The sequence below is a fragment of the Sciurus carolinensis genome, chromosome 1 (assembly GCF_902686445.1).
Source record: "Sciurus carolinensis chromosome 1, mSciCar1.2, whole genome shotgun sequence".
Lineage (NCBI taxonomy): Eukaryota > Metazoa > Chordata > Mammalia > Rodentia > Sciuridae > Sciurus > Sciurus carolinensis.
Window position 1 is genome coordinate 137,998,992 of NC_062213.1, and position 135,532 is coordinate 138,134,523.

A 135,532-nucleotide genomic window follows, 5' to 3' on the forward strand; every position below is an offset into this window, starting at 1 on the left:
GAAGCTGTTCATTTTCATTCTTGCCTTGGGTTCCACAGTGTGACTATACCACAATTCATTTGTTCTTCAGATGATGGTACATTTGCATTGTTTAAATTTGGAACTATTACAAATAATGATGCTCTGAAATTTTTTGTACCTGCCATTTGATTTCTTGGGTCAAATATCTGTGGTTAGTCCAAGAGTGGAACTGCCACCTTGTAGGGCACTGTATATGAAGTTTTGATAGTCACACACACTGCTAGTTTTCTGATGCGATTTCACCAATTTTACAGTTCATGGGCAATATGTGAGCTTCTATACCCTCAACTAATATTCAGAATCGGAGGCTTTGATGCCAATCTGGTGAATGTGTGGTTAATGTTCACTTCCTTGATAAATTGAAGCCTTTTCTTGTGTTTACTATTGGGATTTCCTCTTAGGTGAAGTAACCATTCATGGGTTTTGGGGTTTTTTGGCCCGTTTTTCTAATTAATTTGAACACATTCTTTAGTCTGTGGTTTATGTTTTTAGTGGGTTTTTTTTTTTTTTTGGTACTGGGGATTGAACTCAGGGGCACTTGACCACTGAGCCACATCCCCAGCCCTATTTTGTATTTTATTTAGAGACAGGAACTCACTGAGTTGCTTAGCGCCTCACCATTACTGAGGCTGGCTTTGAACTTGTGATTCTCCTGTCTTAGCCTCCAGAGCTGCTGGGATTACAGGCATGCACCACCACGTCCGACTTGTGGTCACTCTTAATGAATAGAATTTCTTGATTTTAATGTACTCATTAAAGCACTATGTATGTCGTCAAGTAAGCCCTATTTCAGGGTTTCTCAAACTATCTGCAGAAGATAATTTTCATTTTTCTGTTTTTGAAATTTTCAATCACAGACTGATTTTCAGTCACAGACTGATACTTGTGTGAACTACAAATAAAAATAAACATAAAAATTAAAGTAAAATGCCTTTGTTCCTATACTATGTGAATATTTTAATATAAACATAAAACATTAATAATAATAAAGACATTAAAATGTTTATATATAAGAGGAATAAATACTCATTTAAAAGAAGAGAAAAAAGAAATAAGAGATGCAAATGTTCCAAAACCAGATGAGGGATTTCATACTCCCTTGATGGTAGCCTTCCTCCACACTCCAATCCCAAGACATACTGGCGCACACTTCCCTGACCTGGCCACCACTGACATGCGGTCAGATTGTTGTCAGCCAAAGTCAGAACCAGTTCTCAGGGATCTATAGATGCCCACTGGGAAGCCCCTCCATTGAGCACGCACATCACAGCAGTTGGGTCACAGGTGAGAAGGAACCTTGCTGTGTAGCAACACTCTAGCCTCCTCACCTTGGCTGTTCCTTAAGTGGAACCTTGAATCTATGACAGTTCTCTGCAGGTTTTAGCTGTGTGCCGATTCCAGTTTTAAGTAAGATGGTATGAGTGTGATTGTAACCATACTTCCTCCTGGGAAGAAGAGACGGAGCAAGGAGGTTTTACTGCCTCAGAAGATCTTGCCTTTACACTTTCCTCCTCTTCCTTAATGGGCTCCTAGTGAGAGAGTTGTCTTTCCCCAGCAGCTGTAAATAGAGAATGGGAGTGTAGAGGCACTTATCAAAGTTAAGCCAGTCCTTTCTACTCCCTCCCCTCCCTAAACACCACCTAAGCCCTGGCCTGGAGAATTACAATGTATGCACACATTGCCCATAATCATGACAAATTACTATAAGATCAGTGCTCTCTGGATCGTAACGTAAAATTCCAGAGCATACAGGAGAAGTTATTTTTTCATGGCTCAGGCAAGGAAGCTAAGTCCCAAGAGGTTTAAACGATGTCATTCAATCAACAGCAATTTTTAATGAATTTTAATTGCAAAATAAAACAAAAAACACAGAAAACCACACAAAGTGAAGCATTATCAGCCAGACAACCTTGTAATCACATTCAAGTCAAAGAACTTTGTCGTCCTTCCAGAAATCCCTCCTAGAGTGCTTTGCTGTAACAATTTGCATCGGTCCTCCTCCCACCTCCACCCTCTCCCCATTGCAGTTCTTATGGTTTACTAAACCTCACAGTTTTTGCTAGTGGCAACCTACCTCTTCAAGTTGATGCAAGGCTTCCTGATACGACCCTTTGGTCTTTGACAGCTTCCTTGCTATCTGGAATGATGACATGTTTCGAAGCTCATTTTGTACATTTCTTGCCCCAGACCTGAAATCAGTCAGGGCTTCAAGAACAAGCAGCCCTACTGTGTTTCAACAATATTTCATGATCACTCTGGGCGGTAGGGGTATTCATGAGGACCTGTCTGGTCATTGTGTCTAGAACTTTTCAGTGGGAACATATAGACACACAGACACACAGACACACACACACACACACACACACACACACACACACGTTTGTTTCTTAAAGAGAAACTATTTCATGTATTCATACTGACATTTTCCCTTTGAATAACAGCACACTTTTGGAAATTTTGGGGTGGTATTTCCTGAGAAGAGCAAAACGATGTGTCAGAAGTGGGATTCGAACCCATTCGAAGACCAGAACGCCCACAGGCAAGGTGCTCACCTTGAGTCTGGTGCCTTAGACCACTCGGCCATCCTGACATGCCCCTTTGAATAACAGGACTACAAATTTCAAGGCTCCTTTGTTCCATAAGAAGAATTCTGATTCTGAAGGATGCAGCGATGATATAATTAGACTATTCCATGATTACTCATTTGTTTTATCCCACATTACATACACAACATTTTAGAATAACAATACTAACGCCAATTAGTATTACTGAAAACAGCGTAACTGTTTTTGTATACGTTACTCCATTTTCTCTCTTTTTTTTTGTATATGGTTGCTCTATATCTACACGGTCAAGGCACACAGCTAGGACATTCAAAGTTCTCCCCCTCCCCACCCTCCCTAAGTCTTCTTTCTTCAGGGAACAACATTTTGGTGCCCATCACCAGTCCATATGGCGATGCCTCGAATCCTTCAGGCCGTCTGACACACATTCTCCAGTTAACTTCTCAGAAATGGCTCAGGGGAACAATATTCTCTGGGTTCTTATATGCTGATAACAGCTTGTGCCTTTTACACTTGAAAGTCATTTTGCTGGATGTGAAATTCTTGGCTTATGTTTTATTTCTGTGAGTATCTTAAATATGTTACTCAGTTTTCTTGTGGTAAGAAGTGTAACTATTGAAAGGTCTGAAGATAATCTAATCTTCATTCCCTCACAAGACACTTAACTTTTTTCACTTAGATGTCCGAAAGATTTTTTTTTTTTTCTTTTCCTTAAAATCCAGTAATTTTGCTGGAACCTGCCATGTCAGTCATCTTAAGTTAATACTCTCAGGTAGATGCTGGAGTTTTTTTTTCCTTCATTATTATATTTGCAACTCACTTTTTTATTTCAAGAATTTTTTTCTTAAATTGTAGCTTTCAGTATTTGTTTATTTCTCTGCGTTGGGTTTCTTCTTCAGCAGCTCCTATTATCTCTATATTTACTCACCTACTTATCTATACACTTACCTATTGCCTATTTTCAGTATTGTGTTTTTCTCGAATTTGCATCTTTTAGTTTTAACATTTTTTTCTTTTTCATCTTTCATCTCTTTTAAGACATTATTTATGGTGTTTATTTGTGTCTGTGTTCTTCCTAGATTAGACCTCATATCTAAAATATTTTTTTCTAATATTCATCATTGAGTTCTTGAATTCTGTCATTTCATTTCTAGGTTCTACTAATTTTAATTTAGTTTGTTTCCTTATGTCTTATGTTATTTTCTTAATGTGCTTTAAAGTAATAGGTTATAGTTTTTATTTATTTAAAGACACTAACTTCCTTTTTATTGTCTTTGTACTTATTCTAATTTTTATTTATTTTATTTATTATTTTTGATATTATTATTATTATTATTATTTTAAGTACTGGGATTGAACCCTGAGGCACTCTACCACTAAGCTACATCCACAGCCCTTTTTATATTTTTTATTTTGAGATAGTCTTGCTAGTTTGCCCTGGCTGATCTGAAACCTGTGATTCTCCTACCTCAACCTCCCAAATAACTGGGCATGTGCCACTGCACCTGGTTAATAGAGATTTTTTTAAAAACATCTGCGAAGGCTGTCAGAATCAAAATGGAGTTGCTTGTACTAACCCTAACAAAAAATAAATAAAACCATGTGGTTACGAAGAAAGGATTCTCATGAATGACTGTCTGATTGTAACTATCACAAAAGTCTGCCAGAACTACTACTTGCAAAAAGGCCACAAAAACCTTAAACAAAATACTTCTTGGAGAACGTCTGCCCAACAGCTTTCTTTTTAATCTAGGGCTGGCCCCAAATTGTTATTAATCCTATGGTCAAGGATTATTGTTGCAAAATATCTAATGTAATCCTCCTCATTTTGGCCTTTAAAAACTTCCCTTGCTTCTATCTCCTTGAATGTTCCCCTAACATAGTGTGGCACACATATTCCTAATGAAATGCTCTGATGTTCCCAAATAAATACTGCTTTTGGAGAATCTTTCTCTGGTTGTTATTTAGGTTGACACATCATAGGTAGCTCCCTCTTATGTTTGTGTATTTCCGTGCTTATTTTTTTTATGTGGAGTTTAGAAACATGATGACTTACTTCCTGAGATCTCCTGGTTCTGTTCCCCTCCACCACTTTTATCTGTATCACTTTCCTTCATTTATATTGTCCCTGTTTTGTTCCACTTTGATTCCATTTGCAAAAGTTTCTCCTCAGAATGGGTTTTGTCCTTTCATTCTATGTAAACTTAGAAACCATTTTGAGCAGAGAAGTGACACAATTTCACTTATTCCTTAAAAATCTCATGCTGGTTGCTCTGTTGAACAAAGACTGAAGAAGAGAAAACAGGGGAACAGGGAGACCAGTTAGGAAGCAATTGCAATACTGACAGATTTTATTCATGAGAAAACTGAGACGCTGGTGATTAAACAATCTTCTCTAATCACAGAGCAGGTATGTGGTAGAAAAGGCATTCACATCAGACAGTGGACTTTAGAATCTGTAGTAAACATCTGCCACTTCAGGATGTCTAACATATGTTAAACATTCTCTCTACATTTTGACAGTTTTCCACATTATTTTAGTTCCTAGATTCTCTTGTAGCTAGAATACAGAACATAACTCAGGTTTTCCCAAATGCACTCTGATTTAGCTAATAAAACAGGATGCCTTGTATATATATTTTTAATTGTTTTATTTTATTTATTTGCTTATTTAGTATACTATTTATTGATTTTTAAATTTTTAAAAAATTTTTATTTTTTATACATGTATATAGGCTAATAGTGTCTATCTCATTCTACTGTCCTTCCCCACTGCCTTACCTCTCCCCTCACACCCTTCTGCATAATCCAAAGTTCCTTCATTCTTCCCTACCCACCCCCAACTATGGATCAGCATCCGCTTATCAGAGAAAATATTCAGCCTTTGGTTTTTTTGGTTTGGCTTATTTCACTTAGCATGATATTCTCCAGCTCCATCCATTTACTTGCAAATGCTGAGTAATATTCCATTGTGTACATGTACCACATTTTCTTTATCCATTCATCTATTGAAGGGCATCTAGGTTGGTTACACAGTTTAGCTATTGTGAATTGAGCTGCTATAAACATTGATGTGGCCATGTCACTGAAGTATGCTGATTTTAAGTCCTTTGGGTATAGACTGAGGAGTGGGATAGCTGGGTCAAATGGTGGTTCCATTCCAAGTTTACTTAGGACTCTCCATACTGCTTTCCAAAGTGGTTGCACCAATCTGCAGTCCTACCAGCAATGTATGAGTGTAACTTTTTCCCCACATCCTCGCCAACACTTATTGTTGCTTGTATTCTTGATAATTGCCATTCTGACTGGAATGAGATGAAATCTTAGAGCGGTTTTGATTTGCATTTCTCTAACTGCAAGAGATGATGAACACTTTTTCACGTTTGTTGATTGATTGTATTTCTTCTTCTGTGAAGTGTCTGTTGTCAGTTCCTTAGTCTAAAGGACTAGGGAGATAGCTCAGTTAGTAGAGTGCTTGCCTTGCAAGCACAAGGCCCTGTGTTTAATCCCCAGCACTGGGAAAAAAAAAACAAAAACAAAAAAAACAAAACAAAACAAAAAAAACAGTTCCTTACTCTGTTTATTGATTGGGTTATTTGTTTTTGGTGTTGAGGTTTTTTTAGTTCTTTATAAATTCTGGAGATTAGTGCTCTGAGGTGCATGTGGTAAAGATTTTTTCCCATTCTGTAGGCTTGTATATATTTTTTATTGAGATATAATTCACAAACTATAAAATTTATCTTTTTAAAGTGTACAATTCACTTTAAAGTAGCTTTAAGTCTATTCACAAAGTTGTATGACCAATACTACTATCTGATTCCAGAATATCTGTCCCAAATAAAACCCATATCCACTAGCAATTTTGCTCTTCATTCTTCCTTTTCCCCAGTCTCTGGAAACACTTGTCTGTATTCTGTCTACATGAATTTGCCTGTTCTGGACATTTCATACAAATGGAATCCATATAATATGTGATCATAATTTTTTCACTTGGAATATTTTAAAGATTAATCTGTGATATAATATGAATTAGTAATTCATTCTTTTTTTATGATTCCATTATATGGTATGATAATCCAATTTTCTATACCAACTTGACTGGATTAGAGGATGCCCAGATATCTGGTTAAACATTATTTTTGGATATATCTGTGAAGCTATTTATAGAGCAGATTAGCATTTGAGTTGGTAGACTTGATAAAGTTGGTTGCCTTTGCCAATGTGAGTGGGTATCATCCGATTTATTAAGAGCCTAATTAGATTAAAAAGTCAGAAGAAAGAGGAATTTGTTGTTGTTTTCTGTCTTGCTCTTGAGGTAGGACTTCATCTCATCTTCTTCTACACTCAGGTTAGAATTTATATCATGGGCTTCCCTAGTTCTTAAGTCTTTGGACTTGGACTGTCAGCTTTCTTGGATCTTCAGTTTACAGACATCAGATCATGCTTCCATGATTTTGTGAGCCACTTCTTTGTAATAAATCTCCTATTATTTCTTTTTTAAAAACTTATTTCCTATTGGTTCTCTTTCTCTGGCAAACCTAACTAATACATATGGATCAACCACATTTTATTTATTCATTCATCAGTTGATAGGCATGTGGACTGCTCTGACTTTTTGGCTATTATATAGACTTAGATGAACATTTGTGTACATGTTTTTACTTTTCTGAGTAAGTTTAATTTTAATTTCAGACAAACAATGCATAATATTTCAATGTTAGTTTTTCTAAAATATTGCCTGGGACAAACTAATATTTAAAAACTATTTGTTGTTTATATAAAATTCATTTTTTAACTAGGATTCTGTATTTTATTTGGCAACCCTACCCAGGTGAGGCGTGGATAAGGAAGTAAAAATTATGAGACCGAGCCAATGGCAAATTCTGTCAATTATTTCAGAAAGATAAAATATTAATTCTATAAAATCTCTTCTAGAAAATAGAAGCGAATGTAACACTTTCCAACTCATTTTATAAGGCCAGCATCTTCTAGACAAAGACATTCCAAGCAAAGAAAACTATGGACCCTTATCCTTAAGCACAGTTGCAAAATTCTTCAACAAAATATTAGCAAGCTGAATCTAGAAATACGTTAAAAGGATAACAGATGATAACAACAGCCTGGATCCCTCAGGCTTGGACCTTATACCAAAGCTCCAGCAATCCTAGAACATGCCTTGAATTTCAAGAGTGTCCAAGAAGCACAATGCAAAAACCCATCACCCCACAGTCCAAATTTTGCCATTAGGTTAAGCTATAGAATATAACATACTGAGACTGTATTAATTTACTCCCTTGTGAACTATTTCTTTACAGAATTAGCCTAGTTAAGATCCCCTACCATAAAGAGTGATATTGAATCATCAATATACATATTTCCATAATAATATTATAAAAGGTAATTATCCATGATATTTTTATCAATAGGAGACTCAAAAATCAAGGAAAACTGTCCTTCTCTGGAACATTTTTTTCCCTTTTACTTTATCTTATGGAAATTTCTGAATCCTGTAACTGATTGGATTTCTCACTTTCCTTTGACCACTAGAAATACTGGAGCCAGTCAGGCATGGTGACACACTCCTGTAATCCCAGCTACTCTAGAGGCTGAGGCAGGAGGATCATGAGTTCAAAGTCAGCCTCAGCAAATTATTGAGGCCCTAAGCAACTCAGTGAGACCCTATCTCTAAATATGAAAAAGAGCAGGGATGTAACTCAGAGGTTAAGCACCCCTGGGTTCAATCCCCAGTACTAAAAACAAAACAGAAAAAAACTGAAGCCAGATTTATGACCCATTTCTAGCAAATACATAAAAATAGGTGGGTTATATTTTGTGAATTACTCTTACCTCTAACTTTATTACTGTTAGTCAGTTTTTTTCTTTATGACAAAATATCCTAGAGAAATAAGAGTAAAGATTATTTTGGCTCATGATTTCAGTGGTTTTAGTCCAAGGTCAGCCAGTTCCATTGCTATAGGCCCAGGGTAAGGCAGAATGTCACGGCAGAAGAGCACAGTGTGCCAAACCTGCTCACATCATGACAACCAGGCAGCAGAGAAAAGAAGGAGCTGGGACAATAACACCCTTCCAGAGCACACCTACAGTGACCTAAACCTTCCAACTGGGTCTAACTCCAATAGGGTCTACTACCTCACAATAATGACACCAATTTACACATCCATTAATGGATTGGTCTTTTGAAGAGGTAAGAACATTCTGATCCAATCACTTCCCAAGAACTCCACCTCTGAACATGGCTACATTGGATACCACACCTTCAACACATGAGCCTTTTGGAGAACATTCCAAATCCAAGCCATAACACCTTTCTAGCCTTAGAAGTATTCTATTTTAAAATTTATTTTCACAACGTATCTTTTTTTAAAGATATCCCAAATCCTTTGTAAAATGAGGTGGGATCGGACAGAAGATTGATGCATGATTACACTTCTTTGGATAGACCAACCAGATCACATACTAATAATGACAGGCCTGGGCTACCTGAGCACTCAGATATAGAATACTATATGGTATTTTAAATTATTATTTAAATGGTTAAAAAAATGTGTGATACTATTGAATATTACAATTAGAATGTCAAGCCTATGATAAAGAATTCAGTCCTAGAAGGGGAAAAAATTATACACACACACACACACACACACACACACACACACATATAACCTTATTCTTGGTTAGTAATAATTGAAAATTGTGAATTGTGGTCCTTCTGGAATTTAAGGAACATTGGACAAGGGGATTTGGCAAGGACACAAATACATATTTCATTTACACCTAAGTCAGTCTGCTTTACAAAACAAACAAACTTATCCTATTATAACAAATTTGTGTGTTACTTGGAAAGTGTTTTGGGATGAGATTAACATTAAACCTGTGAACTCTGAGTAAGCCAGTTGCACTCCATTATATGGGTGGATCACATCCAGTCAAGCTGAAGCCCTGAATGGAATAAAAAAGACCAGCCTCCCAGAGCAAGAGGGAATTTCCTAGGCTACTGACCTTAGGACTGGATCTGCATTGGCTTTCCTGAGTCTTCACCCTGCTGTCCTACAGCGCAGATTTTGGACTTGCCAGATTCCGTAAAATTGCATAAACCAGGCCCAGTGAGAGCCTTTCTACATAGAGCCAGCCACAAGTCTCCGAGCCAACGGAGAGCTTCGATCCGCAAGCAGCCTCTGGGATCAGGGCAGGGCAGCCAGAGACTTCTTCAGGCGGCTCTGCCCACTCGGGTCACAGGCTCTTTCCACGGGGCGATCCAAGATGGCAGACTAGAGGGGGACTGCATCCCCAGTCGCTCCAGAACCCAGGAGTTAAGAAGGGGAGGCATTGAGAGACTCGGACTAAAATAGAGCCACGGGTGAGTCTGCCCACTGGGTAAAGCTCGGCCCGGGTGGCAGGCCCTGATAGAGGAGGCTTATCAGAGCAGGGCAGGGCAGCTAGAGTCTTCCCCAGGCAGTCCTGCGCACTCCAGCGGTGGGCCCCTCCCACACAGCCAGCTTCTCCAGGTTCTCAGAGCAGGCCTCCTACTGAGAGCCTTTCTGATGAGAACAAGCTCCAAGTCCCGGAGCCAGTGTGGCGTACTCCGGCCCGCAAGCGGCTTCAGGGACCAGGACAGGGCAGCCAGAGACTTACCAAAGCAGCCCGGCCCCCTGCGGTGGGAGGTTCCTTTCAAGGCTAGCTTCTCGGAACAGACCGCCCAGTGAGAGCCTTTCTACATAGAGCCAGCCACAAGTCCCCAAGCCAACGGAGAGCTTCGATCCGCAAGCAGCCTCTGGGATCAGGGCAGGGCAGCCAGAGACTTCTCTAGGAGGCTCTGCCCACTCCGGCCGCAGGCTCTTTCCACGGGGCGATCCAAGATGGCAGCCTAGAGGGTGACTGCATCTCCAGTCTCTCCAGAACCCAGGACTCAAGAAGGGGAAGCATTGAGAGACTTGGACAAAAATAGAGTCACGGGGTGAGTCTCCCCCACTGGGCGAAACTTGGCCTGGGCGGCAGGCACAGATAGGGGTGGCTTATCAGAGCAGGGCAGGGCGGCTAGAGTCTTCCCCAGGTAGCCTTCCACACTCCGGCGGTGGTCTCCGCCCACACGGCCAGCTGCACGGTGCAGGCCCCCAGTGAGAGCCTTTCCGCACAGAGCCAGCTCTTAGCCCTGGAACCAGTAGGGGGCTAGGGGCAGCTTTCTTCGGAAGCACTGCATTATCAAGTTCCTCCAAGACTTCAGGCTACTGAAGGCTGGGAGGTGATACACTGGAAATCTACCGGGACACTATAAGCCAATAGAGGAAATCTGCAATATCTCAGGGTCCCACTGACAGCTGACCAATATGAGAAAACAAGGGAAGAAAACGTCCCAAACAAACCTAGATACTACATCAATAAAACCCAATGACAGCACAGCAGAAGAAATGTCAGAAAGGGAGTTCAGAATGTACATAATTAAAACAATCAGGGAAGCAAACGAGGAGATGAAAGAGCAAATGCAGGCATTGAAGGAGGAGATGAAAGAGCAAATGCAGGCATTAAATGATCGCACCAATCAACAGTTAAAAGACCAAATAAGGGAAGCAAGAGATCATGTCAATAAAGAGTTAGAGATATTGAAAAAAAAAACAAACTGAAATACTTGAAATGAAGGAAACAATAAACCAAGTTAAAAACTCCATAGAAAGCATAACCAATAGGATAGAACACCTGGAAGACAGAACCTCAGACATTTAAGACAAATTATTTAATCTTGAAAACAAAGTTGGCCAAACAGAGAAGATGGTAAGAAATCATGAACAGAATCTACAAGAATTATGGGATATCATGAAAAGGCCAAATTTAAGAATTATTGGGATTGAGGAAGGCTTAGAGAAACAAACCAAAGGAATGAACAAACTATTCAATGAAATAATATCAGAAAATTTCCCAAATCTGAAGAATGAAATGGAAAACCAAGTACAAGAGGCTTATAGAACTCCAAATGTACAAAATTACAACAGACCCGCACCAAGGCACATTATTATGAAAATACCTAACATACAAAATAAAGACAGAATTTTAAAGGCCGCGAGAGAAAAGAATCAAATTACATTCAGAGGGAAACCAATAAGAATATCAGCAGATTTTTCAATCCAGACCCTAAAAGCTAGAAGGGCCTGGAACAACATTTACCAAGCCCTGAAAGAAAATGGATGCCAACCAAGAATCTTATACACAGCAAAACTTACCTTCAAATTTGACGATGAAATAAGATCCTTCCATGATAAACAAAAGCTAAAGGAATTTACAAAAAGAAAGCCAGCATTACAAAACATTCTCAGCAAAATATTACATGAGGAAGAGATGAAAAACAACAATGCAAATCAGCAACAGGAGGCGCTAGCCTAAAGGAATAGCCAAATAAAGGAGAAACCAAATCATGTCAAAAAACAAATATGAGTCAAATGACTGGGAATAAAAATCATATCACAATAATAACCCTGAATGTTAATGGCCTGAACTCATCAATCAAAAGACATAGACTGGCAGACTGGATTAAAAAGAAAAATCCAACAATATGCTGCCTGCAAGAGACTCATCTCATAGAAAGATATACCCATAGACTAAAGGTAAAAGGATGGGGAAAAACATACCATGCACACGGACACAGCAAAAAAGCTGGAGTATCCATCCTCATTTCAGATAATGTGGACTTCAAGCCAAAACTAGTCAGAAGGGATAAAGAAGGACATTACATGCAGCTTAAGGGAAGCATAAATCAGCAAGACATAACAATCATAAATATCTATGCCCCGAACATTGGCTCATCCACGTACATCAAACAAATTCTTCTCAATTCCAGAAATCAAATAGACCACAACACAATAATACTAGGCGATTTTAACACACCTCTCTCACCACTAGACAGATCTTCCAAACAAAAATTGAACAAAGAAACCATAGATCTCAATAACACAATCAACAATTTAGACTTAATGGACATATATAGAATATACCATCCAACAAAGAACGAATACACTTTCTTCTCAGCAGCACATGGATCCTTCTCTAAAATAGACCATATTTTATGCCACAAAGCTACTGTTAGCAAATATAAGAAGATAGAGATACTACCTTGTACTCTATCAGATCATAATGGATTGAAATTAGAAATAAATGACAGAATAAAAAACAGAAATTTCTCCAATACCTGGAGATTAAATAATACACTATTATATGATGAATGGATAACAGAAGACATCAGGAGGGAAATAAAAAAATTCTTAGAAGTAAACGAGAACAAAGACACATCATATCAAAATCTCTGGGACACTATGAAAGCAGTACTTAGAGGAAGATTTATTTCATGGGGCGCATTCAAAAAAGAAGTAGAAATCAACAAATAAACGACTTAACACTACAGCTCAAAGCCCTAGAAAAAGAAGAACAGACCAATACCAAAAGTAGTAGAAGACAGGAAATAGTTAAAATCAGATCCGAAATCAACGAAATTGAAACAAAAGAAACAATTGGAAAAATTAACAAAATAAACAGTTGGTTCTTTGAAAAAATAAACAAAATTGATAAACCCTTAGCCACACTAACAAAGAGAAAGAGGGAGAAAACTCAAATTACTAAAATTCGGAATGAACAAGGAAACATCACAACAGACACGACTGAAATACAAAACATAATTAGAAGCTATTTTGAAAATCTATACTCCAACAAAACAGAAAACCTCGAAGACATCAACAAATTTCTAGAGACATATGAATTACCTAAACTGAACGAGGAGGACATACACAACTTAAATAAACCAATTTCAAGCAATGAAATAGAAGAGGTCATCAAAAGCCTACCAACAAAGAAAAGTCCGGGACCAGATGGGTTCTCAGCCGAGTTCTACAAAACCTTTAAAGAAGAGCTCATTCCAATACTCCTCAAACTATTCCATGAAATAGAAGAGAAGGGAACCCTTCCAAACTTGTTCTATGAAGCCAATATCACCCTGATACCTAAACCAGACAGAGACACATCGAGGAAAGAAAATTTCAGACCAATATCCTTAATGAACATCGACGCAAAAATTCTCAACAAAATTTTAGCAAATCGCATACAGATAAATATTAAAAAGATAGTGCACCACGATCAAGTGGGTTTTATCCCAGGGATGCAAGGTTGGTTCAACATTCGGAAATCAATAAATGTCATTCACCATATCAACAGACTTAAAGTCAAGAATCACATGATTATTTCAATAGATGCAGAAAAAGCATTCAATAAAATACAGCATCCCTTCATGCTCAAAACACTAGAAAAAATTGGGGTAGTGGGAACATTCCTTAACATTATAAAGGCAATCTACGCTAAGCCCATGGCCAGTATCATTCTAAATGGTGAAAAACTGAAAGCGTTCCCCCTAAAAACTGGAACAAGGCAGGGATGCCCTCTTTCACCACTTCTATTCAACATCGTCCTTGAGACTCTAGCCAGAGCAATTAGACAAACCAAAGAAATTAAAGGGATACGAATTGGAAAAGAAGAACTCAAACTATCCCTGTTCGCTGACGACATGATTATATATTTAGAGGAACCTGGAAATTCCACCAGAAAACTTTTAGAACTCATAAGTGAATTCAGTAAAGTAGCAGGTTACAAGATCAATGCTCATAAATCCAATGCATTTTTATACATAAGTGATGAATCTTCAGAAAGAGAAATTAGGAAAACTACCCCATTCACAACAGCATCGAAAAAAATAAAATACTTGGGAATCAGTCTCACAAAAGAGGTGAAAGACCTCTACAATGAGAACTACAGAACACTAAAGAAAGAAATTCAAGAAAACCTTAGAAGATGGAAAGATCTCCCATGTTCCTGGATAGGCAGAATTAATATTGTCAAAATGGCCATACTACCTAAAGTGCTATACAGATTCAATGCAATTCCAATTAAAATCCCAATGATATACCTTGCAGAAATAGAGCAAGCAATTATGAAATTCATCTGGAAGAATAAAAAACCTAGAATAGCTAAAGCAATCCTCAGTAGCAAGAACGAAGCAGGGGGTATTGCAATACCAGATCTTCAACTCTACTACAAAGCAATAGTAACAAAAACGTCATGGTATTGGTACCAAAATAGACAGGTAGATCAATGGTACAGAATAGAGGACATGGACACAAACCCAAATAAATACAATTTTCTCATACTAGACAAAGGGTCCAAAAATATGCAATGGAGAAAAGATAGCCTCTTCAACAAATGGTGCTGGGAAAACTGGAAAACCATATGCAATAGAATGAAATTAAACCCCTATCTCTCACCCTACACAAAACTCAACTCAAAATGGATCAAGGACCTCGGAATCAGACCAGAGACCATGCATCTTATAGAAGAAAAAGTAGGTCCAAATCTTCAACTTGTTGGCTCAGGATCAGACTTCCTTAACAGGACTCCCATAGCACAAGAAATAAAAGCAAGAATCAACAACTGGGATAGATTCAAACTAAAAAGCTTTCTCTCAGCAAAGGAAACTATCAGCAATATGAAGAGAGAGCCTACAGAGTGGGAGAATATCTTTGCCAACCATACTTCAGATAGAGCGCTAATTTCCAGAATCTATAAAGAACTCAAAAAACTCTACACCAAGAATACAAATAATCCAATCAACAAATGGGCTAAGGAAATGAACAGACACTTCACAGAAGAAGATGTACAAGCAATCAACAGATATATGAAAAAATGTTCAACATCCCTAGTAATAAGGGAAATGCAAATCAATACTACCCTAAGATTTCATCTCACCCCAATTAGAATGGCGATTATCAAGAACACAAGCAACAATAGGTGTTGGCGAGGATGTGGTGAAAAAGGAACACTCATACATTGCTGGTGGGGTTGCAAATTAGTGCAGCCACTCTGGAAAGCAGTATGGAGATTCCTCAGAAAGCTTGGAATGGAAACACCATTTGACCCAGCTATCCCACTCCTTGGCCTATACCCAAAGGACTTAAAATCAGCATACTACAGAGATACAGTCACATCAATGTTCATTGTTGCTCAATTCACCATAGCCAGATTGTGGAACCAACCTAGATGCCCTTCAGTTGATGAATGGATAAAGAAACTGTTGCATATATATACAATGGAATATTACTCCGCAATGAAGAATGATAAAATTATGGCATTTGCAGGCAAATGGATGAAATTGGAGAATATCATGCTAAGTGAGATAAGCCAATCTCAAAAAACTAAAGGACAAATGATCTCGCTGATAAGTGGATGAGGACATATAATGGGGGGTGGGAGGGGTTAGCATTAGGTTTAGGGTTAGGTTTAGGTTTAGGGATAAGGAGTGTGGTAAGAATGAAGGAAAGAAGGACTGTATAGGGGGAAAAGAGGGGTGGGAGGGGTGGGGGGAAGGGAAAAAAAATAATGAATCAAACATCATTGCCCTATGTAAACGTATGATTACACAAATGGTATGCCTTGACTCCATGTACAAATAGAGAAACAATATGTATCCCATTTGTATACAATAATAATAAAAAAAAAATTGCATAAACCAATTCCTTATGATAAATCTCCTTCTACCTTATGTTGAATCTCCTTCTGTATATCCATATCCTCTTTGTTCTCAAAAGAGCCTAGACTAATACAAACCTATAAACAGATCCATTTGATCCATTTTGGATATTTTAAGCTATCAGTTCTCCTTTGTCAACAAAACTGTAAGATATAGGAAATATGAATCTGTTTTTCATCTTGATAAAGAAAAAAATAACAAATCTGTAAGGTCAGATACAGGTGACCAGAAAGGAGTCAGACCAAAAGCGGCTGAACAAGGCTTTATTGGGTTTGACCCTCGGGCAAGATTCACCAGTCCTCCAGAGTGAAAGGCCAGGGTGGAAGGCTGATTGAGTGGAGGACTGGGGAATCAGATTGGGTCTCCAGCTGGCCCGGGCCTTTATAGTTTGGAATTGGCTGGGGGACCCGCTGAGTGACAAGTGGGTGCAAGGCGCCAATAGGATTCATCTGCCAGCATGATTGGTTGTTCTTTGGCACCCGGGCTGCCTGATGTTCCGCTGCTCATGCGTGGGTTGCCTGCTGCTCCCGTCCCCTCTCATCCATCGGCCTGAATCCAACCTAACAAAATCTGTGCAAAATACTTGCAAGTCTCAAAGGAGAGAAGATTCAACACACTTCAGAATAATTTCACAGAAATGTTGCTTGAAATATCAGGGTGAGGGTAACATGCAAGTTTTGTTTAAACAACTTGTCACAGCATGCTTGATTGAGAGTAGCTGAAATTTCTGAAAACAGTGGTTTAAACAAACTGGTTGAGTTTTTTTGTTTGTTTGTTTTCCTCACAAAAGTGAAGTCTGGAGGTAAGGAATCTGAAGTCAGTACAAAGGATCCCTAAGGACACCAGAGGCTCAGTGCTCAAACATGTGCAGTACTTGGCTTGCATGCCTAAGGACATTTCCTGGCCAATGATGGCAGTTCCATTTCCCATACATTCTGCTTACAACTTCGAATTAAAGTTAAAATATCCCTTCATCACCCTCCAAGGGAAATATAGTTGGATACATTGTCCCCTTGAACAAAATTAAGAATGTCTCAACAGGTACTAGGTGGGCAGCAAGTAGTATCCACCACTCACAATTAAGCTGAGGAACTATGAGTCTCTCAGTCTGATTTGTCTGGTGTTTCTGTGCCCTCTGTGAAGGAGGGAATTAGCAAAGAAAAAAAAATCCGCTCTTGCCATTTCCCAGATTTCTCACCTTTGGACACAGCATCCTGAGAAGACTCTGGGAAACTGAAGGGTCACCATAAACCTTGGAGAGTCAGTTCTCCACACCTTGCTTCAGGAGTCCCAGAAGGAGATAGCTATGTATGAGTGCTGCATGGTGGGCAAGGGCCACTTCCTCAGATACTTGGAGGACCAAGTGTGGAGCCATGGATACACTCTGGGGGATTATTAAACTCCCTACATTGTTTTCTTTCTTCATTTTCATAACAATCTGAAAGAATTTATTTCATCTACTCTATAACTAAAACTTCTCTTGTCCCATGATATGTAATTGAAGGATATTTTAATAGCTCAGACATTACTTAAGAAAGTTTGTCTAGGCGGGTCGTGGTGGCACAGGCCTGTAATTACAGCCACTGAGAGGCTGAGGCAGGAGAATTACAAATTCAAGCTCTGTCTCAGCAATTTAGTGAGCCTTGTCCCAAAACAAAACAAAAAAGTATTGAGGATGTAGCCCAGTGATTAAGTGCCCCTGGATCAAATCACCAGTGCCAAAAAGTAAATAAATAAATAAAAGAAAGAAAGAGAAAGTTTTCCTTAGCTTGGAGTTTGCAAGTTCTCTTGGGGTCTATAAGGCTATTAAGGGCTGCCTTCCTTCAATGCTCAGTATATTGAAGTCAAGCAACCTACTCCAGTGTCTGAGCAAGGGCTTTGGAAAAGGGATTGACCTGGCATTGCTGTCGCCCATTGGCAGCACTTGCTGTGAGCCGTGTCCTTGGAAGTGATGCTGAGACTCAGTCCTGGTGGTAAGGATCAAGGACTTCACAAAACGCTGAGTCAACAGGCACAGCAAGGGAAGTGCCCACAGGAATAGGTCTAAACCAGGCACTTGGGAAACTGCTGCCACTTTTGGGAGGGTCTCCTGCTCCCCATGTCTACTGTTGTTAGAGAGAACAATTGGGGGTGTGATTCTGAGAACCTCAGCTGATTTGCTCAGAGATCAGTCAATCGGGATGGGAGAAAACCCCACAGAAAGGTTAAAGGATGTGGACTGTGCTCTATTGATTACCGAGTTTCCAATATTTAGGCTACTTCTGTGGTACACATTAACATGTTTAAAATTTTCAAGAATGAAAACAAAATGAATGAACATATGAATGAATTGGGACCAGACAAAAATGACTACTACATGAACTTGCATACCATCCACCACCCGACCCCCTGGGTTTCTGCATGCTTAACTCCTTTCCCTACTGTGATTTTGTTTCGGGCCTTTTTAATTTATTTCTCCAGCTCTCCACTCTCTGTGGGAATTTCTGGTATTGAAGCATTGAACTTGTTCTTTGTGCTTTTGTGATGGAAAACAGGGAGGGAGAGAAGGATAGAATTAAGAGATTAGCCAGCCAGGAGCGGGAGGAGCTTAATTCCTTAGCGCTGCCTGGATGTTTAAGTGCTGTTATCTCTGCTCCTCCTGGGCCTCCCTCCTGCCCCACCAGAATCCTTTGGGATGCTCATTAATGCAGATTCCTTTAGCCAAGCCTAGCTGTCTTGGGGAGTTACCCCATTTCAAAACTTACTTTGGCATAATAATAAATGAGAAGCACAAAACTAAAGATTAAAATCTTCAAAATAGTAAAAAGAATGTCCTGCTGGAGGGTAGAACATTTTTGAGGAGGGAGCCACTAGAGATGTGGTAGGGCCTGTGGGAAGTGGCTAGGAGAGGTGTTCATGTATCCTGGGATCCTATTTAAGTTCTTTGAAAGAAGCTGGTGGAATTCCCTTTGGCTGTGCTTCTCGAATGTGAAGCTGTTATGTTCTACTGAGCCACATTAACCTCAAGGGTTACAAGGTTTAGAGAGTAAAGAAACAAAGAAATAAAAGGAATGAATGAATAATAATAATGTACCTGGTCCTCTCTCACATTCTAATGTCAGTCATCCTTGACATAGAAGAAAAATCAAAATTCTTAATTTTTTTTTTTTTTTTTTTCCTGAGAAGAGGGAATAATTTTTTACCAGGTCACTGAGCCCAGAGAAAACCTAGAGCCCCAAGAAACTTTGAGAGAGATTCAAACCAGTTACTGCAATTTGGAATTATAAGCGCTCTTCTTTCCATTGGAAAGTATGCCTGGAGAAAGACATATATTAAACTTTGTAGTCAGACTTTGAAAGAAAGCTAGATAGCAAAGTGGCTAAGGGGAAAAAGTAACACACAAAAGGACATTTAAAAATATGTATTTTGAAGTTCTACCTTGAAAATTCCCTGCTAGTAACTTACTAATATCTCTTTCAACCTCCCTCCTCCCATGGATTAGTCAGAATTTTCCTGAGAAACAGAATCAATGGGATGTATATAAAAACAGAGGGGGAGGTTTATTTTAAGGAATTGGCTCACACAATTTTGGGAGTTGGCCAGGGCGAAGTGTGTGAGGCCGGCCAGCAGGCTGGAGACCTGGGAAGAGCTTATGTTGCGCTTTTTAGTCTGAGGCAGTCTAGAAGCAGAATTCTTTCTTCAGGAGTCTTTTGTCTTTTTTCTTAAAGCCTCGACTGATTGGATGAGGCCCATCCGTATTATAGAAGTTAATCAGTTTCATTTAAAGTCTACCTATTTAAATGTCCCATTTTCTTTTTTTAAAAAAAAGACATTTACAACAACATCTAAACTTGTGTTTAATCAAACAACTGGGCAGCTTAGTCTAGCCAAGTTGACAAATAAAAACTATCATACCCTGTGAAGGGTTATGGAAAATATTATTCCTATAAGCTCCCCAAGAAAATGGAGGAACGGTGTGGCTGGGGAAGTGGGAGGGGAAATTGGTCAAGCATTAAACCTCTCCCAGTGCATTCCTGATAACAATGGGCCCTAAAGGAAAGGGGCAGATATGGAATGCCAGGCCCTAAAACTTGGCCTTCCCCATGACAACTTAGTCCTGAATGACAATGGGCAAGATTTGAATACTCATCCCTCGGGGTTTTAACCTGTACAACTAGTCCCTGATGGTCAAAACTGCATGTGCACCATTTCCAACAATCACATCATCCTCACTGTACCCTATAAAACCAGAATCCCCTTTGTAACTGTGGGTCATTCTCCCCATTCGGAAAATGGGCCCCATGGGCGTTGGAGTCCGTGAAGGAATAAAAGCTTCCCCGAATCCCTGGAGGTCTGCTTCCTGTCCTTTTGCGCTTACACCCTGTCCCTTCCAAAAGCTCACTCTAGTAATAATAGAGGAAATGAATGATAATCTCTTGGATCCGGAGTTAGCAATCCCACACGTGCCATCAATGGTGGAAAGGCAAGAGAGCAGAGGCTAGTGGATTAAGGACTAGAGAAAGTAGTTTTGATCAAATCCTGACCCTCGCCAGGAGAAGGACAAGGCTTGAAGAAAAGGAGCATATTCTACCTCTTAAAAAGAAGAGCCAGGCAGTATTGGGATAGCAGGAAAGCTGAATGGTACTCTTGAACAATCAAGGAGTAGACTGATCATTATTTGGTTTATGCCCTCCTGTTTGTAGTGATTTCCTCTTCCTCAAATTACTCTTGCAGCCTTGCTTGCTGCTAAGGAATAGGCAGGTGACCCTGATTTAGTCTTATCATGCAAAACTCTCATTTGGAAGTGAGGAGAACAAATTATAGGCCCAGTAAAGAATGGATCTCCTGGTGAAGGTGAAGTTGGAAGCATCCCATGCTTAGAAGGCTGTCATGGCAGAACTTCTGGTATTTAGTCCCATCCCTAGTTGTGTGAGTTACAGTGTCTCCACTGGAATGTAGTGTGGTTTATGCCTGGTTCCTGACTTCATAGCCTCCAATACTGATTCTCTGATCTACCTAATATCCTTTTTTAAATAGTGGTTTTGTTTAAAGTGACCAGAATACATTTGTTACTAGAAATCCTGTTTTATTCAGCATAAATATACACTATCATTTATGTATCTATAAATACTCATATAGCTGTCTTTATAGATAGATGGGTAATAAAGCCCCTTATGGTTACAATCATGAATTACTTCTCTGAAAGTATGTTCCTCCCATTTTTTCAATTTTTATTTCTTCTGGAAAGAGAAACAACATCTTATCCTTAAGAGAGTAGCCTTCTAAATATACTAAGACTTAAATAAGAAGACTTGGACGAGAAGGTAAAGCATAGGACTTCATAGGCAAAAGTAAGTCTACTACTGTTAATTACGTTAAATGTTGTAACATTTCTCAGTAACTTTAGAATTAAATTGACTAAAATTTTCTCCTAATGTCATAAAAGTCAAGAGTAAAAATTTTTAAGTACAGCAATATCAAGAAAGTGGTGGTCCATCCATCAGGCTTGGGACAGGGGTACAGGGTCTGCTCAGATATCTGGGGCTAGGTTTTTAGAATTGGATAGACACTGAAGGGTTAAAACTGCTCCCTAGAGCCAGAGATTATTCATAAAGAATCATATTGGCTCAGGCAGTCATGAGTTAGTTCCATAAGCCTGATATTTGCAAGGCATCATTGGCCAGAGAGGATAAAGAGGGTCTGTTTGTGGATCTACCACATCCTTACCTGGAGGACCCAGCTCATTGTTGGTTAGGCAGGCTGAACACCCTAACTAAATGTGTCTGCTCCCTCCCTTGAACTCCTCCAATATTTACAAGTGTTCTAGGTGTGAACACTTAGTCCCCACTGCTCATGTGCCCATAGAAAGAAAAGAATCTGTTCTACTCTCCAGATAATACCATCAACGTCCACCTGCTCCCTTATGCCCTCTTCCCCAGAGCAGAAAAAAGACTTACCTAATCAGTGAACTTCGTGGTGGAACCCAGCATACTCAACTCGTCTTTCACTTTTCTTCCAAGCTGCCAGCCTCCAGAGGAAGCATCTGTCAGTTCTCCTACACTTATTGCTCCTCTACTTCAGTTCTCCACTTATAGTTACAGGGCTTGTTCTTATCACAAAAACGTATGATTATACATCTGTGCCAAGGATTTAGTGGATATATTTTCTGGAAAATGTGGGTTTTGGGAAAATCTATTTGTCACAAATCTAAAGGCATTTTGTGTCTCCTCTGTCTTATTTCTTAATTCATTTGAACCTTGGCAGGACCTATTACAATGATAGATATGGGAAAGGGAGACCAGTGTAACACCTTCAGCAGTGGATCAAGGTGATTCATTTAATATCTCTTAATCCATGCTGTTCAAATGGACTGAAAAAAAAAAAAAGAAAGAAAGAAAGAAAGACCAGACCAGACCAGGTAGGGGTACAGGCACAGGCCTGTAAACCTAGTTACTTGGGAGGGGAATGCAAAAGGATTGCAAGTTTCAGGCAAGCCTGAGCAATTTAGAGAGATACTTTCTCAAAATAAAATTTAAAAGCTTAGGGATGTAGCTCAGTGGCAGAGTGCTTTCCTAACATGTGTGAGGGTCTGGGTTCAATCCCTAGAATGGAAAAACAACAACAAAACAAACAAATAAAACATTACCTATTCTAGGATCCAGTGCATCTACTCTTAAGTGTGTAATAGAAAGATATACTGTTTAAATGAGTGCATGAAAGACCCTTACACAATTGTTCATAGGAAAATGTCCAATATGCCAGATGTGGTGGTGTATGCCTTTAATCCCAGCTACTTGGAAGGCTAAGGCAAGAGGATTGCAAGTTGAAGGCCAAACTCAGCGACCTAGTAAAATTCTGCCTCAAAAGAAAATAAAAAGGGCTGGGAATGTATTCAATGGTAGAACACTTGCCTAGCTTGTATGAAGCTCTGGGTTCAATCCCCAGTGTAAAATAAAAAAAACAAGAGAGAGACCAACCCCAGATGACACACTGTGGCATGCCAGAATTTGAGAAAGAGAAGGGAATCTGATTACTTCCTTAGATATGATTGAGAGGAGTATAGTATTAACCTTCAGATTGACCAGAATTTCTAAATTCTAGTCACTGAACCTGATTTCCTGTATTTCACCAAGCCTATTAGGAAACTACCAACCAACTAGATCAAGAAGACCTAGGGACTGCAGGTGATGAAGATAAACCCATACAAAGTCATACTCACATACTCGCTACCAGGTGTGATATAAATGTGGATTTTGGTGCTTTGTCAGTTTACAAAGCTGTCTATAGTGCACAAATGAAAAAAATCCAGGACACTGGGTCCTTCCTGGTCCCCTTTCTCTTAAGAGAAAGAAGAAAGACATAAAGTCTAATCCTTTTCCAATTAAACCTGGAAACCTTAAAAGAGGAATTTCTGATTATTAATAAATTTAGTAAGATCATTTTCATTAGAAGCTCACATGAACTAGTCAACAATGTGAAGAGGATAAAGCTGGAGGCAGATTTGCTGCCCTTTCAAGGGAAGAATAGCCAACTGTCAAAAATGGAAGCAAGTCATGGATCTGGGCTTTGGGCTAACTGGAAAAATGGAAAACAAAATCATCTGTTGCAATTTAGTCATTGGGTTTAAGGCCGTGGTTAGATTACCTGTGATTGATTACTAATAATTGCCCAGTTTGACTTGAAGATGAAGACCTGGGACTTGGTCGCAGCGTCTGATTTGGGGGAGAGAGGAAGACTCTGAGTCAACAAATTCCTCCATTGGGAAGTCTGGTTCACTGGTGCAGCTGAGCCATGCTCCCCAATTCCTTTTAACACTGTAGTGAAGTGGTTTAGGTTCTTAGTTGAAGAAACTGTTTCTTTCTCATTTCTTCTTATGTAGGTTTGCATAGACATAGTTGTGTCACCAAAAATATGATTTGAATAAAGTAATGTGTGTAAAATAAGGATAATCTTTATACTGTGACTGCAGTTTAAATATTGAGAAAGAAAGAATATTTCTTCTCGTTTCTCTTATTTTCAAAGTCCCCAATCTCCAGAAGAAACCTCAACTGAATGCCGGCTTTGTTTAGACTTCATATGGAAAAAACTTTGACCCCTTAACTATTCTATAAATAATAAAATTATGCCATGGGAGGAAAAGAAAAGAAAGAAGAACAACTGACGACTTCTATAAGGGAACCTTTCTTTTTAACCAATGACCTGATTCAACTGGCTGCAGGCCCCATCATAATCACTAATTAATAGAAATTTAGCAAAGAAAATTTCAACTTTACATTTGGGTGAAAAAAAAAATACGTGATGTGTAAGAGGGAAAGAAAGGAACATTAATTAATTTCTGTACTTTCAGCAAACTGGGAAATCTGGGATGTGTGAGACTGAAATAACACAGGGCCTTTCGGGTTCCTGAACTGTTAGATTACAATTAGTGCTTCTTCTCGTGGTCTTTAACTTGGGATAAGAACTACAAGTTCAAAGAGATGTTTGTTTTGAGTTTCTAATGGTCCAGAGGGTCAGCCAGTCTGCAGGGTTTAGTTAGTGCCCTGGTAGTACAATGTTTTCAGCTGTGGCAGCACAACCTTTTTGTCTTTGTTGCTCACCGGATTTGCGTTAGAATGATACTTTTAAAATTCATCAGACCAGTAATAACGCAGTGGCATTTAACCTGACACCCAGGCACAATGCTCTCATCACCACACTCTGCTCCCACAGTTACACGCTGATAAAAGCCCTTTTCATTCTATCCTCAGTCTGTTCAGCCGAAAGCCACTATTAATGCTTTCCTCTTAGTTACATATCTCCTAACTACACATTTCTTAGCCCATTATAACTAATGTCTCCAGTCAGAGCATTTAGTGGTTATATGGTTTTTCAAATTCATATCCATAGACCCATCAGGTTGGACTGGGAAATGAAGCTCAGTGCGTAGTTCAGAACCAAACCGCCTCATGCTGAGCTGTGACCGTACCTTCTCAACACAGTGCCTGGTCCATGGTTACTCACTAAATATTCCCTGAATGCATGAATGGAGAAATGAATGAAAATTCTAGCACAGCATGATTTCTAAATGTGCAGCAAAATGAACAACCTAAAATTAAAAGCACAAAATTTCACTACTATCTATTTTGTATTAAAAAAAAAAAAGAAAGGAGACTTTGCTGAAAACTTGAGCACTTCAGTGAAAACATTAAGTGCAGGAATTGGTGAATGCCATCTGGCCACATTTCTCTTGGTCTGGGTTCAGAATAGATGTTGTGGGGTGTTTTTGGAAAACTCTGGAGTGGAAATTTCCTTTGCACCTGTGCCCTTACCTTGGAGACTTCATTTGTTCCCTCAGGGGCTTAGTGGAGGGCTGACATTCCACATAACCTTCATTCTGGAAGTTCTGATACATGGATAGGCTGACTTACCTCCTCAGAGGAATTTGAAGAAAGTTAACACTGCTGTGTAACTTTTTCCATTCAAGTATTGTTGGAATGGAAGGAAAAACTATTGGAATATTTGCAGACATATTCTCCTACCATGTTCTTTCCCCATTCTGCCAGGTCCTCTTTCTAGAGCCTCAAGGTAGGGCCATGATCATAGAAGTCAGAGAAAGAGGCACCTTTTTCAGGGCCTTTGAATTTCAAAAGGGCACAGAGATATATGAGGAAGAAAAGCTGAGTGAGAACAAGGGCTTCTTGAGTTGGAAGAGAAGGCAGTGTTGAGGGGACATAATGGGTAAGTGAGAAATGATTGCTGGCGAGTCTTGAAGGAGGCCCCTGCAGCTACCTGGGCTCAGCCTGGGCTGGGGGGCAGTGTGGAGCAATGAAAGGCCCAAACCCCACCATGATTTTGAGTTTCACAGGAGACCAGTGTCTTGTCTCCCAGGTGGAGCCACAGAGAAGGGAAAACCCCAGAGAGAGAAGAAATGATTTTGGAGAGTCTCATGGATATGCCACTGGGGTGGGTGCAGCAGTATGATTCCTAAGTGCCTGAGATGGGCTCAGATTGTGTTAGAGACCCACCCAACCCAAAGATGGGGAACAGAAAAGAGGAAGGTGAGTGGGTCAGGTAGGATGATGGACACCTCAGCAGACGCTAAGCGGGAGCAGAAGACTTGGAAGATCAGATAGATTTCCCACACTTCCGACTCCAGTACACAGACCTATAGAAGCCTCTGCAACCTAGGTACAGTTACAGGTAAACACTTAGGAGGATCCTAGAACAGACTAAAGTTTTTCTCACCATCTAGGAGAAAGTGGGATTGAAAAAGAGATTATATTCAGTTATAGAAAAATAAAGTTATTTCTTATACACTTGAGTTTATAGGCTAAGATTAAAACTCACTTCATTTCAGAAAATAATAGCAATGGTTAATTTCTTTGTTTTTTGCAGTATTAGGGATTGAACGTAGGGCCTCTGCATGCTAGGTAGAGTGCTCTACTACTAAGCTATGGATACCCCAGTCCTGAGCCCTGGTTAGCATTTCTTGAACACTCATCATATAGTATACACAATATACTACTATATGTGTATAAATTCATTTAGGAAAGAGCTTCTCTTTTATGAGCTTTGATTTGATTTTTACAGTGTCCTTTTTAAAAATATCTAGAAGTCTGATTGTGCATTTTTTACAAAGATGCATTCTTCAAAATCTTTTTTTAGAAAAATAAGCATAGTTATGCATAATTTTAATAATTTACTAAAATAGAATAGTATAAAGAGGCACCATATACCCATTTCCCAACCTTAGTAATTATCAATCATAGATAATCATGTTTGATATTTTGAACAAAATCCTAGACATCATACCACTTTATCTATATTCAGTATTTATCTCCAAAAAAGTCTTAATTGTATTGAATATCTAGTGTTTAAATTTCTCAATTGTCTTATTGATTTTTATTCAGCTTTATTGTGGCATAACTAACAAATATAATTGGATATGTTCAAGGCATACAATCATGTTGCCTTAATTATGGTTTGACACATGTATGTATTATGAAATGATCACTACAATCAGTTGACTCACACATCTATCACTTCACATAGTTATCTTATTTTCTTTCTTTTTTATAGTGAGAACAACATGCTTAAGATCTATTTTCTTAGCAAATTCTAAGTATACAATACAGTGTTTTTGGGTTTTTTTTGTTTTTTGATACCGGGGATTGAACTCAGGGGCATTTTACCATTGAGCTACATTCCCAGCCCTTTTTATTTTTTATTTTGAGACAGGGTTTTGCTAAGCTGCTTAGGGCCTCACTAAATTGCTGAGGCTGGCCTCAAACCTGTAATTCTCCTTCCTCAGCCTCCCTAGGTGCTGGCAACTCAGGCATGTGTCACCACACTTGGTACTGCAATATAGTATTATTAACTATAGTCACCATGATCTACATTACATCCCCAGAACTTATTCATCCTATAAGTAAAAGTCTGTGTCCTTTCCCTTACCTACCAGCTCCAGGTAGCCACCATTCTCCTCTCTGCTGCTGTGCTTGACTTTTTTAGATTAAACATATAATGGAAATTGGATAGTAGTTGTCTTTCTATGTGTGACTTATTTCATTTAACATAATTTCTATCCATATTATTACAAATGGCAGGATTTCCCTCTTTTTGTGACTGAATAATATTCTATTGTGTATATATATATATAGTGTGTATATATGTATGTATGTGTACATATGTGCATATATATGCACGTGCATGTGTGTGTGTGTGTATATATATATATATTCTTATCTAGTCCTCATAGATGGACCCCGAGGTTGTTCCCATATCTCAGTCATTGTGAGTAGTGCTGCAGTGTGCTTGGAAGTGCAGATGTCTCTTTGATACATTGAAATTTTGGATAGATGCCTAATAGTGGATTGCTAGCTCATATCACAGTTCTGTATTTAATTTTTTGAGGAACTTCATCCTGTTTTCCACAACTGTTATACCCTTATATTCTCCCTGACAATGTACAGGGTTCCTCATTGCCAATACTTGTTTTTGGTTTTTTTTTTTTTTTTTTTTACTTATTTTTTTTTTTTTTTTTTTTGTCTTTTTGATAGTAGCCTTCCTATTAGGTGTGAGGTGATATTTCTTTGTGCTTATGATTTGCATTTTCCTGGTGATTCATGTTGTTGAGTACCTTTACATATATCCGTTGGCCATTAGTATATTCTCTTTTATTTTTTGGTACCAGGAATTGAACCAGGGGCACTTAACCACTGAGCTACATCCCCAGCCCTTTTTAAATATTTTATTTAGAGTCATGGTCTCACTGAGTTGCTTAGGGCCTTGCTAAATTCCTGAGACTGGCTTTGAACTTGGAATCCTTCTGTCTCAAGTATATCTTTTTAATTGAGTGTCTGTTCAGATCCTGTGCCCCTTTATTTTTATTTATTTAAGTACTGGGGATTGAATACAAGATCACTCTACCACTGAACTACATCCCCAGCCCTTTTATTTTTCTTTTGAGGCAGAGTCTAAGCTGCCAAGGCTGACCTCTAACACAGGATTCTCCTGCCTCAGCCTCCCAGTTGCTGGGATTTACAGGTATGCACTATTGAGCCCAGCTCCTTTGCCCATATTTCTATTTGGTTCTTTGTTTTTTTACCATTGAGTTGTAGGAATACCTTATATATTTTAAATATTAACCTCTTATCAGATAATAGGGCTTACAAATATTTCCTCCCATTCAGTTGCCTTCTCGTTTTTATTAGCTGATTATTTCTTTTGCTGTGTAGATTTTTAGTTGATATAGTCCCTCCTGCTTATTTTTGTTTTTGTTGCCTATGCATTTGGTGTTAAGTCTGATAAAAACATTGCTAAAATAAATGTCAAGGAGACTTCCACCAATGTTTCTTTATAGGAATTTTATAGATGGGTCTTTCATTTTTGAATCTTTAATTCATTTCATATGGCCTCAGATTTTTTTTAAACACTCCTTTATTCAAGTCAAGATCCAAATAAGGTCCACACATTGCATTTGATTGATAGGATTATTGTGCCTCTTTTATTCTGCAGATTTCCCTTTTCTTCTTTTAAGTTTTTCCCTCTTTGTTTATTGGGAAATCTAGACATCTGTGCAATATATGGACATCTCTACATTTATGCATTGCTGATCTCCATCATATCCTTTAGCATGTTTCCCTGGCCACAGTTCCTATAGTTAACTGCTAATATTAAGCCTTTATTTTAAAATCTTTTTCCATTTTTTCAGCTATACATACATCTACAGTATGATAGAGCCCAGCCCAAATACAAAACCAATACGTAACAAAGGTTTGGTGGTAAGTGGAAGTTATCTTTATTTTCAATGTCTTTAAAGCTTTCACCTATGAAATCTAAACCTCACATGCTCTATTGAATGAGCGTTTCTCCTTCCATCTCACCCTAGTTTAATCAGACGCTCATTTACAGATGACTCACCACATGTCTCAAAATTCTTTTCTTAAGCAAAGATAAGCATTAACACAGAGAAAGCATTAATTTGTCTGGGTTTGTGTGTCCTACTCCTCTGTTTCTAATTTCTTTTTGTTTACCAGACAATGTCGGGTGCCCTGGGATTCACTGATGTGCAGCTCTGTTCCCCATTCACCATGGGATTGAGGTTACCCCTCAGAGAATAGTCTTTCATCTGATTAGACAGATTGAATGGCTGACTTTTTTCTAGTTAGAACCTCCATAGAGAAGACAGACCCTGGACCTCCCCAGGGGGAAGGTGGGCCTAACAGTAGACAGCATTTGATACACTCACAGCTGAGAACTCTTGAAAACCAAGAATGGGGAAGGGAGGGTGTCTCCTTGTATTAGAGCAGATAGTTGCAATTTAATAATCAGATAAGCCATTGCCAAGCTGGCATTATTGCAAATTGTGTGTGTGAACCATGAAAGATACTATTACTGTTTTGAGTTTGGCCTTTTGGGTGATAGTAACATTGGCTTATATTCATTTACTTGGATTCCTTCTCTACCATCTCTAATGTTCTTTTCAACCTCTCCAAACCCTATTATGCAAGGCAAATATATGCTAGTTAGTTAAATATATCCTTAAACTGACTTTGCTATAAATATTTCCCAGTTGCATATAGCTTCAAATCTATTCTGTATCTTGAAGAGTACAGTTATTTTTATTTCATCTCAGTTCCAGTTTATAACAAATGAAATTGTAAGCAGAAAAAAGCTTGGAGAAATGAAAACCCAGAACTATATTAGTGGAGAAAGCACATTTTGTGTTTGAATGTCAACTTTTGAAAGGAAATATTGATGTACTCAGAAATGGAAACAAATAAACATTGCTGGATCTATTATCTAGACAGGGACATCAGAAGACTGTCATTCAGGCAGAAACCCTTGTGAAAAGATGAGATTTGCCACAAAACTGAAAATAAGCATGTCCTCATGCCTTACAGATGTGAGGAGAATGGAAAGTAGGCTACTTGGGAAGAGGGGCATAAATAATACTTAACTTCATAGCCTTGGCAGTTTACTAAATGTTGTGTGTTACATTTTCTCATTTTAACTTCATGACAACCTTGTGGAATGTGATATTATGACTATTTTAAGAGAAAAAATGAGGTAAAGAGAGATTAAGACACTTGCTCCAAATCGCATAGCTAATAAGTACTGTAATAGGATTTGAAACTAGGTCTTTGGAAGCCACCTGCATGTCCTCCCTAACCCCACCACCCAATCATGAGGCTCTTGCCTGAGCACTACACTGCATCAGCCTCCTATCCTTTCCCACTGAGCCACCTTTTCTGGTTATTTAAGGACAGAAGTTGCTCTTTTTCTTTCTCTTAGATGCACTGCTTGATAACAAGTTGCTTTTCCTCACTGCGCTTCATTTTCTTAAACTTAAGATTTCTTTCACTTCTTAAGTGCTCTGATTTTTAATAAAATGTAAACTTTAATAAAGCATAATGAAAGTATAGCTACCATTTCTTGGGCAATCTTTGGAATCAAGTATGACACTGAATCTTTTTCAGGCATTATTGCTAACTCAATACAGCCCTGAAGTATTCACTTTATTTTATGAAATACTTCTGAGTCACAAAGAAGTTAAGTAGCTCTCCTCAAATCTAGGCACCCCCATCCTCTCTACTGAGCCATAGCAGAAGCCTCCTAATGATCTCCTTTCTCCCACTTTGGCATTTCTATTCTATTATCCATGCAATATTCAGAGTCACCTTGTTAAAAATTTACATCAGGTCCCTGCCCACTTCACTTGACTGACTGGAGTTCAGACTCCCCATCACTTTTCTCCTTCACACTCTGTGACAGACTAATAGCCTGCCCCAAATGGCCATCTTGTAATCCATGGAACCTGTGAAATTACTGCCTTATGCAGCAAAAGAGACTATTTACAGATCTGATTAAGTTAAGATAGTTGAGGTGAAGAGATTATCCTGCATTATCTAGGAGGGCCCAGTGTAAGTCACAGGGATCCTTTGAAAAGAAGAATATAGGACAGAGATTTGAGGACGCCACACTGCTGGCTTTTAAATTGGAGCACAGGGCCAAAGCTAAGAAATACAGGAAGTCTCTAGAAGTTGGAAAAGGCAAGGAAACAGATTCTCCCTAGCGTGCCTGGAGCGAGTAGGGCATTGCTGACACCTTGAGTTTAGCCCAGTGAAAGCCAATTTGGGCTTCTGACCTCTAGAACCATAAGATAACAACTGTGTGTTATTTTAAGCCACTAAGTTCCCAACAATTTGTCACAGTAGCCAAGAGAACCAACACTCCCCTCACTGACCTTCCATACTGCAAACACACTGTTCTGGCTTCAGGGCCTTTATACTCACCAGTCTCTCTGCCAGGACTGCTCTGCCCTACATTTTAGCATGACCCCCCACTCCACCTGAGGTGTTCCCATCCACCCGTCACTCTTTGTCACACACCTTATTTTCTTCTTACACTCATTACTATCTGAAGTAACCTTGAAGATTGATTTGCTTTCTTTTTGTCTCACCCAACAGTAATCAAAAGCTCTATGAGAGATGGCTTTTATCTGTCCTTTTGTTTTGCTATATTCCAGATGTCTAGGACACAGGGTCCTTCTATTTCCACACAGGCAGACAGTAAGCAATTTCAGAGGAAGGTGTGATCTGAAGAGCAAAACGTGCGAAAAGTCAACTCTAAACATTTGTAAGATGGACCTACTGCTAAGCCAGCTCCCCTCACTCTGTATACACATTCTTCTGGAATCTTACCAAATCTGGAAATGAAGGAGAAGTGCAGTACATTCAGAGAAATAAGTCTACCTTGCCTTTCTCCTTGGGTCGTGTCTGTCACCATGGAAGACTTCCAGGAGCGAAACAAAATGGATTCATTTTCAAAGATCTTTATTGACTACAACTCAACACCATTACAACCTATAGAACCTTTCTACTATATATACAGTGAATTCAGTATTTATAGTGTATTTTTGTAATGGGAAAACTCAAATGTCCATTTAGCTCCTTTTTAAGGACTTGATTAAAAAATAAGAAGTGTAAGGAATTAAGTGATTCTTTACAAATGGATAGATCTTTTCTCCCCTTTGTGTGAGTATTAGCAGGAATATTAATGCCACACATTTACTTAAGGTAACATGGTTCTTCTGGAATGATCTACCAGGGTTTATCTGAAAAGCATGGAAGTTAGTCTGTATAGACTTTAATGAATCATTCTAGAGTATTTAAAAGAGCTGGAAAATGTTGGTGGGGAGTAATGTTGGTTGGTTCTGAGGACCTAGGTGAAAACCTACAAAGGCATCCCCAATCCTGGCATTACAGTGGCTGGTGTAAGCAAAGGGTGGAAGAAAGGGAAGTGGCCCATACAAACCAGGCTTGTATCACAGTCACTCTAGCTTTCCAGGAAAAGGAGAGTTGCATCTTCCCCATTCAAAATCCCACAATTGGATCTTTTTGGGTTATGTGTCTATCCATTAACCAATTGCTGAGGTCAGGGCGATGCAGTATTCTGATTGGCCAAGACTGGATCTCAGTCCCATTCCCAAACTGAGAGTCAGATCAACTGTACTGACGAGTTTAAAGGAGAGTTGGAGAGAGATGCTTTCTCAAGGAAAGTCAAGATGCTGCCACTGGTAGAAGGAATAGGTGCTCGGCAGACAAAAGTAATATATGTCGTCTGTCTTCCATAATCACTCCAGGTGGAGTTTCAGACATCAAGACTTTCAAATCAGGGAGATATATTCTTGAAACTTTTTTGTTTTTGCTCTTTTGGGATCCTTAGATAACACCACGTCACTACATTACCACCAGCCTACTGTACTCACACTAAAGAGCCATCTGGTCTGGGTTTGACTATTCCATCCATGTTGCTTACAGTTCTGTTTTAAATCCCTTCACTTATCAAGTCAGGTAGCAGCATTTAAATATGCAGAATTCTGAAAATGTTCAAATTAGAAATAGTTTACCGTGCTTTGGAAATGCAAACAGCAGTTCTGAAAATGAAGACCTCCAGCAGAATTTGTGGAGTTTCCTATTTTTTTTTTTTCATTTTGTTGCTTGCTTGTTCTGTGTCTTATATAGTTGAAAAGAAGATATTTATTATCAACAATATTATACCAAATAAATGAGATAGCAAACTTTCTATACAGATAAAAACCTTCAAACATTCTTATTTTCTTATGGCCTTATTTGAATGTTTTTGAATGTGTTTGTGTGTTTGATTTCCTATACTAGATTTGCATAAAAGTATAAAGGTGGATTTAAAGCTTTCTTTCTTAAGAAAATGATAAATGAAAGGAGTCATTAAATATATTATTCTGATTGAATGTCTCGTGTTGGCAATTTGGAACATAATAATCAGACTTTTTAATTTGTTCTTAAATTTTACTTTACAGGGTCTTTGCTTAATTAATATTATGAACTTCATAGATGCTTGGATAAGACATTTAAATTCATTTTACCAATTCCACTTTGGGTATGGAATAAATCGTAATCTAAATATACTACAATCGTGTTTTCTAGGATTTATCTGCCACCCACTTTTCGAGGTTCCTATTCCACTTTAGGAACTTTAGTAGGTGCATCTGTTGTTTTCATTTATCCTGCATCCTTTTCTCTCTTTTCATGGCAGCAGTCCTTCGACTGCCTTCCTTTACACCACGTAGCTCTGCTGGGATTGCCAATCATGGTAACCCTGCTTCTGGCAGAGAATTTTAGTACGGGATCCAAGTTAGGGTATCTGTTGATCATATTCCTTAGACTATAGTGATTTGTTCAAGAAAGGGTTCATCACCCTCTGGAGACAGTTAGAACGTCTCCCTGAAATTTTCTGGAATAGATATCATTCTCGTGGCTCTTTGGTGACAAGCCAATAGAAGCAACCCAGGAGCTGTATCCACATGTAACTTGTGCCCATGTTTCCCACCTCCTGGTGAAATCATGTATATAGTAGGACAGAGGGAGGCCAGGTATACCAAAGGAGGCAGAGGTCAGAAATAGAGAAAGAGACTGCAGACAAACAATGTTCACAGACCCATTTATACAGACAATTTGATTCAGGAATGTACCACAGAATTCTTAGGTCTGTGTAAGGTATAGTAATTTATTGCTGAAGATTTAGAATATTCGGTAGAGAAATCCACTTTTGTATTTGTTTATTGTCCAAGCAGTTTACACGAAATGTCTCTGCAGTGTCTACACACCATCTCTTCTGTTCAGGTCCAAGAATCAGCTCTTTAGCTTCCTAATTATCAAATGTACTATTCTTCACTAATAGGGTATCTTCCACAATGAGAAAAACATAGCTATGCTTTTATTACTCACACACTGTCGTGGCTCTTTAGAACCTCATTTGTAAGCCAGGCATGACGATGCATGCTTGTAATACCAGTGGCTCACCAGGCTGAGGCAGGAGGATCGCAAGTTCAAAGCCAGCTTCAGCAACTTAGTGACATCCTAGGCAGCTTAGCAAAACCCTGTCCCAAAATAAAAAGAATAAAAAACTGGCTGAGGATGTGGCTCAATGGTTAAGCACCCCTGGGTTAAATCCCCAGAACCAAAAAAACAAAACAAAACAAAAAAAACTTTTGTATCAGGAGAATTTATATCCTTGGTCCCTACAAGTTCCATAGTACCACATACATAATGCTGGTCACATTGTTACTCATGAAGCTATATCATCCCTGGTGCAGCCATGGACTCTCGAGGAGGTTACTGTGTGTGATGATGACCACGAAAGCAAGTCTTGTCCAGAGTGTGAATTTTTTGAGCTGGGTGCAAAGGGCAAACTAAAAATGTAGAGATACTTGAAACTAAGATAATTGAGAGCCCACAATGATTGTAAATGGCGAAGTCTGAGGAAACCAGAGAGGACTGTGTCTCAGGGAGAATGACAAAAGACCAGATCACTAGGAATAAAGAGATTGAGAAATGGAGAGCCCCTGGGATTGGATGGAATATTGTGTAGGTATAATGGGAATAATGACAAGAGAATGGAGGAGAGAAATACAGCAAAACTGGTGTTGAAATTTTCAAGAATGTGTGGAAGGGACCAGGAGCAAAAGACAAGATCACAGCAAGGAGGTCTGGAGGGAAGTTGCTATAGTTTGGATCTCAAGTGCTCCCCAAAGGTCCCAGGTAAAGGCTTGCTCCCCTCTGTGGTTCTACTGGGAGGTCATGGATCCTGTAAGAGCCTAGTGGGAGGTCTTTAGGTCATTGACAGCATGCCCTTTATGGGGGTAGCAGGATCTCAGCCCCTTCCTCTTTCTCTTTCACTTCCAGTCCTAAGATGAGCACCTCTTGCTCCTGTGATGATGTGCTACTTCTCCACAAACACAAAACCCACAGGACCAATTGATCATAGCCTGAAATCTTTAAAACTGTGAGCCAAAGTAAGCCTTTCATCTTTTTTTTTTTTAATTTGAAGCCTTTTATCTTTATAAGTTGATTATCTCAAATATTTGTTATAGTAACAGAAAACTGACCATAGATACAGTCTGATGCCTTGAGCTTCAAAATAACTGATGGGGGAAAGCAAGAAAGAAGCAATAGTTTGGAAGTGATAGTGAGGAGCAAGAAGGATGTCTCCCTCACCTGCTGGCCCAGTGGAAAGTGATACATGAGAGAAAATTGGCCACCACTCATGAGGACTTCAGAGAATTCAGGACCTCAGCAGAAAGTCAGGTTTCCCCTTCAGCTAAGAGAAAAGATTGTTCACAGCAGTGTAGTTAAAGGGGATTTTTCTGATGACAGAGGGAGATAAGGAGGTAAGTAGTGAAATTTGACCTGGGAAGCTTGAGTTCATTGAGATAAATACTTAGGACATGGTGACCTGGTGGCCACTTAAAAGAAGGGGATAATTAATTCTGATTATCCTTGGAACTTGAGTCAGGCAATTCTTAGGAGAAAGAGAAAACAGAGATTAAATTCATTAGAATCCAATTGATTCAATAATGCAGTCCATCCTTCTTCCTTAAGAACTCAAGGGGCTGGGGGTATAGCTCAGTTGGTAGAGTGCTTGCCTTACATGCACAAGGCCCTGAGTTCAAACCCTGGCACCAAAAAAACAAAACCAAAAAAAAAAAAAAAAAAAGAACTCAAGTCCGTGCCACCTACAATCCACATTCTGTCTTGATTTAGGTCCTCATTTGTTCTTTCCTGGATTATTACAATTGCCCCCAAACTGGTCTCTCTCACTGGTCTCACCTCTCTCCTCCATCCTCCACATTTCTTCCTGAGTATTCTTTGTAAATCATTAATTTAATCAGGCTTCTCCTTGATTCTATAGCCACTTGATGCCTTTCCCAATGCTTCAAGGTAAGATTTAATGTGTAGCATGAGGGGAATTGTTAATAATAATGTACTGTATTCAGAACTTTTGCTAAATGAGATTATAGCTGCTTTTGCTACAGAGAAAAAAATGAATGAATGTATGAGATGAGGGATATTTTCATCATTTCCCTATGGTGATCATTTTACAACAGACAACTATATATTTATGATCTTAGGATGTTTACTTTAAATATATACGATTAATTTATTTTTAAAAAGACTCTTTTATAGTGACCAAGCTAGTCATGCAAACAGGCAAGAAAAGAAAAAAAAAAAAAAAAAAAAAAAAAAAAAAAAGCAAGTTTGCCCAACAAATTTAACCACAAAGTTAGGGAAAATTGGGATTTAAATTATAAGAGGAAATCTCTATGCAAGTTCTCAAATGATAGTTCTTCCTACTCAAATGAAAAGGAAGCAGCTCTTAGATTAGGGTAACTGACTAAAAAATGACTAAGACAACCTGTAGACAAAAGTGTGTAAAGATAAGTTCAAGTCTCATCTGTGAGACCCACTTACCCCCCTGAAAAAACGTTGGAAAGTCTAGTATTCCTCCCACAGTTTTATGTTGCCACCTATAATTTTTCATCACGAGTTTGCAAAGGGTATAATTTCCAGCATATCGCAAAAGCTGTTAGTTCACTCTTTTAAATTTATTCACAAGAATCTAAATCCCACAATGATTTACTGCTCAACACTATTCACTTAAAATATACATGAATCAGCTTTTCTTCAAAAGAAGATTTGCATTGTTTCCTTTTCTTCTCGAACTCATATTTTCCCTCTATCCCCCACAGGATGTTATCATACTGCATATTTTCATGCTTAAAAATTTTATTGATCATTATATCATTCTTCACCCAGACATTATAACTACATATTTATATAATTTTACTTACCCATGACTCTAATGTTCCAGATGTTAAAATGTCTCCAGATAGTTATCACTATAATAATTGCTAGTACACAATTATTACAATACACAATTGCATTAATTGTTGCATGCACAGACAGCAGTACACAGTTGATCAAATAGTAGTTACATTACAAATTGATACATAATTTTAAACATAAAATACAATTTTATTGCTGGGGTGGCACACACCTGCAATCCCAGTGACTCTGAAGGCTGAGGCTGGAGGATCTCAAGTTTGAGAACATCTTCAGCAACTTAGTGAGACCCTGTCTCAAAATAAAAAAAATAAAAAGGACTGGGGATGTAGCTCAGTGGTAAATTGTCCCTGGGTTCAATCCCCAGTACCAAAATAGAGATAGATTAATAGAGAGAGAGAGAGAGAGAGAGATGGTTAATTTGAATTGTCAACTTGATTGGATTAAGAGATGCCAATGATTAGGAGGCTTCTGGGTGTGTCAGTGAGGGCATGTTTAGGAATGACTGGAATGTGGGATGGTGAACTGAGGTGAAGACCCTCCCTAAGCGTGGGCAGTACCACCCAATAAGATGGTGGCTTGGATGGAATAAAAGTCAGAAGAACAAGGAGCCAATGCAGATGTAAGCTTGACTCTTTTTGAATAGTTTCTTGATTCCTGCTTCAATTGTCAGAGGATATCAGACTCTCATTTCTTCCTTCTTCCAAAGTGAACTCTGCCAGTGATTCTCCAGGTAGTTTCCAGAAGCCTTGGTCTCAGATTAGGGTAGCACTGTTGATCCTTTTTGTTGTGGGGCTTCTGTCTCTTGGACTGTGCAGCTACTGGTTCTTCCAGCTGTCCAGCTGCAGAGGCCATTGTGGACTATCCAGCTTCTGGCCGTGTAAGCCAATCTAATAAATCCTCTTTTTATAATCATACTTCTTGTTGATTCTGTTCCTCTAGAGAACCCTAATACAGATAGATAGATAGATAGATAGATAGATAGATAGATAGATAGATAGATGATAGATAGACAGACATAGAATTTTATTGAAAGTATATCTGTCAATTACATGAAAGAGGCTTTTTCTTATGAGCAGATGGATATTATTTACAGCTAGAAGGAGACAGGTTCTGCCCCAATTCTATTCATGTGCTTGATGCTGTTTTTGTAGATATAAATGCTGAGGTACTATGTTCATAGAAATGAATAGATGGGAATGTGGATTTTGTTATAGCAGTGTTACTCTACTCCCATGACTCCTTTCAGTTACTTGACACATCGTGCAATGATCTACAACTTCAGTGATTTTTACTACTCTAGTGACAATTTTGTTCCACATCATCACAGTTATTACCTTTCTCAACACCACCACAGGCTTCTAATTTTCTGCATTTTGTGCACCTATGACAATGCACCTGGTGAAATGTGCATCTGTGAGGAGAATGACTTTCTTTCTAGTGGGGAAATGGCAATGATGAAAAGGTGTGGAAAAGTGACCACGGGCACGCTCTCAGGCAGCTCAGTTTTAGGGAAAAGTGTAGAAAATAAAGTTGAGGGTGTGGAATTGATTCCCTCAAAACTACCCATGCTCAGTCCTGCTTGAGAGTCTTCATGTAGTTTGAAGATTTTCATTTATTAATCAGCAGTCTTTTGAAGAAAAAAATGACCGCAGAGCAGCAGAGGGAGATCAAGGCTTTCTAAATAGGTTGGTAATGACGGAGTATTTAAGAGGAGACTCTGCACTTCGGTTCCAGGTTGACTAACTGGGTAAATTATTTAACCCTCTCTGTTTAATTCCTCATTTGGAAATAAAGGTAATAACAATGTCTACTTCCCAGGGTTATTGTGAGGATTAAATGAGTTAATATGCAAAGCACTTAGAACAATGCTTGTAGTAATGGCTCCATAAGTCAGTTACATCATACTCAGAAATGATTATAGGTGACATAAAAATTAATACCATAGCCCCTAAATAAGTTAAAGTTTGATACATATTTTTCTCTTATGTAACCTATTGGTTTAATTGGTAAAATCAACACAGAGTGTGAATTTCCACACAAGCACGTGGCAGTTGCTATTCTTGTCCAGAGTTTTCATTTTTGGGCAATGTGCTGCATGCATTGCCTTCTGACAAATGAAACAAAAATACATGAAATATGAGATGTGAATTGTAAGCTTATTCTTCCTAGATCAAAAGTAGCATGTTTAGCAAAATTCACAGGATGCTTATTTCCAGAGGGGCAAGAAGGGTTCATGTGCTCTTTCCTCTACCTTTTATAGCCTCAGAAATTTCCATTATTTCCATTTAGGATACTTCCTCCCACCCCCCACATACTTATTACTAAATATATCATCCAACTTTTAGCTTAGAGATTCAGGGGTTTTGCCTTACTACTGTAAATGGGGCTTCAGGCAGATCATGTTCAAGAGTTTTTATCTTTGTTAAATGAAAGTTAGAGGGGTTTTCATGATATTAGTTTATTTCTCCAGTATTTTTAATGTCCTCACCCCCACACATCATTTTAAATTTGGGTTCTGTGTTTGATAGCATACAAAAGTTGAAAAACACAACAAAGAGCTTGAAAACCCTCATCTGAATACTGTTGGCTTCAGGAACAGCTGCTAAGATAAAATAACTCCAAGAGAGCCCAGCAACCAAAATGCAATTGCTTTCCTTTTTAAAGGGACAGGCAGACTCTTATATGATATTAAGTCTAAAGCTGTTACTTTAAATCATAACTGTATTTTAATTGGTATCGAAGTTTGACAGACCTGAAAGTGTATGTGGGTGTTTTATTCAGTATAAAAAAGCAGATACTACTCCATTATACTTCAGTTTGAGCAATGTTTTGTTGACATCATTGACAGAAGTTTACAAAGGAAGTAAAATCCATCCAGTATCAAGCCTCCAGATTTCTTCTTCACTGAGAAAGTAGAAAAAGAAATTTGCCAAGTGAAATATAAGTGATAAAATCAAATGGAGATCTATAAATAAGATAAAATTGAATTGCCAATTGCAGAATAAAAAGATACAAACTGGTTGGTTGATTGCAATAGCTTAGCCTTCTGTAGTGTGATTCATACTACAGAAAACTTCACCAAAGTCACCTCACAGAAATCTGAGTTTTAAATGATGATAGCTAAAACTAAGTATAAATGAAAAACATTTCAGTATAAATGAAAAACATTTTCTTTTGAGGAAATCTATGATATTAAATTAGGATCCTTTAGAATAGACAAATGATAAAAAGATTATTTATTCTACAAAGATGTCATTCATCATACACAAAGATTTATCATGTTTTAAACATCTAACTTCACTAACTAGTACATTGAGAATATGGTTTGATTTATAAAACCATTATTTACATATTATTTTTCCTGGCAAATATCTAATACATAGAGCAAATACTAGCAAGAAAACTTAGTCTTGTGGCCTGAAATTTTCGGAACAGTGATAATTTTGTGAAAAGTTGTACTTCTCAATATGCTCTAACTTTTCTGGCCTAATTAAAATAGTAAGGAAAGAAAGTATGATTCAGAAAAACATGCATACCTTAGGTACATATTTCTAAATACAAAACACAGTTTTGTATTTAGAATCTTAAATGTCCCCCAAAGGTTCAAAAGTTGAAGGCTTGGTCTGCAGATGATGGTGCTATTGGGAAGTGGTAGAGTCTTTAAGAGGTGGGGTGGAGGTGAAGGAAGCCGGGTCACTAGGGCATGCCCTTGAAGGGGATATTGGGACCAGACCGAGGGTCCTCCCTCCTTCTCTCTCTCTCCCTCTTTCCTGTCCACGATGAGGTGAGCGGCTTTGCTCCATCACACACTCCCCACCATGCCATCTGCCTTACCATAGGCCCAGAAACAACAGAACCAACAACCATGGACTGAAACCTCTGAGACCATGAGCCAAAATAAATCTTTCCTTCCTTTAAATTATCTCAAGTACTTTGTGACAGTGATGGAAAGCTCTCTAACATAAGTCCCATATTTTTCCTGCTTAATTATTCCATTCAATTAGTGCTTTACAAATAAGTCCTATATTGCATTTCTCATTGATGTTTTTTCTCACTTGACTATTTCCACTTGTGACATTTGATATTTGTACCAATAAAATGAAATACCACCACCTCAGGTCACTTCATGAGAGTCTTTTCTTCATGGAACTATCAGATAGGGTGCTTTTGGATAAAGTAATAGCAACCTAATAGTGGCTTAGAATACAAGGCATTTGTTGTTTACTTAACAAAATGGCCAGAGGAAAGTATTTCCAGGTTGGTTTCGGAGCTCACAGGTATCAACATGGACCCAGGAGCCTGAGCCAAGATGTCAGCCCAGGCAATCTTACTCAAATGCCTATGGAAAGCTCTACTTCTTATAATACTCACACTGTTCATTATTCTGTCTTCTTTGGAGATTCTTTAGTTGCTGTTGTAGACAGAGAACTTTTCTTACCTCATATTTTTCAATGCTTGGTATGTCATAATCATTTAATAAATATTCATTAAATCATCAAGGTCCATTTTAAGGAAAAGGGAGAATAGGACTCTATGAAATAAAAGAATGCTTAGGTACAGAATTAAGTCAGTTTGAATTTTCAAGTTAATGCTGGATCTTTTTACTCTGTGATTTTAAAACAGATTTCAGTATAAATGAAAAACATTTTGTGTTATTTATAGTTCCCCACTTCCTTGGAAGGTCCTTTGTTGGCTGAGCAAAGATTTGAGCCTAAATTTGAAGTTTAAGAGTAGAATGAGCTAAATTGCTCTACACAAGAAATGTTTAGAGGCCACTGGAATTGGCAAGATTAGTTTTGTATGTATGCCTTTGTGTGACTGTGAGTTTACATAAGTGTGTATAAATGTGTGCATGTGCTCGAAGGGAAGAGTGGGATTGGGCAAAAACAAGCTGGTTGAAGAAGAGACCTGAGAGTACGCATGTTCAGTGGTGACTTTTTAAAAAGTGGTATGCGGGAAGTCATCCATGACCAACAAATAAAACCAGGCTTGGTGAGCTATCAGACACAGAAATCTGGCTCCCAGGAACTGGCAATCACTGAGAGATTGTTCCAGATTACCTGGAGTATGTGGTTTCTGTGCAGTGACTCACTACCACAATTTTTAGGTCCTATGGGATGACCACTAGAGCAAAATGTCTTGCTTAACTCCACCCCAACTTGTTTCTCATGGAAGAAGCTCCTCCTGGTCCCCCTTTTACCTGTACAGCTATAAATAAAGGAAAGGTGGACTCTTCCATCTTTGTTAGAGCCGGATCCTAGCATGGCTCAATCCCTCACGCCCCCTGATTCAAAAGAGATTATTGACTCTTGTGGTTTTTTCCTATTAAATAAATTTCTCAGCGATTAATTTACAGCTGGCCCATCCCTCTGACAGGAATCCTTCCCCTCGCCCACGCTGGATGTGTGCCGAGAGTGGTAGATTGTAGGCTGTGTGACAAAACACCACAAGATTTCAGTTAAACTATAAAATGTTATAGACCAGGCATGGTGGTATACACCATGTAGTCCCAGCTACTAGTGAAGTGATACAGAAGGATCACTTGGGGCCAGGAGTTCAAGGCCAGCCTGGGCAACATAGGGTGAAGCTGTCTCAAAACAAGCAGTCATAATATACTTGGCATAATTAGATAGTAAAGATAAGTTTCAGAGATCCAAGATGGTGAACTAGAGGGAGGCTGCATTCCTTGTCACTCCGTAACTCTGGTTTCGAGCAGAGGATATCTGTTTCTTGGTGAGGCAGTTTTTGCTGCTTATCGATCCCCTGCTGTTTACCCCATTTGTCTACTGCGATCACCTGCAGTCTGCCAGTATATTGACACCCTTTTGAGTGCAGATTGCTCACTGTCAAGCGCCTATCATCCACCATTTGCCTGCCTCTTACCTGTCCATTGCCTGGCTTTCACCTACCCTTCACCTACCCATCACCCACCGCCTGAGGTTCACCTCCCCATCATCCAACAGCAGGCAGCAAACTGACCGCAGACCGCCAGTGGAGCGCCAGCTGCCTGCTGTTGTCTGGAAGTTCACTGTCACAGTACCTGCAGGTTTGGTTACATGTGGCTGCCACCATTTTGAGACAACAGCCAGGCCCCATAGGACCCCTGGCCAGATGACTGAGCCCTGTCTCCAGGATCCCTCAGCCCAACCAATCACTCCCTGCCTCTGGGGCCCTCACATCGACAGACTGCTCCCTGCCACCAGGCCCCCCAGACCAACTGACTGCACCTGGCCTCCAGGATCCCGCAACCAGACTGACCACACCCCACCTCCAGGACCCCTGCCTGACCAACTGCACCCTGCCTCCAGGACCTCCAGCCGACCTCACCTACAACCTGAGCTGAAGCTCCCCATTTGCCAACACATTTGGAAGTCAGAGCTGCCATCTTGGATAATCCTGGAAGCTGTATCTCCCATCTTTAGGTGGGGCAAATCCCATCCTGAGACTCCTGCTGGAGACTTGAAGCTCATTGTCAGGTACCTCTCATACATCAGGCCACTGAAGACTGGGAGGTTTGAATACTAAATGACTATTATAGTGTAGATTTTCTTTTTTCTCCTTATTAAAAAATTTTAAGTTTTTATTTCTTTACTTTTCTCACTCTCTTTTCTTTTTGTTTACCTGTTCCCTCAGAGTCTCTTTCTCCCTTTTCACATGCTAACAATCAACTTCTTTTGATTACACTCTAAAGATGAGTTTCTGTGAAGAACTTGAATTAACCTGGTTGAAGTGTTATATCATAACTTGAATAGTCCTCCTGAATGCTTAAAATGATTACTATCATACACACATGTGTGTGTGCATGCATGTGTACATTTTGCATGTGTGCACACTGCATTTACTGAAGGTGGTATGCTTATCTCTTAGAAAAACCACTTGAGATCTACTCTAGTTGATACCTGACCACTTTTCTATGATAGTACCTCATTAACTGATGGAGTGATTTATGTATAATCAAGTTTTACATGGCACATTTTAAAATTAATAAATGAATTTTGGGACAAATGAAAAGTTGGGAACCAAATTATTAGTGCTTGATAAAATTCTGCAGGTGTTCTTACCCTAAATGAAAATAACTCATAGGGTAAAACACTCAGCAGACCAGACAAAATCTAAAACACTAAGAACACCCAGAAGAATGGAACACCAGTCATTAGTCTGCTGATCTGGTTGAGTGTGACAGAGTGGTGCAGTGGGAGGAAGAAAGGAGGAGAGTTTGCTTTTCTGGGGTTTTCACCTGGATGGAAATAAATAGAACTATGAACAGCAGTGGTCTGTTTTTCTTGCAAACTCAGCTGGCACTTTGTAGGCAGCACACATTGTCATTTTAACTACTACTGATATTGGCCCAAATCCAAAGGAATTGGCTTGAAATGAATCACTTTTGGAAATACGGCATAATGAAGAAATTTTCTTAGCAGAGCAACCAAACCCCATTAAGTTTTACAAGTCAGAAAGCAGAGCTGGTGGTCTGATCTGGAGGTGAGTGGGCTCTAGTGGCGGGGGGTGGAGGGTCTTGTTGACTTTTTAAATTCATAGAACTATTGCCTATTTTGCAGAGTGAAGACTGTCCCAGGTCTTGCTCCAGTTTTTTCTCCATCACAGAGTACTTCCTGATCTTTGGCCCCTGAGCTCTCTCCCATACTGTTTTGCAGTGAATTACAGTTTTAAATTGATTGTGCAAAAAAAAAAAAAAAAAAAAAAAAAAAGCCCATAGATACAAAAGTGTCTAGCTCAGAATCTAGAAAAATTTAGTTTATCTTCTCTGTTATCCCTGAAAATGTAATCCTGGACAGAATACAGAAGTAATGAAAGCAGGACCATTAAGCAGAAGTGATTCAGCCCATATTCTCATCTGTTACAGCACACAGGCCCTAATAAGAAATGTACTTTGATAGATCCAGAAACTATTGCTGCTATTGAAATAACCCAGATGGTATGCATTACAGCAGAAAGCCTTTATGAGTTGGCCCATTATTATCCAGATCTGAATATGCATGCTAAAGGCTGGGCAGCCAGAATACTTGCTAGGGTATTTGAAATACTTGTTTCTAAGGAAGACATATGAATAGAATAGGGAGGGGGTGAAGTTATTTATTTCAACAGAATTAAAATATTTTAAAATCACAATAATGCACACTTACAAAAATTCATATATAGCAGAAGTTAGTAAGATGTAAAGTCAATGTTCCTTCTCTCCTTTCTGCCTCTCTCTAAGTCTCACTATGAACTGCTTGGTTAGCAACCCTTCCAGTGTAGGCATGCAGCATCTGGGGCCACAGAAGACAGTCCCTGCCTTCATGGGACTTATGTTTTAGTGCTAGGGGGCAGAACACAAGCCAAGAAACACATAAAACCGATCCTGAGAAGATTGCTTTGTATATGGAGGCAGGATCTGGATGATGAAAAGAATCACAGTCTTGAAGCTTTGTGGGAAGAGCCTTACAGGAAGACCACTACTATAGGATGGATTTGAAATATCCTCTTCAAAGTTCATGTGTTAAAGACTTGGTCCCCAGCCCATGACACTATTGGGAGTGGGTACAATTTTAGGAGGTGAAGCCTAGAGGAAATACATAGAGTCACTGGGAACACTCTTTGCTTCCTCGCTACCATGAAGTGAGCAGATTTGCTCCACCATGTGCTCCCTATGGTACGCTGTTTTGCCACAGGCCCCAAAGCAACAGGTCAACCAACCACAGATGTAACCTCTGAATCTGGGAGCCAAAATAAACCTTTTCTCCTTTTGAGTTGACTATCTCAGTATTTTGTCATTGTGACAGAAAGCTCAAAGACTGAATGGTAAGTTCAAAGACCAGGGGAGTTTAAAGGGGCAACCCTATGGCTGACACTTTCTGTGCTGAATGAGAGTTTGGAGAGATCTGATCATGCTAGTTAAGACTGAGTAAGAAGTTCAATTTCTTACTAAATACAATGATAGGCCAATGAAGTTTTTAAATTGAGGATGAAAGGCAACTGATTTCTATTTTTGAAAGATGACTCTGATGTAGTGGTGGCAGAAATGGAAGTCTGCACACAGACTTCATTCACGCACAAACACAAACATAGAAATGTATATATTGACAGGCACGGCAGCACATGCCTGTAATCCCGGTGACTTGGGAGGCTGAGGCAGGAGGATCATGAGTTCAAAGCCTGTCTCAGCAACTTAGAGAAGCCCTAAGCAACTCAGAAAGACCCTGTCTCTAATAAAATACAAAAATGGGCTGCAGATGTGGCTTAATGGTTAAGTGCATCTGGGTTCAGGTCCTGGTGACAAAAAAAAAAAAAAAAAAAGAACTGTATATTATATATGTTATTTTTAAAAAAGCAAAAACAACTGGTTGCTGGTTGATTTTTTTTTTTTTTTTTTTAGAATTCCTCTTTGAAATTATATTCAGAGTCAGTTTACTGCCTCCCAGACAATCAAATACATCTTGTTTTTTTCCTACCCACCTTGATGCAGTATCTTATCAGGAAAAACACAGACTTAGCATATTAACTTTTGGTTCTAGAATATAGTCACTGGATTTGGTTCTGAATGACTTTTGGATTACCTGAAAATCACTTATTTTCAAGGAAATAATTATTTTCAACAAATGAATTTCTTACAGACATGATACATTTTGAGTAGCATCAGTGGAATACCTATGCGGTCTGCTAATGTGCTTACTTTGAAATGTTAAAAAACAATCATTTGAAGTTATAAATTAGTCCTCAAGTAATTATTCACAAATCACAAAGTATCAGTACCTGTTTTAGGCACTGAGAATATATTAATGAACAGAGCAGACAAAATCTCTTCCTGCTAGCGGAAACGGGCCAAACAAGCATTCAAAATAAGTAAATTATAAATTATAGTTAAAGATTACATAAGAGCAAAATAAGAGAGATTTGGAGAGCTGAAGGGGGTCCCCCTTTTCAATAATGTCAGATTGGGTCTTACAAAGATGATGACAGTTAAGCAGACCTCAAAGAGGAAATATACAAATGCTAATGAAAAGACCATTCAAACATAGAGAATAGTCAACGCAAGGGAACGTGCCTGGCAAGGTTGAGGAACAATAAGGTGGCTACTAGTTAGTTAAATTATTAGTTGATAAAGGTGAAGAACATATGGTCAGAGAGCTAAGGAGATGGAGGGCAGATTATAAGCAACTAAGTAGCTATGGTAAGAATTTTGGCTTTACCATTGAGTGAGGAAAGTCAAAGCAGAGAAATGATATGATATGACTGTGTTTTCAAAGAATTTCTCTGACTACTTTGATGTAAATAGACTAAAGGAGCAAGAATGAAAGTTTTCATGTGTTATGGAAAACAGTAACATTTCATAGACATATCCCCTTAATTTTGCTAAAAATAGGAAAGGAAACAAATTAAAGTTTTTTATGTTTTTTCTTTTAAATTCCAGATCTGATCTTTGTTCTTTATCATTCCTTATCATAGCCAATTTCTTTCTATCAAGCTCAATTTCTTCCAGATTTTGGCTTAAAGTGTCCCTAGACTACTTTCAGGCTGCAACATTAATTATTTTGTCCTGTATAGAAGTCAGGATCTTCTTAGTGGAAAATAACTGAATACCTGACCCAAAAAGGCTTAAGCAACAGTTCATTACTATTTCACATGATGAGCAATATGACATACACAGAGCCAGGGAAGGTTAATTTAGTACTCAGTGAAATCTGGGCTCTGGTGCCTTTTCGGTTTTTCTTGCTTTTCTCTCATGGTCACAAGATGTGCCACTGTGACTCTCCAAACATGTCTTGCTCACTGGAGGATGACAAAGACAAGAAGTGAGGAATAGACTTCTTGTTATGCACTTGAAGGATAAAATCCATCCCCTGAAGCTCCTCAGTCCCTCATTTCCAATTATGTACTGATAAGTCACATGCTTAGTCCCTTAACCACTCCCCGACAAAGAGGGATAAGGTACCTAGACAGGTTTAGATCAGTGATCCTGAAAGGATGATTTGTGGAACCCTGGGGAGGGGGTCCCTAAGACCCTTTCAGAGAGTTATATTTTAATATAATACTAAGATTTTTTTTTGCAATTTTCACTCTCTTAACGGTGCACAATGAAGTTTTCCAGACCTTCCTAGAAATAGTGCAATCATTGAATGCAGAAGCAAGTATGAAGATCCGAATGACTTCTATTAAGACAGAAGCTAAACTCATATGCAAAGTGTTAAAGTAATGCCATTCTTTTTACTATTTTTTTTGAAAATTGGTTATTTTTCCTTAAAATGTGTTATATATGTTGACTTTTTTATTCTTCTTTAAAAAATAAATATTTTAAAATTGTTTGAGTTTCTAATATGACAAATATTGATAGATAGAAACTGCATAAAGAAAAGCACTTTATTCATGGAAAGGAGTCCAGAGACCAAAAGATTGAAAACCTCTGGTTTATTCATATAGGCCTGATTCATCCCTGGGCAAGGTCAATTTTGCAGCGTTCACCTCAGCCTGACCCAAAACTTCTTCAAATATTACCAACAATAATATTTGGTGAGGTCACAACAGGTTCTGCCCAGACCTTGCTTATTGAACTGATTCATCTTCTAGCTAGTCAGGAGGTGAGCTCTTTTTTTGATTGGGAGGTGGTGAAATGGTCAAAATGAAGCCCTAAGAGGTATTTGAAAAACTGTCACATTAGGTTGCTTCTTGAGATGGAAGAAGTGTGGTATTTTGAAGAGTGGACATTTGAAATTTCAAAACCTCTCGGAGGGAACCCCTAACCTCCATCAGTCTGAGTTAGGGAACAAGTTATTAAATCAGTTGCAGTAATCGGTTTCTCCTAGCCCGGATTCTGATCTAAAAGCGACCCTACAAAGATGGGCCCTACCTAGGCTTTTGGCAGTCAATAACCTGTGCTCAACAGCAGTTAGGAGGCTTCCACTTAGGCCCAAGGCAAAAATGAGAATTTCCTTGGGCTCTGAGGTTGTCATCGTGGTCCGTTCATTTTCTCACCTTGATCATTCTTTAAGACTGGGGATATGTGTGTGTTTTGTTTTTCAGTGTTAGTATTTCTTATTCTGCTCTCATCCTATTTTCGTTTCAAGGTGCCCTCAGGTACCTCCTCAAAACTCCAAAACTATTTTTCTTCTCTTGGCTACACACACACACACACACACACACACACACACCAAAGTTCACCTTTGTGTTTACAACCCAACGCACATATCTGCGATTATTGCGTCTTTTTTCATTCCCTATCAGGGGAATTTTAGGTTGTCAAGGTACTGGGGAGGAGCCAGCCTGACGCTGACCACGTGCAGCAGTCATACATTTCCTTTGCACATATTTTGCAGAGTGGGTGTGGGGCATTTTTGGATAAACTTTAGTACACCAGTGCCATTTCTTACGATCTTCCTTTTGTCTGTTGTTTTTTCCCTAGGTCTGCTTCTTTGCCCTAATTTTACCTGTACCTTTCTAACGGTTGGTTTGTTTGCATCTACGATTTCCAAGGCTTGAACCTCCCTTCCCTGGGGCCTGACCTAATTCTGGATGCCCAGTGTTGTTTGGTTTATTCTTCCACTTTGGAAAACGCACGTGGCTCTTCGCAGAGCTTCACTTTTCTCCTAGAATGGTGCTGGGACTCCGCGGGGACTGAGAGAACATGCTCTAAAGCAGCCAGACCCCTGCCCCCACCGAGCCCCGGGCCCGAGAGCAGCGGGTGCGAGGAGGGGGCGGGGAGCAGGGCCAGCCGGGTGAATCGCGGGGCGTAACAGGTGCCGCGGCCGCAGCTGCGCCCGCAGAGTGCTCGGGCTCCAGGGATAAGGTTTTCTTTTTCTCTGGGTTTTTTTGGAGGTGAGGAGGCGGCTCGGGGCCCCCACCCGACCAATGCAGGCTGCGGTTGTTCATCGCCTAGCAACTAGCGGAGCCAATGGGCGGCGGCCAGGCCTGCGGCGCCGGCGCGCGGGGGCGGGGTGGGAACCTCGCGAACCTGCCGGGGCTGGGAGGCGGCCGCGAGGGGCGGAGCGCAGCCCGGTCAGGGGCGGGGAAGGCGGGAGCCCGCGGCGGAGGAGGGGCGGCCGGCGCGAGGCGCTGCGTCCCGCCGCGCCTGTGCGGGCCCGCGGGGCTGCGGGAGCCGCGCTAGGACGCCGCGAGCGGTGACTCCCCGCCGCTCCCGGGGGCCGTGACGGTGAGCAGCTCGCCCCCCGGCGGGATTGTGACGTGCCCGGCCCGGCAGGGGGCGCTGGGGTCGGTGGGGCTGGGGTCAGGCGGGGCTGGGTGGGGGCGGGCGGGCGGGCGTGGAGGTGTGCACTGGCACCTTGCTCGGCGCCCTGCTTCTCGGCAAGAAGCTCGGCGGCCGTTGGGGCCGTTGGAGGGTGCTGGCGAGTGTTGGCCCTCGCCGCGTCTGGAGCAGGAGGTAGGTGCCAGCTCCGGGATCGTCGCTGCTGGCGGTTGAGCGTTGCGCCCACGAGAGGGCTCCGGCCCAGGGTGCCCCAAACCCTCCCTGGGATGGAGCTAGGGTGGCGCCTCGCAGGGGATGACGAGCGATGCAGAGACGTGGGGGAGGAGGGGTTGGCCAATTTGGGGCTGCAGTGGCTTCTTAGAGGCGGTGGGGCATGCGGGCTTTACTGATTTGTCAGTGCCAGCCGCAAGAGGCAGTCGTTAAAATGAGTTATTGGGTGGCCAGTGGCTCCTGCAGAGGAAAAGCACCCCGGTAGAGATATAGTTGAAGGTCTCGGGGAAGAGTTTACATCATCAAAGAGGGAGGCATGTTTGAGAGATATTTTGGCTTAGAATTTTCCAGTAAAGTACAGTAAAACAAATTGTGAGCTCCCTGCACCTCTTAGAGCCTGTGCTAGTCGCCTGGTTATGCAAGTCACTTGGGCCCAGAAAGTAGCATCTGCTGAATAATTTGCTGTCAGCACACTCACAGGAATTTTTATATTAATACTCCATTCCATGGTCCATAGTTGTTAATGCCAAACTCACTGCTAGCAACCCTGATACAGTTTTTTTTTTTTTTTGAATGATAGGAATGAGATTTTTCTGTTATATAATGGATTGGAGATTTGGAGGGACGCTCCTGGGAGAGTGGTTTAGAAGCCTAAGGATGAGGGCTTCTTGGACTTTGAAACTGCTGGGATCCCCTACCCACTCACATCAGAGTTTAGGTCCAGGTTTGATTATGAATGGTGGATATGAGGAGGGACAGGGGAAGAAAATGCTGGCAGCTTTATAACTTGATCGTGAACTAGAAAGGTCTGGATAATTTGACACATTTAGGACACAATAAAATTTGAGAAGTGTTAGTGCTCTGGAGAGAAATGAAATGCCTTTAAAGTTTAGATCAAGCTGTTTTGAAATTGGAAAGTTAAGAGGTAGATTTATGAACTTGGATCCATCCACAAAACAATACATCAAATTTCTCATTCTAGAGCTATCATAGACCTAGGAAGCGTATGTTATTTGTTCATTCAAACTAAACAAATAAGAAAATTTGATACCTAATTTAATACTGTTGTAGCTGCTATCAATGAAAGTTTCTCAAACAAGATGTTTCTTTGAGAATATGAGTAGGAACTAATACAGTTACAAGGAAGGCTTTTCTCATGACTACCTGGACTCCTAAAGCAAAGTCATTTTATACCCTTCCTTTCCTTCTCTTTCCCCATCTGTACAGTGAAGATAATAAAGCCCTAGGATTAAAGAACGTGGGTGAAGCAGCTTGAAGATAACTGCAAAGACCGGTTATTCTAGGATGAAATGTGAAGATCTCCTCATCACACATTGCGCCTTGTGACAGGGCTTGTTAAGCACATTATGTTCTAAACATGCTGAGGCAGATATATAAGGGAACTAAAATGTTAACTGTTCAGAGTGTTTCACAGAGGTCGTAAATCCTACACAAAGTCAGATTATGTACTTGACTGTCCTAAAACTTGACAAAGTCTGTTCTTTGACCAAAGCTGACTGTGACACAGGTTTTTAAAAAGTAGACATTTGAGTACTCTCGGATAAAAAGCCAAAAAAATGTTACCTCAGTTTTGTGTGATTTTAATTCATCTCACATGATTTAAATTGGAGGGTGTGGTGTTACACAGGCATAATCCTAGCTACTGGGGAGACTGAGGCAGGAAGATGGTTTGAGTCTAGGAGTTTGAAACCAACCTGGGTAATATTGAAACCCATCTTAAAAAAAACAAAAAAGTGATATTTTTCTATAACTTTTATAATGGTTGTGAACATGCTTTATTGTTGTGATCAATTGCTTATGACACAGAAGAGGTTTTGGTACTATGTAGAACTGTTTTGTGTCTTTAGTAATGTTATGCTTAGCTGATAATGAAGGTACAAGCTATCTTTGTGAATTTATGAGCTAAGATAGAATAGTGAAATACCCATTCTTACTAGTAATGGAAAACAGCCTAGAGTAATGCCTTTTGATGGTGGGCCAATATTTTGTGTAATACGAGCAGATTTACCAAATCATGCTTTAATCATTATTTCAAAAGCATTAAACACTTATTAAGCTGTTATTTGCCAGACTTGAGGATGAAAGGATGAGTAGTAGAGGAGAAAAAAAAATGCTGATGTGGAACACTTCAGAGAATTTCAGCTGAACCTTCACTGAAGGGGACGTTTACTAAGCATCTGGGGCACTTTACAACAATATATGGTTGAAGAATTACAGGTGGTTTGGTTAGCCTTAGGTGGGTCCCCTTTGTGGTAACGTTCAAGAATGGTGCTATGAACTTTGACCAGTAGGTGATAGGGAAACTAAAAGGTTTTGTTTAGGGGAATTATATTTGTTTTTTACTGTAGAAGAGTCTATCCACCAAAGTTAGTAATTTTAATGATACAAAAGTGTTCCGAACTTTGACAATCCAATTAATATCAGAAAGCAACTTAACAGCAATTAGACTTGAAAATATTTTATTGAAGGATTCAAACTTTTTTATTTGAATAATCATACAATAAACCTTTGTTGAGTATCTTCTGTTAAGACTTGGGGATTAGGGTTCAAAGATAAATAAGATACAGCATAAAAACATCAGGTTCTAGCAGTGTAGGAGTCTGAGATGAGAAAAGACATAAATTGTCTTTTAGGTTAACAGCAGAAAAAAGGTTCTTAAGAGAAACTGTAACCAGTTAAAGAATCAGAGTAGTCCGAACCAAAATTCTACAGTTCTTAACTTGCTTCACATTTCCTTTCCTTCTCATATTTTCTTGAATCAAATGTTTGGTTGTCCACCAAACTACTAGCAGTGTAACCCTGTCCCTTGGTTGTCTTATTTTTGAGGGATGTTAATACTACTGTCTACTTCATAGGGTTGTTATGATTTGATAAATTCCCTGACCATGCCTGGAAAAATAAGTTACATTTATTGAACACATAGTATTTCTATTTGATATAAAAGTGCTGTCATTTGAATATGAACAGATTTAAGGATTGGGTGATGACTAGATGACTCCTTAATCGTCTCAAATACTTCTTGGTCTCCAAGCCCTAGAGTTTATCCCCATTTGAACATATGGTGAGGGCATTTCTAAACTCAGTAAGTTCTGCACTATATACCCAAATGCAATTTTATTAATATTACTCCTCCATTCTTCCTAAATGACAATGTTTTCTGATCAGTACCAAAGATAGGTTTTTATATGAGATAATAAATGCCTCCCCTTTGTATTACTAGGCATGTTGTCAGTCTGACTTCTGTGGTTTTTATCTTTCATTTTCCTCATTGTCACTGGTTAAGTCAGCCAGACAAGCCCATTACCATTAATTTTCCCATTTACTGTATTTTATATTTATAAAAGTAGTTTAAAAAAAAAGGGGAGGGGAATTAAAAGCAAAGTTTTTAAAAACTTACTTGTATAGCTCCTAGCATATGTGAACACTAAAAAATATTTTCGTACCAGGGCTACTAAAAATGGAACTAATTTTGGAAATATTGTTTGGAGGAAATTGACAGAATATTGTTCTAAAAGACTTGTATGACTAAATTGATTTTAAAATATCTAGTCTAAAAAGTGGCCAATAGATACTTAAAATCCATGACGTATATGCTCTTTCTCTCTGTAGTTTGTCAGTCTTGTTAATTTATTGTAATTTGGTTGTGCATTCCTATCAAAAAGTTAACACCCTCAACGTAATTCTTTCTGCTCTGTATCCATAGTTTTAGGACTTACAATATAAAAACAAGACAGCATCTTAGAAAACCATCCACAAGCATTACCATCCATTGAGGATGATGACAGGCCTGCTGACTAGGAACTCAGTAGTGGAAGGAGTTTCATTAGTTAGAGCTACACTCTTTAAGAGTCATCAAAGTGTTCTGGAAGCACAAAGTGAAGGGGGATGATAATTCTGGAAAAACCTGGCAATTTGGGCCCTATAGTCAAGATTTAAAAAAAAATTGCTACATTTAATATTTTCTCTACATTTAGTTCACATTCTGATTATTCATTTTGAATCATGTCTGTCTGATTGAAATCTAGCATCAGGATGATGTGCTAGAGAAGAAAGAGTACCTGTATCCAGAAACAGCAGCTGGTGTAGGGTACATTCTCTCCTCTCATGCAGTAAAGCTAGTAGAGTGTCATGGTTAAATGTGCTGGACTACCAGGGTTTGAGTCTTAACTTTGTTGTATTCTACTGTGTGACCTTGGGAAAGAAAACTCCTAGGGCTTCAGTTTCTTTGTCTGTAATGGGGGGAAGTATCTATTTGGATTATGATAACATTGAATAAGTAAATGCATATAAAATGCTTACAATTTTTCCAAGTAAATGGTATGTACTTAATAAATTTTGTTTTATTAAAATTAGGTGAAATCTTGTTTACTAAACATTGAATTGTGAAGACAATATATGCATATTGTTATAAAAATGTGGAGAAAAAATTTAAATAGCTATTCTCAGTTCCATATTAGGTCTCATGAGAAATGTAAAAATCATAGTAGAACGGACAGTTTATTAAAGATCATCTAGTTCAACCTCATAATCTTACAGATGTGGAAACTGAAACGCAAAGGTACTTTGACCAGTTTAAGGTTGCTCAGTTAGTGATGGAAGTGTTGCTGAGAACTAGACCCTGACCCTGGGTTTGTTGCTCTTTTAATATTCTGTGCAGCTTCCTGGAAGTGAGGTTGCCCTGAACTAAACTAAACTAACAGTTTAGTTGGAGAAACAAGACCAAAGCAGGTGAATACATTTGCAGTGAAAAGTCAGTGAATAACAAAATATCAGATGTTGTGCATACATTCTTAAGTGTGTACCTTATATGATTTAATGAACTGCTCCATTGAAGCAGAAATACACCTTAGTTGCTTGATTCATGGTTGGTTAATGGAGTAAAAACATTCTTTTTTGAAGTTGTTATAGGTGTAAATAAAAGTCACCCTCCTTCTCTCCTCCTACCAAGATGGATTGTTAATTGAACTTGGACAGAGTCCATCTTTGCTAGGATTGCTGATACTCTGACTTTATTCTTTACAACAGTTGGGGAAAGGTTGACTTTTGTGTTTCTGATCCCTGTGTTCCCAAAGACAGTCCCATAGACATGTTTTGATAACAGGACATTCACGCAAACTGCATTATCTTTGCTCACAAATATATGCAATTATGTGGAATACATGCAGGCAGTGTACTTGATTGGTGGAATTTGCCATTCACCTTAGGAGATTTCCACTGAAGGGCAGTAGGGCTGCTATGTGAGATTGAGCTGAGTGCTTTCACACACAGGATCTCATTTAACTGCTCAAAACCCCGCCTCTAAAAATTGCACAGAATTATACATGGTTCCTCAAACATTCAAGCTACATAAAGATATATAAAGTGAAGGTCTTGGTTTTCCACCCCTCCTTTATGTTACAAACATCATCTGATCCCCAGGAATGATATTTGTAACAATTGGTAACTTTTTTGGACCTTTCTCTTAAATGTATATGTAGTTTCATTTTTTCAAAAATGGTGATCATACCGTTCTCATTAATTCATAACTACTTTTTAAATTCTGTGCATGCAGATCTACTTTATTCTTCAATTATCCCAGAGTTGGGCTTCTTCTGACTGTTCCATGTGCTTTGGGTTTTAGCTATTTCTCTGATGCCTATTAAGATTGTCTTCAGTTTTTGCAATTACAGATAATGCTACAATCTACAACATCCTTGTCAGTTATGCTTGCTTACTTGTTTGACTGAATGTGGTAATAGATGCCTGAAAATATAATTGATTATATTTTTGTAGACATCTGGTAAAGTTGTTTTCCCGTACATAATTGATTATCTGCATAACTCTGTGACATTTGTATAATTTCCAATCAGTTTTTGCCTAATGTATGTTAAGATACTGTCGATTGATGCATCTGAAAATAAATATATTTTTGTTACTTACGCCTTTCTAACATTAGGTTTGGTGTTTGAGAGAGGCATAGTTCATCCCCATTGCCTTTGGTTAGCATCACAATAATTGTCTTTACTATTGCTATCATAATTTTTTCTCATATGAAAACACATTCACTTATAAAAAATTTGGAAAGAACAAAAGTAAAAATTATCCATAACATTTGTGTGTGTGTGTGTGTGTGTGTGTAAATGTGCATGAAGAATAGAATGAAAGTGTTACTGAAAGCTAAGTCCTTGTCCCTGATGCCAATCCAATAACGACACAGTTTAGAGGAAAAGGAAAAACAAGGTTTATTGCTTTGCTAGCAAAGGAGAAACACAGGGGACTCCCGTCCCAGAGTCTGTGGTTCTGCCCATCAGCAGGAAAAGGGGAGATTTTAAAGAGGTGATTCAAAGGCTAACATTCCACTTGTTCTCTTTTGGTGGTTGTAATTCACTTGTTAATTTGAGTGATAGTCATTCGTGAGATCTTCTGTTACCATGGTGTTCTCCTGTGGTGGGTGTGTACTCAAGGACAGATAACTCTGCCTGGGATGGGGAAGAAAATAATCCTGTTTCCCCTGAGATTAGGGAGGAGAGATTAGGCAGGAGGCAGAAGAGTGGAAGAGAAGAAAAGTCCTCTCTTAAACAGAAAGTACTGCCCTGTTTCTCCCCTTTTTACTCCTAAATTGATCTTTCCTTTTCATTTTTCTGTTCACATGCAAACTTCTAGTTTTATCCAGCAGATTTTATATATATATAATATATATTTTGGATTCATGTTAGGTATTGTTCTGCAACCTTTTTAAGTTACCAAACAAAATATGAAAACTTGTAAAAGTTAGTGAAATAGCTAATAATAGCTAACATTTATTGAGCATTTACCATGTACCCGAGACCTTGTTTTTAAGTCCTTTGTAAATATAAGCTTATTTTAAAAGGTTATTGAATAAAATTATTAACTAAATTTACTGTTTGATCACAATAATAATCTTGAGGTAAAGACTGTTTTTATTCCCCTTTTGCAGATGAGGAAAATGAGGCCCAGAGGAGATTTCTGTTCAGAATCACTTAGTTTGTAAGTGGTGGAGCTGTGGTGTGAAACCAGGTGGTCTGACTTTGGATCCTGTGCATTTAACCACACTGTTTCTCATACTGCAGCAATAATCCAGTGAAGGGTATGTAAGGAGTTTATAAAGTACAGCATGTAGCTCCCTGCTCCTTAATCTAAGGTAGCTTTGTAATTGAAAGTGTTGGCTGGGAGCTTGTCTGTGATTGTATCCCTCAGCTCAAAGGGATACACATGAAATGTTTTATCATAATTTGTTTTTACACTGTCTTATTTAATCCTTGCCCAATTTGAAGATATGATGAGAGTCCTGTCTTTAAAGGGGCAGCAATACAACCAGAGCTTACCATTCCCCCCCGCCCCACCAGGACCAGGACCTTTAAAAGAATAGGCTCTGCACTCTTGGGTGGGGTTGGAATCCTAATTTTTCTCCTTTTAACTATGACCTTGGGCAAATTGCCTAACCTCTCTGCTTCAATTTCCTTATCTGTGAAAGGGAAACTAATGATAACACAAGGTTGTTGTGAGGACTGACTTCATAATATATATAACACTGCCTGGCACATGTGTCTATTAAATTAGAAGACTATGCTTAGTTTTCCACCTGTTATCACATTAAACATGGACAACAACCTTAAGAAACAGGTATTATCACTCCTATTCTACAGGTGAGGAAACCAGCTTGGAGAGATGGTCTTGCATTAAGTAACCTAAATCAGGATATGACTCTAGTCTGTTGACCCAGGCCTGTGAGGGAGGCATGCTTTGTTTGTGCCCTGTTTTCCAACTGTGAAGCCACCTAATAGCCACAAACTCTGCAAGAAGGCAAATTATTAGTATAATAGCAATTTTTGAATTTTGGTTGTTTTGGTATGTATTAAAATTTTATTTATGATTAATTCATTTTGTGGAAAATATCTATATAATTAAATTACACCATGCAGATGAAATAATTTATAGATTTTTAATTTTAGATTTGCTAAGAGATTGAGTTTAATGTGTTTCTATACCAATATGCACACCTCAGTAGTTTTAATTTATCAGCGATATTAGCAGTGGAATTGAAAGTTATAGTCCCTTTCCAAACAAAATTATAGTAGGAGGTGGTATGGTTTTAAATAATAATATTTAGTTTTGAGAGTAATAGCATCTACTTGTCTGCTGATAACTGGATTTTCAAGTTTAATGACTGAACTTTGTAAGGTAGGACTAATGTTTAAAGATTTAGTTTTAACAGTTTTATTTTTCGTAACCCAATATTTGACAACTAACTTCATAATATTTTAGCAAAAAAAACTTCAGCTATTTGTAAAGAATCCTGTGCAATATTTAGAAGCCCAAATGGTATAATGTTACTGTATACAATAGAAAACTATTTCCTGACACTTGATTGAAGTTTGTTGTAAAATTCCGATTAGGTGGGCATTGTACCTTCTCAAGTTAGAATTTCAAGAGAGCTTGAAAAGAACTCTTAAACGTGTAACCTGTAAAGGGAATCTTGTAATCACGATATTGTGTTTCTGCTGAACTCTCTTTCAATGTGTAGATATTAGAAATTTGGGTGATAACAAGGATAGGAGAAATGGGAATCAAGATTAATGCCTTTTTTTGAAAGGATTGACTCATTTGTATCTTTTCCTTTGCTGTTTCCCTTTATGTTTGCTTGTCAGAATTAACTTACTTGTGATGAGTTTTTTACTTGAGTATTCATTGAGTACTTTGTTAAGCTTGGTGGGAGGGAATACAGAAATATAAAGTGTATGGTATTTAGGAGCTCTTTGTGAAAGATAAAACAACCTAGTAAATAAATGTAAGGCTGTAGGGTAGAGTTTTGTGAGCTGCAGTAGTTGGAGAAGGCTGTGTGCAGGGGTTGATGGTGGTTGAACTGTGTTGTAAAAAAGCATTAGTTTCACGATGGGTGAAAGAAAGCAGCTGGTAGGCCCAGAAGTTGAAGTGAGTGTCATATGTGAGACTCAGTTCATTGTAGAGATTTATTGAGCACCTGCTATATTTTGGGAATGTGACCACAGATATGAGTACATTCCCTACCCTCTCTAGAAGTTCATAAACTAGTGGGGGAGGCATTCTGCTAACATGGAATCATTAATTGTATAGTAGATGATGTTATAAACCCAATCATTTGCATTTGTAATGTATGATAGCATTTTTAGTTGTTTCAGCAGGAGATATGTAAATTATGGAGTAAGTTTTAGAAGGGACTTAGAAACATAAATTATATACTTTTTCATATGCTTTATTTAATGCTGTTTAACGGATATTCCAAAGTTTAGCAACTTAACAAGCATTTACTGTCCCATAATTTCTATGAGTTGGGAATCTGGGCACAGTTTAGCTGGGTGCCTGTGGCTTAGGATCTCTCACGGCTGCCATCAAGGTGTTGGCCAGGCTGCAGGCATCTCAAGGTTCGACTGAGGTAAGATCTGCTTCCAAACTTATACATGACTCTTGGCAGGCCTTAGGTCCTGTTGGCCACGCACATCAGTTCCTTGTCACATTGGCTTCTAAATAGAGGTAGTCACAGCGTGATAGTTTGCTTTCCTCAGAAAGAGGAATTTGAGAAACAGTAAGTAAAAAACAACCCCCCAAAAAGCTCAACCCTTTTTATAACCTAATTTTCAAAGTGAAATTCCATCACTTTTGTTTTATTTGTTTGTTAGAACCTAGATACTCAAGGAGCAGAATAACTCAAAAGGTATTTTTATTAAAAGCAGGAATAACTGGGGTCTGCATTAGAGGCTGCCTGCCCCAAAGCTCTACAGGGTTTTGAAGTGTGTTAAGAATCTGAGTCTTAACATGAACTAGGTAAGGAACTTTTCTGATGGAAAAAAACGTGTAATTCGCCAGGAACCAAATGTTTTTGATAAGGTCTGTAAGATTAGTTTCAATGTTGCATTAATGTTTGCTGTAGGATAGGGAAGGGTTTATAAACCAGAAACTGGCAAAGCAGAAATGAATTTTATGAAAAACAAATAATTTCAAATGAATTATAAAAACTAAATCTTTTTTTTTCTTTCAGCACCAGGGATTGAACCCAGAGGTGCTTTATCACAGCCACATCTCCAGCCCTTTTTTAAAATTTTCACACAGGTTCTTGCTAAGTTGTTTAGGGCCTCCGTAATTTGCTAAGGCTGGCTTTGAACTTGGATTCCTCCTACCTTATCCTTCTGAGAGAGCTGCTGGGATTGCAGGCATGTGCCACTGTGCCCTGCAGAATGAATCTTTTAAAGAAACTTGATGGAGATCCTTTTGGTTGCATTTTATTTTCAGTTGCTGTAGGCAAATTTACAATGTTGAAAGGTTGAATGATGATAGAATGAAAGGAGCACAGGATTTTGAAAACTTAGATTTGTGTCCTGCATTCACGGCCAGGCCAATCAGAAGCGTGACCTTGGGCACTCCTGGTGATCTCACCAGGCCCTAGTTTCTTGTCTTTGATACAGAAAAAGAAAATACTTTGACATGAAGAATGACAGATTTGTGGAATTTAGTAAGATCCTCATTTTCTTTCAGAAAAGGTACAATCATAAGTTCAGATGTTTCACTGCTTCCCAGTTCTCTGTCCTTCTAATCTAGAAAATGCTATTAGATGATTTTTAAGCCCTGCATAATCATTTTTCCTAGAAAGCCAGAATACTCTTGCTTGTTTTTTGTCTATAGTATGTGGCATGGTTCTTTAGAACCCACAGCAACATGCAGGGAAGACACAATAAAGTACTTGCTACTACAAAAGTGGCAAGTTGACTTTTTTACCAAAATTATTGCCATTTTACTCTAGAAGGATTTTCCTCATGAAATCTATTGATTGGAATTTATGTTGAGAAGTACTTCCAATGAGGAAGGTTATTAGATGGATATATAATTCCTATCTGTAGTGAACAAAACTGTCTCTGGTGTTAACAGGAGAAAAGGAATTCTTATTTTTTAATAACTTGATGGAGTTGTTCTTGTTTTAGTATAGTTCAAAATCATTCCTAAAAAACTCTGAATGAAATGGTTTTTAAGGTATTTAAATTTTTTATTCTTCAAGTTTCAATCATGATTGGTGGATTTAACCCATCTTGAAATCTGGGCAGCTACCCAACTGTTATGGTTTGGATGTGAGGTGATCCCCAAAAGCTCATGTGTGACAGAGTGCAAGAAGGTTCAGAAGAGAAATGATTGAGTTGTTTTTAAGAGTGTTAATCCAATCCGGGATTTAATCCCCAGATAGGAATTAACTGAGAGTAACTGAAGTGGAAGGGTATGGCTGGAGGAGATGGAAATTGGGGTGCGGCTTTGAGTATATATTTGTATCTGCAAGTGGAGTCTCTGCTTCCTGATTACCACAGAAGCCACTTCCCTGTGCCACACTTTTCCATCATGTTGTACCTGTCTCATCTAGAGCCCTTAGGAATGGAGTGGCTGTCTATGGATTGAAACCTCTGAAACAATGATCCCTCAAATAAACTCTTCCTCCTCTACAGTACTGCTGATCAGGTTATTTAGTCACAGCAGCGAAAAAACTGACTAATATACCAACTGGTGGTACATATAGAGAATTTTAGGTTCCAAATTACTTGAACCAAAACATGGTTTACTGTTAACTTTTTTCTTCTAGCAATACTGTAGTGTTCTCATTTGATTTGTCATGAATAATTATGTCCACTATATAATTGTTTGATCTGAATTGGTCAGTCTACAGTATGAACTTGTGTTCTAGTGCCAAATTTGTATCGGAGTCCTTGAATCTTCTTGAAGCTTGTGGCAGGGCTTGTGATGGTTTTAGGTTTGTGCAAAGCAGAAATGTTTCTGTTACCTTTTTTCTTTTAAAACTAACTTAGACTTATTTTAACATCTTCATAAAAATATTTGCAAACACCAGCAATGAAATTTTAGTTGTGATTGAGCTAAAATACAACACCTTGCTTGAATTAGCCTCTTGGTTTTCAGGCGTATATTGATTAGGAATCCTAAGTTTCCTTTATTGAAAAAACTGGTTGGGTAACTTTTCTTTTTTTATCACAAGTCTCATAGTATATAATTTCGTACATCATTGAACAGAAATGTTTTCATGGAAACTTAGATGGTGTGAAATCATATACTGAAATTCTATACTGTTGGAAAGATCTTTGTTTCATAGGACTTAAAAATGGAGTTTGATTTTCATCATGAACATTTAACAGGACCTGGATATTTTGCAGGATTTTGTTGTTTTAGTTAACAGGATAGGGAACAATTCACTTTCTAAACCTGTAGACACTGATGTGGTAATTTCACAGAGAAAGGATACATGGTTTAAGTTACAATTTTGAAGAATGGATATGTCATAGATGCATTTTGTGTTTAGTCTTTGAATATGAGAAGAAAAGCCAGGGCACTATTGTATCTTATCCATGAATATCTTCACGCTCACACACATTCACAAAACAACAAAAAGATCTTTAAAAGATACCTATTTGTTTTCATCTTGTTCCTCTGCCAAATCTATTAATTACAAAGAATTAGCCCTCTGCTTAATATGTCCATAAAGATACATTTTTAGATCTTCTAAGGGATCTGTGTTCAATTTTTATTAAAAGCAGATGTGCATTTTTGTTACAGATTTTAGAATCCTTTCATTTACACCATACAGCCCTGTGTCTAAATGATGATGATAACTAATATTTATTTTGTGTGTTCCATATGCCAAGCAGTGTGCTAAATATTTCATACATTATCTCACTTAATCCTCATGGGAAATTTGAAATAAGTGCCATTATTATGGTAGTTAACCAGTGGGGAAATTAGGGCTCAGAGAGGTTATTTACCCAAAGCAGAGCTATATTAACACAGATGGGTTCATAACCCTTTACAGCCTTTTTTACTTATAGCTGCTATCTCTGAAAGCCAGAAGTAAAATTGAAGTTTTTCTTACTTGGCACAGACTTAACTTTTATTCTTATGTTGAAGGCACCCATTTAAGGGTAATGGAATGTAGAGAATTGACCTGGGTGTACCCTTCCTTTCCAAAGCACATGAATAGAAAACTGTCAATATATCAGTGCCAACCTGGATAACCTTCCTCATATATGTATGCATGTGTGCCGTAATGTGTAAAATAACACATAAAATCCTCTGCTTTAGTGTACATTGGATGCTCCTCTGTAACTTAGCAGTCATCCTCGATTCTTTTGCCCACATTTCAGTTCCTCTGCAGGTCCTGAAGGCTTTTTCTTCAGACACATTTCTAATTCATCTACCTGTTTCAGCTTCCACTGTTGGAACTGTGGTGTAGCACTGGAAGTCTTAACCTGGGGTATGGCAGTAGCTTCCTTATTGCTTTCTACCTTCACTGTTGTCTACCTGTGTGATGTACTCAACAGCAGTCAGTGATCTTTCTTAAAGCATACAGGAGATGATGTTACTTTCCTGCCTACAACTGTTTAGCACCGGTTTATTACAATTCAGGGAACTTCAACCCACTACCCTTCTAGTAATGCTTACTGTGCTTCAAATACACTGGACGTCTTTGTTTTTCACATTTATCAAGTTCATTTTCATCTCAGATCTTTGTACCTGCTATTTCTTCTGCCTGTCCGCTCTGGACGTTGATGTCATTTAGGTCTTAGTTCAGAGGTCACCAATTCAGTGTAGCCTTCCTTACTAACCCAGATACTCCCCATCCCAAAACTCGCATCACATTTTACTTTCTTTTTAGTTCTTACCACTATTAGTTTATTGCTTGCTTCTTTAGTGTCTTTTTCCCCCCTACACCAGAATGCGAACTTCTTGAGAGCAAAGCCTCTCTTGTGCCTAAGGGAAAAAAAAATGTCTGGTACATAGTAGGAGCTCAATAATTTGTTGGTTTAATGAAAAGTTTCATCTAACTTTTAACATCACGTGAGTATGTTTCCACAGCCTGAAATATTGAGGATACTGGTTGTAAACTGTTGATCAACTCTGGCCTGAGGACACATTTATTTGTTATTTGAGTTTCAACTTACAGTCAGGGCCATGGATCTTAAGTGTATAACTTGATGAAATGTACTTATGTGTATACCCATGTGACCAATTCTCAGATCAAGATATAGAACATTTCTGGTACCCCAGAGGTTCTCATAATCCCCCTCTACCCTCTCTTCTCTTCTGACAGAATAATTTGCATAGAGTTAAGAACTTTTAATTAGCTTCTACCATTTAAAAATAGGGAGACTTTACATAAAAATTTAGAATTCCAGCATCTCTAAAAATTCAAAGTTCTTCAACATGGGACCTACTTTCTCTTGACTAGTTACTTTAATGGAGAAGCAGCTGTCCAAAGTGTTGGCACATGTTCATCAGCTTGTGTGAGGACTCCACCCCTCCTCCTCCTGTCCCTGACCTTGAAATCAATTGCCAGTTGCCATTTATAATTTCACTTGAATTGTTTTTCTTATGATGGAGAACTATCTCTTTCATTATCTCTAAAGAAGTAGAAATATGAATGGTAGATGGAAAATCTTACATGTCTTACACTTAGTTTACTTTTTTAGTTCATTTGTATTCTAGCCTTTTAGTTATTTGTTAGCCACCCTGTTTCTACATAATTTCAAGGCTATACAGTGTTCTATTTATAAATGTATTATTTATTTATCCAGTCCTCTAAGGTGGAACATACTGTTTCTATTGTAGTGAACAACCTGTATATGAATCTTTGCATACGTTACTTTATTAGGATAAAATTTTAGAAGTGGACTTTCTAGATCAAGATGTTTTTCACTTTTAAGCCTTTTGATACATAATTGCCAGATAGCTTAGTAGTAGCAAAAGTTGATGTTATTTGAATAGCATCAATCCCTACATTTGTGTCAACGCTGGCAATTTTGAAAGAAACCGGGTGTAGTGGTGCATACCTGTAACCCCAGCAGCTCTGGAAGTTGAGGCAGGAGGATCAAGAGTTCAAAGCCAGCCTCAGCAACTTAGCAAGACCCTAAGCAACTCAGTGAGACCCTGTCTCTAAATAAAATACAAAATAGGGCTAGGGATGTGGCGCTCAGTGGTTGAGTGCCCCTGAGTTTAAACCCTGAAACTCCCCACCAAAAAAAATTCAAAGAAAAGTTTTGCTGACATTGGGAAAACAAAAAATGGGGAATGTTGGCCAAGAAGTTTTTCATCTTCTTATCTACATAAATAAGAATTATGCTTTGTTTTAAAGATATAGAAATGTTACTTAGTACAATGCTTTACCCTAGATTTATATTGTGCGTCAAATCAGGCATCATGTATCTTGGTCAAGAAGTAACATGAATACCCCCGTGTAAACTAGGGAACCTTTAACCTTGATCCTTGTATATTTGTACATATATATGTAGTATATTTTTATATAATTATTACTCTATGTTCTGTATCCACATGGGAGTAAATGTTGCATATTCTTCTGTTTGAAGCACATACAACTAATTGTTACGTAGTGGTTTTATATTGGTTTTCATATTAAATTAGAGGCCATTATTCTGTCATTTGCTTCTTAAGGAGATGCCTACTTAGAAGAGTGACAGCAGCTGGTCTACATGTTTCAGTGCTGAACTAGTTCCTCAGGTATCCTGGCTCTGGAAATTGCTATGGGAGATTGGATGACTATTACAGATCCAGGTCTGTCTGCAGGTAACTGAAGCTAAATTTAAGGGAAAACCAAAGCAGTTTAACTGAGTCTAAAATAACTGGCAATCAAAGCATTAATTGTTAAGGTGAATGTTTTCAACAAAAATATTTGAGTTACAAAAATATTGAAGATGTGACTAGAGAAAGACAAATGATTATAATATGCCCAGTTTTCATCTTCAGTAAAGTTATGAGAGAGCTAAGAATGTGCTGTAATCAGTGGGTTCAATGCTTTAGATTGTGTACTGGATCTTTAATATTTTTGAGTAAAATTTTTATGCATTTGAAATATATTCAGTGGTTACTTCAGTGTTTCTCAGATTTGTTCCTTTATCACACAAGCATTGAGTGAAATAGACAAGTGTGTTTTGTCTCTTATTTTTATAAATCTAAAATAGTGGAAGTTAAGATATATTGTCACTTACCATACCTTCTAAGAATACTACTTTAATTGTATCTTTTTGGGAAAAAAAAGTAAGTTTCAGATAAAAATAGCTTCATTCCTATTTGAAAATTCTTAAGAGTGTGTGTGTGTGTGTGTGTGTGTGTGTGTGTGTTTGTGTGTGGTATATAAAATTTAAATTTTTTGGTAATGGAATTGATAATTTTTACAAACATTTTTATATTTATATGAATGCTTTTTTTAAATATATTTTTTAGTTGTAGGTGGACACAATATCTTTATTTTTATTTTTATGTGGTGCCGAGGATTGAACCCAATGAATGTTTTTTATTGGTTCTTTCAGAAAGTAAAAATATCTCTCAATATACCTCAGAAACAAAGATGTCTCCATCAAGTCTATACTCACAGCAAGTGCTATGTTCTTCAATACCTTTATCAAAAAATGTGCACAGCTTTTTCAGTGCCTTCTGCACAGAAGAGAATATTGAACAAAGTATTTCATATCTTGATCAGGTAACATGTTTTTATAAGTATAAATCATGTTATACAGTAGAACATACATACGAAGTTATATAAAAACATATTTGTCAAGTACAAGTACATTGTTATGCAGTGACCAGAGACTTGGATTTGCTGAGAACCTTGGTAATGATCTAGTCTAATGTAAGTTAGCTATTATATTTGGAGCAGCTTGGTTCCCCATCATCCCGTGCTTCTCCATTGAGTTTAATCCTCATTTTATTGGTGCAGAAACCTAAGTACCTTATTCCAGGTCAGAGGGGATTGTAGAGCAGAGTCTAGAAGAAAACCCAGTTCTTTTAATTTTTTTTGTTCTTTGGGATATTTACTATTTTTTTAGTGAACTCAGTATAGTTTTCTGTTTTAGAAAGTATTTATGAATTTTGTTTCCTTTCCTCTGTGGTAGTCAACTTTTTAAAAATTAATTTTAAATTTTTAATTGGCAAGTAAAAATTGTATATATTTCTTACATACAACATGATGTTTTGAAATATGTGTACATTATAGGTAGTTTAGATGAGCTAATTAACATGCATAACTCATACGTTTTGTGGTAAGAAAACTTAAAATCTACTCTCAGCATTTTCAAAAATACATTGTTATTAATGATAGTCAACTTGTTGAACAATAGATCTCTTGAACTTATTATTCTTCATATCTAACTTTTGAAATTTGTATCCTTTGACCAACGTCTCCCCAAGGATAACCAACTTTTAAGAAAACATTTTTCTTCTACCAGGAATTGACTACTTTTGGTTTTCCTTCATTATATGAAGAATCCAAAAGTAAAGAGACAAAGAGAAAATTAAATATAGTTGCTGTTTTAAATTGTATGAATGAGCTACTTGTACTTCAGCGAAAGAACCTTCTAGCTCAGGAAAATGTGGAAACAAAGAACCTGAAACTGGGAAGTGATATGGACCATCTACAGAACTGCTATGCAAAACTTAAGGTAGAAAATGTGAATCAATATGTATTCTAGTGCCATTATTATATAAATCATTACTATAAATGTTCATTGACTATCATATTTTAAGGTCATTTTTTAAAGTTTTAGTTTTTAGAAACTTTAAACTTCATTTGCACAAATCAGTTATACTGCTTCTTAATATTTATATTGAAGGCATTGATTTTATGAATATTTTAGTGACTTGCTAAATCTTTAGAAAGTTAACTTAGAAAATGTTTTTATTCTGAGGAAAATATAATAAGGATTATACCACCCCCATATAATCTTGCTTAATAAAGTAGATGTTTAACAGTCTTTTATAAAGAGTTGTAGTCATTCATTTTGATCCTGGGGATTGAACCTAGAGGCACTGAGCCACACCCCCAGGCTTTCTTTATATTTTGTTTAGAGACAGGGGCTCACTTAGTTGCTTAGGGACTCAATAAGTTGCTGAGGCTGGCTTTTTTTTTTGTGATCCTTTTGCCTTACCCTCTCAAGCTGCTGGGATTGTGGGCATGCTCTGCCATAGCTGGTTTATATTTTCCTTTAAAAAAAAAAATTGGAGAAGAGGAACAAAGTGTTTGAAATTGTGGTTTGGTTAAGGACTTATGGGTGTATGTTGTTGAGGATGTAATGTATTAAGGATCGAAGCCTAATTTTTTCCTAAATATACTATTCTATATTGGGTTTCCTTGTTTGTGAAAATCAACACCTTTGTATTTATATACTCTGAGAAAATTAGCTTCTTTTTACTTTTTCATCTGTTGTTCCATGCCCTTTTCTCCTTTTTCTTTATGTATATTCTGACCCCACCTGACCTCTTCCAAAAACAGAGAACCAAAAAAAAAAAACTCAGAATCCTGAATCTCTTGAGCTCTGTGAGAAAATAATAGTGTCTCTGAATGTAATACACGAAAATTTGGAGAAATGAAGTAGCATAGAGTTGGCCTATATGTGGACAGGTTTGGAGATGGTTTAGAGAATCATCTGAGGTCCACAATAACACCTTCCTCTACCAGCCTGTCACTTACTACCTTATGGTACTTAGATTGTTTTCTTAGCTCATGTACCATGCTAACCGTGTGTTTTCTCTTTACTTTTTTTTTTTTTTTTTTTTTTTTTTAAAGTTTTTGTACATCCTGTATACCTACAGGATAGAGACTATCCAACTATGTGTCTTTGTTGACCCCAGGAGCTTTGGTGGATTGGAGAGGATTGTTATGCCCTAGGCTTATGGATAAGAGTTGTGGATACTGCATTAATCCAGATCAGAGACACCTGTAGAAGGTCTAATTATGGGTTAGCTAACCAGAGTTATAAACCTAAAAGATGGAATTATTTTTTTTTAATCAAGCATCCTTGGGCAATTGTTCTATAATTAGGTGCTTATTAATCATTTGATAATATTGGTAATCTGGAGCTATTGAAGCTTTCCTATAAGTCATAGTCATTTAGTAGGACTACCTAGAGCATAGAATATTTTTCCAGGATATCTTCTAATTTGAAATTTGAACTGGGCCAGAATCTGTACTGTTGGGTCAGCTGTGGACAGAAATGTGTATTCAGTGGGAAGTCACTGATAGGTCCTTGAAAGTTTCTAGATACAGCCATATGATTCATTCAACTTGTCAAGCAAAATTTTATCAAGTATTTATGTGCTAGGCCCTGGATTTCAAAGATGAGTGAATACCCAGTTCCTGTGCACTAGGAGATTGCAGTGTATTGGAGTGAGATACAGTGAACCACAGCTATTTGCTTCATTAATTGTTCTTGGTGTAAGAGGTGAGGGCAGGCTTCATAGAGCAGTTACTCTTGATCTGAGAGAGAAAGAATGAGTAGAAATCAGCTAGCATTTTTTGGAAAAGACATTCTAGGCAGAACACATAACTTACATAAAAGCATTGGTACTTGGAAGAACATTTCACTTTCAGGTAACCACAAATAGGGTGTAGAAATATGGATGAAGAGTGGTGAGAAGAGAGGCTCTTACCCCAGGTTCCAGGTGGTATGAAAGGCATGGTTCAGAAACTGGGAGCACTGAAGAGTTGTAAACAGGCGGCAGACATTGTGTAAATGTCATTCTGGCAGTAGGGTGGAAAAATTATTGGGAGAGTGCACATTTGTATTCAGGATGGAGGTGTAGGGGACTCAGAAAGCCTGGAGACAAGGACACCCATTAGTATGTCTTCGCAGAGGTTTTGGATTTGAATAAAGTAACACCAAGGGTGGTATATTCCCACCCTTCTTCAGACTTAGCTCTGGGTCACTTGGCTCTTTCTTAAAGCCAAAATGTGTTCTCAAAGGAGGGGTGATGATGATGTCATAAATGAGGATGTCTTCAAAAGTGTTTGGCAGAAGTATTAAAAATAAGGTGGGTATGGTGTCCTGGCAGCTCAGGAGACTGAGGCAGGAGGATAGTAAGTTCATAGCCAGCTCCAACAATTTAGCAAGACTCTGAGCAACTTAGTGAGACCCTGTTGCAAAATAAAAAGGGCTGGGAATGTGGCTCAGTGGTTAAGTGCCCCTGGGTTCAATCCCTGGTACCAAAATAAAAAGGTATTAAAAATAAAAAATCTTAAGAAATTTTAAATGTGTTCAGTGGTAACATCATGGAAAAGCGAAAAGCCTTTCACGAGAACCATTTTAAATCTCCTTTGTATATACATACAAAATTTGGAATTTAAATTAAATAGAATTTGATATGTAAATTTAGATAAATTCTGTATTCTGTATAGTAATTGTTTTAAATAAACATTTTGTGTGCCCTACAATTTAGCTAACAAAATAGTCTGTATAACTTTTTGTTACTAACTTTTAAGAATTCAGTTGTTCTGAATTCTATGATAATTTTAGTCAAATGGCATACACATATTTTAGGAACAACTGGAAACCTCCAAGAGGGAAATGATTGGGCTTCAGGAGAGAGACAGACAATTGCAGTGCAAGAACAGGAATTTGCATCAGCTCCTGAAAAATGAGAAAGATGAGGTGAGTTGTCAAGTTATTGTATATGAAGTTTAAGTGAACTTTTTATTTTTTATAACTTGAGGTGAAACCATAAGAGCCATATAAGTTTTATAAAGAGCCTATTATTCATGTCAAGTTGCTATCAGTGGACCTTTGGTGTACAGTATTATATCATATTTAACTAAGAGATCAGGAACCCTCCCTACTACACCCTCTACCTTCCGTCCCCGGGGGATCAATTTGGCTTAGCATTAGTTCATAGCTGATAACAACCAGTGTCCTGTACCATCCTTCCTGCACATCCACTCACTTTTTCACAGGCACAAGGGTGCTTTAAATGCAGATCTTTTATTCTCTGTTATAACTGTACTTGGTACCTGGCAGGCCCCCTTATTCCCCCTTTTGTACTATCTGAAATATTGACATTATTGGTCCAGTTAAGCAATTACTTGGCTCAGTGGGCACAGGAGCAATTCACATTAAAAATCTAATTTCTGAAGTGCAAGATATTGTAATTCTAATTTTTGCTTTAGTGCTTTCTTAGTAGAATTCTAATTTCTAATTCCGTGGGGTCTTAGAATTATGACATCTTCTGATATATTTCTAATTTCTTTAGTGGTTAAAGTTAATACATTTGAAAATATTGTTTTCGTAATGTATCTGTACTTGGTACCTGTACTATTATGTTTTTATTGCTCTGCAACATGATCCTTGTCAATGTAATAGCTATAAAAATATGCTTTCAGTGTTTCATGAAAGGCTTTTAAGGGAGTGTATTTCTTTGAAGACCCTTGACTTAGATAATTTTATCGTACTTTGTTTTTAGTAGTATACTAATAAATGGGTAATTCATATCTTAACCAAGATATTAATTGAACAATCCTAAGGTTTTTTATACATATTTTCTCAAAATTATTTCAGAGTAAATTTTGACCAGATCTGTTGATAACATTTAAATGGTTTGAATGTAGTTTATCTTTGGTAAGGAACAAGTTAATCTTATTACTCTCATTACTCTCGAGCAGGGATTGAGGATGTCTTTGTAGAATAAAACACTTCCTGTCAAGAACTGCCTGAGAAGCTGTGGTAGATACAAATTTTGAATAGCAATGCCTGATACATAGTAGGTTGTCAGCAAATGTTGATCAGAGAAGTGGGCCTAGTTACCTGCTGCATGTCCATTAGCTAATATACCTTGTGATCACTTTGTGTACTTGATATGTCAGGACCTGATACACTAAGTAAAGTGATTGCAAGTCAGTAGAAGGAAGTCACTAAAAATGACCATATGGATCCTACTTGTTTCAGACAAAACTTTAATATTTTAATACTTCCTTAAGAGTTTCCAGTTTCTAAATTACTAGAGTATATGCTTGGTAAAAGGTTGTGAAAGATAATTTAGAAAGTTAGTATTCTGAAAATTTTAAAATTAAAAAATAAACTGACTCATTTAATATTTTAAAAAGTGATTTATAGTCATTACAAAGAAGGAAGAATCATTTTGATTTAAAAACTTGGGAAGCTAACTACTAATACTATGTTCTCTGTTGAATTTGTGAATTTTAACTGGATTTATCATTTCTCATTTGGAAATGCTTCTTTCAGGTACAAAAATTACAAAATATCATTGCAAGTCGAGCTACTCAGTATAATCATGATATGAAGAGAAAAGAGCGTGAATATAATAAACTAAAGGAACGTCTGCATCAACTTGTTATGAACAAGAAGGATAAAAAAATAAGTAAGCAGCTGGCTAAGATCTAACCAAGGGAATTAAGATTATAAAAGGATTGAGTACAGTAGCTCAAGATGTGTTATTTTCATGCTTTATACAGTATATTTTAGATTGTGTATGTTTATATAAACTGGAAATTTAGAGAACTGGTTAGTGAAAAAAGTCATTTTGGTTTGCTTGCATATATCTGTTTAACATAACAGGTGTAATATTGGGCCATAGAGAGAAACTAAGCCCAAAGACACTCTTTTTTTTTTTTTTCTTTTTTCTTTTTTTTCTTTTTAGATATACATGACAATAGAGTACCTTTTGACATATTGTTCATCCATGGAGTATAACTTATTCTAATTAGGATCCCAATCTTGTGGTTGTACATGGTATGAAGTTTCACTGTCAACATCCTTTCTTGATAACAACTCTCTCAACAGTTGAGGCATAGAAGGAAAGTTCCTCAACATAATAAAGGCCATTTATGACAACAACACACCTAACATCATAGTCAATAAGGAGCTTTTCCACTAAGATCCAGGGCAAGGCAGGGGTGCTTACTCTTGCCACTCTTATTTAACATAGTCTTGGAAATGGTATCAAAAGCAGTCAGAAAAGCAGGAGAAATAAAAAGCATTCAAGTAAAAAAGACGTCAAATTGGCCCCGTTTAGCCCAATGTGGTGGCGCACCCCTGTAATCCCAGCAGCTTAGAAAGCTGAGATGGGAGGATTGTGAGTTCAAAGCTAGTCAGAGACACTCTTAATTTTTCCATAGCAAAGAAATGAAAATATTAAGAACTAGGATGTGTTTCTGAAAAGCACAAGAATAATTTTAGAGTTAACTTCAGAAAATTGTTCATCAGACCAAATCATTCATTATCAGTTTGAGTTTCTTTAAGTTTAGTTGTATGTTCTTGAAGTGATTAGTTATAAAGAAGTACTGTAAAAATTAGTGTCTAAGGTACCCTTTTTTATAGTATTCTTCTGAAAACTAGAACTATTCATGCAAGTATATGGCGAATTTCAAGTAAATAGTATAGATAGCAGTCAATGTATATATACATAAAAGGTAGTACTATACAGTACAACTACTGGCTTGGTGTAGTTCAGGGAATAAGAAGTCTGTGCATTTATTTATTGAAATTGTTTTCTGAGTGGATTATAGGCATTCCTCAAACCTATCTTTCCTAAATTGAACTTGGACTAAACAGTCTGTCATATGTTGGGCTCTGCCTAGTGTCAGCAAGCAGTTCAGCATTGATTTCATCAGTGACTTGTGTAGCAGAACTATTGAAATAATCTGAGTATTTTAGTTTAAAAATTATTGAAAAATAGAAAATGAAGGTATAATAAAAATAAGACAGGGTTGGAAATCTTTGGGTATACCGAGTTAATAAATTCTACTCAGGGACATGTACTCATTTTTAAGGTGATTAAGCCTCATATTCATTCCCAAAGTCATGAACAAAATTAAGGATCAGGAAGAAAGGCTGAAAGTATAAAATTTAACATCTAGTTATAGAAGTTTATTAAAGATTTCACTTCAGAAACCAGGCCCTTATATTTGGGGGTCTAATTTTTTCCTATTCCAAACCCAGTTGGAAATGACAATAATGTTCATAAGGATTTTATTAACAATAAAATTGCAGTAATTATTCTCATTTCCTTCTTGGAGCAAATGTGTCCTCCACCTAGGGCAGAAGAGATGTTGCTATTGTCAGGGTTCTTGGCTTCTGAAGATGACAGTGGTGATGATGATGATACTGTTAAGAGGGAATGGCAGACTTTTTCTATAAAAGTCCAAATAGTAAATATTTTTGACTTTGTGAGGTCTATAAGTGATTTCTGTGCCTAACACTCCTTTACTGTGCCATTGTAAAGAAAAAGTATCCATAGACAACATATAAAAATATGGATGTGGCTATGTTTCAGGAAAGCTTTGTTTATAAAATTAGGTAGCTGGCCTTCAGACCATAGTTGCCAACTGTTGATAATGAAATTATTAATGAAAAAATAACCTCTATTATATGCTTAACTGTGCCAGATACTGTGTTCACTTCTACTCTGCCAAGTGCTTTAACTTATTTCTTATGATCTTTTAAAAACTTTTTGGTAAATACTTTTATTATTCTTACTGTGTCAATGAAGAAAGAGGCTTAGCAATTAATTACCTTGTCAAGATCTCAGTGCTTACCAGCAGAGGAACTAAAATTTGAAATTAGGCTGTTTGACTCCAAATCTGAACTCACATATCAAGTTGACTCACATCCCTACTGTATATAGGAAGCATTGAAGTTTTGAATAACATGATAAGAACTGGTTTTGTTTTGTGTGTTCACGTTTGTAGCCATGGACGTTTTAAATTATGTGGGGAGAGCTGATGGAAAAAGAGGCTCCTGGAGGACTGGTAAAACAGAAGCCAGGTAAAGGCTAGTTTAAATTGATAAACTTAGACTTTGCTTTCTTCACTGCATTTTCATACCAGTGGTTTCTTTCTCAGGAATGAAGATGAAATGTATAAAATTCTTTTGAATGATTATGAATATCGTCAGAAACAAATCCTAATTGAAAATGCTGAACTTAAGAAGGTTCTTCAGCAAATGAAAAAGGAAATGATTTCTCTTCTTTCTCCCCAAAAGAAGAGACCTAGAGAAAGAGCAGATGATAGCACAGGAACAGTAAGTGGTCTTTTCTCTCTAACATGCTCTTTAGACTGCTAATTAGGGCAGTTCAAACACTGGGTAGGTATGCTTAGTGGAGACACCATTGGTATTTTGAACAGGACAGTTACTGCTATGCTACCTCCAGTCACTGTGACAACCAGTCCCTGCGTGTTTCTGAACATGATGGAGATAATCTTCCGGCGACTTAGTCCATGCTAAGCTCTATGATGAGTACTTGATAAGCATTGTCTCATTTCATAATATTTCTTAGGTATGTAAGTAATATTAAACTTTGATTATTTAGATACTATAATTATCCCCATTTTAGAATGGGGAAACAGGCGTAGTACTAGCCCAGTATCACACATGACAAAACTAGGATTTGAATCAGAGTCTATCTCTAGAGCTCATGCTTGTAGCCATTGTGCCAAATATCTTTTCAGTTATTTCTAAGTGTCATGTAATGTATTTTTGCTAACTTTGGGAACCAAATAATAATTTTTCCTGGAAAGAAAAAGCAAAAAGATACTGACTTTTTCTCTCAAGAAGCTCTTTTTGGGAGAGATGTGGAGAAGTAGTCCTTATACATGTTAAGTACTGTGATAGGGAGGTACAAATTCACATTAGTGTGTTTAAAAATCTAAAAATAACACTGTTGATGGAAAATGCTAATCACCAGCAAGTCACTAGAACTTGTTTTTTAAACCTTATTAGAGGATTATTTATTTGAGGGTTTAACAAATCAGTCTAATAAGCCTATCCTGCCTCCTTCCTTTTTTTTCTTTAAAATTTATTTTTAAGTGTTACTTGAATTCATAGTCCTTCTACTCCATTTATCCATGGGAATACATTCCAAGACCCTCAGTGAATGCCTGAAAACACAGATCATACTGAACCTGTATATCTTATGTTTTCCTATTAAACTTTCTCATATGTTTTTTTCCTATACATACATACTGTATTAGCTTTTTATCACTGTGATCTAAATCCACATCAAGAACAACTTAGAGAAAGGATAATTTATTTTGGCTCACAGTTCCACAAATTTAATACATGATCAGCTGAGTTCATTGCTTTGGGCCCACAAGGAGGCAGCACATCATGGCAGAAGGGCATGATGGACATAAACTGCTTCATTCATGGCAGCCTGGAAACAGAAAGAAGGAGAGATGCATCCTTTCAGGGCATGCACCCAATGACCCACCTCCTCCTTGCCCCACTGGCCTACAGTTACCACCTAATTAGTTCATTCAAACTAGGATGGACTGATTAGGTTACAGCGCTCATAATCTAGTTTCTGTTACCTCTGAATATTCCTGCATTAACACAGGAGCTTTTGGGGGACACCTCATATTCAAACCATAGCATATATCTTTGAGAAGGTTTAATTTATAAATTAGGCACAATAAGAGATAAATAATAGTAACTAATAATAAAGTAAAACAGTTAAAATAATACTTTGTAGTAAAAATTATATGTGATTTCTTTCTTCCCCTGAAAATACCTTACTGCTCTGTATGTATTTTAGGATCTTAGTTGACTGAAACTGAGAATACTACTATATTCTTTTATACTCTTCAGTTTGAGGCCTGCTTGACCTCTTACATTTAGTTAACCTTTTCTCACAAAGTCTGTCACTGCTAGTCAGTTGTTCACTCTCACTAATACCTCTTCAGACTTAGCATGGTTTCCATTACTTAGTTGTCTTCAGTTTTTGACCCATCCTTTAATAACCTTTCATTATCAGCCTTCATTCAGAAAAAGTGAGTAATAAATCAAGAAGATCTTTCTCAGATGCCTCTCCTCCCATTAGTTAACCAGTGATGGTACCTTGTATAATTTCTTCATAATTCAAATTATTAAGTTTGGGGCAATATCTGTTAAGTATATTTGCTGTTTTTAAAAGATCTGTTTTTCTAGCTTTTCTCTTAAAATTTAAATAATTCAACCATTCCCTTCTTAAAAGGAAAGATTTTGGAGCATTTTAGCAAGATGTAACTTTGGAATACCTAAGTAGCATCAATGTTTCATTTATTATTTAGCTGACTTGCTAAACAATATACCTATTATGTTGGCTATTTGACTTGCTTGCTAAAACATACATCTAAAATTCAAGGTAGATTTAATTTTCATCTCCTTTAAAGAATTTTAATCAGCCTGGGAAACACAGTAAAAATTTTCATTAAATTTTTTAAATGAATTTGTAGTAATAGGTCTGAAATTTGAAACTTTTTGAGTACCAACATGATGCTACAAGTAGAAAATGGCACAGCTAACCTGTGATAGGTTGTAGTCAAAAAAAAAGCTTACTAAGACTATCTAAAAGTACCTTTAGCCTGTGTGTATAAGGTGTATATGATATGTGAATGAATTTTGAGTTTAGATTTAGTTCCCATCCCTAAAATTATGTATATATTGTAGATATTGCAAAATCTGAAAACATCTGAAACACTTCTGGTCCCAAGCATTATAGAAAAGGGATATTCAATCTCTATTCTGATAGACTTACACATAATGCATTTTAAAGCATTAAACAGGTAGTGAGCGTCTCTTCCTCAAACAGCTCCATGACTGTTGTCACTACTTAGATCAAATTCAGATTTGAAGAGATCTAAGTGGGGCAGTTATTGTCTTCGACATTGTTTTTTCTCAAAAATATTGGGTCATGTATGCATAAAATACAATGCAGAAATTATTTAGGTAGGTCTCTTTCTTGTTATCAATCTGATCACTGCTGTCTTACTGTAACACCATTTTAAGATACTAGTCTTTCCTTTTTCACTGTCGTCACTTGTAGGTTATCTCTGATGTTGAAGAAGATGCTGGGGAACTAACCAGAGAGAGTATGTGGGACCTTTCCTGTGACAATGTGAGAGAGCAGCTTACAAACAGCATCCGAAAACAGTGGAGAATTTTGAAAAGTCATGTAGAAAAACTTGATAACCAAGGTATCTACTCCTTTCCTGTGTGCAAAGTGATTTGTGGACAATAAGTCACTTGGAAAACCACAGTATTGGCTTTGCCCTGAAGTTGGTAGCTCAGTTTGGTGGTTTTAAATCAAAATTTTGCCTAATTTTTGCCATGCAATTTGAACTTAAGTGAGAAAAATACACTTTGCTCTTAAAGAGAATCTTTGAAAAGGGGATATTATCCATCTGCTCTAAATGCAGCATACAGTTGGGCAAAGAAAACTCTTTTACTTTATCTTGAAAATGAAGACATTCCTTATAATATAGTAAAAAGATGAATCTTTTGCTTGCTCCCAGATACTTGCTTATCATTAGGTTCCAAATAATTAAAAATTATTTTCAAAATAATAAATGTTCAAAGGAAAGCATCAATTAAGTATTTAAAGTAGAATATCCTGCTATCAGTTCCTTTTGTATAATGCTTAACAGTTATGTGCATATCTTTCTAGACTTCTGTATGGATTTACAAAATATTTATTTATTTAAAAATACATAAAAACCAAAATTTGAATATTATATATATTTTATTCAGTGTACTTCTTTCATTTAACAGTATTATTTTAGACATTATTCCTTAGCCTTACACTTAAATCTATATTGATGAATATATCCCTAATATTTTGTATTTGTTAAAGTTTACATGATTTTAAATCAGGAAAATTAAGAATTCTGCTCAGTAAATGAAGTCCATTAAAGAAAATTTATTTTAAATTATCAAAATAATTTATTCAGCATCATTATTTTAAGTAGTAAAGGATAATCAGCAAAATTACTAATAGTCTTCAGTATTAATTTAAATGATCTTATTCATTGTCTTTTGGTAAATAGCAAGTATGTGTGGACATTCTATCTGTTGAGTGTGGTATGAGAGAGCAAGATTTGAAGCACTGCATTGATCTCTAAAGCACTTTAAAACAACATAGTTTATGAATTTGTCATTTTTGTTAACATTCTGTTAATGTAGCCAATTTGTCTATGTTTAATCAGGACATAGTCTTCAGTATATATGGATTACAAATTTAAGGTTGACAAAAGAGCTTTGTAAGGATATCATTTATTTCTGAAGTCATACAAATTTATAGTTGTGAACTTCTAGTTGCTTTGTTTTTTAAAAATCTTTTATAGTGTTCAAATAACAAATTTTACTTTATTTTGTTTATGAAAAGGAAAGCACTACCTTTTTGAAAGCCTATGAGGTTTCAGATAAAGTTCTGAGACCCTTGATTTTTTAAACACATGGTTAAAAATACTCCCAAACTAATGGTGATTATAAATCTGTGTCATCTTACTTGGGTTTCTGTTAGTTTCAAAGGTACACTTAGAAGGTTTTAATGATGAAGATATGATATCACGACAAGACCATGAACAAGAAACTGAGAAACTGGAGTTAGAAATTCAGCAATGTAAAGAAATGATTAAAACACAGCAGCAACTTTTACAGGTAAATGTGAATTGCCTTTTAAAGCTGTTCTCCCCTGTAAAAGCCATAATTTTACTGAATCTTACTAGATTTTATTCCTTTATTCTATACGTATTTGTCACTTTTCCCAGTCTAAAACAAGTTCTCTGGTAACAGGTAATGTGTACTGTTTCTTATATAGTTGAGGTAGAAGTATTTGGGAAGAGAGAATCTTCATTTGACTTTCTGATTCTTCATTAATTTTTGTCCTTGTGCTAAAGTTTAGCCTCTCCTCCCTTGCTTTCATTTTAACTCAGAGTGTTGCAGGGATTCCCTGGAACTTACTATGTTTTAAAATTAATAGCAGCAGCTCGCTACTGCATGTGATGATGATACCACTTCACTATTACGAGACTGTTATTTGTTGGAAGAAAAGGAACGCCTCAAAGAAGAATGGTCCCTTTTTAAAGAGCAAAAAAAGAATTTTGAGAAAGAAAGACGAAGCTTTACAGAGGCTGCTATTCGCCTAGGATTGGAGGTATTTTAAACAGTTGTTCTGTTGAAAACTTGGGAGGTTGGGAGATAGGCCTCAGTAGAGTGCTTCTAATTTTTGCTTTCATTTCTTTACTATCAAGTTTTTCTTTACTATGAAGCGTTTTATTGATCATCTCATAAATAACTTGAAATTGAAGGGAGGCTAAGCATATGAACTATTATAAGAATGATATCTTTTCTCCCTTACCGCATTTGGGAATTGCAATTTTCTTTTAAAAAGCTATAAGCATTTATTTATTCCTTTCAGATTGGCTTTCTTCTGTTAAGTGTTTAGTTTCACACAACAGTTCTTACTTAGCACCTTAGCCACTGTTAGTAAGTATGATGCCAGAATACAGTCAAGCAAGAGCATGTGCATTGTTTAAAAAAAAAAAAGAAATTGCAGTAAAAAATAAAGTTCTCCCTCTATCTCCAGTCCCTCATTCAGGAATGTATGTATTAACAATAGTTTGGATTGTTTTATTTATGTACAATTCTACACGTTGCTTTTTTTTCTAAATTCTATTTAGTTATACATGACAGCAGAATGCATTTCGATTCATTGTACACAAATAGAGTACAACTTTTTATTTCTGTGGTTGTACATGATGTAGAGTCACACCATTCATGCAATCATACATGTGCGTAGGGTAATAATGTCCATCTCATTCTATCCCACTGCCCCCTACCCTCCCTTCATTTCCCCTCTGCTCAATCCAAAGTTCCTTCATTCTTCCCTACCATCCCTCACCCCATTATGGATCATCATTCACATATCAGAGAAAACATTTGGCTTTTGTTTTGTGGGGATTGGCTTATTTCACTTAGCATGATATTCTCCAACTCCATCCCATTTACCTGCAAATGCCATTGTTTCATTCTTCTTTAGGGCTGAGTAATATTCCGTTGTGTACATGTACCACATTTTCTTTATCCATTCATCTATTGAAGGGCATCTAGGTTGATTCCATAGTTTAGCTATTGTGAATTGAGCTTCTATAAACATTGATGTGGCTGTGTCACTGAAGTATGCTAATTTTAAGGCCTTTGGGTATAAACTGAGGAGTGGGATAACTAGATCAAATGGTGGTTCCATTTCAAGTTTTCTAAGGAATCTCCATACTTCTTTCTAGGGTGGTTGCACCAATTTAGAGTGGTTGCACCACCAGCAATGAATGAGTGTACCTTTTCCCCCACATCCTCGCCAACACTTATTGTTGCTTGTATTCTTGATAATTGCCATTCTGACTGGAATGAGATGAAATCTTAGAGTAGTTTTGATTTGCATTTCTCTAATTACTAAAGATGTTGAACGTTTTTTCATATTGTTGATTGATTGTATTTCTTCTATGAAGTGTCTGTTCAATTCCTTAGCCCATTTTTGATTGAGTTATTTGGTTTTTTGGTGTTAAGTTTTTTGAGTTCTTTATATATCCTGGAGATTAGTGCTCTATCTGATGTGCCTGTGGTAGATTTTCTCCCATTTTGTAGGCTGTATGTTCATGTTATTGATTGTTTCCTTTGCTGAGAAGAAACATTTTAGTTTGACTCCATCCCATATATTGATTCTTGATTTTATTTCTTGTGCTTTAGGAGTCCTGTTAAGCAAGTCAGGTCCTAAGCCAGTATGATGATTAGGTCCTACTTTTTCTTCTATTAGGCACAGGATCTCTAATCTAATTCCTAGGTCCTTGATCCAATTTGAGTTGAGTTTTGTACAGGGTGAGAGATAGGGATTTAATTTCATTTTATTACATTTGGATTTCCAATTTTCCCAGCACCATTTGTTAAAAAGTCTACTTTCTCCTATGTATGTTTTTGGTGCCTTTGTCTAGTATGAGATAACCATATATGTCTGGGTTTGTCTCTGTGTCCTTTATTTTGTGTCATTGGTCTACATGTCTATTTTGGTTCTAATACCAAGCCATTTTTGTTACTATAGCTCTGTAGTATAGTTAAAGGTCTGGTAGTATGATGCTTCCTTCTTCACTCTTGCTAAAGATTGCTTTGTCTCTTCTGGGTTTCTTATTTTTCCAAATGAATTTCATAATTGCTTTTTCTATTTCCATGAAGAATGACATTGGGATTTTAGCAGGAATTGCATTGAATCTGTATAACACTTTTGGTAGTATGGCCATTTTGACAATATTAATTCTGCCTAAACAAGAGCATGGGAGATCTTATTGTTTTCTAAGGTCTTCTTCAATTTCTTTCTTTAGTGTCCTGTAATTTACATTGTAGAGGTCTTTTACCTCTTTTATTAGATTGATTGCCAAATATTTTTCTTTTGAGGCTATTACAAATGGGGTAATTCTCCTAATTTCTCTTTCAGAGGATTCATCACTGATGTGTAGAAATGCATTTGATTTATGGGTGTTGATTTTATATTCTGCTATTCTGCTGAATTCATTTATTAGCTCTAGAATTTTTCTGGTGGAATTTTTTGGATCTTCTAAATTTAGAATCATGTTATCCACAAATAATGATAGTTTGAGTTCTTCTTTTTCTATTTGTATCCCTTTAATTTCTTTCATCTGTCTAACTGCTCTGGTTAGAGTTTCCAGGACTTATGTTGAATAGAACTGGTGATAGAGGGCATCCCTATCTTGTTCCAGTTTTTAGAGGGAATACTTTCAAGTTTTCTCCATTTAGAATGATGTTGGCCTTGGACTTAGTGTAGATCGCTTTTTTTACGATGTTTAGGTATGTTCCTACTATCCCTAGTTTTTCTAGTTTTTTGAACATGAAGGGATGCTGCATTTTGTCAAATACTCTTTCTGTATCTACTGAGATGATCATATGATTCTTGTCTTTAAGTCTATTGATGTGATAAATTATGTTTTTTGATTTCCATATGTTGAACCAACCTTGCATCCCCCATTTGATCCTGGTGTACTATCTTTTTAATACATTTTTGTATGTGATTTGCCAGAATTTTGAGAGTGTTTGCATCAGTGTTCATCAGGGATATTGGTCTGAAGTTTTCTTTCCTTGAGTGTCTTTGTCCAGTTTTGGTATCAGGGTGATACTAGCTTCATAGAATGAGTTTAGAAGGGTTCCCTCCTTTTCTATTTTGTGGAATACTTTGACGAGTATTGGTATAAGTTTTTCTTTGAAGGTCTTGTAGAACTCAGCTGAGAATTTGTCTGGTCCTAGGCTTTTCTTGGTTGAAAGGCTTTTGATGTCATCTTCTGTTTCATTGCTTGAAACTGATCTGTTTAGATTGTGTATGTCCTCCTTACTCAGTTTGGGTAGGTCTTATGTCTCTAGAAATTTGTTGATGTCTTTGGGATTTTCTATTTTGTTGGAGTATAGATTTTCAAAATAGCTTCTGAATTGTCTTTCAAGTGTCCATCATGATATTTCCTTTTTCATCACAAATTTTAGTAATTTGAGTTTTCTCTCCTGTTCATTAGTGTGCCTAAGGGTTTATCAGTTTTGTTTATTTTTTCAAAGAACTGGCTTTTTGTTTTGTCGATTTTTTTCATTGATTTCAACAACATGTAGTTTTCATTTGTATTATTTCCTGTCTTCTACCACTTTTGTTGTTGATCTGGTCTTCCTTTTTTTTAGGACTTTGAGATGTAATCTTATGTCATTTATTTGTCGACTTTTTATTTTAATGAATGAGTTCATGCAGTGAACTTTCATCTTAGTAATGCTTTCATGCTGTTACTAGAGATTTTCATATGTTGTATCAGTATTCTCATTTATCTCCTCCCTGATGTCGTCTATCCATGCATCATTCAACAGCAATTATTTCATCTCCAGGTGTTAGAGTAGTTTCTGTTGTTTATTTATCATTGATTTCTAACTTCTTTCCATTATGATCTGATAAAATGCAGGGTAGTATCTATTTTTTTTTTTTTGTATTTGCTAAGAGTTGCTTTGTGGAATAACATGGTCTCTAAAGAAGAAGGATCCATGTGCTGCTGAGAAAAAATGTATTTGTTCATTGATGGATGAAATATTCTATGTATGTCTGTTTATAATTTTTGTTTACAAGATCTATCCAGTGGTGAGCGAGGTGTGTTAAAGTCACCCACTATTATTGTATTGTGATCTATTTGATTCCTGAAATTTAGAAGGGTTTGTTTGACAGACATAGATGCTACATTGTTTGGGTCTTATATATTTATGATTGTTATGTCTTGTTGCTGTATGATTCCCTTAAGCAGTATGAAATATCCTTCTTTATTTCTCTGACTAACTTTGACTTGAAGCCCACTTTGTCTGATATGAGGATGGAAACCCCTTCTTTTTTACATAGTCCATGTGTGTTTTTTCCCATCCTCATCTTCAGTGTATGGATGTCTTTTCCTATTAGATGAGTCTCTTGAAGGCAGCATATTGTTGGGTCTTTTTTTTTTTTTTTTTTTTTTTTTTTTAATCCAATCCGCCAGTCTTTGTCTTTTGATTAATGAGTTTAGGCCATTAACATTCAGGGTTATTAACTGAGATATGATTTGTATTCCCATTTATTTTGACTTATTTCTGGTTTTTAATTTGACTTGGTTTCTTCTTTGATCAGCTTTTTTTTTTTTTAGTGTAGGTCCTCCCTTTGCTGACTTTCATCATTTTTCATTATAATTTTAATTATATTTCCTCTTCATGGAATATTTTACTAAGAATGTTCTGTAGTGCAGGCTTTCTATTTGTAAATTCTTTTAACTTTCATTTATCATGGAAAGTTTTTATTTCATCATCAAATCTGAAGCTTAGTTTTGCTGGATATAAGATTCTTGGTTGGCATCCTTTTTCTTTCAGAACTTGGTTCATGTTGTTCCAGGATTCTAGCTTTTAGTGTCTGGGTTGCAATATCTGCTGGTATCTGAATTGCTTTCCCCCTATATGTAATCTGGTATTTCTCTCTTACAGCCTGTAAAATTCTGTCCTTATTATGTATCCTGGGCATTTTCATTATAATGTGTCTTGATGTGGATCTGTTGTAATTTTGTACCTTTGGTGTTCTGTAAGTCTCTTGTATTTGATTTTCCATTTCATTGAAGTTTGGGAAATTTTCTGATGTTATTTCATTGAATAGATTGTTCATTTCTTTGTTTTGTATCTCTGTGCCTTCTTCTGTCCTGATAATTCTTAAATTTGGTCTTTTCATGTTATCCCATAATTCCTGGAGTTTCTGTTCATGATTTCTTACCATTTTCTCTGTGCGGTCAACTTTATTTTCAAGATTAAATATTCTGTCTTCATTGTCGAGGTTTTCTTCCAAGTGATCCAGACTGTTCGTGATGTTTTCTATTGAGTTTTTAATTTTTTTTTTCTTTTTCTTCAGAATCTCTATCTCTTTGTTGAAATAATTTTTTGCTTTCTGCATTTGCTCTTTTAACTCTTTATTGAAGTGATCTTTTATTTCTGCATTTGCTCTCTTATATCATCCTTTACTTCACAGATCATTTAAATTATGTATATTCCTCTGACATTTCTTCTACTATGCTGTCAATGGATTTTATTAATATGGCATCGTGATTTGTTTGGGGCGCTTTCTTCCCTTGTTTTTTCATGTTGTTCGTCTGTCTTCCCCTCTAGTGGTGCAGATCCAAGGTATTACAATTTCCACTCTATAGATTCATAGTTATAATAACAGCACCCAATGCAAATAATATGCAGCCTTAAACCAAATAGCCTTTATTAAGGCATTAACAGTTTTGTCACAATAAACAGAGATGATACGGTTGATTATTATCTACAACATAAACATTAGGTTTACAATAAGGTCTATAATTTCTATTGGTGGACAGAGAATGGGGGAGGGGTGTAGGATGTGATGTTAATGAGGTAGGGAGTGCAAATATATAGGTGTTAGATCATAAATGAAAGAGGAATCAAAAGAAGTTGGTCATTAGCAGGAGAAAAGCGAGAAAGACTCTGAGGAAACAAATAGAGCAAGTGAAAAAAAAAAAGAAAAAAAATGTAAAAAAATAAAGAATCTACAACCAAACTGTAATACACTATTCAAACCTCCCAGTCTTTAGTAGCCTGATGCATGAAAAGTATTTGATTTCAAAAATGTTGGGGATGTGAGAGAGGTAATGAAAAAAAGAAAAAAATAGGGGAAGAAAAAAAGAAAACAGTCTTGAAGGAAAATTGAACAGTTGTTTCTCTTGGAGATCAGTATCTTTGTTTCCCTTCTCATCTGATAGGGGTGTCTGGAGTTTGCTGGTAACTCCACCCTCAGGATGATGACAATTACTAAGGTGGGAGGATTAGATTTGGAGGTGGGACTCCGGGAGGCAGGTATAACAATTGCCAGTACCACTGGAAGACTGCACAGCAGGACTCTCTGTTGGGGTCCACTGGTATAAAGCAGGACCCTGGTCTCAGCCCCTTACCTCACTTGTGGGCCCCACAGTTCCTGGCCTCAAAGTGAGAAAATCTCCTCCTCCTTTATCCCCAGTTTCATTCCTCACAGGTAACCACTGTTAAATGTTGTGTTGGAAATTCTTCTGAAAGTATTATTTTAACTTAAATATATAGTATTTAAATAATTGTTTTCTTGATTTTAGTCTATTGATTTCTCTGTTGTTGAAGATAAAGAGTGTAGTGACTTCATGGTATTTTCCACCTGTACTTTTCCTCATCCATATTTGATTTCTTCCTAATATTGTTAACTTTTGTTGTTCTGGTTTCCTTTTTTACTGTGAGTAAATAGTATATTTAACACTTCCATTTCACATTTGTTCATCTTCAGACAATATCGAATCACTGCAAAAAAAGATGAAGAAGTTGTAGAAGTTATCCTCTTTCACCTACCTTTCCCCTTTACTTTGCTATTTTTGTTTGTACTATTATTTTCCATTGTCAAGTGTTAACATATTTATGTTTTATCCTGTATATAATCCAGGCAGGAATAAGTATTTTGTCTTAAATTGAGACTTCAAAATTTAAAACCAGGAAACAACATTGATAGCATCATGATTGTATAAATATCATTCATTCTATAAACTAATATGTTTAGACACACAGAAATTTTTCTGTATTATTAAAACTTTGCTACCCAGAAGAGATGTATCACTATTAAGTGAATTCTTTGACTTTGCCTATAGCTTTCTTTGTGATTTTCTGAATCAGATCTAGCTGTTGTATTTCTTAAATCAGTTGGGGGTTTCTTTTGAATTTCCTATGTTACCTTCTGAAGTAATTTTTCATAAATAGTCCATAAGAGATAAACATTTTGAATCTTGGAGTACCCAGACATACATTCACACTTGTTTTGTCACCTTTTTTTCCTCATAGCTTTGAAAGAATTATTCCATTTCTTCTAATACTTGGTTTTGCTAAAGAAAGGCCAGATTATATTATAAACTGTATTACTTTGTAGATAACCTTGGTTTTTGTTTCCTTCTCTGGAAGCTTTTGGACCTTTCTGTTCCTACTATTCTGAAAATTTACCAGGATATGTCTAAATAGTTTTTTTCATCTAGAAGATTGTGACTAGGGAAATTTTATTTATTTTTTAATTTCTTTCCTTTAACTTCACTGTGTTCTAGACATGTCTATGTTCAGACAGTGTTTGGTCTTCTGAATATTTCTGTGGGTTGATTGTGTTTTAAATACCAAATATTCTTTTACCTTTATCTTGTGGAACACCACTGGTGTTCAGGGTCAGCTTTATTATTCACTGTAATCACATAGTTTGTTTTTTTTTTTTTAAAGTATCTTTTAAATGTTCTAATTTTTGCTTTTTAAAAAGTTTAGTTTTTGCTTTTCTTTTTATACCATTGTTTTACAATCACTGATTAATCTGATAATACATGTTTAAAATTTTTAATTTTTTTTCTTTTCTTGGATTACCTGTTTTCCATGGTCATTTTATATATATAATCTTAGCCATTTTCCTCATGTTATTAGTTTTCTTCAAATGTCTAGTGATACATGATTCCATATTAATATTTTTGGATGAAGGACTCTATATTGATTTCTTTAGGTAGGTGATATGACATGGATTTCCCCCACTGTGAAAGTGTTTTATCAGTAGCTGTCTCCTGGGGGATTAAGAGCAGTTTGTGCCAGCATGTCCAATGGGAGCACCTATGTTTCCGAGCCCCCTTCACTGACACTGTTCCAAGAGATACTCTTGCTACTTTGCCTTGAGGTCTTTCCTTGCATAAGAATCTTACCTGCTGGTGGTCAGTGGGGACAGTGGTGGCAGTGAGACATGGGAGGGAAGGATGAGAGACTCGAGGAGTGAGAGAATTTAGTATTCATCTGTTCGGAAGGGGGAGGTGTGACATAATCTGCATATACCTTCTTGTGGCTTAGTGGTAGATGAGTGGAGGATGAAAGAAATGTTTAATGAAGCCAGGAGTCCTTTTTTTCCCACTGATTAATTTACAAAATATTTTTTTCTGTTTATAATGTATTCTGTATGCTCAAAAGTTTTGTTAATCTCCATTTTTTTGCACTGTTCATTTGAATTCAAAATCAATATGAAAATAGGGATTATTGGTTTATTTGGTGAATGAGTGGGTTTTTTTAAAATATAATTTTCTTAGTTTCTTAGGTTAATTTATTTGATATAAAGAATATGTGTAAATAAGCCAGAGATCAAATACTGACAGCTAGAGAAGTCATGTGAAATGGCAACAGTGTGTATATTGAAGTATTAACCATTATTTCTTTGGTTTGTCTGTCAATGGTAGAGAAAGGCTTTTGAAGAAGAAAGAGCCAGTTGGCTAAAGCAGCAGTTTTTAAATATGACTACATTTGACCACCAGAACTCAGAAAATGTGAAACTTTTCAGTGCCTTCTCAGGAAGTGAGTACTTCATAAACTCTTTAATGTGAATATGCATCCAAATAAAGCATACAGATTATTAATATAAAACTTTATAAATCACCAGAAAAGGTTCTCTTAATTTGACCTAAAAATCAACTTTAAGATTTTATTTACTGAGTCAAAATGAGGATGAGAGGAAGATTAGTATGCATAGCTTAAGTAACTTTTGTTGTGAATATAATAATGTCAAGCTTTTGAAAAATGACAATCTAGAAGTCACAGTTTTATAATGAGATCTTTCTGTTTGCAGAATATGCAACAGTTGGCAAGTTAATTTGTACTATCTCATGCCTCACTCAGAATTCCTAGTAGCCATCTTCACTGTAACACCTCACCGCATGTACTGCTTTTTTCCTTTCTTTCTTTCTTTTTTTTTTTAAACAGGTTCTGATCGGGACAATCTTACAGTGCACTCAAGGACACAGCAAAAGAAGCCTCACAGTGTGTCTAATGGGTCTCCAGTTTGCATGTCTAAACTGACTAAATCTCTTCCTGCTTCACCTTCTACTTCAGACTTTTGCCCAACACGTTCCTGTGTATCTGAACATAGGTATTTGTTTATGGGTGATCTTTTTACATGTTTCTAAAAATTGCCCTGCTAAGGAGAAGTTGACAAACCTGTGGTATTAGCAATAATAGAGGTTTTGGACAGAAATTTCATTCTACAGATACTTACTGGGTGTCCAATATATCGGCATTGTGCCACGTGCTAGGAATAAAGCAGTGAGCAAGGTAGATCTGGTCCCTGCTCTTTGAGCTCAAAAATCATATAATGTCTGTCTTTATTACTTCACAGGTAGAATACAGTTTTATTTGCAGGAGTTAACATTTTAAATAATATAACAATATTGTTTTCACAGTTTTTGTGGAGTACATATTTTTAGGTTTCTTTTGGCATGTCCATTTCATTGGTGTTGAAGGGCAAAGAACTGATAAAAGCCTATTCATCTTGAGTCATAAAAAGATCCATGCTTCAGGATGACAGTGTGAAAAAGGGTGACTCCTCACCTATAGGAGACCCATATGTTACTATTTAATTGCTATATTTTGGTATTTTTCTGTCTCTAGTTGTTAAATAAATCATTTTCTAAAATATAATATCAACATTCTACCTCAGATCCTATTCCAAGATTAGTTTTGAACTAAGCAGAGGAAATAGAGCATTACTAGTGAGCTGGGAACAGGAAAAGATCAAAAGCATAGGTTGGGAAGTGTGGTGATCTCTTTCTTCCTAATTAAAGTAAGACATAATGGGCAAAAGGCCCGATGGTTTGGCAGGTGCCTTAATAAAGCAGGAGTCAGCTGCAGTATTTTTGGCCTGTAATGGTGAGAGACTAGTACAAAACTAAATGTTGAAGAAGCCAGCTGGCTTTTGGGCCAAAAATGGTTAAATAGCTGAATTTTAAAACAATGTGAAACTTTTAAGAGGAGGAGGACACAGCTCTATAATTTAGAGTAGACTTTGAAAAGGTTAAGTGGATAAGGACTCAAGTAAACATTGGGAGGGCAACAAAGAGCTGGGTAGGAGCACTCCAGAAAAGGGTGGGTCCGTGAGGTGGGACACACTTGGTATATTTGCAGTGGTGAATGCAGTTAGCAAGCAAGACCAAGAGACAGGAGATGAGGATGGACAGATATGTACAATTGTAGAGAGAATAAGAACACAAGTCCCTGTGTGACTGTCACTTGGGCCAGCAATTATTATTCATAATTAGTATTATTTGTATATAATCCCATTCTGCTTGCTCCCTACAGTCACATTTGAGATTTCAATTTTTAAAATATTCGAGTCTGTTTTTGTAGATCAAATGTTGTCCTAAGGGCACTGGACAAACAGAATTTTAAACGAGAGTTTGTTTCAGGGCAAGTTTTAAAAAGTATGCAGTTTTATTATGTAGAAAGCAATATAAGAATCAGTAAATAAGCCAGGGGATCCAATTAGGAGTACATTATTGGAGTTGAGATGAGAGATAATGATCACTGGGACTCAGGTCATAATGTGAAGATAAAAATGTAGAGATTTGATAAGAATTTTGAAGATAAGGCCAGTAGATTGACTGATACCTCGAATATGGGAAATGAAAGTTTAATTTGCAATCTAAAGATCTAAAGATAATGTAAATCCAGTATTTTCTTACATGGAATGTTACTGAAACTCCCAAATTTGATCAATCAGAATTATCTACATATAGATACAAATTCTCATCATGTACAAATAATGCATTTTACATCTAAGTTGTCTCATTTTTATGTTTTTAAGTTTTTACCTTTGCATAATTTTTTTTATTATGAATTATTTGACACAAATATTCCTTGAAGGCATTGTTTTGTGTTTAAAAAGTTCAACATTTAGTATCTATGATAGGATGTTGTGAGTTAGGTTTTAATGTATATAAAGCACTTAAACACGGGCTGGGGTTGTAGCTCAGTGGCAGAGCGCTTGCCTAGCACTTGTGAGGCACAGGGTTCGAGCCTCAGCACCACATAAAAATAAATAAATAAATAAAATAATAAAGGTATTTTTAAAAAACAAACAGTATTTGGTACATTATAAACATACAGTGGCAGCAAAAATATATTTAAATAAAAATGTATTATTAAAAAGATTTCTGTTTTTGTATTCTGAGGGCTACCCTAAACAACAACAATGGCAAAGAAACAAAATTTTGAAGCTTAACTCTGTTTAACTATTCTACCTTGTGAGAATGAGGTGAACAGAAAAAGTAAATTAAAGCTGTGCATCCTGACATCATTCTTGAATTTCATATTATATTATAAATTTGTATGTCTTCTTCCAGAAGAACCTTGAATCTTGTTTTATAATAAGATTACAGCAAAATAATTAGGAGTATTTATAGCTAATTTCTATAACAGCTTCTTCCTTGCTCTTTTTACTGTAGAGTGGAACTTCACACAAAGGCTGTGCTTTGAATTCCATGCAGGGTGATTCATGTGCTATATTACTTATAGAACTAAATTGATCATTGATCTTATCTGAGACAGCTCTCAAGGATTTTGAGGGCTGAATTAATTATAAGCAAGTTTCTTTTTTTTTTTTTTCAAGTGCTGATAAGTGTAAATAAAATTTTTAGGTTATTGATTTCAGTTTTTAGAATTAAGAATAACAATGTTTTTTAGGATTGTCATGTTGTAAGGTCAAGTTAGTAAACAAAAGTCACAAAAGAAATGTGCATTTGAAAAGTTTTATGAAAAAATTAGATATTCAGATAATAAGAATGTATTATTCATTGACTCAGCTTCATGGATTTTAAAGTAATCCTTTCACCAGATTTCTTTGTTTTGAATGCTGGTTGAACTCAAACCATCTGGCTTTGGAGTCTGGTCTCTTAACCACTTTTGTAGGCCCTCATAAATATCTGAATGGATTGATGAAAGCGTGCGTGAACAAGCACACAAGCAAAGAAAGAAACCAAAAGGAGATTAGAAAATAGTGGCAGAAAAATGGAGACGTATGGAACATTACCTTTCAAAACCCATGTTTTCTATCTACTTTAAGCTTCACTTGGGCAGCATGCTTCAGAGTAAATTAGAAGGATATATAAAATAGATAGTAAGGAGATGAATAGGTAAAAGTGAGAACCCATTTTGAGGCCCTTCTCTTTAATGTTCTTGATCAATATGTCCTCAAAATTGACTTAACACAGGACATGGGAGCAGGCAGAATTTAGACATTGAGTGATATCTGAAGCATATAAAATATAAAAGAGGGAGGGGATAATTATTAAGACTTACCTTTCTTTTTCCAGCAGTTCAATCAATGTACTGAATATAACCCCTGAAGAAATTACACCAAATCAGGTTGGAAGAGAATGTACAAATCACAAGTGGAGTGTGGCGTCAAGACCGGGGTCACAGGAAGGTTGCTACAGTGGATGCTCCTTGACCTATACAAATTCTCATGTAGAAAAAGATGACTTACCTTAGATGTGTGGATGGGATTTTTTTCATTAACATTCATCAGATTTCACATCTAAGTTGAAACAGGGTATGTCATAAAGTCAGTCATCTCTAATAATTCAGGATGGTCTGAGTTGTTTGTTTGGACTTCCCTGTCTTTCCCCAAAGAGCTGAAATGCTAAATCTATTTAAAAGGATATAAAAGCTTTGGATATGTATTTTTAGTAACAGAAACATCTGGTTCTGTGAATAAAGGAATGTATAGATGTTTGGATGGAAACAAAAGCACTAGAATAAGTTTCCTCTTTATAGGTATTAAAAATAGCACTTTTAGGAAACTGATTATTGTAAATGTTTAATTTTTGTCCCAAACATAGTTGGCATTGGAAGTTTAATCTTTACTTGAATGTATACTGTAGATTTTTAACAAAGCAAGTTCTATATTTATTATGTTTAGTGTGATTTTGAAATTACCTCTTTCATATGTTTTAAATAAAATGAAATTTATGTATGTTTTGTACATAGATATACATGATTATGTTAAGAGGCTTTAAGATTTAAAAACTTCTACACAACCATGAGTATAGTAAAATTTTCAGTTGTATTCTGTTTACAGATGTGTTAGGACTGTTGCCACATTGCATTTAAGGTTTTTTTTTTAATCCATATGGGCAATAAATATTCAAAAATCTGTTCCATGAAGCTGAGTTCTTTAGATAATCAACATTACTAACATTACAGTTTTGAGATTTTTTTACAGCATTAGATTTTTATTTTATATACATAGGATGTTATAATTTTTAAAAGATTATAGAGTCATGGGGCAAGTCAACAAAAGTACCTTTGAATAACAATTTAAGAGCAATGATTTAAGATATTTGGATGATAAAAGATATTTGAGATGGATGGTGATATTTTCCTTACTAGATGGGTACCAGTAAGGTAATAATCTGTATCAGCTAGAACTTTATATCATTGACAATAATTTTTTAATAATTTTTCAATGAAATATTTACCACTAATGATAAATTAATATGGCAGTATAGAAGTATTGAATTTTATAATCCAGATATGATACTCTGGTCAGTCTTGTGTCATTTCATTTTCAGAACAATCTTAGGCTCTTTTGTCTCTGTAATGTGTCTGATTGCATGTTCTTCATGAACAGTATATTATTATTGATAGTAATAATAATACTTGTAGGCCCAAGCTCTTCCCCTATAGATTTTCATCAAAAAACTTTAAGTGCCTAATTCTCTCTGCTTTTTGCTGTATATAGAAGCCTACACAGGTCCAGTCCTTGCTAGGTGTGGTAGTTTAGTCCCATCTACCTTCCCCTTTTCTAGCAGTTCAGCCACTTAAATATGCTCACCCTGTTTGTGACTGTTCCATTTAAATTTCCCAGACTACCAAAAAAAGGTTTATATGTCATCCATTCACTATATGTGACTCTTTGGAGTTGTGTAGCAGCAGCCATTTTTTTCAGGGCTGATAGAATCTTGAGACATTAATGAATATACTAACACTAATCATATTTATAGTTCCAGGGAGCTGGCTCTTGAATATTAGTCACTCACTACCTTCCGCTTGATGCATGGACACTTATTTAGTCTTTAAAATATTACAGATGTTACAGAATGCCAGAGATATTCCAGAGGAAGGATCCTAGCTGGGATGCAATCATTCTTTTGCTCTTTAGCAATAATGTGGTCGAAGAAAGGCAATCAGAAATTTTAGAAATAATCAATGATACATTTGTGGAAAGTTTTCCCCAGGGGTTTTCATGTTGTACTTTGCCAGAGGTAAATAATCTGATTTTTATATTAATCTCTTTAAGGAATACTGTATTGCATGAGGATGGATTTCTAGAAAGCAGCATCTGAATTTTGTTTCCATTTTAAAATGTGTTGAATTTTCATAATGGAAAGAAAATTTCCTTGAGATCTATTTTTAAATGTAAGGTATGAAAGAAACAGTAAAATGAAAACCAAATTTATTGTGTTTTTGGTATTTGCATAGATCTGCTAGAAGTTGTATGTTTTACCACTTTTGTTTTGCTATAGGTTTTTTTTTTTTTTTTTGATGGGGGGGTTGTCTTTTTTGAGACAGGGTCTTGTGAAATTGCAGTCTTCCTGGTTTAGGCTTTCAAGTCACTGGGATTTACAGGTGTGTGCCACCAGGCCTGGCACGTGCTTTTCAATTCTAAAATGATCCCCAATCACCTAAGCTTTCCAGAATGTTGGTAAACCCCTGAATCCACACATAAAATTCCCAAGATTTGTCTTCTAGGTATTTCCAATGTACTAATACTGCTGTTAGTCTTACGTCCAAGCCATCATTTTAATCAAATGGAGAGTACCATGAGGTACTTCAGGATTATCAGCCCTCCTGATAATCTTGCTTTCTTCTCTACTATTACATAAAACTGAAATATTTTATGCCTCATTTGTTTTTCTATATGACGTCCATTTGGAATTTTCAAAGCATAAAAGTGGCAAAGAAAGTGTGAGATAAAAATTTCTTTCTCAATGTTTGCACATGCAGTTTACAGTGATGAGAAACTTAATAAAAGAATCAGTGATACCAGAAAATCATGATTAAATTTAATAGGTATTTTTCTTACAGAGCAATATATTAATTGATACAGGACAGTCTGAAGCAAATTGTTTGTCTCATGGTATAATTGAAATTCTTTGTTATTTGGAAAGAATGCTGTATTTCTTAATCTTAGCTAGCCAGGATTTATTCATAGGCTTGCAATAACATGGTTTCTATGGGAAAACACATTCCATGGTGCATGTTGAAAACAGAGTGCCCTGAAATCCAGTCTTGACCTCCCCTGGGGTTGCATTTGAAAGCCCTGGGACCCCAAAAGAAGATTTTGCAGTATGTATACCTGGAGCGCCATGAATGAACAAGGCCTTCTGTGATTGCCCTGTTGTAAAATCTTTGAAACATATTTCCTAATGTAAATCATGTTCTTATTTCTAGATTGGATTTTAAGTATGGATCATTGAACTCTAGTAAAAATACTTTTCCCTATGTTTGTCTTTACTGTTTTTCAGTGTTTGATAAGCATTTATTAAGTACCTGCTATATGTCAGGGTTTATCGCTTTTTCCAGTTCTTGGGAATAAAAAGACCAGCACACACTCCCCGCTGTGGAGAATCACTGAGTTGAGTGATAGATTGGCCATATAAATGGCAATTATAATAAACAATGGTAAATACTGTCTGCACTTTTAGTCTTAATGTAACTGATGGTTCTGTTCCAGGACCACACATCCATTTTGTAATAGTTTTGTCTTGGTGTTATTTCCCACAGGAAGTACTATTTAATTGTTTTTCACAAATGGTTCATATGCAAAGCAGCACAGGTTATTCTTCCTATTATCATCTAATAGAGCATTTGCAAGGATTTGGACCATGCAGATAAGGAAAATGAAATAAATTATTCTAGTCCTTTTTCTAAATAGTGTTTTGGATTTTTTTTCTCCCCTAAGCTGGATGTAAACTACAGTGGAATTGATTTAATTATTTGATATAAAAACTTTCATATGACTTATGTTTGTTTTAAAGAGTATTTCTGTACAAATAGTAAATAGATTTGGGAGGACTTAGAAAGTACTATAATGCCATCTTAACCTTCATATATTTAAAATTCAGAAATATTTGTTTCAAGTATAATGCTTAACACAGTAAGCATGTCCCAAAACTCTTCTTTCTCAAGAGAGTAGGAATCTTGTTTTATGATATGTTTCCAACCCTTTCTCACTTGATTCTTTGCACAGAATATTAGAATAGGCCATGCACAAGTAGACACTAAAATCATGTAGCTTAATGCAAAAGTTTAAATCTTTCTCATGTAAGTCAATTACATGGAAAGTCGTGGGAAGGAAAGCAAACTGGAGAAAAGACGGGGTGTGTTGTACCCAGAGGCTCGAGACCCCACAAAGACCACCACAGACCACAAGCAATGCAAGCAACAAAGAGTCATTTATTAGCAAGCTCCGAACCTGGTGCTCCGCACACTCGGAAACCGGTGACGCTAAGAGGCCCCGAGCCCTCGTTTAGCAGGGTTTATATAATGAAAGGCAAGCAGTTATACAGTGTTCTTTCTAATTGGTTAGCACGGTCTCTTAAGTTCTGGGTCACCCTGACCTCCGAGAGGAGGGTTGTCGTTAGCAAGGTTTACTCTTGGGTCAGCCCCCTGGCCTTCACAGATAAGATACGAGGCGAAAATTCTTTGCCACTTTTACGAGGGGTTGAGGGCAGTTTGGGAAGAGCCTTGTGTTTACACAGAGCCCTGTGTTTACACAGGTGCGGGCCCCCTCTATCTTTACAGGTGCAGTAACCCAAGTGAAAAGTGATATAAAGGAGGGGAGCGATTTACTGGTAGAATCAGATTGGGTGCTGGGGGTAAGTGGCACAATGTAGGCTGGCTCATGACTTGGGCAATGGTAGACGATGGGGTTAAAAGGAAAACAGCTTGGGGGATACTGCAGAAGTTAACAGACCTGGGTTGCTGCACATCACTCTCAAGACACGTCTGTAGGACTGGCCCTGCTGGCTTCTGGGAATAACCTCAGAGACTTGGCATCTTCTGCCTGCTCAGTGTTTTTGTATGTCTCAGACGGTCCAGGCTATACCAACATGACCAAAAGTGTATTCTAACAGTGTGATAAATGGTGAATGCCCATTGTCGGGCTAGAGTCTGAATAGCTGATGTCAGTTGCATGGCTGGGCTCTGCATACCTACTCAACTCACCCCTGGCTTCAACTCCAGACACCAGGCTCTGGGTGAACTGTGACAACACTTTGAATGTATTGTCACATTATTGTGACTCCACTGGGAGAGGACAGCTGGAAGTTTGTGCTTGGTTTCATTGAGACTTTGCCTATATGTCCCTTCCCTTTTCTGATTGTTTCCTTTTGGCATAATAAATCACAGCCAGGAGCACAGCAGCTTTTCTGAGCCCTGAGAGTCCCAGTGAATCATCAGGTCTAATGGAGATCTTGGAGACCCCTGATGCAGGGACAATGCTTGTTCTGGACACTTAAGGACACTGAGTTATCTAAGTTCATGTGTGAAGTAGGCAATTGAATATAAGGGTTTTTGAGCTCAAAAGAGAGGTCCAAGCTGTATGTTAAGATCTAAGTCAACATACCAGTGGCTATTGAAATTATGGATATACATGCGGTCATAGAGGAGTGACGGTAGATGAAGTAGGAGCGAGAGACTTGGATGTCACTGGTGTCTGAAAGGCAGAAGTGAAAGCAAAGTTTCTGTGGAGTGAAAAGCCAGAGTTGAGTACCAAAGCCATCTGAAGTCATCCTTTAGAAGGGGAGAATTTCAAGAAGTCCAAATGATACAAAGATGTTAAATAAGCTGATATCGAAAAAAAATGGCAATGTTGTGGACATTCATAACTTTAGGAAATCCCACTGCATTTCCTAAGTGAATTTAACCAATACTTAACCGAGCACCTACTGTATGCTGAGCCCTCAAGAGCTCAATGTAAAAAGACACCCAGACAACCGGTTTTGCCCTGAGAGGACATCCCCCTATTGCTAGGACAGACTGCGAGGGTGGGAAACTCCTTCCTCACAGCTCAGAGTGTGAGGGGTACTAGGGTGCCCAAGCTGCATCTTAAAGCCGGAATGGGAGTGAACCAGAAGAACAGTCATGTGGGGCACATGAAGAGCAAAGCAAGAGGACTAGCGGTGAGGCTGGCAAAGTCTGGAATCTGAACCCTGAAGGGAGGCTTGGGCATTATCCTGAAGACATAACCTGGAAGCAATGAAGGATATAATGCAGAGGAAAGAAATGATAAGAGCCACCTGTAGTCACTCCTCCTGGCAGTTGTGTGGAAAATGGCAGGGAGACAGTTTTGGAGGAGGAAGGATGCTCAGGAGATTGATGTTGATGTTGACGTTTGACTGATGAGTCCTGGTGTTTGGAGGTGTGTGTGAGAAGTTCTTCCCCTTAAAATTGCTATATGGGTTTATTTTGTTGATTTAAACACCTTCCCTGAGAAAAATAGGACCATGTTTTATATTTTTGTAAACTTCTTTCCAAGCTTATGGTGAGGCCTATAATGGGCTGTATGGCAGCACACAATTTTTTAACAGCAAACCTTTCTAAACCACAATTGATTTCCAAGCCATTGGAAAGGAAATACTATTGAAACTTCATTTCAGAGTACAGATACCTTTGTAGAATTCAATATATTGCCCTATTAGAAGGCAAGTCTCTTACTGTCATATATACATGAAACCAGACTTTGAAAAGAATTCATTTCTGTTCACTTAATAGATGTGGAATTTTATTCATTCCTTCTAATGCAATTAATATCAAGAAATTGACAGGACGGCTGGGGTTGTGGCTCCGTGGCAGAGAGCTTGCCTAGCACGTGTGAGGCACTGGGTTTGATCCTCAGCACCAGATAAAAATAAATAAAGATATTGTGTTCATCTACAAAAATTAAAAGTGTATTAAAGGAAATCAACAGAACCACTAACATTATTTTAATCAGGTAATCTTAGGGGGTGAATTTTCTTGGGAGGAACAACCAAGACCTGACATGAGGCAAACTACTAAGGCTGAGTCTGCACCACTATATTTGATGGTGTCACAAGAAGTGTGTGGCAGTACTTGGGTGAGTGTGGGCCTGTGGGAAATCCTGGGGCTCCCTCCGGCAAGCCCAGGAATAGACTGCCAGCAGCACCCACCTATTTACAAACCATACTTCTGACGGGCATAGCTCACAATTGGTAGTGCAGGGCAGCAGTCATATCTAGACCAAGTCTCTGCCAGCAGCCAGTCCACAGCCGGTCCTGACATTTGGGCCCTAAGAGGAAGGTGATAGTGGTTGTGTGTAACCTGCTAGAAGGTTAACCACTCATGGTAGTTTGAGTGGAATACCTTGCAGTTATGCTGGTCTAGAAAGTCTTTCTGCATGAAATGCAATATGAATTTGGTTTCCAAATCTAGGTTCCTCTGTGCCTTTTTGTAAATAAAGAATTTAGAAAAATATCTGAAGCTAAAATGAAAAAAACTATAAAATAGATTTTACTTATCTGTAGATATTAAAAATCCTACAAGCTCTATGATTTATAGAAACAGTACATATATACACATGTACATTCACACATGTGTATGTGTATATTCCTATCAAAAATGTCATCTGATATGTATATTTTATCAGAATGTTATTAAAGTCAGGAGCAAACAAGAAGTTCAGGACTATGGTCTCCATTTAAATCATAGTAGAACATATAAGGCTGAGAAATTATGTAGGGATGTTAGGGGGAAGGAAGCTGCTGTTGATTTGTATTGAACTACTGCTTCTTTGCTTCAGATAAGGCTCTTCTAGCAGGATGGAGAACTTGCCAGGGACGATGCTGGGTCACCATGCCCCTGGGACTCTGACTGTGATCCAGCCCAGACCTGACTTCTAGATCACCTGCTCTAATACGTACAGCACTGACATGTTTAAGTGTCAATTTTCTATGAACCACATTATAAAGGCTAAAATCAAACAGATGAAATTAGTTTTAATATGATTTAATCTAATATATCTTTAAAATATAATCATTTCACACCAATCAATATAAAATCATTAAGACAAGGGAGGAGCTTTAGAAGGCTGCCGCCGAGGCGTCAGGTTTGATCGGGAAGAACCTGCTCACATGTTCACACAGGTTTGCAGAATTCAGTTCCTTGGAGTTGCAGGATAGAGGGCTCTAGTTTCTTGATAGCTATGGGGTGGTAAAGGGATAGGGAAACACCTGCAGGTCCTAGAGATCACCCATAATTCCTTGCCATGTGGCCATGCCCACAACACAGCAGCTTGCTTCTCCAAAGCCAGGAACAAGAACTCCAACAAGACACACGTGATACTCTTATCTATGCAATCACATGTGTATAATTACACATCATCGTGTATGAAAATGCATACATTCCAGGCCCTTTGCCATGTTCTATTGGTCAAAAGCAAGTCACAGGTCACTCCCACATTCAAAGGACAAGGACTAACGGGAGTGGGAATGAGCTATTCTGCAGTCTGTCCATTATACCCATCAACCCTACTTTATATGCCAACTCTAAAATATTGCACAATTTTTTTTTTTTTTAAAAATTTAGAGACAGTCTTGCTAAGTTGCTTAGGGCCTTACTGCATTGCTGAGGCTGGCTTTGAACTTGAACCTCCTGCCTCAGCCTCCTAAGCCATTTGGATATTTTAATAGCCATATCGCTTGTTACTTCAAGTCCTTTTTGAAATAGAGGGGAGAGAGCTCAAAAAATATGAGCCAAACCATGTCTCCTGCTTGTTAATCTGGATGTTCTTCAGGGAATGGTTGATTTAAGGCTTTCAGTTTTTTGTTGATAAAACCTTTACCCTCATAATTTTATGTTAAACCACATGCTTCATTCTCTTGGATTGGATTTAGGGAAGGGCTAATTTAGTGCTAGGGCATGCCCCATTGGTCAGTACAACAAAAGTTTAGATGGCCTGGCATGGATCTGAGGCTCACCGGGCAGAGTGAGAACAGACCCCTTATGTAGCTAGCCCAGGGTCTTTGTCTGGGTCACCAGGATTCCTCAAATCTATGTCTAATAGCAAACTTATAACTGTTGCTGACATGCCCTCTGACTTCTCTGTGAATAACTCCACCACATGTCTGGCCAATTTAAAAAAAAAAAAAAAAAGTTTAAGGGAGACAAACTTATGGCATAGTGATCGAAACTGGTGGAATAATCAAGGCAAACCAATGGCTGTTGGGACTAATGACACTTTAACTCAGGCTGACTCCTTACTCCCTGGCCAGTGAGCAAAATCAAGGCTCAAAGGCAGTTTCAATAGTTCATGATGATAAACTGGACCACCGTCAGGGATTGGTTAACAACAGTTCCATGAACGTGATCAGCTCCTGCTTGCCATATAGTCCTATGGGACTCTCGCCTGCGTAAACCCTCCTGCCTTGCTGACCTTTAAGCTGATTGGTTCCTGCCTAGCCCCCACCCTACATAAAAGCTGTGTGATTTCCTCAATAAATGAGTTCCTGCTGTGACGGGTCTCCCAGACGTGTCTGATTGTCCTCCGCCAGGAGGGCTGGGAGCGGGCAGTCGACCCTACCTATCCTGGTCTGACCTTGTTGGGGAGTGTCCCCTTCCATTGTCGCTGGTCAAGAAGAGCAGGGGGGCTTAAGACCCCGACAAATGGCAGCTTGTGTTTAAAATTAAAGTCCAACTGGGAAGCATGACATTTACCTAACGTAAAACTTAAAATAACCAACAGTGAAACAAGGCCCAATGGGTAGGACCATGTGGACATTAGCTGGTTCCTCAGAAACTGCCTGATGTCAGGGTTCCACGTTCATGGACATGAGGAGGGGAGTCTCCTGGTAGGCAGGGACACTCCTCTCCTGCGGGAAATAGAAGGTTTTTTGCATGCTGTCACCAAATAACATTTGCTCTTCACACACACACACACACACACACCTTTAGCGGGTATCTTTCAGGTCAATACATATAGATTGCATCATTTTGTTGCTTGGTAGTCTTGCATGAATGTTTGATAATTGTTTAATCTTTCCTAGTTAATAAAGATTTTCAAGCAATTATGTATGTATAGTTGCTATTTATTTGCTTAAGATAATTTCCTAAAGTTGGAATTCTTGATTCACGAGATATACATATTATTAAGGCTTTTATTTTTTTGTTGCCAAATGACCCTCAAAAAGAGTGTAATTAATTTACACTCCACTAGCACAACATGAAAGAACCTTTTTGAAATTTTTATACAGTTGTTACTTTCGCTGATTTTATCAATAAAGATTTTCTTCTTAGCTTTTATTTCTTTTACTATTGAACTTTAAGATTTTTTTCCCCCATATTTCATTGGCCATTTGTATGTTTCTCCTTCAAGTCCAATGAGACTTACCCAAACCACACTAACTCCTGACATTCCTGATATTCCTTTACCCTGATCTTATCTTTCTTTTTTCCCGTGGTAATTATCATTTCTAACCTGCTATACAATTTATTATTTACTAATTAGCACTTCCTCTCCAAATTTTGCAAAGTAGAAGGGATTCGAATCACATCAAATATACAACATTGGCTTAGACAAAAGACAAGACAAGCTCTTATTTCTCTGGAGCTGCAAACCTGTCATTAAATGACTGGAAAAAAGTTATTTGACCTAGACTTAAACATTATACCCAAACTGAATGGGAAGTGTGGGAAATTACTGGATGTCCCAAATTTTTATTCACATATATAATCAAAATTATCAGATTTTCTAATTTTTATTCATGTGTTTGCATACATACAAAGATATACTTATGTGTATATATGTGTGTATATTTTAACATTAAAATTTTTGAAACTAGGATATGCTTTTACACCAATGTGTACAATTAAATATACAGCTCAATATATTTGGTTTTTATACCAATATAATTTGGCTTATTTTCCTGAAAATATGTTACTGAATTCATTGCTTATATTGAACTGTTCATATCTTAAAATTAAGAAAATACGGAAAGTGAACCCTTGTAATCCTGACGGTGTTTAGATCACAACTCTAGATCTCTTGAAAGACTGTTAAATATGAATATCAATTTCTCAAAGAAGTGTATCAGCAATCTTGTTCCTATGTTTAATTTCTCTTACTACTTGTTCCAGAACAAAGTCATCCAATAAGCACTTATAGAGACAGTATACGTTAAGCAGTAATTTAGGATTCATTAAATTAGAGCAGGATTGGAAAAATTTTTTGTCAAGGACCAGAAAATAAATAAATAATAAAACAAATATATTAGACTTTGTCAACCAAAAGTCAAAACTGAGAATATTAAGTAATAACTTACATATCAGGAGAGACAGCAAATTTCTACTATTTTCTTATTGATGAAATTCATAATAAAATAATTCTTTTTTATTTTTACAGACTGCATTTTGATTTGTTGTACACAAATGGGGTACAACTTTTTATTTCCATGGTTGTACACGATGTAGATTCACACCATTTGTGTAATCATACATGTACATGTATGTCTGTCTCATTCCACCATCTTTCATACCCCTGCCCCCTCCCCACTCTCATTTCCCGCTACATAATCCAAAGTTCCTCCATTCTTCTCTTACTTTTAAAACAATTTTTTTGTAGTTGTAGATGGACAGCATGCCTTTATTTATTTTTTTAATGTAGTGCTGAGGATTGAACCCACTGCCTCACATGTGCCAGGCAAGTGCTCTGTCATTGAGCTACAGTCCCAGACCCTAATAATTACTTTTTTTAAAAAAATTCATTTATTTTGATTCATTGTACACAAATGCAGTACAAATGTTGTTTCTCTGGTTGCACATGAAGTAGCGTTGCACCACTTGTGTAATCATACATCTACATAGGGTAATGATATTTGTCTCATTCTGTTACTTTTCCTTCCCCCCACCCTCTCCCAACCCCTTTTTCCTCTATACAATCCATCCTTCCTCCACTCTTGCCTCCCTCCCACCCCCCCAATAATTACTTTTAAAGTAAGTTTTCTTATCATCAAAATTTATCACAAATGTCATTAGTTAATGCTTATCTATAAGAAAATTTTATATATTTCATCCTTAAAAATGTCTTTTCATGCAGAGGATATTGCTTACTACCAATCTTTCTCCATGAACATATGACTTTAACTGAGCATTTTACTGTTTGGAAGGCATTTATAGACCTAGATTCTTGCCTCGATATTTTCCTTTTCGATTGAAAATTAATTACTTCCAGTTGAAGGCTAGGTGAAAACTTTTCAATTGTACATTTAACAGACTTTGAAATATGGACATTTCCTTTGCACTTATATTGAGGTCTGAAATGTCCTGCAAGAATTATCTTTGGAGTTCAATAAATATATCTGCTACAAATTTGTGTGGGAATGAAGATATCACTTCTTATTTTATTTTTTGACAGCATGGGAAGTGTATAAAGAAGCTTGACATAAGTTGTTATTCATTTGGTTGTGGTCAAAATGACTTTACTGAAAAATAGTTTTCATATAAAAGTGCTGACTTGACTTGTAATTTTAAGTTGAATTCACTCAGAAACATTGTCTGTAGTAAAAGCTAATTCCCAGTCATTCAGTGTTCAAATATAGAGAATAAGGGTGATTCTTCCTGCTTAGAAAAATTTCAATCTTAGTCCTGAGCTCAAAAAATTACAATAATACTTAACCACTGTTAAAACATCAAACAAATGCATGACTGGGAAGATCAGAATGTTCAGCTCTTATTTCTCATAAGCATTCATGGAATTATGCTTAAATCCATGAGAATAAGGAAGTTTACTGGTGGCACCACTGGTTCAATAATAAACAGCTAAATCATCATTGTAAAATAGATCCAGATAGATTCAACTTTTTCTGCAGGCACGTGTTTCACATAGGTTTTAACATACTTTAGTAAATTCTACTTCAAATTATAATGAATTAGTGTTTTTCTTGATAGCTTTGAAAATGTTCTTAACTCTAACTGTTCCATGTCAATTACCCATGCAGGTTAACTCTTCATGACTTTGAATTTGTCTTTGACCCCTTGAATAAACTGCTGTGTAGAATTAGTGATATCAGTTGACTTATCAAGAGCCAAGAAAAATCATTTAAAATGACTTGCCTTTGTTTTTTTAGATTGAGTATTGATGCCAATTCCAATGTCTCCAAATTTTTGAGTGACTAGTCTTGCCAAAAAGCTAATAATAGTCCTGAATAAGTTCATTTTGTTTGGACACATTGCTTCAGTTGCAACAATTAAATACAGGTAATTACCTCACCCTTGGCAAACAGTTCTTCTCATTTGGCTAATAAATGAGCCACTTAGAAAATTAATTTTGTTGCAACCTCCTTTTTCATTTTTAATTTTTGTGGAGAAATTCTATAATAAGATATTCCATTTTAAATCTTCTAATTTTTCTGGCCATTGTATTCCCATGACTTGGGAAACTGTGATGAATTCTTAGTCTGATAACATCAACATACATTATATTCTTTTTGTTTGTTTGTTTGATACTGGGTATTGAGCTCAGGGGTACTTGACCACTGAGCCATATCCCCGGCCCTATTTTTTGTATTTTATTTAGAGTCAGGGTCTCACTAAGTTGCTTAGTGCCTCATTGTTGCTGAGGCTGGCTTTGAACTGGAGATTCTCTTGTCTCAGGCTCCTGAGCTACTGGGATTACAGGTGTGTGCCACTGTGCAAGGCCATACATTGTATTCTTTCAGTCCAGTAGTGTCATTACATAATAAAACAATGCTTTAACATCTAATTGATAACAAAATAGATGACATTTCTTAAGAGTGCAACTTTTGCTGGACATGGTGGCACAAGTCTGTAACCCAGCAACCTGGGAAACCGAGGCAGAAGAATTGCAGGTTCAAGGCCAGCCTCCCCAGTTGAGCAAGGCCCTAAGAAATTTAGCAAGACCCTGTCTCAAAAAAAGTGGAGAGGGCAGGAGGCAGGGAACTGGGAATGCAGCTTAGTGGTAAAACACCCCTGAGTTCAATTCCCAGTACCAAAAACAAAACAAAACAAAACAAAAAAACCAGCGAAAAATTCAAAGTCCACTTTTTTGTCATGATGGATATGCACAAGTAATAAAAAAAATTTTTTTTAAATGCCACTGTGTGACCAGGCGCAGTGGCCCATGCTTGTAATCCCAGTGGCTCTGGAGGTCGAGTCAGGAGGATCTCAGTTCAAAGTCAGCCTCAGCAACAGTGAGATACCAAGCAACTCAATGAGACCCTGTCTCTAAATAAAATACAAAATAGGGATGGGGATGTGGCTCAGTGGTTGAGTGCCTCTGAGTTCAATCCCTGGTACCACCCCCCCTATAAAAAGTCACTGTGTGGTGAAACTTGTGGCACTTGAAGCATTATTGTGTTAAAATTAGTTGTACACAGTGCCAAGCAATGACAGCATATAGGCCCTACCACAACTACTTAGCATGTCATTTTAGCATGAGAGCAGTCCTAGAGAGTATGTAAACAAATGAAAATTAGTATATTAGTATAAAACTTTTGTTATGATCACTGAAATGGAATTTCACATAATTTTTGCAAAATATTCTTTTGAGAGAAATACAATAGTGGGCTTCACCAGCAGGCGGTCACCATGCTAGTTGCTAGACTGGTCTTCATGGGACACGACCCACAGTCTTAATCCCACTACAACAAACTCAGGTTCTCACCATAACAAACAGGTTTAATTCTGTGCATAAGTGATAGAATTGGAAGTAACTTATAAGAAAAATAATTTGGCAACTTGTGTAATGAATCATTGAAAAAGCATTAGCATCATGCCCCAACGAAACAAGATCCCACCCATAGTTGGATATATAGAGCAAAGGGGTCCATTCCACCAGGAAGTGGAGTTGGCAAGGTCTGTGGCAGTGATGAGGACCCTAGACTCACGGGCAGACTAGTCCTGACAGCATCTGAGCAGAAACCCGATCCCATGGACTAGGCCAGTTGTTCTCACCCACGGCTAAGGGTGGCAAGACATTAATTACAATAAATATTAACACTTATGAATAAATTCTTTTTCCAATGTTATTTGGGGCAAATGCAAGTTTATCCTGATTGTCACTCCCCATACATCTCATTAATTGTTTTGAAACAGACAGAAAAGGGTGATCTAACTGATAGCATGGAGAGTATGTGACATTAATGTCACCAAGTAAGAAGAAGTGGGAGAAATACTGGGCTGGGAAGCAAGTTTGCTATCAAGAAATTACCCAGTACAGTATTCCTGTAGGAGCCCAGAGTTCACTACTCCAGACACTGTGGGGATGGCAATGCAAGGAACTCTAGATCCCACATACCTCTGGATCACAGGTGTTGGTCAGGTTTGCCCCAGACCTGGATGGCTCTCAAGGTACAGGTGGAAGTTTGTCACTTCTACCTCAAAGTCACAGAATATTCTTCTCATTGATGTTTGGAAGGAGTTGGCTAAGCTTTATTCTCTCTTCAACTCCTGCTTATTAAAGCCCTGACCCACTGCTATCTGACCCTGGATTGGGGAAGGTGTTAGGAATGCTGACCCCCAAACTATAAAGTGAAGTGAGAAGGTTGGGGGCAGGCAGTAGTGGGTGGCAGGAAGGATAGGAGAAGCCCTGGCAAGTCTGCTTCCCAGCCCTACCTGCCTTTTGCTCTGCTGTACGTCCTAGGGAGAAGAGGGCCCTCTCACTGAACAATGATCTATGCTGAAATTCTATCTGCAGCTCCCCCAGGCTGAGAAAAAAAAATTCAGAAAACAAATTGTATTATGTAAGTGGCCCAATTTAATATCTCAGGAAATGGAGCTAGCACTTGCTCAGTTGAATGGGGCTTGTTCTGAGAGTCTCCTTTCCCCCTTTCCCAAGGAGGAGATAATGACCACCTGATGTCATTGTGCCCAGGAGAGTCCTCTTCCCCAACTGTGGCCGGCTGCAGTTAAAGGACAAGCATGGAGAGGAGGGGCTCAAATGTGCTGAAACCCAAAGCAGAAGGGTGTCCCAAGACTCCTGCATGGTGGCTTGAGCTCTGTTCCTGTCACTTGTGTGCCAGAACTGGTTCTTGGTTTGAGCTCATAGTTAACTGGAGTCACAGCCTACAAGATTTGCCTCCAAACACAGTGGAGCACTTAGCGGGGGAAGTGAGAAAGCTGTTTGTCATCCTCTGCACATGGGAAAAAGATTCAATTCTTGTGTAAAGAGTCTCACTTTAGGTGAGTTATTAAAATAAACAGGCAAAAATAAAATCTCCAACAGGATTCCAAAAGAACCCTTATTTCTAGTCTCCTGTTGCTCCCAGGACATTGCTCTGATCCCGATAGCCATTTCTAAACACTTTTGGTTCTTGTTTTCAAGCTTAGAGGGTCTATCTTTACCTGCTCATGTGCACCCAAGGGGACATTTGAGTGTGTGTATGGGGTCGGGTGGCAGAGTTTTGGTGCCTAATTATGCTAACAGAAGGGATATAATTCTCTTATCTTTGAGTGTGTACTTTATAGTCAACATGGGTACACATAAGAATAAGGCCAGATATGAATCATGTGACTTAATGGAAAAATTATTACTAAGTTGCTCAGCCACATCCAAATTAGATGATCATTTTCTGTGAGGTCACACGTAAGTGTCTGAGTCTTTCAAACTGCGTCTGTGTCCTAAATGCAGCTTAGGCTCAGTTCTGGAGTTGATCAAGCAAGCTGTAGTCTACAGAGCAACAAGTGTTTTAGCATCAAACTGGTCAATCAATATTTACAAAGGGTTGGGTTAGAGTAGCTCAGTCCCTGAGAGAGATCACCATCCCACTAGTTCTGAAAAATGCAGAGAGAATTTTAATTTGAGATGAATCATTTAACACAGAAGCAGGCTATTAAGTTGTCTGTTTTGAAATCCTACTCTATAAAATTTTCAAAAGGCTTCAAAATGCATGTTTCAGCTTAGTGATTGCAGGTAAGGAGCATTATTAAAAAAATAAGATTCTAAATGCCTAAAGAATAATGCGTTTCTCTTCCCACTGCTGAAAGCACAGGAGTCTAAGATGTTTTATCCCTTTCTCTGTGTCCCCTGCATGGCACACCATCATGGGACACAGTGACATCCCAGGACAATCTCAAGGAAACACTCCTTTCCTCTCTCCATTGGAAGATGGTGGAAGAACAGGATGGTTAAAAGTTGTATGGGTTACATCCCATTCCTGGTCCTGTCATAAGCTAAGCTGTATTCCTTTGTACAAGTTGTTCAATCTTTCTGAGCCTTGGTTTTTCAACTGCAGTAAAATCAATTCCAGTTCAAAGTCTTTGATTGACAAGTGTGAGACACTACATGGTGGAGGGATCATTTAATTCAACGCTGAGTCATGTCCACTCCAGTAGGCTGCCCCTATTACTAATTTGGAGCCTTCAACAGTGATGCAGGAGAATCAAACATAGGGAGGTGTAATGTTTTCAAGTTTAGAAAACTTGTAAAGGTTTGAAAGGTTGTAAAATTTGCAGCTTCAAGGCAACATCCACCCCTCCATCTAGCTCATTTGAGTCCTATGACAATCACAGAAGCATACCCACAGGTGAGGTCAGGTAATTTACTCATGAGTACACAGTTAAAAAGAACCCTAAGAGAAATGAGGGCCTACCTTTACTTCTGAGGATTGCAAACTTTCTACCTCACTCACTGACTATAAAAAATACAAACTGGGGGGCTGGGGAGATAGCTCAGTCGGTAGAGTGCTTGCCTTGCAAGCACAAGGCCCTGGGTTCGATCTCCAGCACCCAAAAAAAAAAAAAAAAAAAAAAAAAATGGTCAGACCAGGCAAGGTCTGGTCCCTCATATCAGAATGATCCAGATAGTGGTTTTATTTCCTAAAGCTTTTATTTTCACCCAAGCAGAACTTACAGGGCAACACAGCCCTTCTTTATGTTCCCCCAGAGGAAAATCTGCTATTAAGCACTGCTGAACAGTGTAGATGTCACTAGAGATTTCATTTCAATTCATAGGGATATAAAGGCTGGAGGATTTGACTTGGTCCCTCCACACTTCACACCATCACCTCTACAAATGGATCCTCTCCTACCTCTTCTCTCTGCCTCAGCCTCTGCCAGGCTGCAGGTGACCAGAGGAGAGAAGGGGGACGGAAGAAGAGGAGAGAGAAGATGGAATGGGCAAAGAGGGAGGGAGGAGAGCTCAGGATGTTTGAATTTCCATAAAGAAGGGTCTTGTAAAGAAATCCAATTAAAAGATCAATTTTGGCAGAATGGATTTGAAAAGAAATAAACATGAAGATGAAGAAAATTTGTAAGTAAAAGGATGGAGGGAAAGTAAAACAACGAGAGCCTGAAATCAAATATAAGGAAGATCTTCCCAGTATTAAAAGAAGGTGGAACAAACTATTATGGAAATTTTCTTGGGTGTATTTAAAAATATTCTCATTGGCCTTCCAGAAACGGAGGTAGAAGAGGCAACTTCAGGACAACCTTTCTGTCAGTCCCATGTTTTTATAATATGCCTGGAAAGAACCTGACTGATCATTAAATAAAACTTACTAACTCATAAAAAGGGATCTTGTTTAGGGGTCCCAATCAGCAGAAGGAAGGGGAAGGTGGGCAAGAAATTGTCCTAAAGCTCTATGTCAAGCTTTGCTTCCCCTGTGCCCTTCTCTGGAGTGACAGTGGCAAACCAGCAACGTGATCATCGGAAAATATGTCGAGGAAAATAGAAAAAATGTGTCGAGGAAAATAAAAAGACATAGAGAATGATCAAAGGGACTTTGCACTCTGCCAAGTGAAAGAAAAAGGTGCAAAGGCCCTTGAGAGTATTCCTGCTGTTGATTATTTACAACCTAGAGATGGAGACGAGACTCACACCTGATGAGTCATACAGCAGTGGGAACAAGCGTGGGACCAGGTGCAAGGGTGGAGGCAGAGCTGCCCTGCATAGGGAGGAGCTGTGTCTTCTAGCTATTGAAAGTTCACGTTGAGACCAATTTTTCTTTCCACTGCAGACCCACTAACCACTGTCACCTACTTGTCCCTTACAAGTAGCTTTAGCTATGCAACTTAGCTATGGACTTTTGCTTATGCAACCGCAGGCAAGAGGAAAAGTTTCTTTGCAGACTAGAATAATTAGTATATTAAGCCAAGAGGCAGCCAGGACCCCTTTTAAGGGCAGGGAGTTCCAACTGCTTGTAATTTGGCCTTTTCTTCAACCAGGTCAGTTTAACACCAGTTCTGACTCTTTCAGTAGCACTGTTCAGCTCGTTTAAATAGATACTTACTGTTTAAATGTGTTTGTGTATAAAGAAAGAAGAGATATTTTCAACATGTACTAATCTCTGATGAAACTGAAGGTGGTTTACTAGTCTGCTTTATGCTTTTCTGGGCTTAAAAAAAGTTTTTAATAAGTAAGAAGCACTGCTTATTAAGTAATGCTTAAGTAATAAGCATTGCTTTTGGAGGGTGAAAAAAATAATTGATACTGTTTAAAACAAACAAAAAAAGACACAGGTAGACGGAAACATGGATGGAGAGGCAGGAAGATGGAAATGAAAACCAAAACCTAATCTCAGAAAACCATGGATGCCTTAATTAGGCTGGGTCTTCTCCCTCAGGAGCCAGAGATTCTGAGGCTCGCTTCCTGCCGGCCACCTAGGCTACCGGCTCGCACAGCGCCTGGGTCCCGGCAGAGGGCGCCATGGGGCCGCGACCCTGCGCATTCGCGCCTTTTCCAGATTTGGTGCCAGCCTGGGCAATTCTGTGTCTTCTCCAATAGAGAAGAAAAGCCCTACCAGGGGCGCGGGAGAACCAGCGCCCAGGTGAAATCACCTTGTTCCCAGAGAAACAGTCCCGGAATGCAATTGGTATCCTAAGTAAAATTGCACCAGCACCACGTATCGCCGCAAAGCTGGCGCTCCAATGCGCATGCGCAGCTTCCTGATCAAGGCAGCCTTTCCCAGCATTGGCTGGGATTCCAGCAGCCGCGGGTAGCACGCCGCCTGGTCTTAGGCTGTCACCCGCTGCCTTCCGCAAGCCTCCTGTGCCAGATGGATCTATCCTCCCTAGGGCTGTACCCTCGCCAGGAGGCGGCTCTCGTCATCTAGTGCTCAGCGTTCCCCTGATAAACCCCATAATTCCCAAGAATGATTGCCTTGGTTTTGCCATTTAAAAAAAAAAAGAGATTTTTTTTTTTTTTTTTGAGAATAAAACAAACTAATATGCAATTGTGAAAAATTCAAATAATGTGTTTGTATTTAAAAATCAGTCTCCAGCATCATCTTATCAATTGCCACCTCCACAGTAAACATATAAGAACATTGTGAGGGTAACTGTGACTGTCCACTCCTCCAATCATTCATCCATCCTTGGAAGAATATTAATCAAAATGTTAACAGTGGCAATTTCTAGGTGGTGGTATTATGAATAATTCGTTCTTTCTGAACTGTTTTATAATGAAAATATGTGCTGGGGATTGCTGCATTTTAAACAAATGGTCTACCACTGAACTACACCCTCAGCCCTATTTTTAAATCCTGTTAGAGCTGTCCTTCTGTGTGAAGGGATCAACCGCAGGATGGCTCCAGAGTGTTCCTACCTTTCATGGAGTAGTTCACCATCATCTCCCTGCTTCTTTAAGCAGCACTTAGGGTCCCCTGGCAACAGAACTGGAGGTCTGTAGCCCCATGGTTAATAATTAGAAGGGGCTGGAGCCTGTACCTTTCCCAGTTGCAGGAGCATTTTTATCAGGAATGGTTGCTGACCTCTGGGAAATAGCAATAGAATCATGACGATGGTGCTATCAAGCCGTGTGGATTAAAAACTCATACAAAGAGGCATTTTTTCTGATTCTTGAAAAACAATTTCAAAATTTTGTCTTTGATTTTGAAGGTCAGAGGTAGTGGTTCAGTGGGTACTTGTGCTCTCCATCAGAAGAATTAGGTAAAATCACAATTGCCACAGGAACAAGACTCTTTATTAGGTAGGATGGAGATGCAGCAATAGCCAAAAGAGTGTCCGGATGGTTCCCAGGATGAAGGCTGGGGTGAGCTGGAGTTTAGGAATATTAATTGGCTTTGGGTAAGTTTCAAAAAGTGTTTTTCTTTTCCTGGAAAAACACTTTAACCTTGAGGGAGGGGTAGTTAGCCACAATGAGCAGAGAGTGATTTTTAAATACAAACATGTTATTTGAATTTTTCATAATTACATGCCACATCCTATATAATGTCTCTGCCCTGTGATAAGGAGTTGCTGTACCTGTTAAGAGAACATATAGGTGGAGGGTGGAAGAAAACCCAAATTTTGGCACATAAGAAGTTAAGGGCCCTGGGAATTTGCTCTTTCAGTGACTCCTTAACTGTTTTATCCTTTATTTTGTTTGTCCTTGGAGATTCACGGTGAGGGCTTCCTGGCTTTAATAACTTAACTGTTTTTTGAGGCCAATTAAACCGTTGGAGAATAAGTGAGTGAGAAGGTAGGGAAAGGCACCTAACATGCTGGTAAATAGCTAACAAGCCAGGAAGGAAAATGGACAGCAGGGAATGCACGTACCACGTTTATGATAGCTAACAATCTATGAGTTAAGGCCCAGGAGTACATCTGCCCTTTGTCCTTATGGTGGTCCCTGACTGTCTCAAGAGAACTCAAGTTTTGATTTAAAGTATGTTTTAATCAACCCAGAATCTTTATTGTCTTTGACATTGTTTTGGAAACCCCAGTCCTGGTGTATGTGAACCAGTGGCCAAAGGCAGAAGGTACCATGAGGCCAAAGAAAAAGGAAGATAGATCCAAAATTGCACAAAGTGGAATTCTTATTAGGGGCTTACAGACAGATGCCATCTTTGGGTGGCAACACAAGAGAATTCCAGCACCCCGAGATAGGAAGGAGGGGTTTATATGCAAAGCTTGACAGAGGCGGGCCTTCGTCCATCAGGATGTAACTTGGCTTTCTCAACGATTATTAACTGGTCCAGCTCAGGTGAAAAACAACACAGGTGGCCAGCCCAATAGCTTGGTAGACTAACTGAATGACTTTGTTTGTCCTGTTAGGTTTTAGGATATGTGTGCCAAGGTCACCTGGCTGGCAAAATGTTGCTTAGGACCAACATGGTTAGAGTCATGTTAAACTGGATCCCTGCAGGGACTTAGGTGAGCTTATGTCTCACCATTTACTTCCCAGCAGAGAAAGGTCTGATGCTTTATTCTTGGGGCTTGGAACCCTAAATCCAGGTCTGCATGGGGGTGTCTATGCAAAACTTTGAGGCTAACATGCAAAACCTGCTATGCCCCGATGCTCTGTGGCAGTGGCCTGTTTTGACTTTTGTACATGTAAATGATTTATTTAAAGTACACATATTTTTAAAAATACACATAATTTTAAAAAGTACATTAAAGTACATTTGAAAAGTACATAATTTTAAAAGTACATTAAAGCGTTCAACATTTTGGTGACAAATGAAGGAAACAAACATGAGCCCTGTTTAGGCCTTTCATTCCCATTTCTTAATGTTCACCTACTTTGCCAGTTTCTGTGATCAGGAACAGGGAACAAGACCAAGAAGAACCAGATGGGCCCAGCCTGACAGAAAGTCCAGTTTGTTTCCCAGCTTATAGGAAAGCATTCCAACAGGGATTCTGAGGTTTTGATATTTCACCAATAAGTAAAATTCCAAAATAACTCTAGGAAGTGGCAATGGTGTGCCAACTTTTAATTTTACAAAGTAAAGTCATTAAAAAAGGACCTGTCATACTGGCACTACCATTTTAACAAAAGAAGAGACAGTTGACAACAAAATAAGGGACATGATCTCATAATAAAGGACTGTTTTAAAAATAAATTTTGCTTTATGAAATATTTTACCATAGTTTCCTTAACGATTTTCTTTTTCAAAAGTGAAAATATTGTTGCCAATTGCATTTTGCCCATTACTTAGCTAGAGCTCAATGACTATAATTGAATCTTTGATGAAGGCTAATTTTAAAATGTTGTAGGCCATCATGCTGAATATCAGAGAACATAGTCAAGTATACCAAGGTGAGGAATATTAGGTACTGAACTGAATTCACACTAATCCTAGGATCCCATATGAATCCTGTACACAAACTTTCCAATTTAAACAAGTATACCAATTATTTTAATTTTAGATCATTTTTATTGCTTAAGATGGATTGGATTTATAGTGTTTTCAGGAGGATTCTAGGACCCTTTACTTGGATTCTGGTCATTAAAGGTATTCTGTTTTAGGATTGAGCAAGGACTGAGCATTTTGATTTATTTTTTGACCCAAAGTCATTTCCAAATTATAATCATTCAATTTCAAGAGAGCAAAGTTTCGAATGTGGGTTATACTATGCAACAGCTCAAGGTGAGAAGGTAGAGGGAGATAAAAAGAAGAGGGAGAAGAGAAGAAAAAAGAAGTGGAGGTGGAGAAGGAGAAGGGAAAATAAGAATCAGTGGAGAAAAAAAGGGGTACTATGTACCAACCGATTTTCTAAAACCTTTTCTAGAATTGAAGCAGATACTAAGACCCACAATCAAATCCCTTTTTTCTGAAAGCAATCATAAGGGCATTAAATCACCAGAAATTGAAAGCAGTTTGTAAGAGAGCTGCCCTGATCTATCATTGCCCTCAATGCACATCTCAACCTGCTGACACTGTCCCTTCCCAGACCTGGTGGGATAATTGCAAGGCAGTTCCCTGGAGACAGGCAGGAGCTTTTCTAGGCACAGTCTCTACTGTATTACAGAGTAGAAACGGAAACCTCAACTTCAAATGTGACTTTTCCCCCACTCTTGAAATTACTTGGTGTAAAAATGTTTCCACCAAGGAAAGAAAAGGTCTTTAGTGGTTTTACCTTTTCTTGAAATGGAAAGATCTAACCCAAGTCCTAGATGTCTGGGAAAAGGAGACATCTGCAACCTCAAATTTCTTGACCTATAATTCCCAGAGAAGTTTCCATCAGAATGAACTCTATAGGGGACTCACACAACTGCTGCTTTTCCAGGCTTCATCCTTTGTTTTCTCATTCTTTTCTGATCAGCCAACCCAAATTCATGACTGCAACTGTCACTCAGATGCACAAAACTACTGAATTGGTACCTCCAACCCTGATTTCTACCCAGTGCTCCAGATACATATTTTTGTCTGCTGGCCGAACATCTTCCACCCAATGGGAGCCTTAAACTCAACATATCCCAAACCAAACTAACCACATTCTCCACATCACTAGCAGCCTCCTTCACTCCCTACTTCCTTTCTCTATTTTGGTTAGTAGCATTGCCATTTACCAAATTGCTCCAGCTGAAAACCTGGTATCATGTAAATTCTGTGCTTTCTCCATCATTACCTAATGGTCACCAGGTCTGACCTCTCTACTCTAACATATCTCACCCTTTCATTTTCTCCATTCTATTATCACTTCCTAATTCAGGCCTTCATCCTCTCTTACTTGGACTGGGACAACAGTTTTCTACTTGTCTGTAGGTCACAACATTGTCCCCCAGAACTCATCCATGTTGTCAAGGAGATGGCTTTAAAACAGCTCAGTTCATACTTCTCTGCTGCCGAAACTTCTCTGATAATTCCTCATTGCCAGGAGGAAAAATTCCAAACTTCTTGACATGTCCTCTCCCAACTGGCTCCCATAGGTTATGGGAGGAATTTCCTCCTCTGACACTCTCCACAGTGCATTTTGTGGGAGAAGTTACAGACTGCCCCACTTCTGATTACAAGAATAACAATTGGTGATTACTTTCTCCAGTCTCTTTTGCAGTTAGAGGTAGATTGGTGACGGAGTTCTGAACAGTGGTGTGCTTAACAAAGTAAAATGTGAGAGTTTCCAAGAACGTTTTCAAGAGGTATCTGACACATGTCCTTGTTTGGTCTCTTTTCTACCTTCTTCATCCTGCAGTCCAGGTGGGATGTGGTAGCTACTATCCAAGCCTATGAGCATGAAGATCATCACATCAGAGGGAATGAGGAGCGGCAAGTTGGACTGCACCATGGTACAGAGCTGCCACAGCTGGCCTTTCTACCTCTGGAAATTTAGCAGAGAAATAGGCTTCTAACTTGATTAAACTGTTATTTTGGGCGTCTGCCTCTTGCTGCAGGGTTAACACTGACACAGAATTTGGCACCAGTTATGGGATGACACTGGTAACTCTGCTGAGTTTTTCTCTTTGTACTCCATGAGGACTCAAGACACCAGCCAACCAATCCCCAGCCTTTGAATTCATCATTTGTGCTATCAAGGTGTATTACCTTAGCCACTTGGCCTTTGACATTTTGGTTTCTTGGATACTTTTCCACAAATGGGACCACAAATGATACTTTAATTAACTGCTCTGCCACTGTGTGCAGATTGACAGACCTTGAGAGTACATTTCATTGGTAGAATCATATGCTTCAAGACACTCTGGATATGTGGCTTTGTTTCTGATTCTTTGGAACAGTGAGCAACAGGAGCACACGCTGAGCATGTCAATCCAGAGTGTCTGCGCACAATCCTCTATCCAGCCACACAGGACAACTCATCCTGCTGCAGGATTAAGACAGTTGTGCCTTCTTTGTCATTACTGCATTTCCTTCTGCCCTGAATCTTGTCTCCCTCTCTTGCTTCTCTGTTTCTAAGATCCAAATCAAAAGTCACCACTGGTAGAACAGATCCATCCTGCCTATTGCTAGATCTAAGTAGACTTTGCATATTCCTCAGTTATTGTCCTTCGATGAATCATTTGCTGGTTTATAGATCTCTGCTTTCTTGCTGAAATAAGCCCCTCAAGGGCAGTATTGTGACTGTGATTTTTATCTGGCATGTCCTTTCCAGCCTTACCTTGTATTCTCAGTCTGGCAAAGAGCAGTCTCTGAGGAAATAGTTGTTGAACTAGTGAATATTATAACAGCTTCAAAGAAAGCTACCTCCTTCCTCAGACTGGAGGGTTAAGAACACACTCTGGGGGCTAGGGTTGTGGCTCAGTGGTGGAGTGCTTGCCTGGCATGTGTGAGTCCCTGGGTTTGATTCTCAGTATCACATATAAATAAATAAAGGATCCATTGACAGCTAAAAATAAAGTTTAAAAAATTTTTAAAAAGTACACTCTGTGGAATAAAACTGCTTGTGAGTGAATCTCGGCTCTCCCATGTACAACTGGGGGGCAACTTGGAAATGTTATGCAACCTCTCTGTGCCTTAGTTTCTCTCTCTGCTAAGTGAGGGTAGAGGTGATGGAAGGAGTAAATGGCACAGTCTCCATGAAGCATTAGCACAGTACTTATTAGTCAGTGTCACTTCGATAGCTGGGGTGGTTGTCAATCTCTTGGCAGGCATTCACTTTCCTTTCCTCTCCTCTCTCCGCATTTTGTTCTTCAATAACATTTCCCCTCAACATTTTCTGAGTCACAGCACTATGCTATGACAAACGCAGCCACGACCTTGGGAAGTTTGCCATATTTTAAGAAGGTAGACACATAAACCATGAGCTACAATGAAGCCTGGAGCATGAATGATAGATGTTTTCACTGGTTTCCATGGAAGCATACTGGAGAGAGGCAGTCACCATGGGTAGGAGAAAATAGACTGGCCAGAAAAATCTTACAAATCTTTGATTTGACTCTCAAAAGAGGAAAGGGAGGGAGGATGGACTTCTGGGCAGAGAATAGCATGTGCAAAGACTTAGAGATGTCCAACACACAGTACGGCTTGGGGAACCGCCAGTGGTTCAGTAAAACTAGGCCAGTGGTTCTCAGTCTTGAACATGCAACAGGTGGTTGCATGGAAGCCTTGTTAAAATCCAGATTGCTGCATCCCTCCCCCAGAGTTTCTGATTCATTAAATCTGGGGTAAGGTCTGGGATTTTCCATTTTTAATAAACTCCCACATTTCTATCTGGGACCATACTCTTAGTCTACGGGGAGGCCAGAGGGTAGCGGATGGAACTGGGGAGCAGAAAATGGGGGGAGATAAAGCTGGACTTCATAAGCGAGCACACAAGTTTAGATTTTATAAAATAACTTTTTTAAAAAACTGTTGAAGTGTTTAGAGAAATGCAGGTCTGTGTAGATTGAATAGTTTTTTAAGTGTACAAGATTTTAGGAGGGAAGACACATAAGGGTTTGAATCCAGGTGCATTATGGGTGGTCTGCCACTAGTCGACCTGTGCCAAGTTCCTAGCATATGAAACTAAGTTACCCACCCTTATGGCTGCTCCTTTTTTCTGATCACAGAATTGTATCTCTCCCATGTCCTCTCATGTCTTCATTCCCTCTGACTTATTGTCTTCCAACATCTTCAGCCTTTCTCTCCCCCATCGCTCTTCCCGTTGAGCATTCCTGTTTAAGTCAAGACTTCAAACACATAGACTTCCCTGAGTCACTGCCCATCTGCCCCATTGGGATGCTATTATTGATCATTTTTAACTGACAATTTCTCAACAATTAGTCACCATCTGCTGCATCTTCTCACACTGGTCCTTCAAACGCAATCTTCTTTTTCACCTATCTCCGTGATGAAATAGCAACCGCTTTTTCATTTTTGTTTTAATTGCATCACTCACACTACCACCAAAATGTCTTGAGAACCCATATGAGGAACTCCACGACAAATGGTTAAATCAATGTTATTGAAAATGCTACAACAGAACTGAATCTTTAAGGCTCCAAGCCATTAATAACCTTTCTATTTCAAAATGGCTTATAGGAAACTCAAATGCAATGGGAATATATTACTGTTCCTAACTTACCCGACAAAATCCACTTTATTCCAACTGATGAAATTAAAATAAAATTGATATTTATGTGAAATATATTTCCTATAGATGTATGTTTTACACTTTCTTGGTCTGCCTTTCTGCTCCTTAGAAACAGGACTTATCCATCTTTGTATAATTGCTGTTAACCAAATATCTGGGAATTGTCCATTGTTTGTTTCCATTTCTGTTTTTTAGAGATTTGAGATATAAACAGGTTAGGCACTAGGAGCATAAACAAAGCTTGCTCTTAAAGGTTGGCAACTTTAAGGTTTTAAACAAACATGGAAAATCTATTGAATCTGGTTACAAACTTACAAATCTGGTTGGTTTACTTTCTGAACAGGCAGTTGTTCTAGGGTTGGTAATAGCCACATGCATCCTCTCTTCTGTTTTGAACATTGCCATTTCTTCTGGACCCTTTATAAAGCTGCTGTAAATCCTTGATGGCATGCCTTTCACAGGCACCTTCCAACAGCAAGGGAATGGTAACAACTCCAAAATAAATTGGTGACTCAGGCAGGGTGCTTTTTATGATGTCTATGAGTCAGGAAATCTAATAAATTATAGAAACCAGACAGAGAGGACCATTTCTTATCAATAATTTTAATCCTTTCAAATGTGTTTCCTTCACTCTCCTGCTGTGACTTTGAAGAACCCACAGCTTTCTTTTGAAAGCAGCGCACGGAGCCACAGTCCAAAGCAAATCACAGGAGAAGTACCGTTTTATTTTAAAAATGCACACACTTATATAGGGGTGTGGGCGGGTGTCAAGCACCGATTGGGTGCGAGTTCTCGCAGGCAGGAAGAAGTTATGAGGAGTAAAATCAGGAAGAGAAGCTCCGTCAGCGCCATGTTGGCACCTGGCGGGGGGTGACCTTATATCTTTGGAAGCAGTGATTATTTTTGTCTAATCAGCAAGAACACCAGCAATTCTATAATAATCAGATCTTCTAGGGTTAAGGGCTTCTCTTTTTTAAAGCAAGCAAATTCCTCTAGAGCACAGTTTTGAGTTCACTTACTTTATTTGGTTTTGGGGCACAGATCAAAAAGCCTGATCTTGACACTCCTGGTCCCCTTCTAAATCCTTCAGAGTTCTCACTGGGGGAGACTTGCCCCCAAATGTTTGGGGAAAGTTAAACCTATGCAGTATTCCTGAAGGAAGCCCAAAGAAGTCCAGAGAGATGGAGCTGGACAAGAGACAGAGAAAGGAGCAGTCAAGTGCTCTCTCTTCCCCTCAACTCCAGCAGTCATTCCAAAATCAGAAGAGAAAATTAGCCACATTTTTTCACTTAAGTGTTTACCTTACCAACTTAGTTGCTCTCTCAAGTGTGGAGGACATCATTTAAAAACTGCTGATTTATGTCTCTGTGGCACAAGTTGGTCAGCACATTTGGCTGTTAACAGAAAGGTTGCTGGTGGATCCCACCAGGAGATGGGTGTATCACTTTAAACTGGGCACAATGACTTGCACCTGTAATTTCAGCTACTGTGAAGGCTAAGACAGGAGTTGGAGCCCAGCCTGGGCAAAGTAGTGAGACCCTGTCTCAAAAACCAAAACCAAAGTAATCCAAAACAAAACAAAAAACCTTCCAACTCAATTTGAAATCAACTTTCTCAGTTCTCCTTTTCTTATCTGGGAGAAACCTAGTCATATCTCTGCCTGCAGATGATAAAGCCCTATCTCCACCCCCCATGTCCACACTAGATCCGCTTCTTCTAGACCATGTCAAGAGGCTGGCCCAAAATGATAATAATGACCATTGGGGCCCCTAGGGGAGTCTCCAAAAGGGTAATTAGGTTGTTGCCCAAGGTCTGATTGTCTTCCTGAAGGTCTCAAATGCCCTGGAAAGTCTTCAGGTTGGTATGACATCATAGAAATATCCAGTTCTTTGAAAGAACTATTCATGGTTCAGCATATTATAGGGTCTGATACAGGCAGATACTTGATATGTATAGGATGATTGAATGGACAGATTGCTAGAGTGAACGAAACAAAAATTGGTAAATACTAGATAACTTATGCTTTCTTTCAAACATTTTGATTTGAAAAATGTTAAACCATTTTTCCAGAATCCTGTTTCTAGATTCAGTCTACCCAAACTGATGAAATAAAAGTTTCTGACTGAAAGACCTCCTCACACTATCAGCAAAGCTGATTGGTATGATAGCAGCCATCTTGTTGACCCTATTACATTCAGAGGTTAGAACATGTATGTAATCCTCTAAAATATGTTGAACATCATCATCAACAACTTCTGAGGTATCTTTCCCATGCTATACATGACCATCAAGAAAACACAGTAAGTCTAGGAATGGCAGGTGTGACCCAGGCCCTGGACATTCACCTCAGCCACCGGGTGGGATGGCTAGATGATATAGGGGTTATTCTCTCTGCTTGTCTGCAACTGGCATTTTGGTAGTTTGTCTACTAGATATGTCATCCAGGAAGACCAAGAAATAATTGGATGCCTTTGAGCAAGATCAAGGACTTGAGCCCTTGCCAAGAAAGTTTATGAAGACTAGTGGGACGGTGTCCATCAATGACCTTCCAGTGTACACTCAGGTGAGTCCCAGGACTACAACTCTCCAGCACCTTTCCTGGATTAGCACCCAGTACATGCTTTGTAAACAGTGGTATAACAAAGATAATTATTTATACTGTTGCTATTAATGATGTAATAACATTGCAAATAATTTTAAATGTCAATTTTTAAATCTAGATAAAGTGATTTTTGGTTATTTGGCTATTATTAATTCAATATGTAATTTACATGGTCCTATTTCCAATGTTTTCAATTCTATGAATAATCACCATATGATAAGGTTCCCTTGCAAAGATGATCAACTGGACTTTTATCAATTAAATGTGGACCAAATACAGCTAATCTTTCTGTTTATGGTTTCACTACTTTGTTTTGCCCAGTTTCTATGTTTCCAAATTGAGTCTCCCTGTTTTCAGAGTTCTTCAAATAATCATTTTAATTGTTCTCCAGTGTACCCTACTTTAGTTTTTTGGTAGATGATCTCTGATGAGACTTCAGTTTTAAGTATAGAATGGATGTTATTTTAAAATTTGGCTTTATCTGTGATATCCTGAGTTTTGTTCTCTACTTAAAGTTAAAAATGTAGAATACTATTCCATCAAAGGTATTATAATTATTAGTTTTTCCCTTTCACTCAGATTCTGCCAGGGACCTACCAATTAACATTCAAATCTGTTGTAGTCAGCTTTTCCACTGCTGAGACTAAAAGATCTGACCAAAACAATTTCAGGGAAGAAACGTTTATTTGAGGGCTTACAATTTCAGAGGCCTTAGTCCATAGAAGGCTGGCTCCATTCCTCAGGACCTGAGGTGAGGCTGAACATCAAGGCGAATGAGTATGGCAGAGGGAAGCAGCTCATGTCGTGATCAGAAAGCAGAGAGTCTCTGCTTCCAGAAACAAATACATACCCCAAAGCCATGCCCTAGTTCCCACTACCTCCACCTACACCCTACACATCAGTTACCACTCAGTTAATCCCATCAGGGATTAATTCACTGATTGGGTTAAGACTCTCACAACCCAATCATTTCTCCTTTGAACCTTCTTGCATTGTCTCACATGAGCTTTCGGGGGACACCTCACATCTAAACCTTAACAAAATCATTCCACAAATGCAAAGTAAGTCTTATTCCTCAAGTGAATTCAAAATCTGCAAGGAACATATCTTTTATTGGTGAAGAATGCACTCTTTAGCTATGATCACCCCGCAATAAAGGTAGGCTTTCATGAATGTACAATTAGAGCTATTGCTGTTTGTTTCACATTCATGCCAAAAAACTGATACTATTTTTCTCACACTGAGAAGAATATAAAAAAAAAAAATTTAAAAACAGCAATGAACCAGGATGTTGGATATCTCATTATTTTATTTCAAATTTTCAAATACAAAACGTTAGAACTTTACAAAAATTGAAAAACATTTTCATTGTCTGGTAAAGGCAAACCATCAACTTTTCCGGTTTGATCTTGTTTCAGGTAAACCTAATTATTTTCAAGAAGTGCATCTTCCTTCAAAAGAAGAGATTACACTCTGAAATCTTTAAAAAGAAAACACATGGGATGCACTCCAAGTCAAAGAAACATTTGCAGAAAGTTAGAGGCATTTCTGTAAATTCTGTGAAAAGATTTCATGCCCTGTTATGTCCTTGAAAATTGATTGTTTTGAGATTCAAAAAACAAAAGGTACGAAAGACCAGGGGAGCAGCAAAGAAAGGTACAAGTGGCAGCCACTGTAGCCACAGTTGCTGGGGCACTTCACTTTCTGGCACTAGTGGTGCAGGAACTTATGTAGCCACCACCCACAGCAGCCAGCAACTGTGGACATGTGTTAAATGTGATTTTTTTCTGTATAAAGATACATTTACTATTTTTTCTTGAAATAATAGAGACATAATAGAGTGTATTATAATCCAAATTTTCTACTTAAACTTTTTCTTCTTCTTCATTATAGAGCCCAAAGTGCTGATGGAGGGTGAGAGAAATGGTCTCATAGTAATGGCCCCTCCTTGTGGCATTGAACTTTTTTATGAAGGAAAAATATGCAATGTACCCTTCCTTTTCTATTAGCATCGCCATTATGAATATGATTTATTATAGTTTTCTGCTGATTAAGATACATAATCATTGTTTTAGTCAGTTTTTTCATTGTTGCCCCCAAAAGACCTGGCAAAAACAATTAGAGGGGCTCACAATGTCAAAGGTCTCAGTCTATAGACAGCTGGCTCCTTTTCTTGGGAACCAAGGTGATGAAGAACATCAGGCAGAAGAGTATGGTGGGGGTAGGGAGAAGAAAAAATAACAGAATGAGACAAACATCATTACCCTATGTACATGTATGATTACGCACATGGTATGATTCTACTTCATGTACTACCAGAGAAACAATAGTTGTACCCCATTTGTGTACAATGAATCAAAATTAAAAAAAAAAAAAAAAAAAGAAGAGGAGTGTGGTGGAGGGAAGTGTCTCAGGACATCACACCAGGAAGCAGAGAGAGAGCTCTGCTCGACAAGGACAAAATATATACCCCAAAGGCACACCCCCAGGGACCCACCCCCTCCAACTACACCTTACCTGCTTATAGTTACCACCCAGTAAATCCCTATCAAGGGATTAATGCACTGATTAGGTTAAACCTTCTTGCGTTGTCTCAAACATGAGGTTTTGAGGGATACCTCATATCTAAACCTTAACAATCATTTTTCTTTCTCTTCTTTTTAAATTTCTTTTTAGATGACTTGAAAAGTGCATGGCATGAATGGAAATTCTGATGCTGAAAACAAAAAACCCAGAATTCCAAGTGCTCATTAGGCTACCTAACTAAACATGCAGTGACCTTTGTTCAACCTTGAATATTAGGTAGTTCCTACAATTCAAGTATGAAGGGAAATGTATCTTACTCAAGCTCGAGTTGCCAATATACCAAAGGCTTACTTTCATACTAAGAGCGCAAATTAACTTTCCAGAGTATCATTCGTTTACCTTTACCACTTCATCACTGTGGATTATCCAACATGTTTCATGTGCTGCAAGGATGTCTCCAGCATAATTCAGTGAAGAATATGTGCACCTAGCTTACAGGAAACGAACACCTGTAGACATACAGAGCACATCCCTAGAAAGGCCATGGGTACATCAGCTGCCTTAAGTTTTGCTGTCTATCTTTAAAAATCCCGCTGGATACCTAGATACAGTGTCAAGGAGAGAGAACTTGCTGAGCATGATGTCCTCAGTTACTGCAGTTTGACTGTTGTCCTCCCCTGCTCCCCAAAGGCTGATGTGTGAGAGGCTTGGTCCTTAGTGTCCGGGTGGGAGGTGGTGAATTTTTACATGGTGGAGCCTAGTAAGAGGTCCTTAGGTCAGTGGGGTTTGTCGTTGGAAGGGATCCTGGGACTCCAGCCTCTCTGGCTTTCTGTCTTGCCATGTGCCTGACTTGATGTGATTTAGCCAAGAGGACCATTGCTGAGCTGATGCCAAGTGCTATGGCCCTCTGTTATGGTTTAGAAATGAGGTTCCCCAAAACCTCATGTATGAAAGAATGCAAGAAAGTTCTTGGTGAAATGATTAGGTTATGAGAGCCTTAATTTAATCTGTGCATTAATCCACTGATATGGATTAACTGGGCAGTAACTGTAGGTATATGGGGTGTGGCAGAAATGAATAGGTCACTAGGGGCATATCTTTTGGGTTGAGCATATTTTGTCCCTGGTGAGCAGAGCTCCTTCATCTGCTTCCTGATATTCATGTTCTGAGATGTTTCCCTCCACCATGCCCTCTGCCATTATGTTCTGCCTTACCTTGGGATCAGAGCTGACTGTGGACTGAACCTCTGAAACCATGAGCCAAAATAAACTTTTCTTCTTTTAAGTTTTTCTTGTCAGGACTTTTGGTCACAGTGATGAAAAAATTAACTAAAACACCCTCGAACCTCCCAAACTGTGTGCTAAATAAACCTCTTTTCTTTATAAAAATATCCTACCTCAGATATTTTGTTGTAATAACAGAAAACAGACTAATATAGTTACCCCAAGCTATCAGCCTCAGAAGTACTCACTTAGGCAAATAATCCAGACATGTATGCATAACCTTGAGTAACATTTTGTATCTTTCCACCTTTTACAAGTAAAGTTAAGTGAATTCCTTAGAGCCATATAACTGGTAAAGATAAAAATCTTGAAGTAGAATTCAGTGTTTTGATTTCATCTAAAATAAAAAATACTAAAAGATTAGCATTGTACCAATGGAATCATAGGAAGGGTAGGATAAATATAATACCTCAAGAACTAGAGGTGTTAGTTGGAAACTTTAGCTTTTTGTAAAATTAAGTCTGAGTAGTTGATCTCATCCCTGACTTATAAGGATTCATGTTTCTGGTTGTGGAAACGGGCTGATGGTTCTTTTAGGTCACCATTATATTACTTTGTGCATAGTAACTGAAATGCAATTTTTCTTTTTTTTTTGGGGGTGCTGGGGATTGAACCCAGGGCCTTGTGCTTGCAAGGCAAGCACTCTACCAACTGAGCTATCTCCCCAGCCCCTGCAATTTTTCTTAATAAAATTGCCACCACAATTTCTATTCCCACCATAGTCAGCCTCACCATAAATGTCACCGTCACATAGTCTATATGGCAGTTAAGAAAAATTTCTTATATTTTAAACCAGAATGAGGGAGAGTCCTGTTCTGCATCTTGAGCCCTATGGAAGAAGCTGACATTACAAGGTAGCTGGCACATGGATATTGTTATGGCTTGAACTGTGTCATTCCCCTGCATGTTGACATGTTGAATTTCTAACCCCTAATATCTGAGACTGTGACCTTATTTGGCGAGAGGATCTTTACCAAGTTTAAATGAAGTCACGAGGGTGGTTTCTATTGCACTAAAATTGATGTCCCTATAAAAAAAGGAAAAATCTGGAGACAGATTCATTTATATAAACATGAAGAAACCATGTGAACATGAAGACTTATTTATAAGCCAAAGAAAGAGACCCGGAACAGATCCTTCTCTCAGAGCCCTCAGGAGGAATCCAACACTTCCAACACCTTGATTTCAAATCTCTTGCCTCCAGAACTCCGAGATAACACATTTCTGTTGTTTAGGCCACTGAGTTTGTGGCACTTGGTGACAGCAGCCCTGTCAAACTAATACAGGCACCAAATGAAATATAAATGTCTTGCTAGTGTTTAAAGTCATACAGAGGAGTTGCACTTCAGTTGTGAAAAGAAGACCTTGCCTGCCCCTCAGTTCTGCCAGTCTCGGTGTGTTGACAGGGACACTTGACCACCAGGACAGTCTCACTCTCTGTTGATTTTTATTGTTTGGTAGCTGGTAAATGGACCCCTTTTTGGTGGTTGTCCATGCCAACAAAAGTCATTTCAAAGTATTATGTTTCTAGATTGTCAGCTTGTTTTTTAAACCTCTCTAACCAGAAGATACCTTGTCCTTTAGTCTTCACATGCAGGACAGACTGACCCAAATAATATGACTTCAAGGGATGAAAGTAAAGTCTTTTTTTAGTTAAACAAGTTTTTTGTATGGGTAAAAAGTGAATAAGTTCTGTTTGAACAACATTTTATGTCAAATAAACATTGCTAAGGGTCTTAATTGATCATGAACCTATTATAAGCTAACAGAATAACACTGCTTAGAGAGCTAAGAAATCAGTAAAGCCCAGAATGCATCATGCTCATCAGCTCACAGGAGTAGCAACTCTGCTTCAGGTTGCACTGATCAGATCAGGCCTGACCACTTCCTTAGAGCTCAACCCAAAGGAGTGTGGGAGGGAGGGTGAAAAGTCTAAAACCTAGGTTATTTCAGAAATGGTCAATGGAAATGTATTTATTCAGTCCCGTGTTATGGTATAGGTATGAGGTGTTCCCCCAAAAGCTCACATCTGAGACAATACAAGAAAGTTTCAAGTTGAAATGATTGAATTATGAGAACCTTAACCTAATCAGTGCATTAATCCACTGCTAGGGATTAACTGGGTGGTAACCGTAGGCAGAGAGGGTGTAGCTGGAGGACATAGGTCATTGGGGGCGTGTATACCTTGGGTGTATTTTTTGTGTATGTGTGCTGAGGAAAGCAGACTCTTCTCTGCTTCTTGGTGTCACGTCCTGAATTACTTTCCTCCACCAGACTCTTCTGCCATGATGTACTGCCTCATCTCACAGAGCAAAGGAGTCAACTATATGAACTGAGACATCTGAAACTGCGAGACTCAGGTAAACTTTTCTTCCTCTGAGGTTGTTCTTGTCAGGTCTTTTGGTTACAGCAGTGAAAAAGGCTGGCCAAAACACCTAGAAAGGTAAAGATTTGGGAAGCATTGAAGAAGGAAATATTGTTTTTTCAACTTTAAATATGTGAAGAATGGCTTGGATAAAAAAGAAGATTGTGGTTGTCCTGGGGGTCCCCAAGAGAAAGAACCCAGTAGGGTTAGTGTAGACATTTTTCAACTCAAAGTTCAGAAGCTATTTATAATTATTAGTTTTCTGAAATAGACTGGGATGCTTGGTGGGATGGTAGACTTGTTATTCTGGAAGATCGAAGGAAAAGCTGAAAATCACTTTTTACAGGAGGGAAAAATAGGCATAAGGCGGGACTTGAAGAGCCGCTATTCAAAGGTGTGGTGAGGGAGCCCCTGCTGCTGACTCTATGGCAGTCATAAGCTGTGCCACCCTGACAATGCCTCTCTTTCCTCCACTCCAGAAAAACAGACTATCGACTTGTCAAACAACTTAAATTATCTACCAAAATAGAGTTGCTGTGGTTATTGAAAATGACCCCGGGATGCCACACACCTCTATCTGAGTAGGCCAATTATGTGCTTAAAGGTGACAAGAGATGGGGCTAACCACGGCACTCCACCAGCTACGGTGATGTTTTTCTGTGCTATAAAAAAATGCAGATTGCATGGCATAGTTGTTAAGATCATGGACTTTGTACTACATTGTCCAAATTCAAGTATGAGCTCCACACCTTATTGTCCAGTGAAACTAACTTTAACTTCTGGTGCTTCTTTGTGAATTAGAAATGTTTAATAATAGCACCTGCTTCATGGGTTGTTAATTAAGTGAATAAAAGGATGTTATATACTTGGAACACAGTGCAGCGCTACAATTTTTTTTTTTTTTTGGTGGTGTTGTTTTGTTTAAGTTTTAAATTTTTTTTAATTTGTTCTTTTTAGATATACATGACAGCAGAGTGTCTTATTATACATATGTGGAGTATAACTTATTCTAATCAGGATCCCGTTCTTGGAGTTGTTCATGATGTGGAGTTTTTCATTGGTTGTGTATTCATATGTGAACATAGGAAAGTTATGTGTGACTCATTCTCTGTCTTTCCTGTTCCCACCCCTCCCTTTCCCTTCATTTCCCTTTGTCTAATTCAATGAACTTCTATTCTTCCCTCACCACCCCACTTATTGTGAGTCAGTATCCACATACCAGAGAGAACATTTGACCTTGGTTTTTTGGGATTGGTTTATTTCACTTAGCATGATATTCTCCAGTTCCATCCATTTACCCACAAATGCCATAATTTCATTCTTCTTTAAAGCTGAGTAATATTCCATTGTATGTATATACCACATTTTCTTTATCCATTCATCTGTTGAAAGGCATCTAGGTTGGTTCTATAGTTTAACTGTTGTGAGTTGAGCTGCTACAAACATTGGTGTGCCTGTGTCACTGTAGTATGCTGATTTAAAGTCCTTTGGGTATAGACTGAGGAGTGGGATAACTGGGTCAAAAGTGATTCCATTCCAAGTTTTCTGAGGAATCTCCATACTGCTTTCCAGAGTGGTTGCACCAATTTTTAGTCCCAACAGCAATGTATGAGTGTACCTTTTTCCCCACGTCCTCACCAGCATTTATTGTTACTTGTGTTCTTGATAATTGCCATTCTGATTGGGGTGAGATGAAATCTAAGTGTAGTTTTAATTTGCATTTCTCTAATTGCTAGATATGTAGAACTTTTTTTTCACATGTTTTTTGACCATTCATATTTCTTCTTCTGTGAAGTACCTGTTCAGTTCCTTTGCCCATTTTTTGATTGGGTTATTTGGGTTTTTGTTTTGTTTTGGTGTTAAGTTTTTTGACTTCTTTATATATCCTGGAGATTAATACTCTACTGAGGTGCAATTGACAAAGATTTTCTCCCATTCTGTAGGCTCTCTCTTCATCATCTTGTTTCCTTTGCTTTGAAGAAGCTTTTTATTTTGATACCATCCTATTTATTGTTTCTTGATTTTACTTCTTGTCCTTTATTAGTCTTGTTGAGGAAGTCAGTTCCTAAGCTGACATGATGGAGATTTGGGCCTACTTTTTGTAGTCATAGGGTCTCTGTTCTAATACCTAAGTCTTTGATCCACTTTGAGTTGAGTTTTGTGCAGGGTGAGATATAGAGGTTCAATTTCATTCTACTATATATGGATTTCCAGTTTTCCCAGCACCATTTGTTGAAGAGGTTATCTTTTCTCCAATTCATGTTTATAGTGTCTTTGTCTAGTACGAGGTAACTGTATTTATATGGGTTTGTCTCTGTGTCTTCTATACTGTACCATTGGTCTTCATGTATTTTTTTGTGCCAATACCATGCTGTTTTTGTTACTGTAGCTCTGTAGTATCATTTAAATTCTGGTATTGTGATGCCTCCTGCCTTACTCTTCTTGCTAAGGATTGCTTTGGCTATTCTGGGTCTCTTGTTTTCTAAATGAATTTCATGGCTACTTTTTCTATTTCTCTGAAGAATGTCATCATAATAAAAACTCCATTCTTAACACTGCTCACCTTGAAAATTTATTCCAAATTCTAGGGCACATGCACAGGTGCCCTCTCTGTCCATTTCAAATGTTGAAAAACCATGCAGCCCTCAGGTTAATTCCCTACTTTTCCCTTGGTGTGCTGGAAGTTTAGGTTTTGTTCATCTTTGTCATGAAACAACCTATGTCCTCTGTGCCCTGAACATGGGCAGCTGACTGAGCGTGACTTTCATGGAATGCTCAGGCTACCACCTGGAGCATGCTGCCCTTCAGCTGGGGCGGGTTCCCTGTGACAGATGTGCAGTTGGGCACTTACCTTTTCTTGTTCTGTTATTTTCCAGGATAAATTTTCAGGCAAAATGGTTTGGTAGATAGATCTAGACTTTTGTAAGATGTGACTCATTTTATTCCTGTAGTTTTTTCTTTTTTTCTTTTTCTTTTTTGTGTGGTGCTGGGGATTGAACCCAGGGCCTTATGCTTGCAAGGCAAGCACTCTACCAACTGAGCTATATCCCCAGCCCTCCTGTAGCTTTTGTGGTTTAATAGGGTAAAATTCTTCACATATTTGTTAGTAATTTTTATTTTATGTGCAAGAAATTACTTCTGTTCTTCTTGCCATTTGTTTTCAAAGGAGATGATTTTCTAATTTCCATGCATTCTTTGAATGGTTAAGATGTTAGTGTTCCAGGTAGCTTTCCCTTTCTGTATGTAATTCCCTTTGACTCTGAAGTTGCACTTTTTTTTTTTAACCTGGGAATTTCATTTTATTTTTTATTTATTAATTTTTTAATTTTCATAGACTGCAGTTTGATTCATTGTACACAAATGGGGTGCAATTTTTCATTTCTAAGGTGGTACACAATGTAGATTCACACCATTCATGTAATCATACAATATATAGGGTAATACTGTCTGTTTCATTCTACTGTTTTTCCATCCCCACCCCCTCCCACCCCTTTTTCCTCTATACCGTCTATTCCTTCATTCTTTTCTCCCTGCCCCCGCCCGCAACCACCCTCATTATATATTGTCATCCACTTATCAGAGAAAACATTCAGCCTTTGGTTTTTTGGGCTTGGCCTATTTCACTTAGCATGATACTTTCCAACTACATCCATTTACCAGCAAATGCCATCATTTTATTCTTCTTTATGGCTGAGTAATATTCCATTGTGTATATATACCACAGTTTCTTTATCCATTCATCAACTGAAGAGCATCTAGGTTGGTTCCACAATCTAGCTATTGTGAATTGAGCTGCTATGAACATTGATGTGGCTGCATCACTGTAGTATGCTGATTTTAAGTCCTTTGAGTATAAACCGAGGACTGGGATAGCTGGGTCTGACGGTGGGTCCATTCCCAGTTTTATGAGGAAAACATTTTATAATACTTTTAACTCTGACTCCAGGCTGACACCTGCTTTAGAATGTTTACTCCAACCATTCTCTAAAATCATCTCTGTACATGGAAATGCCATCCAGCTCCAAAGCCAAAGTGTCCCCTCACCAAGTGATAATCAACCCTTGAAGCAGAAATCAGATCTTTATATGGAAAACCACCTAAATATTCAAGTTCCAACCAAAAGTATCTACTGAGGTAAACCTCATGTGGAGTTACATGGCAGTGGTTCTCAAAGTGTTGTCCCTACATAGGCTGTATCTGCATCACCTGGGGACCTTTTAGAAATACAAAATTTTGACCCTACCCTGGTCTTCCTAAATCAGAGACACTGAAAGTAGGTCTAGTCCTCTGTGTTTTAGCAAGTCCTCCAGGTGACTCTGCATGATCAATTAGAGAGTGTTCTTGATGCAGTAGATTTGGGATGCAGTCCAAAGTATGCATCGCCAGGTGCCTGGGTGATGAGATATTTCAGGTCAGGACCAGACTTAAAGCGCCACTGCTCTCTAGGTTCTGAGCCTCTACTGAGGAGCTAAGACTGACACAGGGAGAAATAAACAGTAATCAGTTAAGTCACTTACATTGTGTGGTGGTGGCTGAGTGACAGAGGAGAAAAAAAGAAAGCAAAGATGCCTGAAACTAGGAGGCTGAATGGAGAGGGAGCCTCAGCAGCATCAGCACAAGTCAGGAAAAGCAGAGACCACTTGAGTGGAGAGAAGGAAAAACAGGAATGAAAGATCCACTAGGTCAGATCAGGCCAGATTATGAGGAAAGGGTGATCAGACCGAAGAATCTGGACTTGATTCGGGAGTTCCTGCTGGTTCTGGAGCAGGAATATGACTGGTAGCCTCAGGGTCCTAGAGAGGGAAGCCTAGGTACTGGTAAGAGGGAAGGAACTAGAATAGAGACTTGTTGGGCAGTAAGCTGATGAGCCTCAGCTTCATTATCTGTGAATTGGAGATAGGAGCCATCCCTGCCTTACATGGCCACTAGTATGGTCTAAGAGCATGAGCATCGGAGCAAGTAAAGAGGAGGAAACAGTTAACAGAATGAAACAGATAATTCCCTCAAAGTGTTGAGCTTCAGAGAAAGAAGAAATGGTGCCACCAAGGCCTGCTGAGAGAACTTCAGGGTGGAAAGCAAACCTAGTTTCCTTTCAGAAACAGTATTTCAGATGAAGTTTTTCCAGTCCGTGCAGGGGAGAAATGTATTACTTTATTCTTGTTTCTAGATAGCTAAAGTATTATCTTCTCCTCAGAGAACTGGAGTGAGATCTTTGTTTTGATAATATTTTGGCTCTGGAAAGGGAATTTACATCATGTAAAATTTTATTAGCGTTTAGGGGTTTAAAATAAATTTAACTCATATGCTGTAATTAGTGTTTTAATTGTTATTATTTTATGAGGTTTGTGGTTTTCCATTTTCTTTATAGCCATGAAGAGAATGTTTAAACAGGAGAATCCCCAAAGACACAAAATAAGTTCCAAAAAAAAATTTTTTTTTTTCTTCTAGGATGCACTAGTGTTTCTGAGCAATCTAGACCACATGTCAGGATTTGGTAGAAACCGTAGATGCTCACGTACCATGTTCCTATAGCGAAAGGAAGGGCTCTACCTGAAGTTATAATCACATGCCAAGACCAGTGCACTAAACTTATTTTATCCTTATTTAAATTTATTTTGTCTTTAAATTTAGTTTTTACTGGGAAATCACAAAACATTCTTAACTGAATAGTTTATAATATGAAAATAATATCATCATGTTTTATAGTTTCCCAACATCCTATTTTGAGACTTCAAAAAGTATGTCTGTAAGTATGTCAAACCCAAATTTGTATTTTAAAAAGAAAATATGAGCTCTTAAATTTGCAAACAGTAAGCTTATTAAGTACTTGCTATGTGCCAAGTGC

General features: G+C 37.9%; 1 protein-coding gene and 1 non-coding gene across 8 annotated transcripts; one reads left to right on the forward strand and one right to left on the reverse strand.

Annotated features, from left to right (window-relative positions):
* Nucleotides 1–2,513: 2,513 nt before the first annotated feature.
* Nucleotides 2,514–2,611, reverse strand: Trnal-caa (transfer RNA leucine (anticodon CAA)). The gene is made up of 2 exons: nucleotides 2,574–2,611; nucleotides 2,514–2,551 (listed from the first exon to the last, which is right to left on the reverse strand). It is a non-coding gene; the product is annotated as a tRNA-Leu (tRNA).
* Nucleotides 2,612–50,786: 48,175 nt separating this feature from the next.
* Ssx2ip (SSX family member 2 interacting protein) lies at nucleotides 50,787–96,692 on the forward strand. 7 transcript variants are annotated; one of them, XM_047518808.1, is made up of 15 exons: nucleotides 50,813–50,928; nucleotides 58,151–58,300; nucleotides 66,682–66,813; nucleotides 67,557–67,726; nucleotides 68,472–68,684; nucleotides 71,559–71,669; nucleotides 73,254–73,389; nucleotides 75,719–75,794; nucleotides 75,872–76,049; nucleotides 78,832–78,982; nucleotides 80,308–80,444; nucleotides 80,767–80,940; nucleotides 89,597–89,711; nucleotides 90,117–90,282; nucleotides 93,500–96,692. In XM_047518808.1, the coding sequence occupies exons 3-15, from the start codon at nucleotides 66,771–66,773 to the stop codon at nucleotides 93,675–93,677; spliced, it is 1,848 nt and encodes a 615-aa protein (XP_047374764.1). In that variant the 5' UTR covers nucleotides 50,813–50,928; nucleotides 58,151–58,300; nucleotides 66,682–66,770; the 3' UTR covers nucleotides 93,678–96,692. The 7 variants fall into 7 exon arrangements, with proteins under 7 accessions (XP_047374755.1, XP_047374778.1, XP_047374787.1 ...); XM_047518799.1 differs by lacking the exon at nucleotides 58,151–58,300 and having other exon boundaries at nucleotides 50,787–50,928; XM_047518822.1 differs by lacking the exon at nucleotides 58,151–58,300 and having other exon boundaries at nucleotides 50,787–50,928; nucleotides 93,503–96,692.
* Nucleotides 96,693–135,532: the final 38,840 nt, after the last annotated feature.

What these genes read in the sequence shown, in the direction of transcription:
- Ssx2ip (XM_047518799.1), top strand. Translation starts at nt 66,771, where the DNA reads ATGGGAGATTGGATGACTATTACAGATCCAGGTCTGTCTGCAG. An exon ending in TGAAAAATGAGAAAGATGAG is followed by an intron (nt 71,670 to 73,253) that starts GTGAGTTGTCAA and finishes TGCTTCTTTCAG; the next exon opens with GTACAAAAATTACAAAATAT. An exon ending in CACAGCAGCAACTTTTACAG is followed by an intron (nt 80,445 to 80,766) that starts GTAAATGTGAAT and finishes TAAAATTAATAG; the next exon opens with CAGCAGCTCGCTACTGCATG.